The sequence below is a fragment of the Rhinolophus sinicus genome, chromosome 2 (genome assembly GCF_057876585.1).
Source record: "Rhinolophus sinicus isolate RSI-liver-muscle chromosome 2, RSI-T2T, whole genome shotgun sequence".
NCBI classification, from domain to species: domain Eukaryota; kingdom Metazoa; phylum Chordata; class Mammalia; order Chiroptera; family Rhinolophidae; genus Rhinolophus; species Rhinolophus sinicus.
Window position 1 is genome coordinate 7,425,174 of NC_142502.1, and position 144,179 is coordinate 7,569,352.

At 42.6% G+C, this 144,179-nt stretch overlaps 1 protein-coding gene across 5 annotated transcripts; it reads right to left on the reverse strand.

Annotated features, from left to right (window-relative positions):
- Positions 1-2,048: 2,048 nt before the first annotated feature.
- On the reverse strand, positions 2,049-94,097 carry FNDC1 (fibronectin type III domain containing 1). 5 transcript variants are annotated; one of them, XM_074333768.2, is made up of 24 exons: positions 93,765-94,096; positions 66,728-66,922; positions 64,346-64,432; positions 63,855-63,923; positions 51,321-51,527; positions 46,521-46,619; positions 44,872-44,989; positions 42,500-42,687; positions 41,671-41,778; positions 38,705-38,893; positions 35,384-37,292; positions 34,722-35,071; positions 32,525-32,625; positions 30,605-30,716; positions 29,261-29,677; positions 22,847-22,924; positions 21,310-21,453; positions 19,100-19,330; positions 16,332-16,440; positions 11,991-12,070; positions 8,183-8,212; positions 7,264-7,425; positions 5,728-5,850; positions 2,049-2,828 (listed from the first exon to the last, which is right to left on the reverse strand). In XM_074333768.2, exons 1-24 carry the CDS (start codon positions 94,036-94,038, stop codon positions 2,713-2,715), a joined length of 5,496 nt encoding a protein of 1,831 aa, XP_074189869.2. In that variant the 5' UTR covers positions 94,039-94,096; the 3' UTR covers positions 2,049-2,712. The 5 variants fall into 5 exon arrangements, with proteins under 5 accessions (XP_074189869.2, XP_019605115.3, XP_088651426.1 ...); XM_019749556.3 differs by having other exon boundaries at positions 34,722-37,292; positions 93,765-94,097; XM_088795300.1 differs by lacking the exon at positions 63,855-63,923 and having other exon boundaries at positions 34,722-37,292; positions 93,765-94,097.
- Positions 94,098-144,179: the final 50,082 nt, after the last annotated feature.

A 144,179-nucleotide genomic window follows, 5' to 3' on the forward strand; every position in this document is an offset into this window, starting at 1 on the left:
TCTGAGCTTTACAGGCCATGTTAAAACAGGCTGGGGTCTCCAAGCTCAAGTTTAGACATTTCCAGTTATATTTAAGGTTTTTCAGGATGGGCACCTCAGTATTTTCCATGGAGGCTCATGTGACAGTTGGACTCTTCTAAAACTCTTTGTCATATTGAGTCAGATTTTCTTTTCCTTTAATTCCCACTTGGAACTACTTCTGACCTCTAGAGTTGGCAAACTCTCTTCTTCCTCAGAGCCTTTGAAATAGCTGAAGTCTTCCTTAGGAAAACAGACCCGTTAATGTCCCCCTAACTTGATATGAAATAATGTGCAGACCCATGGCATTCCTCAAACATGGCTTCCAGAATTTACACAGTGCTGGAAACTTGATGTGCCCGCGTGGACTCATTTGAACTATTACGTAACCTCAGTTGGACAGGGCATTGGTAATAATACCACCTATGCTCAGATTCAATGTTTTTGTTTTTGTTTTGGCTGCTCTGTCATCTGGGGTTTGTAGTAATTTCCACCAAAAATTGCAAACATTTATTTCTAATAAAAATTCAGATTTCTATAATCAAATACATTCTAAGGTACCAGACAGGGCTCGAAAATCATTGCATGAGTGACTGCCAGTGAATCCTTTGTACTTCTGTGAAATGAGCAGAAATCCCTTCTGAGGGAATGTATTGTTTAGAGGCACCTGCACCTCTGTGATGATCCGGACTCCATCTTTTCCTCCAAAGTAAGCCCCATAACGAAGACAGGCTTGTGGGGCAGACCAAATAGCTCTTCTCTTATACACTAATGGATTATTAATACCTGAAAAAGCACTTTGGGGAATCGTGCAAGCCGCTGATGCTCTCTCCCATGGGGCCTCATTTTGGCCTCTTTCTCTGCTTTCCAATTGCAGGCTGGTGGATGCTGAAACAGACAGAAATTTGGAGGGGCGGGTGGGAGAAAGGAAGCAAGTTATGTACTTATTAGGAAAATTCCCTTAAAGGTCTTATTTTTGGCATGGCATTGTGAAGTACGTTTGACTGTTAATCAGTGTGAAAAATAAGGTGTTTTTTGACATCCTTTTTTTAAACCCCCATTTCGTGTATAAGAGCTCCAAAGGCTACTGAAAGATTCCTATCCTATTTTGCAAATGAAAATGTAACATATGAACTGGGTATCTAATCTGTCCCTCTAAGGAATTCTGGTATTCTCCCAGGCTTTCAGAATGCTTGCATTTTCTGTACTGTTGTTTACTATAGAAAGGGGATGGTGGAAGTTGAGGAAAATGTCAGCTATTACAGTCCCATCACAAAGACCCTGTAAAGTTACTTGTTTGTAAGTTTTACCTTCCACCCTGCCAGATACATCAGTTTTCACCTCCACACAGCACTGGCACTGAAAATAATTGACTCCAGGAGCCTGGACTGCGTTCTGCAGTGAAATCATTTATGCGAGTGGTAAAGCCAGTCGGCCCCAGAAAAGCATTTGCCTCTGGTTCATTCCCACCCCTGCTTCTCTTACATGGAAACCTTTGTGAGAGAAGACAAACCCTTCATCCCACAGAGCCGCCTGAGGACACAGAGGAGCCAAGCACATGGAAAAGAGACCATGTTTTAAAAAGAATTAGAATAATGTGTCTTTAAATAAACCCTCTTGTGCTGCAGTCAAGAGGGGTAAGATGTTTATATTTTGAGGAGTAGATACTGAGATAGACAGGAAAGGGAAAAGAAGTTTTTTAAGACTGGATTTTCAAATCATTTGGGACCTAACATCTTAATGAATCTGGAAATGTACTGGATATGCCCTCACGGAGGCAGCTAGCACATGTTTCGCATGGGTACGGAAAGGCTGTCTCCTTAGGTAGAAGGCACTCAGTTTGCAGCTAGTTCACTGCTGATACCACACCATCCCCAGCATTCCCACAGGTCAGCGCTGGTCACGGGAGGCATACACACCTTTCCGTTGTTGTCATATTATGTAGAGCACATATGCTTTGGACACTTCTAGAAGATGGTAATGAAGAGGACCTTTGCTCCAAAAAGTCCCGCACGCATTTATCTAGTGAATAGGTACAAATTTAGCGATTTTAATCAATGTTCTTGCAGACAAGTGTGGATATGTATATGCATATATACATATATATACCAAAATGAGAATTTACAAAGAAGATTTGATACATTTGGTCTAGCAGTGGGTTAGTCCATGGGATAAATCTTAAGTAGGATACATTTCCTTTGGTGGTGATTTTAGTAATTCAGTTCTACTGCATAAAAAGAGATCCGAAGCTTAAATTCAGCTAGTTTGGAAGGAGTCCAATGAGCAAAAAGAAAGCGTGTAGCATTCCATGAAGGCAGCACAGCGTGTTTTTGCTGTTCCCTGGAAATACCGAGGGGTCTGAACTTTGTGCCTAAAAAGTGTGAAAATTGCCCTGAATCAGTGGGCATCCTCTTAGTGGCGTGTTTCACTTGTCTCTGGGATGTGCTATTATAAGCAAAATGTGTGGAGAAGCAAAGTTAACAGCAACATTGAATCCTGTGTGTGGTCCAGGCCAGGAAGCAGGGCTGAGTTCCAGACTGAAGATGCCCCAAATATCCAGTGTCCATCCCATGGCCTTGTTGACACCCCGGGCTGTGTGGCTTGGGACACCATCTTCTTTTCCTGCTCACGGCCCCAAGTGCAAGTTAGTCAAGGGGGCCAGGCAGGGCCAGCTGTCGGCAAGATCGTCCTGGGTTACCACTTCCCTGGGATGGAGACCCCACACTCGTACCAGCCCACATAGTAGTAGGGGGTTCCAAAGCCAATGTTGCCAAAGCTGACGGGCTCCTGGCGATACTGTCGATAGTAGCCTAGGGTAAAAGGAAAGTGATGGAGAGAAAATGCATTTGTGACGTTGTAATTTATAGTGAGAAATATGTATTTCTTCATCTCCATTCCTGGCACAGAGCTCCTAAAACCCTTGGGATTTCCTCAGTGATAAGAGCAATAAATGTGTCTTGATATTCGTAACAAACCCCTTTCAACCACACTTGAGTTTATGTTAATGAGATGACTTTTGGAAGCACCTAAGGATGAGGGCTGGTCCCCAGAGGAAGCAAACATGTGATTAGAAAGTTGGAATGTTCAGTCCCACCCACCCAACCTCTGGGGAGGGGAGAGGGGCTGGAGATAACTCCATTCACCAATGATCAGTGACTTCATCAAATGTGCTTATGTAATGAAGCCTCCATAACAACCCCAGAGGATGGGTTTTGGGGAACTTCCAGGTTGGTGAACACATGGAGATGTGGGGAAAGTGGCACACCTGGAGAGAATATAGAAGCTCCATGCCTTTTCCCCATGTCTTATCCTGTACATCTCTTCCATCTTGCTGTTCCTGAGTTATATCCTTTTATAATAAACCAGTAATCTAGTAAGTAATATGTTTCTCTGACTTCTGTGAGTTGCTCTAGCAGGTTAATCAAACCCAGAGAGGGGGTTGTGGGAAACTTGGATCTACAACTGGTCTGTCAGAAGTACAGGTGACAATGAGGACTTGTGATTGGTGTCTGGAGTGGGTGAGGAGAGGAACTCTTATGGACTGAGCCCTTAAACTATGGGATCTGATGCTACTCCAGGTAAATAGTGTCAGAATTGAGTTTAACTGTAGGACATCCAGCTGGTGTTAGAGAATGGCTTGGTGTGGGGAAAACCCATACTTGGAATTGGTGCTAGTATCACAGCATCAGAAGGACCCAAACCAACTGGAAAAATTCTGATCTTTACAACCTCGTTCAGACAGAAGACCTCTGATAAGTTGTCTTATAACAAATGTTACTTCCAAATAAACACAACCATTTTTGTGTGAGGTCACAGTAGCCTCTGAGGTTTCTTCCAGGCATGCTTTGTGGGGATAATCCAGTCCCCACACATGCATGACACAGGTAGGAAAATGTTCCTTAGTGCCCTCTCTCTCCACAAAAGAAGATAATTTAACCAATCTCTATGGAACCCTCACCACAAGGCAAGATTCCACCTGGTCCTCACAGAATTTAGGGCCTCCCAACTTGCCCCAGATCTCAAGCCTCCAATGTCTATCTACTTTTTGGAGTCTATGGTAGACTCTTAGCTCTTTCAAGTGAATCTCTTGAAGGAATGAATGCTGTAGCATTTATGACCATTTTTCCTTTGAAGTAGAAGTGATACCCCAACCTCCTCAATTTTTTCTTTTTCTTTCTTTCTTGTTTTTTTTTTTTTTTTTTTTTCAGCAACTCAACAACTGCTCTTGCCCCTGGGCCCTATTTACCCTTGCCAGATGAGAGGTTACCTGTTATTCTACCAATGAGTGTATTGATTAACCAGCACCTCTCTTCAGAGCCAAAACCCTGACCATGACCACAGTCTCAGAAACACAGTGAAATACAAATAATGTATAGTAACCCTGGGGTTACTGCAAGATCCCCCAAAAATGAAGGAATGTGATATATTTTATACACTTATTTTAATTTTATGTATCAACTTGGCTAGGCCATGGTACCCAGATATTTGGTCAAATGTTATTCTAGGTGTTTCTATGGAGTTGTTTTTCAGATGAGATTAACATTTAAATCAGCAGACTCTGAGTAAAGCAGATTACCCTCCATAATATGGGTGGGCCTCATCCAATCAGTTGAAGGCCCTAATAGAAAAAGACTGACCTCCTATGAAGAGGAGGTTATTCTGCCAGCAGACTCAAACTGAAACATTGACTGTTCCCTGGGTCTCCAGCCTATTGGCCTACCCTGCAGATTCTGGACTTGCCAGCCTCTACAATCATATCAGCCAATTCCTTAAAATCTCTCTCTCTCCCCCTTTCACCCCATTGATTCTGTTTCTCTGGAGAACACTGAATGATACACTTACTTTATCATTTTGTGCATTTTACTCTGTCTTAATTCTTTGAAAATTGGTAATTTTTGTACCTTTTTTTTTTTCCAAACTAAAAATGTTGATACATCAGAATGTCTCATGTCTTGAAAATGCCAGATCACTAAGAGTTGAGTGCATAATGGAAAAGTGCTGGACTTCATTCAGCTGTTCTGTTTACTTATTTGTTTGTTTGGGGGGTTGGTGGAGTTGGTACCATAGAGCAAGTTGTTAACTTTTGAGATGAATATACTTGTTCTCACCTTATAATGCCCTAATCAAATAGTTGATACATTGTCTCCTGAAGCATATCATGGTTGGTTTGCATCTGTTTATTTTTCCTTCCTCTATACTTTTGTTCTTGCCATTCTCCCACCTGGAAGGACCTCCTATCTGTGCACGTCTTGGTATCTTTATGATTCAGCCTAGACTCTGCCTCTTCTGAAGAGTTTCCCTGACAGCCTCAGGTGGCCTGCCTCCCTTGATCTCAGATTGTGACTGTAATCTGCATGATTTCCTGATAATAGGACAATCATGTGACATAACTCCTGTCATTCTATATGCTTTAAGTAGTACACTCTTAGTTACCTTTCACATATTTATCTTCCCTTCCTGGTTATGAACCATGTTCCTGAGAGTAAGGACAAGGTCTTATATTCCTTTGCAGCCCTACTCCACTAGGCTCACCTCAATTCCAGCCCATGGTAGGAGTATTTTGTTGATTCCTCATTGGTATGATCCAAAATGCTGCCAACATCTGTCTTCAAATGGGAAGCCAACGGCCGGGCCACAGCGAATTTTCTCCTTATAGTACCTCTCCTCTCCCACCTCCCAGTTAACACATCAGACCTTTGTTCTCATTACCTTGAATTCTAGGGAGGGCTTCTATATAGGACTGAGGCCCCGTTCTTCCATCAAGGTGTGAATCCACAAATTGACAATGGTCTTCACCTCTTCCCCAGCTGTCCCCAATGCTATAGAATGTGTCTGCATGAAGAAATGAAGGAGGTCAGTGACTGATAAAAAATATGCCACAGTTGGTTTAGGAATTTGCTTAAGCTTTGGAGACCATTTGAATTGGGCACATTACTTACACTCTGTGTGTCATACTTTCCATGTTTAAAAAATGGTGATAATGGCACCAACCTCATAACTGTTGTAAAGATTCAGACAGATCATGTATGCCAAATCCTTAACAAGTGGTCATTAAACAGAAAATATTAATATTACAGGCAGTTTCAGCCTATAAATGGTAGACTTTTTTACTCCATGGTTTAAAAAAAGGAACAGAGGAAACTAGTTTAGTCAGAGAATTCATTGCAAAATAATTATGAAAGACATGATGATCTATAAAAACAGAAGAACCTATTTTCGTACCTAACTAGTAGAATGCGTGTCTGTGGCATAAGGCACTGTCCGTGGTGCTGAACCACCGCGGCACAGTAGGGCCAAGTTGCTTTTCTCAACCCTGGAATGCTGGAGATGGCTGTGCAACCTCTCCCAGGGATTCTGAGTCGGGGGAGAAAAGTGGCAGTAGTGGAAGAGAAAAGAAAGAGCAGAGAGACAGTGGGTGTTGGAATAGGCGTATACACCAAGTAAGGGAGGGTTTGTTTTGACATTGTTGTGAAATGCTTAGCACTAGCAAGAAAAAACAAAACAAAACAACAACAACAACAAAAAACCCCATGGCCCATAACAAAATATAGACCAGCTGAGGGAAAGTTGAAAAATGTATGTACTAAAAAATTAAAAGCTGTGCAAATTTTGAAATAAAAACAAATTTGTGTAGGTGGGTAAGTCAAAGCCAGAAGGGTTGAAATGGCATTTTGAAATGTTAGTAATTCAAAGTACGTATGTTATTCTTTGTTTTAATCCCCATCCATAATGAAAGCAATGTAATTTTGACTTGGACACAGAACAAATAATTCTACTGATGTATGTTCCACCACCTACATTTTTTCTCTATAAAGTTGTGCCAATGGCAAGGAATGAAAGAGGGCGCTTTCCTCAATACTTCCAGCTTATACTCATATCTATTATTATTGAATTAATGGCAAAAAATTGGCCTTCAAGTTTATAACAGAATTTTAGACTTCATTCCTAAAACATAGAATATATATATATTCTATGTATAGAATATATATGTATAGATAAGTTATATATATATATAACTTATCTATACATATATATACTTATTTATTTATTTTTTTCTGGGTGCCAATGTAAAAACCAGTCACTCTAAAATAGAGAGACTGCAAAACTGATTTGTATTTGAGCAAGAGTGAGACATAATGGGTCCACACCTAAATATATTCTGATACACATGCTATGTCAAGTTAGTATCTAATAAAATCAAAAATTTCCATACCCTCCGATAGCCAAGCATCCTCAAAGACCTACCTTTCAGGTTGTCACTGAGATAGATCTTATACCGCAGTGAATTACAAAGAACAACTCCCACAAACTTTCTATACCACGTCCTCTTCACATACTGCCGGCCATGGCAGTCCGTGTAGTCAGGGTTGTGTTTGAAAGCAAATGGGATCCAGATGGGCTCACCACCTTGGCAACAAAAACACACCCTCTAAGGCATGACATTCCACGTGTTTATAGTTGCACAAAGTACCAGCAGATTTGACTTATTCACTGGGCCTTCCTCTCCTCGCAGGGCGTTTCTGAGCAAAGTTTTCCCACCTCCCCTAGTGGGCCCCCTCTTTCTCTTTCCCCTTCTTTCTTAGCACTGAAATACAATTGGAGAGTTCCTTTTAGCTGAACCTAGTTAAGGGATTCTCAGAATAAGAAAATGCCTTTAAGCCTTATGGAAAACAAGCTATAGTGGCACATTTGATCCTGTGTGCCATGTCATCCTTCCTCTCGCTCCTGGTCTCTCAGCATTTATTCCTACTGTGCTTGTCACACATAAAGCTTGTCCAGAACCTAAGCAATAGGGCTTCCTCAGCTTATTTGAAAAACAAAGTAAAATTTTGTTGTACGCTTAATACATTTTGCTACCTTTTCAGCAATTAAAAATATTCAAAGGGGTTTGCATGAAAATAAATTTATCTATTTTCATAAATATTGGCTGCCCATAATGGTTTTTTATTGACATTGGCTGTGATGGCCATATTAAAAAATTCCTGGGTCACTCCTCTTTTCCCTGGATTAGGATGAAGGGTGCAAAGAAACCACAGAAGTTGTCATAAAATGATAAAATGCAAAAATGGTCCAGCATTTCTACTTGTGAGTAATCATAACAATGTCGTATTCAATATTCAACCTGATTACTAGAATGTCAAATTTATTAAGAAGAGAAACTTACCTGGGGGCCTCACAACAAGCAGAGGATTGTCTGTAGAATAAAAAAGAAATAATTGACTTCATTATCGTACTTCACAACTATGCAACTGCTGAAATGTTTGTTGTAACTGAAAGAGCTAAGCAAACTGAAATAGGTGAAGAAATATGCGAGTTTTATTTGACAGATGCCAACATTTATCCTTAGTTTTTCTTTTCGAAGCATTTCCTTTTGAGAAATACTTTGTTATTCATATAGATGCTGTGGCTCTCTGAAGATAACATCTTGACATTGGGTACTATAAAATAATTAAATACTCGTTATGTTTTAAGATGTTATGTTTCTTAAAAAGGTAAACATATACCTACTATACAATCCATCCATTCTAGTCTTGCGTATTTATCCATGAATGTTCATAGTAACTTTATTTTTAGTAGCCAAAAAGCAGAAACAACCCAGTATCTATCAGCAGTTGAGCAAATAAACAAGTCATACAATGGAATCCTGCTAAGTAATCAAAGAGGATGAACTACTGTTACATACAACAATATGGATGGATCGCAAAATGATTGCACTGCGTAAAGGAAGCCAGGAAAAAAGAATTCAGACTGTATGATTCATTTACATAAATTTCTAGAAAACGCAAATGAATCTGTAGTGACAGAAAGCATTTAGTGGTTGCCTGGAAACCGGTAAAGATGGGCACATGGGGCAAGAGCGCTGGACGGCACAGCAGCAGGAGGAAACTTGTGGTGATGGAGATGTTCACCATCATGATTGTGGGGATGGCTCCAAGGGGTAAACATACCTCAAAACATACTCAGCTGTACTCCAAGTATGTGCCGCTTACGGTTTGCCATTTGTACCTCAATAGAGCTGCTTTTTAAAAATGTCTATATGTTAGTCCGGATACTGCCATTTAAGAGAATATGAAACTAGCTTTTTAAGGACTTCTGCTTTAGAAGAAGTTTCTTTTTATAAAATGCCTGGGCCTACGTCAACAGGAGCCATCATTTTTTGTGAAAAATTATCACAGAGTAAAACTGCTCTTTTAGGGTAAATATTCTATGAATTTTAACATATGTAAACAGATTCGTGGAACCCCACCACAATCAAGATACAGAATAATCCCATCACCCCAAATCTCCCTTGTGTTGCCCCTTTGTAGACCACTCATTTTGACGTCATCCACGATCCACAAAATACAGTGCCACGCCATTAGCCGTAAGTGTAAAGGCTTCTTTTACTCTCCTGCTCTTAACTTTCAACAGTCTGCTGAAAAAAGTCTCAGATGTGCCAGCGTGGGTGGAGGGAAGGAATACAAAACAACAACACAAACAACAATAAAACCGAACCCATGGTGCAGCCTGTGTCACACCCATACATTTACTTCATAAAAAATGTTTTGATTCTCATGTTTGGCAAATGTCATAATTCAATTACTTGATGATTTTCCTGTTGTTAACCTGTTTTCCACAGGGAGTACAAAATGAAAGAGGGACTTTTTGAGGAATTTCCGTACTGTTTTTCACAGTGGCTGCACCAATTTACCACCAACAGTGCACGAGGTATGGAGGTTCCTCAAACAATTAAAAATAGAACTACCATACGACCCAGCAATTCCGCTTCTGGGTATTTATCCGAAGAAATCTAAAACACTAATTTGAAAAGATAAATGCACCCATATGTTCATTGAAGCATTATTCATAATAGCCAAAATATGGAATCAACCTAGGTGTCCATCGATAGATAAATGGATAAAGAGGTGTGGTACGTGTATATAATGGAATATTACTCAGCCAAGAAAAATGAAATCTTGCCATTTGTGACAACGTGGATGGACCCAGGGGTGCTAAGTGAAATAAGTCAAAGAAAATTACTGTATGATTTCACTTACATGTGGAATCTAAAAACAAAACAGGACAAATAACCAAAACAAAACAGAAACAGACTCGTAGTCACAGAGAACAAAGTGATGGTTGTCAGAAGGGAGGGGAGTAGGGGGATGGGTGAAAAAGGTAAAATAGAATTAGAGGCACAAACTTCCAGTTGTAAAATAAATAAGTCACGGAGCTAGAATGTATAGTACAGGGAATATAATCAATAATATTGCAATAACATTGTACAGTGACAAATATTTACTAGACTTATCATGGTAGCCCATCATAAGGTATGTAAATGTCTAATCACTATGTCGTACACCTGAAACTAATATAATATTGTAAGTCAACTATACTTTAATAAAACAATTTTTACATGAAGGAGAGACTTGAATAAACTGATGGAATAAAGTGATGATGACCAGAGCAAATAATGGTCAAATTTCTGTGTGTGTGAGAATCTTCTGGGGGTTTACAGAAAGAGAGCATCTGTAAGATGAGAGCCTCACCCAAGACAGTCTTATTCAGAAGTCTGGGTGCCCTGGATTTTCATCACCCACACCTTGGAAGCCACAAAAAAGTGGGGTGGGAGTATGGTGGAACTTATACTGGGAAGCGGGTAGCAGAGAGCTGTCTTTTCAAAATTTTACATTGCTGTCTCAGAAATTACATTCTACTCTCAGATTTTGGACCTCAGTTTCTTGACAGCTGTTTATATTTGACTCACTTGGGGTTTTTTTCCTATATTAATTCTGATAGTGGCCAATGGTCCATTTTATTTTTAGGAAATGCAGCCATAAACATAGACACATTCCTTACATTAGCAAATTAACCACTGAAAATGGTTTTCTCTTACTCTTTCGTAATTACTAATGAGAAACACACTTCTTAGATGAAATAGGTGAAAACACTTTTGAGGTCCTTTGCCTACATTTCCAGTGTACAGCATATTCTCACAAAATATTTTTTGTTCCATATATTTAGATTCAGATTTCAAATCATGACATTTAAAAATATCTTCCAATGACAAATGTTCTGGGAAGAAGATACATGTAGGGACTAATCTAACCAAATAGAAGTTAGAGCTGGGTTGAAACTTGGATAATAAAATTAAAAGTAGTCTTTATTGGAACTGCCTGGAAAGTGAAAAGGTCAAATTCCAGTGAAAGGGAAAAAAAAATCTGGTTTTGTTTTGTTTTGTTTTTTTCAGAGCGTCTAGTATTTCAGTGTGGAGCTGGCTCAGCTGGTCTTCTGAAGGTGGCCTGGCTTAGACCACAGGTCCCCACTCTCCAGCTTGGATTCCTACATGGGAAGGTTGCTAACCCAGGAGCTTGTCACCATGGCCAGCTCAGTGGGCTGCTTCAGACCATGACCAAAGGAGCATTTTATTGAAGGGCCTGAGAACTCTGCACACCAGCATCCCAAATACAGGACATCCTCTGAGTGGCATTGCCTGTAAGATTAAATAGTACTTCAATTAAAGTCTCCAAATTAAGTAAAGATATCGTCATCTCCTAGTAGGGGAGTGTCTTAGAGACTTGATTAATTGTTAGAAGCACTGCCTCTCAGGCTTCACGACATTTTTCCTTTTTGATGTTTTTCAGCTGCTTGCAATTAAAAAAAAAAATTATCTCTGCAGCTAGATTCAAATGTATCTTTCCCACATGGTTGAAAACTGGATTTTCTTTTTTTTTTTTCCTTTCACTGGAATTTGACCTTTCCACTTTCCAGGCAGTTCCAATAAAGACTACTTTTAATTTTATTATCCAAGTTTTAACCTAGCAGAAAGAAAATAATGTTTATTTTATAAAGCAATATCCAACATGAATTCATTAAATGGAAAAGTTAGGGTTTTACTTCTTCCGTTTTTATTCTATTGCAGTCATTATTCCAAATTATTTGTTTTTAAGAATAAGGAAAGGAAAATAATGAGAATGTGAAGTTAGCCATACCTGATTCTGTAACAAATGACACTGAAGGGCTGATTGGTCCATAACCATGAGGATTTTTGGCTTGAACTTTAAAATAATACCTGAAATTGGAAGAAAACAGTTTTTTGAAAGAGCAGTTTGTTTAATTTATATGTAATAAGACAGATTCCCAAACTATTGAGCACCTACTCTGCGGCAAGGTTTGAGTCCTATTTTTTACTAATGCAGTCATCACTGCTATTTCTTCATATTTTTTCTGAACTTTCTCATTTTCTAATAACTTTTCAAGATGATACAAGTAGCAGCATAGACATGTGGCTAATGGGAACAGAAGGGGCGTGTTGGGCAAATAAGTCACTCAGAGTGTGTGATCCTTAGGGCATCAAGCGTTGAACTGCCCCATGAGACACGTCCTGGATGAAAGGCTCCTCTCTCATCCTTCTCTCGTCCCAGCTTGAGTCTCACAGCTCAAGAGGGCTAAGTGGGAGCAGGAAGTCACTGACAGAGCAGAATTCACATTGTAACCTAACTCTTATCACTGGACTCCGTGTGAAAAAGTCGGATGCTGGACCCAGTTATGATGCAACTGGTGTTGGCGGAGACAGGGGGAACCAGTCCGGAGGTTGGCCTCCTCGGTGGAATTAACACGACAAGGATGTTCGGGGCATGACAAGTGCTATGGTTGGCTCTGGACCGTTAAAAGTCACTGAGTTTCAAGCTTTTGAGCTACAGGGAAAGAGACGCAAGTCCAGGAAGGGGAAGTGGAAAAGTGCTGGAGAAATTTAGCCAGAGTAGTCATCTTTGCCTTGGAACAGGGAATATGCTAGAAAGCACATCGTCTGGATCCACTGGTTCATCTAGAAGGAGACTGGTAAGCCAAGCCGGTTGTGAGTCCCCAAACATCTTGCTTTGTTCCCTTACGAGCTACAGTGGTTAGAAAACACTGGCGACCAACACTGCTGTTGTGACCCACCATATTTCCTGTTAATCGTTGTGTGGTCTTCCCTGCTGGGATTCTAGATGTTATCTGTGCTCTCAGTCCTCAGCTACTTACAGGTGAGAAAGGTGCTAAACAATCCTGTGAGTGTGGCTCTCTGCCATTTTGGAGAGTTCATGATGAGCTTTTCCCTAAGGCTTCTGGCCAGCAGGAGTTATACTTCAAGGTTACAGAATTCTTGGATTAAGTCAGGCACTAATTAAAATGCACTAAGTTTTTAAAAGTTGAATTATTTACATTCAGACAGCAAAGGCGTATGTCTGTTGTACCACTGTTCTAACAACACCTTCTGAGCTTCTGAAATCACCAAGGGAGTCTCTGGCCTTACAGCTACACAGACATACTAGTGTGACTTTGTGTTTGATTAAACAGAGGGCTGGTTTAAATGGCTGAAATATTTAAGCCATTCATTGAAATTAGTCATCTTTTAAGCGTTTTAAGAAAGTCATTCACTTTTCGTTAAGGAGACAATCCTTTTTAACATTTCATTAAAAAAAAAAAAAGATACGCACAATTAAGAACATATGAGTTTCCAAATCTCAGTTCACTCAGCAGTTCATGTTTTCACAATTACGCAGACTTTTATTCAGTGGTTGTGGAGTTACTTAAGGCAAAACTCTGCAGGCAGTTCAAGCCGTGGGTTTGGCATATGCCAATGATACCGGTTAAACTTTACAGATATTTTCTTTTTCCCTGAAAATCTAAAAATGACACTTATATTCCAAGACTCCATGGACCATTTCTGCTGAGTGGTCTTCAAGCCGCCACTGGAGCCAGCCTGACACCACCTGCCCAGGCTCCACAGTGGGAAGCACTGCTGTACAGCGGAGGAGACAGCAAAAGGGACGACCAGGCAACCATGAGAAGCTATTCCGATTTCTTTGTTGTGTCAATTTGTCTTGCCACTGAAACCTAAGTATTCTCCGAATCCACCTTCCCGCCCGCACAATTATTCTATCCTCCGCAAAGCCCACGCGGCCCAATTCCAAAGACATAGTTCCACTTGAACTTTATCTAACGTGTCAAAGTGAATTTAAGTATGCTGAGCTGAAAAGTAACATGGACTTATGAAAAAAGTAAAGGCTCTATTTTCAAAAACCACATGAAGCTTTTTCTATGAATTCAAATATGTATTTCATACTCTGCCTCACCCAAGTAACAAGAACAATCCATGCCTTGCCTTCTTACATAATCTTTTGGCCCCTTCTTTCCAACAGACTCCCCAGCGACAAATCTCTGTGCTTTAAGTGTGGATTAAAATATGCAGGCTCCAGAAAGCGATTTGGGGCTGCGCTGGGCGAACAAAATGGATAATGCCCACATGAAGTCAAAACCAAGATTCAATTCTAAAGAACCACAGCTGGTTTTTATATTCTGGCTCCGCTTCAGTCGGCTGGGGTCTAGAGAGCGTCCCCTACGTGGAGGGACCCTGAAGCAGTTCCTGAGAAGCCCTGGGGACTATGACGAGAATGAGGAAAGGCAGGCTCCGTGGAGGCAGCCTGTGGACTCCTAAAGTGAGTCCACCAGACAAGTTCTGCATGAGGGTCATGCAGGGGGAAATGAGCGTCCTTCCATCACAGTCACACTTTCCTAGCTGTAAACATTTAGCAGCTGCTCAGAGGGGTTTTGAGGAAATGTACGTGGGAGGAGGCACATGTGCTCCATGCGCCAGCACTCAGCATCAGGAGAACAAATAACTGAATAAATAACCAGGCCAGCATCCTGGGGATTAGGCTATAAAGCGGCTGCTGTCCCCAGGCTGTCTGTCAGGGAGCTGAATGGGGATGGAGGGAAGGACAGAAGCCACAGGGACTCCACAGGCCCTCTGGGCCCGGCCTGTCCAGTCTCCTCCCTCCTTGCCCCCTCCTGCCATGTCGGCCTCCTTCCCTTCTACATAACCATCTCCTGATGTTATTCAAACTCAACATCAGTCTGGTAGCAAGAGTTGTCAAAAGAACACTGGATTTGGGGGCGGGGGGTAGGGCACTCAGGAGACTGGCATTCAATTTTGCTGTAAATCATCTCTAAGGCCTCTCAGCTTTTTGACACTGCGGCTGTGCTGTCAAAGCATTGTCACTCTGCACACAATGAAAAAATTTGGTGTTGACTCCGTTTTCTCTAACTTTGTTGCTTTTGTTTCCTTTAATTACTTTTCATCACTTTAAGGGAAAAAGAAAGAAAAGTATTTTCTCGATTTCTTGCTTTGCTACTTGTTTTTCATTTGCCAAACCCTGAAATTCGTAACAGTTTATGAAAGCTCAGTTCAAGTGAGCCCAAGTGGCACATTGAAATGCCCTGGGGAAAGTTCTCAGCTAGTTCAGTACCCACGGCTCTTATCCAATTTCTATCTCCTTCAGCACATTTCTGTTTAAGGATAGTATTTTGTTCCAACCTTCTTTGTATTCCTCTGCCTGTAGAGAAAACGGGAGACCTCTAACCCACAGTGACAACACTTACCACTCTGCTACGTGAATACAGTGGCTTGATGGGACAATACGTGCTGGAGCGTTTGTACAGGCTTGAGTGAGCTCAAGCCTGTTAAATATTTGTTAAATATTCAGAAATTCCGCGAGCCCACTGATAGCGTGGAATTGGCCATGGTGGGAGTGTTTATACTACAGAAGTTGGAAAACACCAAAAACCAGGGACCTTTTCCCCAGAGAGCCAGTTTACAAGCACACAACTGCTCAGCCATCACGTGCTGGGTGCTTTGCCCATGTTCGCCATCAAGGAAGATTTCCTGATGGTCATTATCATCGAAACCAGACAGCACAAAGGCGGAAACGTATAGTCATCCGCTTTGTACCCTTGGGAGCAAGTTTGGCATATTTCACACCAAGGGCTATAAACTCTGGCTCCCAGATGGCCCTTTGGCCACCCACTCACTGCCAATTTTAAAAGACACAATTGTAACCTTCATTCATGTGTAAAATGCATCTTTCTTGAATGGTCTGAACTTCTACGTCACAGAGTTTGAGTACCAGTTCATTAAAATGTTTAGCAATTGCTGCTCCATGAATGACACATACGAACGCTACCACAAGAGTGAGTACCAATGGGTCAATTCCCTTTCAACATACAGGACAACCTCTTTTTCCCCCAATGGTAGGTAGTGTTTAGTCTCTAGAAAATAGGGAAAAAAATATCAGCACAACAGACTAACAATTATAGCACATATAGTAATTTCTTCAAAGAAAAAATACATGACAACGGTAAGCGTTCACTGATATTCTGAGAACTAAACAGAGAATGTATAAGAAAGCATGAAAACATTTTGACTGATCCTTTCATTTTTGTCCTAAGGACGTCTGTGACCATGAACACAGGTCTCGTTTTTTTGTTTCGCAACGACTGACACATCATACCTCGTGTTTGGCTTCAGGTTTTCAATGGGCAAATGAGTGACTGTTGACGCTTGAGTGGACCACTTGTTCCTGATGAAGTCTTCATAGGATGCGCTGTAAACCAAGTAACCTACGAGGGGAAAGAAGGAAGAGGCCTGTGAGCCTCAAGGAGGAGGGGGAGTCTCGGAGTGGCAGGGTGAGGACAGCATGAGGTGAAACTCAAGATGCACACAATGGAAAACATAGGCAGGGCCCTGAGGTCATGTAGGCTTTTGTTTTCATCCTAAACGGGAGGACATGAAAAATACACTCCATAATTAGAACGTGTGCTTCCTCTCAGGTGGTGCTCAGGTTTCTCTGTTCATCCTTGTGTCTGGATTGTGAGGGCTGCGGGGTTTGGACTATGTATTTGCTGAACATGGGCGACATCTGATTTCTCTGTTGTTCTTGGCTAAACCAGTCCTGCAAGACTGATGAGCTCGTCCGGAAAAACTAAGAGGCCATCACGTCGACCATGTCCCACGGCATTACTCCTAGTGGAGGAACCACTGCCTTACTAGGAGACATTAGGGAAAGCAACTGGTCGCACGCTGATTACTCGGCAGGAGATTCCTATGGTGTAGACACCATCTTATTATGCATTCACTTGACTGCTTACGAAAGAAAGAACGGTTGGTGCAAAGCAGCAGAGCACTCGCCATGTCACAGGTCCCAAAGCATGACGTCCTCTTTAGGTTTAGGGGGTATATATGTATCTGTTGCTTCATTGTTTTGTGGTTAAAAGAGTCAGTACTTGATTAATGTACTGAGGAAGAGCTCCCATTATTTTCCCCTTTGCCTTTTGGGGTCTGTTGCTTTTCCTGCATATTGCAGGGCCGTCACAGGCTGGAATGTTCCGTGGTAATCAGCTTGGCAAGAGTGGGCACAACTTTACACTGGGAATGCCCAAATCTTTATAAGTACCTCATCCATATTATTTATGCTAGGGGCTGAGTACTCATAATTAGGGTACTAAGGATTGGTTTGGGGTTAGGTGTAGGGCATGTGACGATGTGGTAACACCGAAGTCTCAGAGGAGCTTTGGACAGCTCAGGATGCAAAGTGTACAAGAGCACATGTTTCAGACACACACCATCTACAGGGTAACACAAAAATCATGTCTGAGTTGAGTCTGGAGACATTTACTGGGAGTTCTCAGGCTCCTTACCCAGCAGGCCTGGAGGCCCATGTAGTGTGGCCAACACTCTCATCCTGCAGCCATGTTTCTCAGACATCCCATGGCTCAGGGGCGCAGTGGTATACTTAAGTTAAGTGACATCTGGTATGCAAGAGGTCAAAAGCTAAATAGCTTAAGGTAAGGTTTTCAGGTATTTTTTTCTGTATGCCTACTTACTTGCTTTAAAAATTGCCATCCATAAAACCGTATTCAATTAAGAAAAGGATTTTCTTGATGTTTTGACTCCAAGCTCTCCTCCTTCCATTGATTTATTTGGTTTTATTAGGAACCTGCTGGACTTCACAGAAGCTGGCCAGCCGCAGCACACATGCTAGAGTAACCAGCACTTTTAGTTACACCAAAGACACAGACTCCTTGATCCTGCCCCCTCACTGCTCCCCTGGGCCCTTCAACCTCACCTGGCAGAATACCTGGGGCATTGTTTCCTGCTGTTGGGCCACTGTGCAAACTCCGTAAGAAAAGTTACTCTTGGGATGTTCTTGAATATATTTTTCTCATTTTAAGAGACAATATTAAGGACATAAAGCCAAAGCACCAGAAATTTTGACTTTGATGAGCTACATACACTAGCAAAATAGTGACAGACAACATGTTAAACTTTGACCTATACCACCACAACCCACCCAGCCCTGAGACACACACAGACATACACATATTCCTTCCTCTTATACAACTTGCAGGCCCAGAAGAAATCATTTGCAAAGGAAGACTCTATTCAAAGAAAATATCAATTGTCTTCTGTAAAAGCTTATTTCAAACAGAGTGTTCCTCAAATATATCCTTAGCAGAGTCAGATGAACTCATGACCCAGGAGGCTCAACACCCAGGAGGCTCAAGATGTCTGGCCATTTTCTACCACATGCAATTCCCACATAAGGAACTCGAAAGAACCAAGACTGATCTAGAAGCACCCAGCAGTCATGGAAAGAAGGGAAGAGGAAGAGTCACAACACCTGGGTTGACTCTGACGCAGAGTGACACCTGGCAGCAGCGCTTTCATCACCCACGTGGCAGGAACTACTCTTACAAGTGGCTACCTGGACTCCTTGGCCATTTCTAGGATGATAGAATGTAATAGAGGTAACAATATTTTGCATAGGAGGAAACCAAGGTCCAGGGAGATATAGTACGTAGCTGAAGGTCATACAAACCAATCGGAGATTAGGATACAGAATTTCTGACTTCCATCCAGTGCTTTTCATACTGCCCCACAAGGCTTCCCTTGTTGCCTATATTTCATCCTCTTGAAAAGTAGACATCTGCATTCATCTACCCAATCCATCTATGCTTCCATGCATCCATCCAATCTATCCATCCATCCATGCATCCATCCATCATTCATCCACCGAATCCATCTATCTATCCATTTATTCCACCATGGTGGATGGTAGAATCCATTCATTCTCCATCCATCACTCATCCATCCATCCATCCATCCATCCATCCATCCATCCATCCACCCTTCATTCATCCATACATCCACCCATCCCTTATTGTCTATATTTCCCATCTATAAGTTGATGGGAGCTCTGAACATCTGCCTTGGACACACCTGTTACTACATCTCCTGGGGTGGCTTTGTCCCAGTCCACAATGACAAATGAATGGCAGCCTTCCATAGCAACCACGGTGATGTTGCGGGGGGCGTGCTGAGGAGGCAGGTCACTCTTCCTCATGTCATTTGGAATGATTTCATCCAGGCTTTCCACTTGGAAGTGATCCAGAGCATCGGTCAGAGAGCATGGGGCTGATGGGTCTTTACTTAAGTACGTCACATAAGGAGCTAGAAAAGAACAGAGATACCCAATCAAATTGCTGAAGGCTTTCTCTGGAGGCAGGAACAATGTCTGCCCCATGGATAGACCCCACCATGCAGTCTCCCTAATAGACAAAGGCTACAACCTTCGCTCTCCTAATTGGATCCACACATTTACATCTTTCAATCTGGTGATTTCAAAAGATCCTATTGCCCCATCAACATCGATGGCTATGCTCTCAAAGTGATTTTGAAAGATCCTCAAACTACAATTCCATGTAACATAAATCCGCAGCATTCTGCTATTTCTATGCCCAAACATTTGGAAAAGTGTGAATCAGGCCCAGCTGGGGTTCTCTCAACACAGTTCATTCGCTAGACAGTCTTGGGACCAGAAAGAAATGTACACTGATCAAGATATATAGCGTGTAGCCTCAGTCCCAGGTGGTCTCCCTGCAGCTTCAGGGACCCCATAACCATCTGGAATATTTGCACAAGGCCAGGCCTAGATAGCTTTCTACAATATTACTGCTCAGTACAATAATAGCCATTCACATATATGGACAGGTTCAAGCTTTTCCTACACACATTATCTCAGTGGATACAAGAGTACCAGGAATAAGGCAGGACTTGAACTAATATTCCAAGCCCCAGCTGAGCCTACTGACACTGAGCCATGAAACAAGGCTCAAGCAGGAGACTCTCCCTCCAGTCCACAGCTCTTTCTGTTATACATGCGCTATAGAAATGCCAAGGAACCAGAGTTGGGCTTTATACACTCAAGACTCCCAAGTGCCCTCATGCAACAAATTTCTAGTACTTTCTAAATGTCCCATTGCATCTTTTGGTATAGGTTCTCATTTTCAGTCGCCATGTGGACTAAAAGCAATTTTCAGCTCTTCTATTTTCCAATAATTTGTATAAAATTAGGCCTCTAGAGCTTGTCCATGAATCTCATCAGGAATTTTGGGGGAGTAATCTACTATGCTTCACAGAGTTATAAACAAATAAAAATAGCCAGACAGTGGTAAGCCTTTCAGTCTTTAGACAAGTTCTTTGGAAAAGCTAATAACAGTGCTGAAGGGATTTCAATTTCTGTCATGGAACTCCAGCCATAAAGTCGGGGGATTTGGTGAATTCAGCCCGGCTGCAGAATGCCATGGGCCAGCGTTGGCCTCAGGAATGCTACCTCAAACTGAGATTCTTGTTCTTCAAGTACGTGTCATTCAGACACTCAAAACTGCATCTTGGCTGGCAAGAGCTGTTCTCTGCTTATGGCACAACACTTCTCTTGGAAACAGAAAGGTGTGATATCAGTTTAAGCTGTTGCCTATCTCCACCTCGTTAAATATTATTTTTTCCCACTTAGTAATATATTAATCTGTCTCATTAGTGAAGTTCATTAAGGGCATGCGGGAAGACGACTCCCACAGGGAATGAAACACAGTTTAGTGAAATAGAATTTACTCTTGAAATTGTTTTAATAACTAAAAAAAAAGAGTAAAATAAATCTCCAGATGCTAATGAAAATGACAGGAAATAACTGAAAAAAAGAGCTTGGGTTCTGTGATACGATACGAAGAACTAGTAGCTCAACTCGGTCAACTGCACATCTTTTAGGAAGAACTGAAATAATGTGCAGACCAGGCCCAGGGAAGTCTCGCCTTAGAGAAGTTGGCTACAATACAAATACTCCTGCTCCCTGGTCCTGATGATTTGCAAGCGTTCCTTCCTCTTGGGCTACACAAGGCAGCCTCTCTCAACTCAACTCTGTCTGGTTCTGAATGTTCCCGTTTGCTCCCCAATTCTGACTTCTGCTGGAAGCAGGTTCATGTGCATCTAAGCAGGACTGAGTCACCGAACAACCCCAAATGGAAACTTATTTTGGGAAAACTTCTGCTCCAAATGTACCAGCATGGCCAGGCCAGGAGATTAGTTATACTCTTCTTCAAAGAGCAAAAGTTTAAAACCCATGTTTCTCTGATTAAGGAAGAGAACTTCCTTACCAACAAACCGCTTCTTTCCAGCCAGATCGAATTCTTCTTCAGGAAAGGAACTAATGGTGCCTTCTGGTGGGAAAACCACGGGCATGGTAGTGGTGGTGAAGGCCTTGATGGTGGCCGGTGGCCTTGAGGTCTCAAATTCATAATCTGAAATGATGTGAAGGCTTTGTAATTGGGCACTTCCAGAAAGGGGAACGTTTGCAGTCAAAGATACCTTCTTAAGATTCAACTCTACACTGAAGCATACACGTTCATACACACACCGTAAAATAAATGCTATGTCTAAACGTAATTTGTTTCTCATAAAACAGCATTTGCCCCCATTTCAGACCCCTCAGAAAAGCAGCTGCAGATAAAAGAGAGTAAGGGAAAACAGAAACACTTATGACCAGAAAAATGAGATTTAGAATCAAAGCTGGAGAGAGCCTTAGAATTCATCCAGTTTAGCACACTCCCGTTACTGAGCTAAGCCATTCTTTACCTAAATAATTTTCCCTTTTAGAGCCATAAAAGATTAACATCAGAAAATAAAGTTGATTTTTTAAAAAATTTATCATCTGTGTATGGGCTTTTTTTCTGGGGAGGAGGTGGGGTTATTTCTATTTAGAAAACTAATTCTTTAATATCAAAAAAATAAAACTGCTCCCTTTCAACTGCTCAAAGACAACAAGAAAGATGCTTCGTATTTTCAAAGGTGCTAAGAAACCTTCCTTTGCTTTCTGACATCTGCTGTTTTTCTTTAAAGTTTGTTTTTGTTCAAAAGCTACGGGATTAAACCACTACATCAAGCTTTATTATGATTGCATCAAAGGTGACATTATTCCCACACTTGTGATTTAAGACTACTGGAGCTCCAGATAATAGAGCTACAGATAATAGAGGGGACATCCTGCGTGTCAAAGGCTGGCACTGGGGTGGGGACAAGATGCCTAAGTGAGTTCTTCAGCAGCAACTTACAAAACACAGAAGAGTCACAGGGTTGTAAATATACAGTATCATTAATTACCATTTCGTAACCGTTACAGATCCTACTCAAGGCATTTTGTATTCTTAATCTTATAAGCTTACCCTCGCTTGAAAAGATTCTATGACCAAACAAAAAAAAATCTGTAGCATTGCATTTTTAATGTAATTATTATAGAAAAGGAGAGAAAGGGAAGAATGACATGAGAAGTGCCAAGAGAGGAAGCTGAGACCCTGGTTAAACCAAGTAGTTTTACAAAGAGCAGTGGAAGGGGGAAGCCAGACCTGGCAGCTCCACAACTTCTGCAGGACGGAGGGCCTGGCAGGGAGAGATGGGGAGCGCAGGGCACTTGTTAGAAAGCTGCATTTGTCATCAAGCACACTGTTTTTCTTTGGATCAAGTATTATTGGGGGGTAATTTGGCAGCGTGGGGTACAGCCACCCTTTCCTAAGCATAGCCCCCCAGCCCAGAGTTCTAAAGGAAATGACAACTGAGATCATCCACTTTGTAATGGAAATAAGATTCTCCAATCAAAAAAGAAATTGTCCACATAATGTGCTTAAAATTCGTCAGTACCTTCATCATAGACAACATAGGCTTGTTCCGTGGGGATCGTGGGGATCGAAGTGTCGGTCTCCAATCCTGAGAAATCATCTAGTGAAGGGGGAGGGGAGAAATGGTCAGCAAATGCCGGGCTTTCCTTGCAGTTGTCTCAGAATCGTCCCCAGGGCACAACTCATTCCCCACAGTCGTTTCACGGGAAGAAGTCGCCAGGGCCAGGGCCTCCTGAACTTTCTCAGAGGAAGAGCATCAGAGCACTGAGGTGGGGCCCTGACTTTCTCTCCTCTGTGCTCTGGAGCGGACGCTGGAGAGGCCGTCCAGCAATGCAAGGGAAGACCCCTCCCCAGCACTGCTGACCTTCCCACACAGAGCGCTCTCACTGAGCTCCCTCCCATCACCTCAGTGCCCCTCACCACACTTGCCCAGTCAGCTCTCAGCACGCCGAGGGCAGGGGCCCTGGCCTGGCCTGTCACAGGCCTGATAACAGGCCCTCGGGAAGAAGCGAGGAGAGCAGGACGAGAGTGGCAGCTGGTTCTCAAGATGGGACAAAACCCCTCCACCTGTGACTCCTTCGATCATCACACCCTCAATCTCTCCACCCCCTGGATCCTGCATGTCCTGGGAACGGGGTGAATTCCTGCCTCTCCTATATTCTAACTTGGCAAACCACACCAACGTGAGTTCCCTGTGCTGCACAAGTCCCTCCAACCTCCCACCCTCTCTCCCCGACTCAGGAGATAAATCTGTACTAATTACACTCCTTAACTTGCACATGAATTTGGAAATAATATTCCAATGATTACAAATTCCAATGATTACAAACAAGTTGGGCTTTACTTACAAAACCACTGGATCTATTATGATTGCAGAATTATCCTTTAAATGCAATTTCTAGAATTCTATATGTGATTTTTTATCTTCCAGGAAGCCCTAATTATAAGAGCCATTATTAAAATGACTATATTAATGGCTGAACTGATATTATGAGCATGAATAACAACATGGTCTAGCAAGGTGAGTGTTTTAAGCAAAAAACACAATTTTTGCCTCCATTATCTGGGTACTTTGAGTACAAGTCTTTTTGAGAACACGCAAGGAAACCAATTTATTATTTCTCTACTTGGCGGGTGTAGATGCAGCTGTAAAAAGAATATCTCTCTGTAGTTGATAAAATCTGAGGCAAAAGATTTTCTAACTCAAAAAAATTCAGAGGCATTCCTTCCCTCCTTTTGACCTAAAGCCCACAGCAATTATACAGAACTGTAAACTCAATGCAGGGGACAGACAGGGATAACTACAACTTATCAGATGCCGGCTGGGCATCAGGCACTTTCATGTCTATGTTGTTTGAGCTCATCCTCATATAAAACCCTTAAGATACATGGGTTTATTATGCCCACTTAACACCCAGGATTTATATCGTTCCTGGAGTCACACAGCTGGTGAAGGCTAGAGCTGAAACTGAATTTGAACTTCCAGCCTTCTGGCTTCAAAGACCACATCCTTCATACTTCATAAAACTGCCTCCACTTTCTAAGAGTTGAACTGACCAATCAAATTGCTTGTAAACCTTGTTCTATTAGAATCATCATGCCACAGCATAATAAAGGGGAAATTGAAATAGAGTGTATATAAACCCCTTCACTAAAAAATCATATGCACCTATTTGAATTTTTTTATTGTCAGAAAATCATTGATCATTCCCCAGAAATAGTCCAATATTCTACTGGCCTGTTTTGAGCCTCATTTGCATAGCATCGTGAATGCATTGGTGCCCAAACAAACCCCTCCAGTGGAGGACGCTGGCGACCTTGCACTGCCTGTCCAGCCCTTCTGAGCATGATGGAGCAAAGCCCCGTGGCCACCAGAAGCTGTGGTGCCCAGTGCCCGCCTCACCATTGTAGGGGTGATACTGGGCGTGTTCTGATGGGGCCATTGAATGTTAACAAGAGACAAGTGGGTAAGTTATCTACCCTTCAGGGGTCACGACGGTCACCTCATGCAAAACTATTAGACATCATTTTTCCTTTGGTCATTCCAATGTCAATATGCCTGGCTCCACGAAGAATTACTTCTGGGCTAGTTCAAATCAGACAGTTTTCAAGTTCACAGCACCTAAAGTTTGGGGTTATCTTGCCATTGTTTCCTGGAATACAATTTTCGTTCCCTTGTCAGTTTAACTGTTAAGACCGTGGTCTTGTTTTTCCTCATTATCAGTTCAGATTCATTTCTTTTCATTGTTATTTTTGGCCAGGCCAAAAATGAATAAATTGTACAATTGTTGCATCCCAGAGTGGATGAGGAAAGGTTTCCGTTATGGGTTCCTGGAATTAAGCGTGCTTCCTTGAGGTGCTGAAATACTCTGGTGTGGCAGCCGGTCACAGAAATTATGCCTTTTACCTGCAAACTGGGATTACTTCTTGAGATGAGTGAGAGTTAAGCCTGCTGGCAAAAGTAAACATTGTACTGAGTAATTTAGTGCTCTTTCTTTTGTAAGACCAAATAAAGTCAGTCATATTTTTCTAAAATAGCACCCTCTTGATTCCAAGTAAAAGTAACTTCCAGATGTAAATGAAGTATATATACAATATTTTTAAAAAGCTGACCATCGGAATTTGCCCCACCCAAATGCCATTCCAAAGCATTTGGAACTACATATCACTGGTTGTTTTATAAATCACCCCAGCGTCCATATCAAAAGTTTCCACGTCTTCATATACAAATAGCTGCCAACCACCAGCCATGTGGGATGGTTTATTCTCTTGAGTGGTTCATCCAAATGGTCATTAAAAAAAATGAGTGCAAAATGTCACCAAAGAATTAGGGCCTTAGCTCCAGAGATATAAAAAAAACTGTAAAAAATATTCTCAGTAGAACTTTAGAGAGAAGATAAATGATAGCCATTTAAAACACAAGGGTATTTGCAAATTGTGCAGTTGGCCCAGCTCAGGTGAGTTTTTAATTATTCTCTTTGTATTTTCTGTCTTGAGAGCGAGATGTGGCAAGATGGAACCATTTTCCATAATAACTGATGTTTTTCTGAGATGTGCCCCACGGTCATGTTACAAATTGTTGAAGATGTTCAATTAGAGCATCACATTTCCAAACACACATGACACTACCAGATCCACTGTAGAAATGGAACCTGAAAAACAAGGATCACTGGCTTTTACTTCTCAGAAAACAGTGAACGCCTATAGTTTAAGGTATTGTTTAGATAAACAAAGATGAAGAATTAGGTACCATGAAGCAGAAGACACACTCTCTACTGAAAGGAGTTTATTATCTAATGGGGAAGTCAGAGCAAACAAAAAGTGTGTGTGTGTGTGTGTGTGTGTGTGTGTGTGTGTGTGTGGGCGCGCGTGCCAAGGAAGAAGAGTAAAAGCAACAATACACCAGAAACGAACATATAATATACATCTATGACCGCAGGAAGATATACAAAAGTGTGGCATCCATAATGAGGAAGTACATAGATACTGCTTGAATTATTGGAATGGTTGAATGACACAGGTTATTCCTATAACATAAAGGAGAAAGGGGGCATGCTTTAACCAGAGGAGCCAAGATTTTGAGATCTGAAAAGATTACTTTAAAATTGGCGCACTAGAAACAAAATGTTGGGTTTTGCCAATGGAATGTAATGACAAATGGTCGACTAGATGGCGGTTGGAGAGAGGAGGACTTGAAATGGTGGGTGATTCATTCAGGAATCACTAATGCTGGTTCTAAATCGTAATTACTACAACAATAAATATTTCAGGCTGCTAGGCTGCAAAATGCCATAGCCAATGTCACTTGGTAAATACTGGTTGTGCATACATGGAGCCCCAGGACTTGTGAGTGTACATTATGGACTGTACTATACTTAATACAACAAAAGAGAAGCTGCATGAGAGAAAACACAAACTTAAGAGCAGAGCTAGAGGCAGGGAGATGTAGTACAGGTGGTTCTGTGGATTACGTGTGAGGGGGAAACCTGGAACTGTCCCTCTACTGACAGCAGAGCCTCTTACTGAAAGCATCTCTCTGCTTTGAGTGTCATTACAGCATTTACAGAATGTACTTTGCGCATCAAGGCCACTACAACGTTTTCAACCAAGAAATGGCCAACTCTGTTTTATTTTATAGGATTTTCAAGAGTAATTTTGACTCTGATTTTCTAATTACAGTTGACTCTTGAATAACATGTGGTTAGGGGCACCAACCTCCTGTGCAGTCAAAAATCCAAGTATAACTTTTGACTCCCCAAAACTTAACTACTAATAGCCTACTGTTGACTAGAAGCCTTACCAATAACATAAATAGTCAATAAACAATATTTTGTTTGTTATATATGTATTACATACTGTAGTCTTACAATAAAGTAAGCAAGAGAAAAGAAAATGTTATTAAGAAATCATAAGGAAAATGCATTTACAGGTTTTATTGAAAAAATGCACATATAAGTGGACACCTGCAGTTCAAATCCGTATTCAAAGGTTCAACTGTATTTTTAAAAAAATGAAATATAGTACCTTACAATATTGTTTAAGGATGATATCTTATTCTCCCCAAATCTAATTTTTTCCTGAGACTATTGATCTGTACTTATTTTGAAAATGCTGCCTAGAGACAAATTATTATTAATACTTGGATATTAGGGAGTAAGAAGAATGGACATGAATGAAGTTAAAAATATACATACCGGGGTTGCCAAAAAAATGTATATACATGACTTTTATTCATCTTTTGTTATTGGTATATATCGAGTATTACAACTTTAATACAGTTTTTTTCCTTTCTTAAAATGTGTATAACGTTTTTTGGCATCCTCTGTATAATGATTTGCAAAGAAAAGAAGAAACCAAAATGCCAAGAAAAATATTGACTTTCATGCCAAATGAAAGTCTAAAAATACAAAGAAAATTAAAAGAACATGCTATGAAGCCTATATAAAAGCAGGCAAAAGAAAATGCAAAATATTAATAATAATTATTATTATATAATTATAATAATATAATAATTATTATAACTATATAATAATAATTATATAATAATAATAACTATTATTATTATTACTAAAGCCAAATCCAAAATAGTCACTCTTCCATTTATAACCAATTATTAAGTAATATCTATTCTAATTATAGTTCAATTTTTAAAAATATACATGTTAATATATGCAGAAAAGGTCAAGGGAAGTACATAACATGTCATACTAGAAATTCAAAGGTAATTCCAATTTGTACTCACTTGGTGAATTGATAGTGTGAGAACTTTCTTCCCAATGGTTCTCTTCCTCAGTAGGTTTCCTTGTTTTTTTCAGTGTGAATTTTTCAGATGTATCAAATATTCATATTTATTCAGATTCAGAACTTTTCCGTGAAAAGACTGACTTCCAACAGAGTTCCCATCTTGGATACAGCATTCAAGTTCACACGGATTGGGCTTATCGTGGTCAACAGAGCTGTGTAAGAATTCCAGCATGCAAATAATTGCTGAAATAAATGGTCTTCACTCTGTATTAGCTTAAAAAGACAGAAGCTTTACAGCAGACATGGTGATTCACTTCAACCTGAGGGAAAGCAGATGAGTTTGCCTCTTCCAAACCTGATGCAAATGCAAGGTGACCTCTTCCAAAGCAGCTCCAACAGGGGCTCAGCAGCAAAGATGGTGACGTTCCAGCTCCACCACAACCTGATCGAAAGTGTCCTAACTCCATTCTTTAGGGGGGATGGGCAGTTCTCAGTAGGAAGACATGGCAAGGGCAGCCTTTTGAGTATTCCAAAGGAGGGAAACGGCACAGTCCCCCTCAGTGAGAAGGCCCTGCTGTCACCAGAGCCCAGCCATGCAAGGACTGGCATTTTCCAAAGGGAGAGCTGATCAAAAAAAGTGTTCAGCTGTCAAATGTGCTTAGGAAACCCAGCTTTTCTTGGAAATTCACAGTGAGACTATTCAATTATCTAAATGATCCAACAGTAAGAAATTCATTTAACTTTTGTTTAAATCACATCACTAATCACAGAAATACACACACACACACACACACACACACACACACACACACACACACAAATCTACTAATACCCAATGGGATACACTTTGGGAAACACTAGTCCAAACTAATAATATCCCATGACTCAGCTAAATTTTTGACTTGGGTTATGACAAGTGTTGCCAGATAAAACACAGGAAGCCCAGTCAGATTCGAATTTTAGATAAACAGAGAATAATTTTTCATGTAAGTGTGTCCTGTGCAACATTTTAATTTGCTGAATGACATCCCTCTTGTGACACACACTATGGAACAAACCAAGTGGGATTAGAAATGCCTGCAGTTGCCCTCCCACCCTGCACCCTACTTCCCATTCCCTGCAGCCTTTGGGACCCTCCTGTGAAATGCAGCACGCTTGCTACAGCAGCTACCATTAGACCGAAGACAGTTACCTTCTTCAGGGGAGCACTCCGGGACCCCACTTGAGGCCATTATCAGGTTGCCATCTTCGTCATGCCGCTCCAGGGTCCCAGGGGGACAGGTGGGGGTGGGGGTGGTGGGCGCAGGAGTGGTGGTGGTGGTGGTGGTGGTGGTGGTGGTGGTGGTCTTCATAGTGGTTCGGATGGTGGCCGTTGGGCGCATGGTCGTGGTCGTGCGGCGGGTGGTGGTCGTGGGCCGAGGGGTAGTGGTGGGTCTCTCAGTTGTGGTGGGGGCACGGGTGGTTGTTTTGATGACCTCCAAGCCCACCAGGGGCTTCCCTCCAAGACTCAAAATGGGCTTATCCTGGGCACTAGCCAGGGGTTTGCCATGCCGCCCCTGCCCGAAGAGGGGAAGCCCTTCAGGGCTCACCACGGGGGTCCCTCCCAGATCTGAAACAATAGCAAACAAAAGCTGTGCAACAAGTTGACACAATCCAGTGGCAGTAAAAAACAAGTGGAAAGTGTCTTCTCACACTGATGTATTCATATATTTTAATCTGCAAAAGGCAAAGAAATAACTAAAAGGCTATCAACTGAGGTAGCAATATCTGCTGTTATCCAGAAATTTCTGAGCTTACTATATTGTCCATTACTCTGAATTACCTCATATAAGTTAATAAATATTTCATTGATATGCCCCATTACTCTGAAATAACTCAGTCTCCATTAAGGAACGTAATCTTTCCTCTTTCTCATTCCTACACCAAAGAAGGAAAAGTGTTACTTTGGACCAGGAATGGCAAAATTTTTCTGTAAAAATCTAGAGAGTAAATATTTTAAGCTTTACGGGCCCAACAGTCTCTGTTGCAAACACTCAACACTGCCACTGTAGGGCAGAAAAGCAAGAGACGGTACACACACGAATGTTTCTATGTTCCAATAAAACTTTGTGTATGGACACTGAAATGTGAATTTCATGTAATTTTCACATGTCACAAAATATTATTTTTTTATATTTTTTTTTGGGCAATCCTTTACAAATGTAAAAATTCTTCTGCGCTCACAGGCCATACAAAAACAGGCAGCAGACAGGGTTTGGCCTGCAGGTTGTAGTTGGCTAACTCCTGCTCTAGGCTGCCCAAATTCAAAAATAAAGTCAAGTGCCACTTTTTCTAGAGGGTAAAGTCTGTAGGAAGAGTATAACTACAGTTGTATGAGGGAAAAATTAACTTCTGTCTCTTTTGAGGTACTCCTTTTCACATGGCTAAAAATAACTGACCGAGGGTACCCATTAAAAATCAGGGGGAGAGGAAGAAAAGTTGTTATTCTACAGCTAAGTCAGTACACTTTTGTTCCTTAAAAACCATCCTCACTTACCCACAATGGTTCGACCATCTCCTCCTAGTTTAACCCGAAGAGGATTTCCATGCGAATCTTGGAGGTACCTTCCTTCTGCATTCAATACTAACCCACGAGCGAGATCCACAACCTAAATCCATGACACAGATTAAAGCCAATATTGGAATTTCAAAAGGTTCACATTAACCCAACTACATGAATATATGCATGAAGCTTCCACAGAAGGAAACCATAGAGTAGGCAATATTATTTTTGTCAGCATCATTCATAAGGTTTAACAAGAATCAAGTGCAAAATAGTCCTATTTCAAATTATAGTTGCTTACCCATCTACTGTGTAGATTGTTTTAAGTTCCTCAAATATACAAAAGATGTTCAAAATACTTTTACCAGTTAGTACATTATGTGTAATGCTGAAAAGTAGGACACAACCTAAGTGTCCATCAATGGAGGGAAGAGATGAAATACATTATGGCCCATCCACAAAGTGGAATACTATGTAGCCAGTGAAAAGGATTAGGAAATTCTACCTACATGGCCATACACTGATATAAACTCAGATTACAGGGCTGATTGTTTTGCAAGAATAAAAGTATATTCATTTGTGTCTATAAACTTAAAACTGCAAAGAAAAAAAATCTAGACAGATATATCCCAAATTGTTAACAGTGGTTATCTCTGAAAAGTCATTTGGGATACTTATTATCTTCTTCATATATTTCTGAATTGTATTAACCCATTGCAACAAGCATGTATGGCTAGTATATTAAAAACCTGAAATGCTTCCATGTTGCTATTAATGTTAACAATCAAAGTTGCTATAATAAAAAACAACTTGATTTGTAATTAAATTGACCAATATAGTATACATGCAAAAAGTTTAGATTCTAAGGAATTATAAAACTTGAAAAAAGGGTATTATTATGTCTATTAAGGGGCAAGCTCATGCTCTACACTGGTGGTTGTCCAAGTGTATTCTCGGCCCAGCAGTCTCAGCGTCACCTGGGAACTTGTCAGATATGTGAATTGCCAGGCCCCAGTCCAGACCATATTTGACAAGCCCCCCCCCCCCCCCCCCCCCCGTGATTCTGATTCTTGCTAGTGTTTGAGAACCACGACTGTATGAGCAGGCCAGTGGAGGAACCCCTCAGGCAGGCCACTTGGTTGGGTGTTGCCTCAGTAATTAAAATAAAGCTTCCTTATATAAACCCCACTTTTGAAATCTACCCATACAGTTCAATTCAAAATTGTTTACATGATCTTTTGCTTTAATACACATTCTTCCTCCTACAAAGTTCTGTTCCTTTGAGAAATAATAAACTGTATCTTTCGGTCACCTATGACTGAACATTTCGTGAAGTCCTTCAATATGTTTTCCTCAGCCTTATTGTTACGAATGGGAAGTTTGGACTGGGAATTCCACTATGAATAATGTTTTGATTCTTTGAAAACATATTTTAGGTCCCTGAGCCTTGTAAACTGTTCTGCCCATTACCCTCAACTAACTTTACAAAGGATTTGAGACAATTTACAGGAAAATATGCATACCATTTAATTACATGATAAACAAACAAAAAAATAAAATAAATCTATGAGGATTAGGAAAATAGAAGTTCATTTGAGAGGCTGTGCATTAGGTTCTATGTCACTGTGGTGGGTGGGCCCTACCTTTGTTTGAGCTTCCTAACCAGTCAAGGCAAACGAGAAACAAAGGTCCATGCTTTATCTTATTAGGTAGCTATGAGAAGAAAAATTAGTTACTCAGAGGAATCAAAGAATTTTCTGATTGCTGGAAAAAATGTATAGCATATTGACATATGAGGGGTTAAAACTAGAGAGGAAGGAAAAAAGACCGCTTCATTATTGTTACACAATGTCCACCATTTTTCTCTTCCCAACAGCACGAAAACACTGGGATGTGTAAAGAAGTTTACCCTACCCACTTTGTTCCTTGAGGGCCATTGATAATTCTTTGTCCGTTCGGTTTTCCATTACTACCAGGATGTACTTTCCCTTCTACATTTGGTCTGCCATTATAACCTACACAGTACAAGAAAATAAGAGAATCTAGTAAATTCAACATTTCTGGAAAGTTGGCTTCATACCAATCTATACGTAGTAACACATCATTTTAAACAGAAACACTAAACAGAATTTTAATCCTAGCTTGTATATATTAGATAATGATAGTCTAAGCTGTGACTTCTCCATGACAGATATGGATGTCAACCCAGAGTACGGTAAAGTCACAGTTTTCTGATAATATTGGGGGAGTGAGAGTGTTCAGCATAAGTAAATTTTTCAGGTAAAGTTTAAGACCTTAGTAGCTGTAGCTTTATTTTAACCAGTTGGAAGTTGGAGGGAGGAAGGCTTAGAAGGGCAGCTAAGTGGACCTGGTACTTCCTCTCTGAGCAAAGACTTCTCAAGCAGCCCCACAGAGCTCAGCAAGCTCTGAGCCAGCACTGTGTGTTTATACTCAGCGACTGACGATGGGGACCTGAGTCCACTGGTAATGGTCGTGTTTAGTATAATCTGCTGAGAAGAGAGCAGCTAGGACATTTTAGAGAAAATTTCTCCAGCCTTCTAAGCCTCCCTCCCTCCAACTTCCAACTGGTTAAAATAAAGCTTGTCTGTTCCCTTCTCTTGTCCTTGCTCTTCATCTCAGGCCATTTCTCACCTACAGTTCATGAGGCCTCTGCTGGGCACACTCTAGCCCAGCCGCCACGGGATGAAGGGCTTGGGCTTTCTGGCAACTATTTGCCTGTCAGACTTACTTCTCTTGCTGAAATAGTTAATGAAAATTACATTTGTACTGAGTTTCCACTATGCAGAGGGCTTGTGAGTTTTACATTTATTATCAGGGTCTTAGGTTTGCTTAAAATAGTCTATTTTAATGGAAAACTGACCTCAATGTGGGGCATGTGTTCTGTCTTTACTTTGGGCTAAACCAAACAACACATTGTACAGAATGACTAAACACTAATACATTCATTCAGGAAGTTCTGTGAAGCCCTGATTCCATGCAAGGAGAACACAAGGACCACTTAACTGAATGCAGACTTGTGGGAAATGCCTAGGGTCCTGCCCTGGGGTCCAGGTAGACTCCAGTCCATAGCCGTCTAACTTCAGCCCTCAGTGTAAGTCCTACATCTGCCGTTTACAACTCTGTGTGACAGTCATCTTTAACATGCATTTTCTGGAGGTTTTAAACAGCATTCACAGGGCGGCCAGATGGCTTAGTTGGTTAGAGCGTGAGCTCTGAACAACAGGGTTGCCGGTTTGATTCCCACATGGGCCAGTGAGCTGCACCCTCCACAACTAGACTGAAGACAATGAGCTGCTTCTGAGCTGCCAGAGGGGTGGCTGAATGGTTCAGTTGGTTAGAGTGCAATTCTCAACAAGGTTGCCAGTTCAATTCTGGTGACTGGACTTGGAGCTGAGCTGCGCCCTCCACAACTAGATTGAAGGACAATGACTTGGAGCTGATGAGCCCTGGAGAAACACACTGTTCCCCAATATTCCCCAGTAAAATTTATTAAAAAATAATAATAATCAATAAAAAATAAACAGCATTCACTGAGTGCAACATCTAAGCAATTCATTCATACCCAAGGCATTTGCGTTTGCCCCACGGTATGTGCAGTGGGAGTTTTATACGCAGAACCAACAAGCACAAGATCGAGCTTACACCGGTGGTACTTAATTTCTTGTTGTATTCCTTAAAGGTACCCTGGCATGTGAACAACTAACAACCTAACATACAGGAGTCTGAGTTTGAAATCATGGCCGTGACACATTTTCACAGATGAAGAGGTTGTGTTGGGGAATTCAAAGAGGCAGATTGGGATAGTGGAGTGACAGAGGGCTGTGGAACCCGAGTGTTGGGGATTGGAACGGCAGCTCAGCCACTTCACAGCTGTCTGACCTCCGCAGATCGCTCAGGTGCCTCAGCCCAGGCTTCCTCACCTGAAAGCAATGCAAACTCGAGATGGTTAGAGAATGCAATCACGTCCCATCTGCAAAGCGCTTACCACCGAGCTTGGGCGAAGAGATGCTCCATAACCTAGAAGGCTCTCAGGAATTGCTACGAACCCTACTGAAAACCGTAAAGAAAATGTTAAATTGAAAACAAGTACCTTGTCTGAAAGGGGATCTCACAGGCTGGCGCGAGAGAGGGTTCCGGAACCTGGAGTTCATCATGCGCTGGCGCAGGGAGAGCATGGGGGTGGTGGACGAATAGACCGGAGGGGCACGGGTGGTGTACCGCGGCCGGGCATAGGTGCCCAGAGGGGCACTGGGAGTGACAGAGCCGCGAGGGGAATGTCTGGGCGGGAGGTGCGAGGCTCTCGGGGAGCTGCCTGCAGGTGGAGGAGGTCGCTGCTCTGGTGTTGCGTTCTCATCCTGGGGGGAGCTTCCTCTCGGGGGCGCAGGCACAAAGGCGGACTCTGTCTCCTTAGCGCCGTTCCCATCCGCGTATTTGCTGCCCCTGGGGTCGGATGAGGAGCGCCACTTTGAAAGAGAGGAAGACAGAGGGTCCTCACCCTTTCCTCCTTTAAGAAACCCCACGTCTTCGTCCACCTCCTCAGCTGAGACCGACTGCTGAGATTTAGAGGTTAGAGGGTCTCTCTTGAATGGTGTGGCCTGCGCCGCCCCGTCCTTCTTCCCCACCGCCTGGGGCCCTGCTCTGGCCGGGACCCTGGTGCGGGCATGGGCGTGGGGCCTGCTAGGCCTCAGGGAGGATCCTGGTGGTCTGCGGAGGTGACTGTCCCCCGCGCTTCCTGCTGGAGCCCCCACTTGCCTGTGCTTGGGAAGGGACGGGGTGGTGTCCTTGGCCGGCGCCCAGTGTGCGGGCGGCCGCACACCTCGGGCCTCTGCTTCTGTGCTGTCGTCGTCATGGTTTCCGCCGTATCTGCTCTCAGAATCCTCGTTCTGATTCTGGGGAGATGTGGGGGCCACCCCTCGGGAGCTCGCCAGGAGTGGGGACTGACTGCCTCTGGAAGTGGAAGGGTCCGAGGAGGTGCTTTCCTGGTACGAGGAGTGGGGACGCCCAGGCTGGGGCAGCACAGGCTTCCTTTGGGGCGCGCTGGACCCGCGGTGGTGCTGTGACTGCGCTGCGGGCAGCCGCGCAGGGGACAGATGGGTTTTGGGAGAAGTCTCCCCCTCGGCCTCGTCTGTGCTCTGTTGTACATCCTGAGCCTTAGAAGACAGCGATCTGTCCTGAGGGTGCGCACCTGCCCAGGTCCCGGCGGATTTGGGGTTCTCTGCCAAGGGCTCCTTCCGCGGAAGGCTCGTTCCTCTCTGGGGGACTCTTTGTAGGTGATTTACGCCCCGGGAGGCTGGCTGTCTGAAGGAGGAAGGCACATGGTCATTGACGATGGTGGCAGGAAGTGGCTTTTCGTCTTCTGCCTCTATGTTCTCACCATGGATACCCAAGCCACGCCTAAGGTCAGAAGCTCGATGAGAGTTCCCTCTTGAGTGAACTCGAGGGGACATGGTGGACAGCGGGGAGCTGGAGGACTGTAACCTGGGTCCTCGGCCACTGCCAAACCTGTTCGGGTATCTACCATGGGCAGCAAAGGGCTTGTTTCTGTGCAAATTGAAATGTCCAGAGACAGGGGCACCTGCAGGCAGCCGGGCCCGAGGCGTCGGGGCAGTGGCCTCGTCCTGCCTCCCTTCATCTTCTGCGTCATTGTCACTGTTGCCATCAGAGGTATCTGCTCTCTCAGGGACCTGTGTCCTTGAGGAGAGACGCGAAGACACAGAGGAAGCCTTGGTAGGGCGTGATGGCACATCGGACTTGGCAGCTAGGGCATCATGATGGTCCTTCCAGCCCCTGGAGAGCGGAGACCCAGGGTGTGGTTCCGTGGGCAGCAGCCGAGATGACCCCCCATGAGGTGGAGCAAGTCTCAAGCGTGGGGTCGAAGCACTTGAATTTTCCTCTCCAACCTCAGAATGGGGTGCTCTCCGAGCCGGCAAGGCTGGTTTTGCACCATGGTGCGCGGGGTTTCTGTCCCGCACAGTACTGGAGGCCGGGTGGCGGCTGGGCCCCAAGGCTGGCCGAGCGGAGGCTGTGCTCTTGGGCCGAAGATGCTTGGAAGAGGCATCCTTGGGGTGAAGGGAGCCTGCGGCTGGCTCTTCAGCCTCTTGGTCCAGTGAGTCATTATCAGCAGAGCTGGAAGGCAGGTTGGCAGAGCCCTGGGGGCTGCCCTCAGTGGGTGTGTGCCGAACAGAAGCAGCCGAGGCCCAGGGGGAGGGCAGCGAGGAACCAGACTTATCTAAGCCTTCCTTTCGCACTGGCGTGCGGGCCCTCACTGGAGTCCTTCCAGAAGCAAGGACCGGTTGGACAGATCTGCTTGGTGGCCTCTGCTGTCGCTTCTGGTCCTGGGTCTCTGAGGGTGACGTTGGCAGGTCCCCTTGGGAATCCAGCGCCTCCTCATCCGTGAGCTCTGTCGACTGAAGCTCCAACCCTTCAGGCTTAGGATGAAGCTGAGATTTTCTGGGCACCCCACCATTGGTCAATATTTTGTTCTTCAAGTCAAGAAGAGGGTTCTTGACATTTCTACCTCGAGGAGAAACCGGCACATGAGTATGTTTTGAGGACGCTGGCGTTTGGGGGGAAGATGAGGGAGGCTCGGGTTTTCCGGGTCTCCACTTCTCCTCTGTGTCTGTTTTCTGCTGAACTTCAACGTCGGACCCACTGGTACTGGCTGGAATAGATTTTGAAGAATTTGCCGTCAAAGAAGAGTTTTGAAAGTTGTGCAACAGAAAGGGAGTAGTTAAGATGAGGGCATGGAGGCGTTTAAAAATGGTGATTGTGATTGATGACTTCTGATTCTTTAGGACATTGGACACTTATTTTCCCAATGATCGCAATCCCTTTTAAAGTCCTATTTTGCTTTAAGTAATAGATGTAGTTCTAGAAAATATGTGTAAATTGACTTCCTATAAATTGAATCAGGTTATGTCCCAGCCTATTATTTAAAGGAATTCTCAAATGTGTACTTTGAACTAATCCATTGATTTTACAAAAGCATAGGATTTTCTTAAAACTAATTATCAATATGTTACAAATGCATTACGGCTGTTCTTAACAATGTAGGCAAGAAATACATAGACGCCTGGTACCAAATGTTAAATGATCTATACTCGTAATGATATGGGCAGGCAGGGGAGGGGTTGTGTTTGACTGGCAAGTGACTGAGGTGAGCAACAAGTTTGTAATTTTTGAAGCATTACAAAAAGTTTCCTATTCTCCTTAACGTGTCTTTACTTGCTTCCTCCTTCTCTATTCAAATCGCTTTAATAATGGATGCATTTGTAATTCCAAAGCTATGCCCAAAATAAAAAAGAATCCTGAGGTAGGCAAAACATTCTATTAATGTACCCTACAATATACATTTTCTTGAGAGCAGGATTAAATGAGGAAAGAGATGCTGTCAGGGAGGGGACTTTATATAGCAGTGGGGCACCCAGAAGGAGCAAACTTCATCTATTTCAGTTTTTTCCAGGACAGAACTGTTTAAGATTGCAGTACCGGGGGTCCTCACCGTATGCAACGAAGGAGAGAACTACTAATATCTGGTGTAAATGTGAGGAAGCAGAAAGGAAATCACAGTCCAAAGAAATGCCCCACTCTATTTTTGGATTTTATTTACCTGCTTGGTTTTGATACTGATCAGATAAACAAGATAATTGAATTTTTTTTCTGAGTAAAGCTGCACTCCATAATAATGGAATACAAGCTAAGCATTTTAAATGCTATTTAGAAATTGAAGAGAGCTAACAACTGAAAGTGTCACATTATCTTTATAAAACTGTCCTTTCCCTGTCATCATAAACCCCAAATTACACAGTGACATAAGCTTACTCACATAATTCATACATGTATGTTATTGTTATATGGTAGTAGTAATTAATGTTATTGGCAATCAGTAACATTTCAGTCTTTGGGGAGATAATTTCTAAAGGGACTATAACGGTATTTTAGAAATCAATATGTAAACTTAGCCAAAAAAATCATCAATGGAGCAGTTCTAAACCCAAGAGCCATGATTCGTAGTAACATACCACAATTAGCAAAAAGAGAGATAGGAGAGAGACGCAAACACAAAATGCTTACTTGTTGGCATAGCGACAATGAAGGCTTTGGAGTGAGGCCCCATTCCTCTCCGGTTTGCGGCCCGGATTTTGAAAAGATAGCGTTCCCCAGGCTGCAGACCATCCACTAGGGCAGAAGTTGTCTCTCCAGGGTAGGTGAGGGACTTTGCTCCAAATGGCTTGAGAGCCGGGGCGTATGAAAGAATGTATTCTGAAATGATTTGGCAGACGGTTGGAAGGAGGAAACTGAAAACAGTCCTGTGTCCAGCAGACAGACTGTATGGGCAGGATGAATTAGAACGTGCATTACTAAGATGAATACTCTAGCAATGCACGCCAAGTCAGCAGCTGGAGCATAAAGATCTAGGAGACCATGAACACGCATTCACTCACGCTACCGGACAGGGCTCCGTAGTTAATGAGCTGGCAATTGTCCATTCTCAGCGAGTCCAACATAGGGAACCCAAGAGGCCAGTCTTCATACAATTTACCAAAGATAATGACACCGTGTTTGGGTTTTTTGCTTCATTGTATTTATATACTAATTTGCTATGACAGAATTAATATATCCTGCCTAGAAGAAACCATGGAAAGAGAAATGACAACTGCTAGGAATTGATTCTGAATAGCTGCTGCTATCTTCAAGAGTTCCAGTTTATTAATCAGGGCTATTTTGATTTGCACATTCAGCCAATTAAATTCCACATTTGGAATATAATTTCACTTTCGTAGGAATTATAAAAGTTCTTAATATATGCAGATAAGAATATTTCACAGCATTCAAAATTGAGGAAAAGTTGCTAAGTAATAGATTAATGCAATATCTAATGTTGCCATCTTTAATTGGCAATATCTACAAACATATAACACCCCTGATTGAAAATCATAGCAAATTCAATGCAAGCACCTAATGTATCTCTACAGTATGTTTATATGGAAACACTGTCACATAAGGAAGCCATGTTTTAAAGCACAATTTTCACCATCAACTAAAAACTGTATCCCTATTTTCCTCCCAATGAACACAAGATTTACAAAATTTGGCAAATGAGTATGACTAAAAGCTAACCAAGAAAAATAATTAGAATCACAGAAAAACCAAGCAATTATCATCCTTCCCAGGGGAGTAGCATGCGAGAGCTTTTCTTTTACCTCAGAGCTCGTCTTTTAAAAGTACATTCATTTTAAAACTTTCAACCAAAAATGCTTTTGCAGCATTTGTTGGGGGAAAAAACAGCATTCTTTTCTCATTGAAAATGAAGAAACTAGTCATTTGTGGTGGTCAAAAGTAAGAATTAAAAGAACATACTGTCTAAAAATTTTGTAATTCAGATTCCTTTATGGATTCAATTCATCTGGAAAAAATTTAACCATGTCAAAGTATATGCTTCTATTGTGTTTTATATTTCTCATGCATAAAAAATGCCCCAGTGTAATTATGAACCTTCAATTCCACCACTACACCTTTATGACAACTACCAAGGCAGGGTTAAGATCTCTGAGTTCTTTTGGACATAAAAACCCAGTAGCCATTATTATTTCTGGCAATATGGAATTGACTACCAGGCAGCTTCTTTTACCAAAGAGAGATAAATATAAACTAAGACGTGGGCGAGGGAAAGAAAATAAGTAGCACGATAATAAAGTCACTTAACGGAGCAATAATCGACTTTTTGTAACAAAAAGAAGTAGTCAGCCAAAAAAATGTCTTTATTCAATGTTCAGAAGCCTTTGCAGCATCAGTAGCACTTAATACAGAAGGAGCCAAAGTTCAATTGCCATAGAAAGAATGATTAAAGGGGCCAACTAAATATTTCTTCTCTATGTTTATTTCTAATTTATTCCTCTGAAAAAACAAGCAAGAATAGTATAATATATTCTTTAAAAAAAAAACTGGAAAGTAAGAAAGCATTAAGTTCAGAAAAGACTATCCATGTCTGTCTACCTTCCTTCTATTGTTCCATGAAAAGATGTCTTTACAGGTCAGCAAAGATAACTGACAGTTGAATATGAGAGAGAACCATTCATTCTTTTTTTTTTTTTTTTTTTCAATTAAGAAAGTCTCAAAGACGATTAGGGACAATTTTCTGGATTTCTTTAAGCTTACACAAACTTTTCATAATTTCTGGACACGAAATTTCATAGCTTCTGAAGACTTAAAATTGTCTTCCAAAATCGAGAAATCATGAAAAGTACTCTTAGGCTAGGTACATCAGTGTAGGAGATGGGGGGGGGGGGGGGGGTAGGGGGGGTAGGGGGGGGGAACACCTCAATGCTTCCCTTTAAAATGTCTCCAACAGACTTCTGAAAGCTCCTTGAATGTTTTTACATTAAAAAGAAAAGATCTGTGCTCTCATTTAGCATTCTTAACAGACTGCTTTTTTAATTTAATGATTTGTAAATATTTTATTCTATTTTTTAAATCTACAGTATTCTTTCTTTCTATTGTAAGGTCGTATTTCCCTGAACTGCCCCAAAATTAATTTAAAAGGCTGACAAATAGGAAAAAATCCCTTTTCCATTTGATTTTATTACTTGAGTTTTCAAATCCATTAAAAATATTTATGGTCCCATTTGAGACATATATGGTCCCAAGGGGTTCCTGCTCATTCCTACTTCCTGTGATCTTACTGGCACAACGAAAAGACCCACACCGTGAAAAACAAGGTGACCTTTGTGTGGGTAAAGGTTAGGATGTCACACTTATACAATTAAAAACAACTCTCCTGCTAGCAGCACCAAATTCCTGCACGTAGGGAAGGTGAAGTCACCTTTGTGACTACGTGGATCTTTCTGACAGTGAAAACCCTTCAAGAAATAGCCTGGTCCACTGGGTTAACACGTCCTACACGTATGTCGCTTTCCTATTTCGTGTGCAGTCACCAGGCCTGCGATTAGAACCAGCGTTTATCCGAGTCAATGTACATGTCTCTACCTGGGGCGCTTCACACCCGTGAACACCTTACACTTTAAGTAACGAGGTCCTACCTTTCACTTTCCCCTCGGTCTCAGGCAGTGCATCCCACGCTACCGTGACAGCTGTACTTTTGCCATTGACGGGCCAGACATTTAAGTTTTCAGGAGCCGTAGTAGGAGCTACAAAAGGACAAGGATCCAAGGGTCAAAAATACCCTCATGGATATTCTGAAAGTTGATGACATGCAGTCCTCACGTTCACAAGTTTTCCTGAAGAGCTACAGTGTTCATTTTTATTATATATGAGAGAAAATTCTACACTTGCCCTTATGAGACACTGATTTATATCTGTGTCACCAACTCATATGCTGAGCTTAGACATAGCTAGAGAAACGCTTTTAGGAATTCAGAATTTGTATCACTGCTGAATATTGAAATATACAAAGAAGACTAAAATCCAGTTTTTAAATAAAGTGCATAGAGACATAATTCAAAAGAAAATAACTAACCTTAGATACAGAGCAAAATTTTCCCCTGGAATCAAATGCAACCTCAGCCTAAGGAAAGAAGAGTCTCCCCTACATGCCTGGAGTGCCGCAGGGGCCTTCAGGCATACAGTGGTGATTCATGGATGCCCCACACTAGGATTCAATGTGCTCCATGTGTCAGAGTAACGGGCTAATGAAAATGGCCAGTGACAGACAGAACGTGCACCCATGGAAATAGTTCCTTAGCACCTTTGTGTTCACACATAGACACACTACCAACTTTTAGGGTTGAGGTTATGTTATGAAAAATGCCTGTGCTGGCCTTTATCACTATTAGCTTCTTAAACTGTCTTCGAATCTTATTTTAGGAGTATTCCCAAACTGAAAATCCAAAGGCCATTTTCAATACAGACCAGATTCTGGTGTTCTTTGGAAGACAGATGTACTCCATTTGCCATCTCTTTCACCCTGTGAAATACGGACTGCAAATTCGTACATGGTGTCCGGAATCAAGTTCTCAATCAACACGCGTCTGTTGGAGACCTGCTTGTAATCCCACCTTGCCAGTTCCCCCTTTTCTCGATAGCGCACGGTGTAATGTCTGTAAGAAAACAAAAGGCGACAATGCACCCGGGTGCTACTTCTCTGTAAGTGAACGCTAGATTGCTTGATCTTTCTCCTTCCCCAGAAGTGATGGCTTTGGGAGGTAAGTCAGGAAATCAAAGAGGAGAAAAATCTACACTTTTGACTATGTTATTGGCTCAAAGAATCTACTGAAGTTCTAGGCAAAGGCGTTTAAAGCAGACCCGGGAAGATGGAGCTTAGTGTCTTTTCAAGACCAAAAGTCTTACTGCTCAAAAGCTGAGGCAGAGAGTCAGAAGGAGAAGGGGAGAAGGGGAACAGCTTTGATGAGGCAAGTGCCTTATCAGGGATGTGTGTGCATTTGTGAGTGTGTTTGTGGATGTGTGTGCTGTAAAATGGGCGATGTTAAGAATCAGAAGTGGCCCAAAGTATCTGGGCTTTCCAGAAAAGACAAAAACACTAAATCAGGCATGTTTCCGATAGGTTTGGGGCAGGGAGAAGGAGGCAGTATGTGGTTTTGAGTGGAGTTATTACCATGACAAGGAGCAAAAATGTGTAACAAACGCAGCAGGATGGAGGAACGGGTGACTATCAAGGAGGGAAACATGGCGTGACCAAACATGGCAGTATCCCACAACCCCAGACACAGGACCTCAACACTCGGAGCACTGCAGACGCCATTCACTGGAGTCCTTTCCCAAGAAATGGTCTTTGTGGGCACTTTGCGGTGCAAAGCGTTTGATGCATTTAAAATGTGCTGTTCATCACAGCAGGAAGTCAGGATAAGACTTCCACTGCAGACGTGGCACACCTATTAACACAAGAGTTCTCCTAAGAAAACTCAAGCCCTCTTGCTTTCATCAAGATGTCAGAAAGCAAAGTCCACTGGTTCAGGAACACTTTGTGTTGGGGAGACCATATGGCTCGGGAGAGAAACATTATGAACCTTCACACGTCTTTCAAAAAAAGCAGATGTCTTTTGTTACTAGCAGGCAACGACAGAAACTACATTTAATCATATGTATATATATGATTAATCATATATATATATATATGTGTGTGTGTATATATATATATGTATATATGTGTGTGTGTGTGTGTGTATATATAGATTATATATATATATATATATATATATATATATATATATATATATATATATATAATACATTCTCAGCATTATGGTCCATTCATTTTTTTAAAGTACATTCACTTTTCCTGGTGAATATAGAAAAGGTTCAAAATTAATACCTAATGATTAGGCCACCAAATCTTTGGTTGTCTCTTGCCTATATAAACTATTCAGTCATTTAACACGTAAGATTTTGATGACTATATTAACCTACCACTAACTAGAAATGCTGTTCACCAGTGGCCTTTTTAACACAAAAATTATTTTAACCTTATAACTGGTTTTTCCTCTGTTGCTATTGCAAACCAATATAAAAACCAGAATAGCATAATGTCATGGCTTAAGAAAAAATACAATTCATTTTGTTATGCACAGATGAGCTGGACATGAAGCAATCTGGTGCTTGAAGAACATCTCAAGAGGAACTACTTGGGGGCAGCCGGTGAGCTCAGTTGGTTAGAGCGCGGTGCTCTTAACAACTAGGTTGCTGGTTTGATCCCCTCATGGGCCACTTCGAGCTGCACCCTCCACAGCTAGATTGAAACAACTACTTGACTTGGAGCTGATGGGTCCTGGAAAAACACACTTAAATAAAATAAAAGTTAAAAAAAAGTCTAAAAAAAGAGAGGAACTACTATGTGTAGGCATTTGAGCAATGCCCACCGCTCTACACAAGAGCCTTCATGCTGCCACTAGTCCTGGATAACAAAAGGAAGGGTAGGACTCCCCCTCAGGTGGGCCATAGCCTCTGCATATGAATAGAGCACTAATGAGGCAAAGAAAGAAATGGAATCCAGGGCATTTCCAGACACCAGGTAAGACTGAGCAAGTGAGATGTGAGGTCCCACTGTGTGCATGACACATGAGGCCCGGGCAGCATCTGATCTGTGGGAAATGTATGACCACATTCAGGATTAGCTAGATTGCCGTAGGATAGTCTACTACAGCTACAAAACAGGCCAGCATTCACATATGTCAGAAAATCAAATCACTCTTATACACGTCTCTTCAGGGCCAGAAAAATCCCATCTTTCATACATAAAAGAAAGATGAAGAATTAAGGAAAAGTACCTTGATGCAACAACTTTCTTCTGTTTTTCCAAAACAGGATCCACCCAGGCTACAAGCACTGACTGAGATGACATAATCCGGACATTGATGTCTTCAGGTACGTCCAGTTCATCCTCTTCTGCAACAACAAGGGGACGCATGGAAAGGCTGTCTCTAACAATAAGCTCTGCCCTGAGCTCCTCGAGCCTCCAGAGTTTATAATTCACCCTCTACAATTTTTAAATTGCTTATGCTTAACGTAGATAAAATGAAATGAATAGAATGTTAAGCAATTATTTGATTGGTCAATGTAACAGAAAAACCAAAATCTTTACTCTTGCCCGTCTTAAACACTAAGAAATGGGCAGTTCACTTGAAAAGCTGCCCAACTCATTTGACATAAAGGACAGTATAAAAAGGATGCTTTGTTTTGGTCAAAGATACTCCAAGTAACTCCATATTTTCTCAGTATATACTGCAACTGTTTGGGAAGTAATACATTTTTTTTATGGGAAGCAAAGCTTCGGGAGGAAAAGCTGGAGTCAGAGCATTTCCTTGGCAATCACGGCATGAAATGAAAATTCTGGTTCAAACAGCTGCCCGAATCATGTTGGGCTCAATGTCCTCACATTCTAGAGCGTGTGATTCCAAGTCATATTCTGACACAAACTAGAACTCAGTCAGCCACTTTCCAACAGAATACATTCCAGTCACATAGCTTACAGTTTTTGTTCAAGCTCTAACATGAATTGAGACTCATAAGATATCTCAATTTTGCTTTTGAGCCTCTTGCACTTTTTGTTTTGTTTTTTCTTTTCACTTTTCAGGAACCATCTTTTACTACAACTAGGGGAAGATGGAAATAGTAAACCTGTTCGAAACGTGACATAGAAACTTCAAGAGCAGCAATTAATGAATTTTAAAAAATGAAACATCATGTATGTGGGACTTCTGTTATACAATGCAAATATATATATAGGTACAAAATTACAATATATAATAATATACTTATATTACATAATATAAAATTATAATTAAAAATAAGTTGAGAATTCATGAAAATAATTGTGCAATAGGTTGCCTCTTTAAAAAAGGGACATGATCCAGCAAAGGTATATGTCATTTGCTGATATGTGAGTAATATAAAAAACATCTGTGAAAGCATGTGGAAAAAATATCCATAGCACATGACCAGTGGTCAGGCTATCAGCAAGCCACTACTACATCTTTGTTACTCTTCTCAATGCCATTCTTATGCAATTTTGGCTGAAATGAGGTTTGAGTGCATATCTTGCACGCCACCCTGTCTATACCTACTCTTCTCTGTTCACACTGTCACCAGGGGCAGCTTCTGCATGGATAAGTCTGTGCCTTTAAATGGAACAAACGTCTGTCTGCTTTTTTTTTTTTAAAGATTTTATTGTCATGGCAAATCTACTGCACAGTGCAGACATTCAAAATGTAAAGAGAAATGTATTTCATCACAAGAGCACTCTCGCCTCTGAGCACAAAAGAAACACACCTGTATCCAAAATGTGACCAAGTCCACCCTGCTATTTCCTTTACACTCCAGAAAATCCATGGACTTCGCCACCCAGCCACCATCATTTGGGAGCAACACGGCATTCACACTAGACCCTGGTTGTCCGAATGCGTCCTTAGAAACGTACCTGAAATCTTCCGCTTTGTTAGGGCGGCCCTGTAGACTGGCTGACTCTGCCCCTGGGAGTTCATGGACCGCAAGGAGACCACATACACGGACTCGGAGGCTGTGGACCAGGGAGTAAGTGGTGAGGCTTTGTGGTTGGTTTTCCCAGAACACACGTCCCTCTGTCCGAGTCCCCCCCACATCCCAGCTCATCTTTCTGGGGCATTCCCGCTTCTTCAGGACAGCTAAAGGTGAGACCAAGCACCGCAGGAGCTAAACTTAAGAAGACCACCATTATGTTAGGAAATGTGGGAGTGATTTCACCTGAAGTCAGCCCTGAAAAATGGGTTTCTATCTTAGCAGCATCAAAGACAGGTGAACAATGTTTTAAAAAGAAAGGAATAGTATATTGACCCTCATAATTCGCCCAATTTCTTTTTATTTCAAAAATAGAGAAGGGGGGGTGACTCTGTTTTTATCTGTCATCAAAAGGAAGAGAGAGGGGGCAGGACCACCCAGTGTGCCAGGTCCGCAACCCAAGTGGGATGTGTGCCCTTCAAAACCAAAATCTAACCCAAGTCCTCAGAATGGAGGCTCTGAAGATTTGCTAAGAGCCGATGGAAGAGTTTAAACATATCTTTATTTCTGGATTGTTCTTTCAGTTAGTTCCCCCCAATCCCACCCCCCAAATTGTACATTGGACCCACTAGTAACTAACTTAACCTAAACTTGAAAACTGTATTTGGAAAAACTGTTACAATAATGAAATAACACTTGTAACTCTCAAGTGCTGTGGAATCCTAGATTCTGAGATCAGATGAACCTTGGTTATCTTCTAATTGGAACTTCTTATTTCACAAATAAGGACAGAACGCCATAAACATTGATTCGCCCCAGGTGACACCCCTAAGAAGGACTCATAATCTTCCCTGAATCCAAGGTTACTAATGCCCAACCCTCGTCTCTACTGGCCAAAGCTTCCTGCAGCAGCCTTAATTGACGCAAGAACACAAATGGGGGAGCCTGCTAGATTTCTAATGCAGACACTTACATGTCAGGTAAAACCTAAGTAAATTCACAGAGGGGACACTAAGATCCTAAAGGAAACTTCCAACATGGGAGTCACTCCTCCAGGAATTACAAACTTTCATGGGGCACTGGGAAAATAAACTCTCTGTTTTTACAAACAGCATGTCCAGTTACACATGAAAGGAGACCTGTGTTCAAAAACCTCACACAGAGAACCCTGTTTACGCAACCATCTGTAGACTAACCAGGTTTCAAGGGAAGAGAATAATACCAGACAGCCAATACCTGAGAGGTGGAACTCACGCTGTAACATGAGTACATTATTTCGGCTAAGGCACTCCCATCTTATTCCACCAGAGAATTTTGAAATGTATGTTTTATGAAAGGGAGGAATCAAGTTTGTAACACTTGGGTTCACAGAACATCAAACTAAACTTCTAAACAGGAATCCCTTCCAATCTGTTCTTTCCTGGTGCTGTTGACAATGGCAACACGCCAAAAGTCAGCAAAGGAAAAACACTGCCACCCAGGAACACGTGTAAGAAACAGTGGTCAGCATTTATCAAGAACCACCAAGAAATGAATAATTCCCCACAACTGACATTTTTACATAATTGCAATGTATTTCTTAAAGTTGTTAGATTTTTTTTTTTTATGCCCAGATTCTTGATTTGCTGATCTCTCCAAACTAAACTTGGCCCAAGATTATGATGAAGGAAAAGTTTTGTACTGCAGGAAACTGTAATAACAGCTCACATGGGTTGGGTCAAATCTCCTTGCTGTGCTAAACATTTCCCATCAATTCTTCAATTACTCGTGAAAAAACCCCCTGAGGGGGCTTTGTCTCTTTTGCTCAGATGAGGAAACAGGGTCAGAGGGGTGAGATGACCCACCCAAGGTCATACAGTAAGTGGCAGGTCTGCGTGGCTGTTCCCAACGCATGTGAGGAGGGAGCAGGCCCAGAGCTAACCAAGCACGGCCGGGGCCCAGAAAGTGCCTGACAGCTGGATATGCAGCACTCCACCTCCTTTTCATAGAAATAGAACGAAGAACCCACACTGGTAGAAAAACACACTTTTTTCCGTGCCCTTGATTAAAGGGTAGAAATGAAATCTCTGGGTGGACCCCAACATCCCCAGCCCAGTGACTCCAGTGTCCCCAGGTACCCGACCCCCCTTTCAACCTCAAGTGTGTGGCGTGGCAGAAACTCCCAGGGTCTGGATGTCTGAAGGTGTGTCGTAACTTCTGAAGGACGCCAGCCCACTTGTTCATTATTACTGTCCTGCTCCGCCTCGGCTCCTGGGGCCTGCTCTCTCCTCTCCCCTCCGCACCCCACACCCTCCGCTCTCCCCCTGGGCCTCCCTTGACTGTGAGCTCTGCTCACCCTGTTTGTCTATCTCTGTGAGGTATTGCTGGGACCCAGTACCTGGGGTGGCACCTAACACAGAAGACATCCAATAAGATGGCTTAGTGAATGGAGGGTGGGGTTTCTGCTGACAGGACCTCAGGCCCTCTTTTCTCCAAGTTTACTTAATATCTGACCATTCTCCACAGAACCACCCTTGCAATGGCATCTCTGTTATAAATAGAATTAAAATCCTGTGCAGGATAAAATAAGGGGACAGGCGTCCATTGCACAGCAAACCCACTCCACCATCCCCCAGGAATTCATTTCATCCCTGCCTGCCCGCCTTGATGGAGAAGCTTCCAGTGAGGCCTCCTCTTCCTAATGGGAACCTCTTAGGTCCTTCACAATGGCAACTCCACTGCTTTTTACCTGATGAAAATTCAAAAGCCAGGACATTGTAGCAGAAGCCCAGGAAGCCATTCAGGCTGGGACTGGCACCCACCCCTGACCTCAGCTCCAACATTTGCTCAAGTTCAGGCACCAAAAAAAACAAAAACCCCAAAATTCTTCTGCTATCCTCAGGTGAGCCAGGGGTTCACTGCTGAGAAAATGAAATGCTAGAACCAATCAAATGGAAAACTTGTTGATGCAAAATGAACGCCCAACAGACTTTTCCAAGAGTCTTCAGCAGATGGCTGAAAAGAGCTGCGAATGAAACAGTGACTTCCAAGGCTATCTCCAGCAGGGACTCCAGCCTGGCCTTCCACTCAATGCCTCCACCAGATCATATCCGTCCTGATCGGGGCCTGCCACGTAGCTAGGGACCCGGCCTGGGGCGTCCTCAGAAACTTGGACCTGCTTGTCCAAGCTCCAAAATGTTGTATGGTGAGATCACTTCTCTGTCTTTTGGCTAAGATGAAGTGCAAAATATTGTGTGGTCATGCCTTTTAGCAACGTGGATGTCGTCCTTGCACACTTGAGGAGCATGGGCCCACCAGACCTTCTTCTCATGAGCAAACCTGTCTCCACCACCGCCATCCTCATCTCAGGCTGAGCTCCGAACTGCTGTTAACTGCTGCTGTGGCCGCCTGGCAACTCTTGCTCCCAGGCGTTCTTTCTACGTTCCTCTGTCTTGTTTCATCAGTCTCAGTGCCCACTGTGTGGCCACCCCTCAGTGTGTCTAGAGATATTACCTTTTATAACTAAATAGGTGCCAAAGGGCACCACCCCTCTGCCTTCTCACTGGAGACTCTGCTCACATCACACGTCACACAGACCTTCAGCTGTCTGCCCTTCTCTGCTACTTTGCTTGGAGCCATTCCTCCCTCCATCTCCAGCCTGTCATTGAGTGTCTTCCAGAAGCTGAATGATGCCTGACTACCATGTAAGTCAAGAGACCACTGGATCCTACTGGAATCTTTCAGAAGGGCCCGATACATCACAGCCTCTTCCTGGCTTCCAATTAGGAAAGGAAGGAAGAGTAAGAAGTGGGACCCAACATATTTACTGCTGGTGCAAACTAGGTTGGAGAACGTGGGGGCAAGTGTACTTTCTACTACTGGACCCCAGAATTAGACAAGCTTTGCTGCCCAGCTGCCCTGCGCCCTTACATGACTTTGGGCACAGAGGAGCTGAGTAGAATGTGTGCTCTCTGCAGCCTGGCACCCCCCTCATCCCCCAGGAGGAGGAGGCATGAAGGGGCCAAGCCACACTTACCCAGTGCCTCCTGCCAAACTCGTCAAGTAAATCGGGTGTGAGGGGAGGGGAAGGAAAGCAGGACTGTTGTCGCCACTGGCATTGTCACCACAGCAAGGGAGTGCCAGGCATGAGGGATAAGCACGGGCCCTCTGGGGGCTGGCTTGTGCCCACGGGCCAGGCCTGTCAATGAGTGAGGCTAGCCAAAGTCAGGCCTCGACCCGGGCTAGAATGATGCCCATAATCTCTCCCGGTCACAGCAAATGTTTCCTCAGCCTCCCATGGCCAACGCTTCCTTCACCAGAGAAGGGTTTTGGAAACAGGGAGGAAGGCAGGCCTGATTTGCAGGCTTCAGCAGTTGCTACCATATTTCATTTCAGTGGGACCCATGGTCCAGTGTCCTAGGATTCCAGATGAAGCTTAAAGAACAAAAACGGCGAAAGCAGAGCCAAGACAGGAAAAGCATTAGCCCTCCCTCTCACATCCAGAGAAGTGTTCCAACTCCAGGAATCAGCTCAGGAAGCAGCTCACGGGCACGTGGAAGGCAGTCTTGTCTGCTGCTACCTGGAGGTTCAAAGGATGGAGGCAGATGGAGGAGGGAAAGGAGTATAATTCTGAATAGTTGTAACAGCTGAAAAAATGAACATCGCAACTGAAATATAATGTTCTGTCATGAAGGAGCTTCTACCTACTGAAATGATGGGAAAGGTTAGTCACCAAACACTGAATACCAGTTAACATGAAACTCACCTAGCTTTTTAATTTCGTGTGTTCGCTCATCTCTTTTCAGTGGAATGTAATTCATCTTCCGGCCACTTTCCCCGTAGCCCAGAAGAAACCCCCGTGACCTGCGGGGACTCTTGGCTCCAGACAGGCGTGGCGCTTTCCACGCAACCGACAGCTTGTCATCTGAGGATCGGACGCGGACACGCAAAGGCTTGTTTGGCACTTCCTTTTCTTAAAGAGGACATGACACAGAAGCTATTAAACAGTATAACCTTAGAGTTTACCATCAAGCATATAAAATCTGGCCAAAGTCTGAGCCGCGACAATTGGCAGCTGGGCTCAGAACACACATTTTGGTAACCAATTCTAGTAAGCACATTTTTCCCCCAAGGGCAACGACACTCAGTGCTCATGCTCCCCCCACATTTCAGACCAAGAGTTCTCAAGAACTAAAAATGGAAACACACCCTGTTTGATATTGCCAGCCAGAAATCTTGACTGCTTTACAGTGTTCTTTTTCATTGATTTCCTTTTGCCCCCTTAAGTCCAACACTATATATTCTCTGGTGAGAACTAAAGGTCAGCATGAAAATATAGCAGACACACTTATGTGCTATTTATAAGTGTCCTCCAGAAAGCTTTCGCACTGTAAGGCTGAAAAGACCGGCTTTCCTGGTCTTTTTGGTGAATCACTAAGAGCTATTAATAAATAGTAACCGATTTCTGGTTTTGATGCTAATTTTTCTTACATGTCTAAGTCTTGCCCCTCCAGACAAACCCTGGTCCTGCCCCACCATTGCCGATATCCTCAGTCTCTGTTGTTTCCCTTCTTGTTAAATCAATTTCAGGAAATCCTCTTGCTAAACGGATCAATCTCAAGAAATGCTCTCATTGTCAGCTTTCTTGAAGCCACGCATACTGGTGGCCAATACTTAGTGTTTAAAGTTTTGCTTTTCCATCACTTAAGAGCTGCTAAGTTTGGGAACAAGGGCTGCAAGGCATGTGAAGACTATATTATCCATTTCTGACAGGGGACCACATCCTGGCTCTGATTGGGTGATCCCATTAGGCTAGTGAGCATCTCCCCAGGTACGTAAGCCAGTTCCTTCCCAGGCACTCTTCCTCCACTATATATATATTAATATATATATATTAATCCCTTCATCAATTCTGACTAATTTTATTAGATGGGAAAATTCCCAGCTAGGCTAAGACAGAAAAATAAAATCTAATGTCATGAGTTAGTGTGAGTTTCAATGACACAATAAGTAGTCATTGGAGATGGTTATTCTGAAAAGCCAGACACCTGGTTCCAGTGTTGTGAATCTAACCAAAAGAAATATCCATTTACACATTAGCTAGAGTTACCTGAACAGTCACTTGGGCACCCCTCCTAAGGCTACTAAGAGACTACCTGGTAATGGTTCAGCAAACATTTTCCCACTATTCAAAGTAGTGCTTAGTAAGACTTTTTGTTTTGAACCCGATAGCATAGCCAATGGACTAACTATATATACCTGGGGTGTGAGTGTAACCACTTTAATTGAGGTTACACTGAACAGATCTCAGCTGTATTCCAAGTTACAAGGCGAGCTCTCAATTTCAAAGTCTGACCTCTATAAAAATTAAGGACCACCAAGTGATTGCAGAAATGACAAATAGACTCATTTACATAGTTCAAGAGAAAACAATTTGCCAAGTGTTCAGTATTAATAGTCCAAGTCATTAATGGCACAGCATTCATTAAACATATGTGTTCCTATGTTAATCCTATGAGTTGATAACTCCCGTGAGTGTTCCTGCATTAACCCTATGAGTTGGTTATTCTTATGAGTTTCCATTGGGGATCTCTTGCTTCATAACAAAGTGACATCCAATGTTTCTAGAAAGATCCAGGCAGACAAATCTTGTCAAGTGTTTGATTTATCCATGGGTGACTACCTCACAGAAGAAAACATGAATTTCTTTCCTTCATCAGTGTCTATCATTGGTGAATAGACCTTGCATGGGGCTAGGATAAGAATATATATATTCTTTAATACTGGGGAAAACATCTTGTATAAAGTGCTTACAAAAAGCAAAATCTGGACAAGGAGCAACAGTCTCATTTATCAACAATGAAGCTTTGGATTGTTTTTTAAAGTTAGCAGAGTTTTGTTCATCAGATCAAAATACATAAACAAACTTAATTTTTCAGGAATAGTGTTCATGTCATTTTCAAAGTTAAGAAATAGACTTTACATGATCTATGAGTATGGGAATAGCAGTTGAGAGAGAAAATTTTTTTTTTTTTTTTTTTTTTTTTTATTGTTCTCAAACATGTTTATTTGTTAAGTTTTACATGGTGTGTTACAGAAATTAATGGAAAATTTCTAAAAATTTTGCTGTTCTGTTGAATGCATTGTACATAAAGTTAAAAATAATGTGTCCATATATGTTAACAAACTGTCCTCTGAGGTAAAGTTAAAGTAGGTCTAGAAGAGAGAGAAAATTTTAAAGGGAGCGAAAAACTTTGTTTCACTCTCTTTATATCTCCTAAATCATTCTTCCTTCTGTGTGCCTCTAACACGAACTATCACCACAAACAAAAATTCAGTTTTAACAGAAGACCCTCTCATGATTGATGTCACATACTACCTGTAGCTCTGAGGGTGAACATGAGGTTTGGTTTCATGGGGTGCCCAGCTTTGGGGTGCCCAGTCTATAAAGTGAAAATGATCTCTGCCAATAACATATGATGTTTATTTTACTTTTATGAAAAGCTCATACCTCTGCCCTCCAAAGCTCTTGCTCTAAAGCCCTTGGTGGCCCCCAAGCATGTTCCCCTCCATTGCAGAAAGCAACCCACAGCAGGGGAGTTTGGGGATAATCTCTAGCAAAATGGGCAAATCTACTGAACACACACACACACACACACACACACACACACACACACACACACTTACACGGGTCTTACAGGAGTCAGCTAAAAAATAAATTATTGAACAGAAATGGCATTCTCTGCCCTGTGTTTCTACTTCAATCCTGGGAGCCTTCCAGCCATCTGTCCTGCAGTGGAATGTGATCCTGGAAAGCTCACTGTCACCGCTGGGCCTTGGGAGTGTAGCAGGTCTCTGCTCCAATGTCCCCTAACACTCAACAGTAAAATACTGAAACAAAAAAACCAGTAATAAGGAAAAAGACCATTGGAATTTCCTAAAGTGACAGGGTCCCTGAGGAGGATGGAGGGGTGAGGTTCCAAGGACAAGGCTCGGTCCCAGACGGCACAAGTTTTTGCTTGAGGTGTCCGGCCTGTACCTCTGTCCTGACTCATGCCAGGCCCACTCAGCATCAGCCATGACACCCAGTGGCAGGGACAGTAGCTGCCCCCTCAGACTGCCCCAGCTTTCGCCCCAGGCTCTGGCCTGCTGTCTAACCACTCCACACCAGGGTTCAAGAATGAGGCCAGGCCTGCTAAGCAAGCTGCAGGAACAGGGTTGAAGCTACAACCTACCTCAGTGCCTGCTTTATATAGACCCTTATACTTTGTCACAAGCTCTCACGTGGCTAATTATAATTGTCCTGAAACAGCTTCCAGGTAAGTAGATGTCATAATCCCCATGAGAAAACTGAGGTTCAAAGAGGTGAAGTAACTGACCCAAGGCTGCACAGCTGCTTGGGACCTGAATTGAACCACTCTAATGCCAAGTTCCCTTCTCGTCTAACTAGGTCCCTTCCATTTATGCTCGCCCCTCACCCCACGTGCCATCCCAACAACCCCCTAACTCTTCTGCTAACAAATGTGAAACAAGGGTTCTGAGCTGGACAGGCCCCCTTCAGAGTGTGAGCATCAGGCCTTGCACAGTAGGCATTAAGTGTGTGTGTGTGTGTGTGTGTGTGTGTGTGTGTGTGTGTGTGTGTTAATGGACCGGCCAGTATACTCAGCAGGTAGCAAATGAACAAGAGAAGGCCTCTGACCAAATACTGCCCCCAAACTGCATGGAAGTCATTGACTCTGAAAACCAGAATGAGGTGAGAATGCCATTCCTCTAAACACAGCCCTCTGTCTTTCAAATCTTTGGGTTCAAAAACACCAACCCCAATTTTTTTTAAGTATTTAAAAAATTTCCTTTTTTTTTTTTTTTTTTTTTTTTACCATTCTGGGTTAGACATACATCAAACATCTTTTATAGATCATGTGGTAACCCTTGTTTAAGCTGATGTGCACACTAAGAAAAACTGTCCACATGGTTCAAATTTACCTGCAGTGACATTTTTTAAGTATTTCTCTCAGTCATATGGAATAGCCTCACAGGAAGCCTTCTGAAAATTTTCTAATAAATCCTTGTAAGTCTTTTATCTTGAAAACAGGAAAAACAGGAAGTCACAACTGCCGAGAGCAATCATGTTCACATCCACCAGTAAACCTGGCAGGACACAGTCCCTTCATTGCATTTGGTACAGCATCATGTAGCTCCTAACTTAGAACTGGCTGATAACATTAATTACACGCCATCCACTTGGCAAGTCAGCTGGGAGGAACAATTACCATCCAGGTTAGAGTAAACTTCAGAAGACCAGGCAGGCATCTCTCCTGATTTGTATCATCAGCTACACAAGTTGGCAAATATTCTGAAATTGTACAGAGTCAAAATCTGTTCTTCTCACAAAGAAAAAATAAATCCAAAATTCAACATGATTCTTTGCCCATTTATATAATTCAATGCTAGTTAAACTTGGTGGCTTCTGAATTGGGCTTCCACAGGCTCTCAGGTCAGGTCTAAATCTATTACTCACTGGCTATGTGATTTTAAGATTCTCACTGGCCCTCCGTTTCCTCTTCTGTAAAGTAGTGTGCAGCATATTGGGTTTTGTAATACATCTCATGTAAATCATCCAGTATCATACATGACGTGTGTGGAGCACACATTAATTGCTAATTGTGTTTGTGGTCATGATAGAAATGAAATCCCTCATCAGAGTCACTGAGTGGGAGGGCGGCCCCCTTCAGAATGTGAGCCAAAGTCACATCACAGATTCTACAACAATGCCTTATACACAGGGGACACAAAAAATGTGTGTTTCAAAGAACCAGACATGAGTACAAGAGACAGACTTCTTGTCAAAGACTCTTTACCTTGAAAACCTTCTCAAATGTGAGGTTGTCTATACCCAGGTGACCTTTGGGCACCATACACTGAAAGCACTAGTCATGGTCTTCATCAGCATCTAACAGTCATCAATCACTCTGAGCGAGTCCTGGCTCTTCGTTGGCAGGAAAGGGTACACTGCCACCTTTCTCGGGCTGGGTCTCAGCTATCAGGACATGCTCATGTTCCAGCAGAACAGGACAGTCAGTCAGTCTACAGCTTTGAAGAATAAGTGGCTTGTCCCACTGACCAATCCCCTGACACCCCTTTGCACTGACCTCTAGGCTTTACGAATATGGCCCTTTTCCTCACCCCGATGGCCTGAAAGGGCAGGCTGCATGCTCCCTGGCTTCCACTTGCCCATCCTCTGGCCCCGGCAGCTTCCCCACCATCCCAAACATCAGACCTCAAGGTAACCAGGGACACTGGTCTGTAGGGCAGGAGGGGGTCCAGCGCTTGAGGCTAGAGCTGTGGTCCTCACACTGCACTATGCACCAGAATCACCGGGGGGGCTTGTGAAAACATCTCCCACCTCTACGGGACCAGCCAGGCGAGAGTCCAGAGCTGATGTGCACTTTGGGTGAATAAGCACAGTAAGGAAGAGGGAAGAGGGGGCAGGAAAAAGGCAGGGAATATGCGTTAAAGAGGGGTGAAGGTGAACTGTCACAGCCAGAACAGAGACAGGCCAGGTGCTTTGCTGTCCCCACTCTGGGTCTGAATTGCCTGCTCCTGACCCAGGTCCAGGCTGGGTGCTGACTGGCGTCTGCCAGTAGGTTAGCAAGTGCCTCCTTTGCCTCTGTCTGCCAGGGGCTCTTTCCTGGGCGAGTTCTGACACATAACCCTCCTCAAACACCTGTGAGGAATTCACAAAACTCTCCTTCCAATATTTGCAAGACTTACTCTAAAGTCTGTCTTGAATGCCCTATTTTCCTCTCTAATAAATGCCCCCGATACTTTTTACTACTCAGAGTTTTTGTGTGATGTTTGGATAGGCCCAGCTATTTAACAATAGGGAGGAAAGGAATCTCATTTCTTCATTTTGGAACAGTGTCTGTCAGAGTGTCACCAACTTCCGTAATTTATCAGGTATAAGGCATTTGACAAACATCCTCACAGTAACCCAATAACACCCCACTTACCGACAAAGAAAGTGAAGCTCAGAAAGTTTTCTAGGGTCATGAGGTGAAGTCCAAACTGTCAGGCATAGGGAATCCCACTGGACATGAAGGATGGCAGGGACGGTATGGTCAGAAGCCAACCCCACAGGCTGGCACAAGGCTGCCGGCATTTGTGCCCCAAAGTGTGGTTCTCAAAATCCAGTAGGACTGTCTCAGAAATAAAACAGATACTTCAAGCCATCCTGGGACCATTCGATTGCAACCACTTTGTTTTGTCTATTTCTTTCACAAAAGTACTGAATCACTTTATCACTTAACAGGGCCCCTCATACTCTTCACCGAAGTTTACCTCACAGTAAAGAAAATGAACTCAAACCGCGGAAGCCTGGAGCACAGCAATTTACTCACCATCTCAGTTTTATCTCAAAATTGTGTTTGAATTTTGTAGACTACTCCATGACATTTTGGTGTTTAAAATACACAATATTTTAGATGGCTGACCATTGAAAAAACACTGCCCCGTTGGATGTGGCTAGTGTACTTTATGCCTTCACGGACTCCCGGCAGTGCCGTGTTCTCCCCAGTTCTGCGAACCCCGGTTTGAGGAGCCCCGAGAACTACTGGTATGTCAGCAGCTTCAGGATGTCATCCAAAATGTCAACAGCGGCTGACTTTGACCCCTGGCAGTGCTATGACTGTCAATGAAAACTAACTTTATGCCTTCAATTGCACCCACAGGATTCCAGCCGTGAGTGACTGCAAAATGCCACATCCCCTGGAGGCAGCGGCCAACATTCCATTAGTGATGCCGGAGAACTGTGCATGAGTTAGCAACGAAGCTCTGCCACCAGCGCAAGAATGAAGAGGTTATACAACTGCTTGCATGGACATGTCCCTCAGTTTTTACAGGTCCTCAGCCTTTTGTGGGGCACCTCTCCCTACACTGAGCCGAGAGTCTTGCTTCACCCTGTGTAGGAGAGCTAAGGTCTCTGCGTCCTACTCATGGCAGTGGCTTATCTACAAGCCCAGAAGACCAATATCAGTGGCTGATGTCCTGAGCCACCGCAGCTGGGGATGGGGTGGGCCCTCCTCTAGCCCAGCCCCCACTGACACAGCGTGGAAGGATCCGGAGGCTTCTCCAGGTGCCAGCTCTGAAGGTGTTCTCCATTGGTGATGTAAAATATTGTCATTACAGGCATCTTCTCAGGACCCATCCGCTGGTGTTATAGTTTCCAGCTGCAACACCTGCGGACTTGGACTGGTGAGGGCCACAGAAAGCAAAGGGAGCAACACTCCTTTTCTGATTTTCAGATGCAGACATCCATCGTTTCTTCACCCCACAGGGGAACATAGAGACAGCCTCAGAGACGAGGGAGCTATGAGGAAGGAGTGTGAACATTCTAAGGAAAATTAGGGCTCCATCCAAAGGTGTGTTTGGTTCGGTTTTGTGTGGTAGTTTTAGTCTACAGGCTGTTCTCTGGAAATGAAAGACTTTGTTTTGCTGAATATCTATTGATTATTTCAATTCTTTCCTGCTCTCTGACAGACTATTTGCAAATGAAAGATCCAGTTACAATATATGAATAGCTTGATCACTTGAAAGAGAAAGTGCTTTCTTTCAGGGCTAATATCTGCTTTTGCAGAGATCCTAGGTAAGAGGCGCCTCGACTTCTGTGACTTCATAGCCCCAGGCCTGCCCTCTTTTCACTCAGACATCAGAAGAAAAGCCCAAGGTGGCCATGCCATCAGAAAGCAGCATCCTGTGCCAAGAGGCTGATCTCTTCAGAAGTAGCAGGTTTATTAACAAGTGCGGGTTCTTCCAGAATGTGAAGGTAACGTTGGCAAACATGTCATTCAAGGCCTCTCTGCCTCCCAGCTGCCCCTGCCCTTCCCACTGGGGACAGCCAACTACCCGTCAGCTTCTGAAATAAGCACCCACCCTGACATTGAGGAGAAGGCCTTGCTCCCAGCTGTTTGTGTCCCAGAATTCGCCGAAGGGAAAAACAATGAGCAGATATTTACATGCATCAATGCAGAAGAACACCACAAAATAAGGACGTAAGTGCTGGTGCCGGGAAGGCTGCTCACAGCTGTTGCCGCCTTCAGTCAGCTGATGGTTCCCAAGTCCCTTCCACACATTTCTGTTTGGGCGGCAAGAACATTTGGCTAAATGAAGCTCCACATATAAGCCTCTATCACCTAGAATGGGCTCTACATTGGTGAAGCCTAACTGTATGTACTATGAGTGGCAGCTTAAAACGGGCTCTGGGACAGAGATCCGCAGCCCTAGGATGAAGGTGGCTGTTACCCAGCACGGCCTCCAAGGGAGGGAAGCAACCGCACAGCCAGCAGATCTGACCAGCCCTGAGGAATTCCTGTCTACAAACGCATTCAATGCCATTCCTCACCCAGGCCCCTCCAAATAACCAGAGGCAAGAATTGGGATCTCTGATTAATGACAACACCACTCTGTGGCCAACAAACAGGCCTGCCCAGACAGGACCTCCCCCGAATCAGTAGCTGAACCAGTCAGAGATGACCCCGACCTTCTGACAGACGGCTCTGCAGCACTGAGCGCCCAGCGCTTGTCAATACACATTTCTTCTACCAGGGAACGACCCAGAAGCTGCCTCCAAATGCATTTCCGCTCAACAAACATTTATTGATCACCTGCTACGTGCTTGCCCCAGGCTCTGGAGAGATAAAGATGAGTAAATCTAAGTGGCCTGCCCGTGAGAAGCTCACCATCCAAGATCAGGAACCAGAAACTGAGCTTGGCCCTGCAAATCGCACATTTAATATAATTTGTAATTGCATGAGAAAGTTACTGAGAAAATCATGCCACAGACGTTCTTAATTCCCCCTTGGCCAAAGACTTTAATTAAACTCGTATGTGAAAAGAGGACAGTCTTTGATTCATCATTAATTTTAAAACTCTGAATTGGGGTAGATTTTAAGCACGAGTCTGGCACACACCAGCCTCGTGATCTGGCTCCAGGATTAGCTGGCGATGTCCTGAAACAGCATTATGACAACTGCATACGATCCTACTGAGAGCTAAGATTTCCCAGATGGAGGGTTTGGCGAAAGGGCCGTGTCCCTGACCCCCAATGCCTGTCTCTGTGTATAAGAGACCAGCCCAGATCCAGTGGCAGAAAAAGCTAAAACAACTTCAGAAAAAAAATCTGCAGGAAAGGTAAAATATAGGATTCCAATATGTGAATACACCTGTGACATCTCTTCCCCCGGAACAAAACAAAGGAGGCATTTTACATTTAAACACAAAGAAAACTTTCTAACTAAACAACAAGAGATGAGCTGCCCAAAAAGAGGAAGCTGAAATTTCTGCGGTGAAGTTGCATTTTCATATAGTCCTGTCATTTTCTGAGTCCTAGGAGTTTTCATACTTGGACAAGTGACCAGTCTGAGAATCATTCCAATCCTCCTTCTCCTCACATGGCTTCACCCCCGCAGTCCCCCTATGGTCTCAGCCTGGTGCTGTCATCTCATCAGGCCTCCTGGCTCCCCTACCTTGTCTGTTGTATACCACAGTGTTTTTCAAAGAATTTATGTCTGTGTTATGGGCTGAATTTTGTCCCCCCAAAATTCATATGCTGAAGTTCTAACCCCCAGTTAGCTCAGAGTGCTGCTATATTTGGAGATGGGCCTTTTAAGAGGTGATTAAGTTACATGAGGCCATTAAGGTGGGACCTAATCCAATCCAACTGGTGTCCTTAGAAGGAGAGGAAACTTGGACACACAGGGATACCAAAGATGTGTGCTCACAGAGGAAAGGCCATGTGAGGACACAGAAAGAAGGTATGCATCTGCAAGGCAAAGAGAGAGACCCCAGGAAAAATCACATCTGCGGACACCTTGATCTTGAACTTCCAAGATCCAAAACTAAATCAATTGCTATTTATTGAAATTGCTATTATTTAAGTCACCCAGTCCATGGTGTTTTGTTACAGCAGCCCTAGCAAACTAATACAGATTATATGCATTACTTTTTGCTTCCATGTTATTGCCTTTCTTTCCCATTAGAATGTAGTCTTCATTAAGGCAAGCCTCATGCATCTTATTCCCGTTGTATCTCTGGCACCTAGACCTGTGTCTGGAAAACCACAGGCGCTGAATGAATTAATTAAATAATTAAACTCCTGACTTCAAGTAAAGACAATGAGGTCAAGATAGGTCTCAGCCAGCAACAGGAGGCCTTCTGAGTTTGAACTGAAACCACTGTTTCAGAATAGATTTTCCTCTGGTTTCAAATAGGACACTGGAAGAACACAAGATGCTAACAGTCAAAGCAACTAAAGCAAACCCTTGGGGTCTTACACCAGGCACTCATGCCAACGTCGGCATTTTGAGGACAAATCCCTTCCTGTGAAAGAAGACGCATGGAATTCAGAATCCTTTTGTTTGACAGGATCATTATATATTAACCATTCCTCAAAACAATAGCAAAGGGTATTTTCCAAGCCTCGTAAAAGACAGAGAGGCTTGCTGGTCACTAATCAATCATTTCTCGTGTCATTCTTATTATCTTTATTAACAATGAAATGTAATTGTTTTTCTGGAGCACTGTAACCAACTCTACGCATTCTGGATATTCTTTTTTTTTTTTTTTTAAGTTCTACTTTACATCATATGCTACAAATGGTTTCAGCTAGCAATTTCTTCCAGTGTCTTTCTTATAACAATGTCTGACAAATGCAGTATCATGTATTATGGCAGAGTGTTCTTTGGAAACCAGAGTGTGCAAAGCCTTCTGCAGAGAAAGGTTAAATTATCTTTAAAGCCAATAATGAGTTGGAGCATGATAGTGTCTGATCCCCAATCCCCCAACTTTCTGCAACACGTGCTTACTTCAGAAAGGCCTCTCTGTCTAACACACACACACACACACACACACACGCACACGCACGCACGCACGCGTGCACACACGCACGTTTCTACTAAAGAAGGCATAGAAATTAATTACTTAAGAAATTGACTCCTTCCAAAACTACTGTCATTCAGAAAACTTTACCAGGAAGATTACAAAAATGAAATGGTCATTTAAAATACAAAAGATAAAGTTCAAATGCAAGGCACAGCACACCGGTACTAAAGGTTTACGCATCCTTGTGAATGCTTACATTGTGTCTTCAAGGGCAGATGGCCTCTGAAATAAACATCTGTCCTATTTTGCACATTGACTGAGTGTACCACCTTCTTGACTATCTTACTGCCGTGTCTCCCGAGTTTTGCTCCCTGGCCTTCTGCTCATCTCCTAATTCTTGCCCTCCCTACTTCAACTCTCATTTTACAGCATGACTCCTAAATCCATGTCTACCTCTGATTTCTGTCCACCAACTTTTATTCCCTAATCTCCAATCACCTAGAGACATCTCCATGACAACACCCCATGGTTACCTCAAGTCCAACATATGTGAACAAAAATATATCACCTTTCCTCCAAAGTCAGTTTCCTTTTCTGGTTGTTTCGTTCTTCCATGCCTTTTCATATAAAAGGGACTTTGAAAGCTGCCTACACCCATCAAATCTGATCTGAGAAGCAGATTAGAGCCATTGCTTTCAACATACTCACCTTCTTTTCAACAATAACACAAGACTGATGAATCTGAAAACATGGTTCATGAAAATAAAACACAGCCCCCGCCCTATTGCCTTGCAATAGTACCCAACCACACTCTGAAATAGCTGCAACATTTTGCATTAATGTTTTCACCATTAGTTAAATATATTCAAGAAACACACAAGAAATGTCAACACTTCTCTCAACAAGTAAAACAATATGACCAGACAACATCAACACCCAAATGATAAAACATACATATATACAAATATGGAGCAGAGATGGAAGGCAGGTAATCTAACATATCACCAAATAATCCATGGTGTTAAGTAAAAAAAGGCTTGATGCAGCATATTAGCCAATAAAAGCCACTGTTTGGTGGGTCCCACTCATTTAAGTCATCTACAGGTAAAGAGCTGCAAATATCCTGATCAGCCAGGACTGCCATCTCAACCACCATATTTGCCTGTTAACAGCACAACAGAATCCCCACATGTGGACGCAGACACTTCCCCACGTCAGAACATAAAAGAACAGTGAGAAATGAATGACACTGGCTGCAGTCTGGTCCATCAGGTGCAGGGCAGATTGACCAAAACTGTGCGGCATGTGTGTTAGTTTAGCGATGGGAACTAAACAAAGGTTTGTGAGCACATGTGTGTGACAGAAGCACAACCCTCTTGCGAGACGGTGCTTCAGTGAAGACATGAACCGAATGAGCAAATAGTACCTGTGACGGTTTCATTAAATGGTCCTGGACCCTTAATGGGAAAACCATCAATCTTGATCCATTCACCTCCTAAATTAGGAAAATGCAACCTGATAGTTAGAAACGAGGACGACAGGGTTTTCCACATTTCAGTGCATCCCTAACGTATATTTAAGGGGTCTTTTCAACAAACTTCAAAGGGACCTGCTCGGGACATGTTAGTGACGCAGCATCTGAGCTTTATGACAACACATCTTCTTAGTCTTTTGTACATGGCTTACTCTTGTGAGCACTCAAACATTTAGGACAAAACACTAACAACCTATATTGCAATACTTTAAAAAAGGGGATAAATCTCTCCTAGTCTTTCAGCTTGTTATACAAGTCTAAAATATTTTGGTTCAGGATCTCTTTTAATCATTCTAAACATGTATTGACCTGAAGAAGCAAAAAGGGATATTTCTCCCACTCGAAGTGAAAAAATACGGCCTCCGATTCTAGACAGAACTTACCAGGCAGGCTCTCAGCTCTGTAAACGGGACGGCTCACTCCACCATGGTTTTCTGCCGTAACCAGCACAAAGTACACTACCCCCGGCTCTGAAACATATGGTTTATATCAAGCCACTGTTTCGAATCTCCAAGAATGACAGTTTGCTTCACTAACTGTCTTCCTTGTACCAGTTACAACCAAATATAAAAAATCTGACTTAAATGACAAGTCTAACTATAGCATCCTCTCTTTAAAATAAAAATACTAACATTCCCCTCATGCAACTGAAATACACCTGACCCCAAAACACAAAATTTATTTAGTACAAAGTACATGGCGTGTGAAATAACCCTGGATGCATGAATAGTCAACAAAAGCGCTGTTAAGCTTTTTAATGTGAAATCAATGTAGGAACCAGGAATGTGCTGTCTACCAAATATGTGTTTCAATCTACAGTGTCAGAAACTATAAATAATATTTCCCCATGGAAGCTCCAAAGGGAAATCTCCAAAAAAATAAAAAATAAAAAAATAAGAAAAATGTAACTCATAAAAGTTAGTATGTGGGAAATCTTCAATGCAATAAAGATTCATGAAATTTTCTCCTTTTCACAATAAAATGTTCCCCTTACTATGTCTGCATGTTGTCTTTGACTATTTCAACAAAAATCTAGGAAAATATTTCCTAAAACCTTGGAAATGTTCATCTTGAATAATTGGGCTTCACATTCTGACATGCATCTAAGGGTCAAGGTCAAATAGCAATGGTCTCTTTGGCTGACTGAGCTCCTGATGTTGTTGGGATGCGAAAGGAAACCAAGATGCCAGGTTAGAACATGAGTGTACCCTGAACTTGACGCTTCAAAAAGCAAAACTCTAGTGGTGCTGGCTTTCCTCAAAATGAATTATTATCTGGAGAAAGGTAAGTGAAGGTGCCAATTCCTTGAAGAGATGAAAGTTTGCAGGCATTTGAGGGGATGAAGGGTTGGAGAGGTTAGAGCTAGTTCTGTCAAAGGCAATAACGGTAATTACATTTCTCAAAGTGAGGAGCGTTCCTTTAACAACTTCAGTTCTCCAGCCAGAGGCCCAGGACACAGCAGCAATACCAATACCATCTGGAACACCTGTTGTGCTCAAGACTGGTATGACTTCTGTGTGACTAGGGCAGGGCCTGGTGGCATTTAGGGTTTGGCATGACCTGCAGGACTAACTGGGAAACGCTCCATGTTCAGACAGAACGTAAAATCATGCTTTGCCAGGCACTTTCTCTCTTTGTTCTGAACTTATAAAGAAATATAATCCACATGTCTCTGATTCGCATTCAGTTAACTCATCAGAGTTGTTTGGGAGACACTTCTTCTCAGTGAGTTCTAAGTCTCTCTTTTTGCATGTTTTTCTTCTCTGCAGCAATCATAACAAGTCAAGGTTTGAGCAAGCACATGTGACCCATGGTTTGGTCCAATAGAACCTCTACTGAACCTCACAGTTGGACTCTGTGGGGCCGTAAGGGGTGTGGAAGAGAGTCAGAGAAATGTATGTTTAGCTGGAACCACGAGGAAGGGAATCTGGCCCCCTTTGTCTCCTTTCTGGCCCCCTTCATCTCCCCTATGCACTTTTTCCCCCAGAAAGACTAATATTACAATGCAGGAGATGTGTGGTTGACTATGGTCAGGAAACAGGGAGCATGAATTAATTTTGATCCACTAGAGTCAGGCAGCAAAAATGCTAACATGGCACGGGGACACCTAGTTTCCATAGATACTGATGTCTGTCACTTCATTATGATTCAACTTAAGGTTGCACTGTGAGGTGACTGTAGAGTAAGCGGAGTCTCAGCCTCCTGGGATCAAGAGAATAGAAGACAGAGAACCCACAGGAGGCAGCGCAAAGCCTAAGTTCAAAATCATCTACCTACACTTATAAAACAATACATTGAGGCAAAATTGAAAATAGTCCAAACTCCCAAAATCAAATTTCATGGGGAGAAATGTTACATCTTTGAACCAGATGTGGCTAAGCGTGACACATCACACACACTTTTACAGGGACATCTAACTTGAGTAATGTAATCCCTAATGCTCACATGGTTTATACATGCGATCTCAAGATTAGGCTACAAAGTTGTCCAGTAGTCAAGTTTCGATAAAAAAAAGATCAACATGTTTTCCCAAAGCAGATTCAGAAACTAAATATTGTTTCCGACATCAATTTGGAGAGAGATCTAGGGATACTGGAGCTCAAACACAGGATGGGGAAGCAACCGACTCATGACCTTTGCTTCCCGTTCCCAAAGAACCACGGGAACCTGCCACACTTTGTCTCACAAGTAGTCATCCTAAGAATGGAACTGAGAATAGAGGTGCAGTTAGTTCTGAGTGGGAACAAGACCAGAATGTCACTTACCCACATCCTCAATGAGGAAGGATTGTGTCTCCTCATTCACCTTGATGTATTTAAGATTTTTCAGTGACTTCCCATAGGCAATGTTGTAATGCTCCACGGGTCTACTGGTAGCATCTTTGGGTGGGTCCCACGTGACTTTCAGGCCCATTTTAGTGGACATCAGTTTCACATGCCTTGGCTTCAGTGGGTGGTCAGCTATGCAAACAGCGCAACTATCAACTTACGGGAATGGCAGATTGGGAAAACGAATTCTTTTTTTCCAATGTTCTCTGATATTGTTAGCAAAAAAGCAAGTGACTTTTAATTTGTCTGATCCTACAGACTTTAAGCACAGTCATGTTTGGACTTTGTTCCAGTATGACAGCAAAACAAACATGCCAAACCCACAAGCTTGTATGTAGTTTGGATAACTGTGGGTGGTAAATTTGAACCCAAAGTGAAACAAATCAAAATAAACTCTAGGCATTCTCTGGCTTGACTCTGTTGTCTTCCTGGTACAAGAATAATGAATTTGTAATTTGACATGTTCTCCAGAGGCATTCATATATTAAATAAGTTCTTAGGATTTCACATGGTCCAATCTTTAAATCACCTCTGAGACGAATAACCTAAATCTCTCATAATCAGGAAGAACATCCACTGTATCCAAAAGGAGATTAATAGAAGCATTCATCTCCACAAAGACAACAAAACAGATTCATCAACGCCTTAAAAAGTAGTTAAACTTTGGGTTTTTTTCTGCATTAAGCTAATTTAAATGTTGCCCTATTTTGTTGCAGAAGAAGAAAAACAAGTTATTAAGAAGCACAATTACATTTTTATCTTCCATTATGAGGTTCCAAAAAAGTATTCTTGATTTTCAAAAATAAAATGAAACATAACATTTTGTCAAGCAAAATCTCTCAGCTCATTATGTAACTGAAACTGCAATGGAACATAAATATATGCTAAATAGTCATGCAACAGTCATAGTTTGGGCAAATTTGGATGTGAAACTGATTACGCAAAGCATTCTCAGGGGGAGAAAGTTACCTAAAAAAAAACAAAAAAGCAAAAAACAAAAAACAAAAACCAGAAACCTTTAAACTTAGCAATATTAAGAAAAATCAATTTGGACTCTCATGGAAGAAGGAAGGGAAGTGAGTTTCATGATGACACATAGATTGGTTAGTATGTGATTTTAATACTGAATGAAAATTCTGAACAGAATAAGTACAGCTGATTCTAACACACATCACTTATTCTTCCCAAAATTGTTCCACTTCTAGAGTAAAACAATTAGGAAAGGCAAGGGCTCCTATAATTTTGCTAGAGAAATTCAAGGAATGAAAAAAAAAAAGAGTATGCAAATGATGACTTGAAAGCACTAGGGAAAGAATGACCATTTTGGAGACAGAAGCATGATGTCAGCCTATGGGCATGGATTAAAACCCACAAAGCGTTCCCTCCCCAATTTCAGAGGTGAGGTTCCTATAAACTGCGATGAGAGAGATCACAGACAAGGAAACCTGATGCCAGCTGGGAAATTTTGAGTTAAAGACTATAAAGACAGCACACTAGTGCATCTCTGGGCCTGTAAAATTAGCAATCACGACTACTCTTCAACAGCTCTCATTTACCCTTTCTTGCCTATGAGAAACTTCAGGATTTTCTTTGCTGGAGGACTGGGGTCCCCTTTCCTCAGTTCCCTTTGTTTCTCCAAGGTTTCACAACCAAACCGTCTCCTCCTTCTCTTCCAGCAGTCGACTAACTTTCCCTAGTTACAATCCCTATTTCCTGAAACAGCAGAAATCATTCCAGGAATCCAATATTTCACACCAACCCAAAGGTGTGTGGAAACAAAGCGAGGTCTTGGAAACTGCGAAGGGGGAGCTCCTGGCTGGGCGATTCTCCCAGGAAAGAAAGCGAGTGCAGGAATGCGTGACTAATGCTTTTCTCTACTGTTCAATTCCAAGTCTTCCGAATAAAACTTTGATCCTGGACAGTGGGCAGTGTGAGACGTGTGGAACCCCGACAACCTCACGTTTTCTACCGGGCACTAGTGATTCAATCAGTACAGAACTGCCTGAGCCTGACAACGATTTCCTTTCCTTACTGACATCTGAAACGGAGGTCAATTTATAAATATACTCGGTATTCTTCCCTTGCAATGCCTTGCATCTATCCTTGGAACAGCAGAGAATAGTTTCTAACTCACATGCGAATCCATACTCAAATGGTTGCACCAGCCCAGTGTAAGGAGAGACACTCAAAACCTTCCAGGAGCTTCAGTAAGATAAACAAAGGAAAGAAGAGCAAGGGGCAAATACCTCCGGGTTGCCAAAACCCAGTGACTCATCTCATTCTGCTTACCCAGTCAGATGTCCATGTGTGTCCATGCATGGGTTAGTTTGTTTTCCTCCTGCCAGCGATCAAGTACCACCACGCAATGTGTCAACTCAATACTCGCCTGTGCCAGCATTTGTATGTTAAACAAAGTAAGCCAGATGGTGTAAAACTACTCTAAGTGTATACAAATGGGCAAAAAAATGGACAGGAAGAGGGGGCCTAGTGAGTGTCTACCATCTGCCACCCACTGCTCCACGCAATTAAACTCACATCACAGGAGGAGCTTAGAACACACACCACTCGGAGGTATTGTTGGCCCCACCCATGTCACAGGTGAGGAAAGCAGGGCCTGGAGCTGCCTGGTTAGGAGAACTGCCCGGAGCCACACAGCTGCACCAGGCTGGAGCCAAAGGCCACTGCTGCTTTGTCCAACTCTAAAGCCTGTCTTCCCACAGCCACAGCCCCTCAAATCTGCCCCCGCTCATAAAGGACCATTGTCATGCAGAGTCTCAGCTCCCGCTCCCCGCACAAGAACACAGCACATGGTGAGGCCAAAAAGGAACACCCATGGAGCCATGGATAGGGGAGTCACACCACTATAGTCTCGCTGGCGACTGGGTTGGAGACACAGGAAGCAGGAGCCACAAGATCCACAACCTGCCATGTGCTTCTCTGCCAACCAACCAACCCCCCCCCCACCCCCAGCGTAGCCACGGCAGTTATATCAGAGGCTAATGGCTAACCAGTAATAGCTGATGGCCACCTAGGCACAGCAGATGGCCATCTGATTACAGCGGATGGCCATCTACTAACCGAGCCAGCACATTTCCACGTGAGGCCGAGAGCCTGGAAACTGCTTTCTGGGACTCTGTCCGCACAACCAATGACCACATACACTGAAAGTTATTAATCCAGGAAGCCACTACTATCCTAAAAGAAACTGTGAAACCTCCCTAGTTGTGTTAACCATCTCTGCTACCACTTACCTCCCGTCCCCACGTCATTTCCCTCTGGAGGCGGTGGGGGGGGAGGGGAGGCTCACTCCTGCCTCCACCCACAGTCACTTCCGCTGTGCTGGATGTCTTCAAGTGAGGACAGGGAACGGAACAAGTGAATGATGCGTATCTACATTCTTAGGACAAAACCTCAGACCAGAGGAAGGGCTTTCTAATGGTGACATTTTAGGCCTTACAGAGTTACATAGGGAAGATCGTTTTGGAACACAAAGGCCTTTAGGGGACCCTGAAACCATACCTTCAAGGCAACCTTAGGGTCAATCTCCTTGCAAGATCAGTTCTGAATTTAAGGTTCGCCAAAGGCCTTAGGCCAATATACGCCTACCCTCTCTTCCACCTTACACCCCAACACATATAAATTGGGCCAGTCAAACAAAACATTACAGTGACTTGAGTAGAAGATATTTCTATTCTCTAGATTCCCACCGAATTTGATATTTAACATTGATGACGTGTTTGATGCTTCCTAGGGAATGATCCGAGCCTTGCTCAGAAAGAATTGGATAAAAAGAGGAAGGCTGGATAAAAAGCACTTTGTCTCTTGCTCCAGTCCCGCCAGGCTCTGGAGTAAACTCATCAAACCAGCATCCATCTAAGGAACAACCGTTCCAGGCAGGCACAGATCAATGTGCATGAACTTGGATTACAAAAGCTTATTCTTGGGGCTAGACACATGACGATATGTTCTATTCCTAATCATTGTCATGTAGGTCTCATGACTTCATTCCTTAGATGCGAGGTAAAGGAATAAGGACTATAAAATTAGTTTCAAGGTCTGCAGGCTGCATTCTGTTACAGGATCTGCATTCTGCTGGCATAAAGATGAAATATGACAAAGTGGTTCCTTATTTACTTTTAAGTGTTCTTAGAAACTTAGAACAGACCATCCTCTCTGCTGGACAAAGGAAGCCCATGACCTTCTTGTAATACTGTCAGCATGCTCATCTAATGAAGGTGATATTATGTATATTCTTTACAGCTCTATATCCCATGAACTGCCTCTCTAAAGAGAGAAAGGGCAAACCTAAAGTCAATACAACAGGAATTATATGACCTAATAGTGGTACTATTGGGAGATACCTCACAGAGCTTGCATGACAGGTAAGGGCCGTGATAAGCTGTGTGTGTTTTTTTGTCTCCACAGGATGCAAAATGAGGAAATGAACTTAAGCTGTAGCCTAAGGGATTTTAGGTGAAGTAAAAAGAATTTCCTGTCTGTGTCCTTCCCCTTCGCTCCCATTCAAGGCTGCCTTTGAATGGAGACAGATGCTGAGGTGCCCCCGACCGAAGAAGGAAGCCACAGAAAATCTGCTATGACTCAAGCAATTTCATACCCCGACAAAGTCATTTCCATACTTCATACCAGTGAACTTTGTCCAGGCTCAAGAATATTTTGCCAGGTACCCAGTAGCAAAACAATATTTTGGTGATGTTTTAAATACCAGCAACTGCCAGGCTAGACAGCTCCACACCATGGCTCCCACGAGACCTCTACTGGTCCGCTGCAGAATGGGACATAAGGGCACAGTCGGCACCCAGAGTTCTTAGCTGGCCCTCGCTCCAAACTCCAGGTCTTATTCAAACAGGTCAGTTTGGCTCAAGGGTCAAAGTATGGGTCTGTGTCTACTCAAGGATGGAAACCAAGATTCCAACGGCTCTACAATGTCTGTCCTCGGAGGGTTCTCAGCTTCTGAAGAGTGGCCTCCAGGGCTGACAAACACCCTCAGAAGCCTCAGTACAGAGCTAGGTCCCCAGAGCCAGCAGGCCTGACCAACATCTTCACGGTGCATTCAGCACAGATGATGGGGTAACTAAACTTCATCTGCCCGTTCCTCATCTTCCCACTCTGGCATCTGTCTTGGCACCAGGTACAACCACCCACCCAGTGCTCACCTAAAACACTGAGGGATTCAAGAAAAAAAAATGTTTGAAGGGTTTAGACTAATGAGGTTAACCAAGGGTGTGCAACCCAAACAACTTCAAGGACCAGGAAGCTCAAGCAGATGAGTGAAGACGTGATAAGGAGTGTACACTCCATCTATAGGCAACATTTAGTTTTTCGGCATCTGTTGTTCGATATTCTAGGGGTTATTCAAAGAAGCTGGAAATCCTGATTTTTGTATGAAATATCCCAATTTTATACTAGTTAGTGATTAATTTAATTTTTAAAAACACTATGTGAGACACACACACACACACACACACACATACACACACACCAGGTGGCCAGACTCAGTCCATTGGTCTAACTTCACTTCAGGGAGAACCCTTCGGTTGCTCGTCTGGACAACTTCCCAATGTCCTATTTTAATTCTGAGACTCCTCTGGGAGTCTGGGTCTGTGAAGAAGGTCTACAGCTCAAGATGAATGCTAAAGTCTGAAGAACTGAAACTAGAGCTATCCCAGCCTCTGAAGGCTTTAGGTACAGCTCTGTTCAAAGACTCATATTCCACCTCCAGACCTCTCCCAACCCGCCAAGGGACCCAAAGGCTGCAAACTCTGCAAGGTACCTTCCAACGTTGCGAGGAAGTAGGGAACATGGCTTTGGGGAGGGAGTGTGGGATGCTACATAAGGTTCAACTACTAGCAAAACCAACAACTGCTACGTGTCCAACTCTGGTCTAACCATTCTAGACCAAGAGTCCCTATTGCTTGTTCGACATTTTTCCATGTGAGTTCCAAAGCAAACATGCACAAAATGAAACTCAGTATCGTATTGCTCTCTACCTTGGTTCAGCCATCATCACCCAGCCTTAAGTGTACAGGCATATCCACAATGGACAAAAATAAATACGTTCCTAGAAAGGGGACTCCGTCAAGGGCTATTTCTCAGAATAAAGAGACAGGGAAGTTCAGAACCAGTTAATAAAATGAATCAATGGTAAAAAGTAATCCAAAAATGACACAACTCATGGAGAAATCATGCTTAGAAGACTGTGATTCAAAATAGTAACTGAATCTTTCTGGATCCAAAGTGTCGGTTTTGCTTGTTTGTTTCTTTGTTATGTTTTACTTTTTAAAAATGGCATATAGTTACTTCATTACTGGTAAGCAAAAAGAGAAAGGATGATAGACAAATGGTAGATGTGAGAGAGAAGTAGTGAGAGCATCACCAACCCAAGGAGAAGCAAGGAAACAACTCCCTCCTCCTTGGCATGCTTTCTCTGTATCTGCTCCATCATAACTTTCAAAGTTGACTGATTTTAGCCAAATATGGTACATCACGGAAAGAGCTGGCACCCTGTCAGAATTTAAAAAAAAAAATTAGATGACTGAATAAATACTGTGTTTGATTTATGGTCCATCTACCATCTAGAAACAAAACAGCAGCTAATAAACATGCTTCAATCTTTTAATTTCTGTGGTCGCACTGAACAGAGCAGACCTACAATTCACATAATCATTGCAGACCCTGAAGCCGAAACCTGCAGCTGAGGTAAGAAAACCCACTAATAATGTCGAGAAGGTAGAAGCAGGTATTTTCTGAGACCATAACTGATGTAATAGTTGCAAGAAAAACAAATGTTACTTGTTCTTTGATTTTTCTCCTACATACTTACTGAAGAAAATGATTCAAGTAGTTAAATATCGGTTTGATTGGACTTGAAAATCAAATCTGAAAAAGAGATTTGGATCTAAAAACTCATGGTCACACTGTACTACACAACTCATAGATTTTTAGGACCCGTGCGTTATACCCTAAATAGCAAAGGGGACCTATTTGGGCAAGCAGTAAAAAGGGCCTGTATGTTTTCACTGCGGTGATACGTAACAAATCGCATGTCAGTTTTATTTCACCTGACTGAGTGTACGAAGCAGTTTTCCTGAGTTTGAAGCTTGGCGCCAGGTGGGCTCATTATGAACATCTGCACTCACAACCGATGTGAGAAAAAAGTCAGAAATCAAACTTTCAGGTGTGCTATTCATAAGGTTGCATTGGAGAAGGTCGGGCTAAGCTGCAACCACCATCCTGGGTCCTGTCCCTGCTCCACTTTCCAATTCCGAACCCTCCCCTGGACACAAAAGGGAGAGCTAAGTCTGCAGAGCACACCACCCCGGGACCACTGCCTTGCAGGCACAGGTGAGGCGAGAGCAATAGTGCCCCGCCACGTGGAGGCAAGAGTGGAGCCAAACGCAGCCTTCCTGCAGGGTGACAGACCTGAACAGAAGACGCACAGGCCTGTGGCTTCTAGTCTGCTAACACCACCAGGCAGAGGAAGGAGACCAAAGATCACCGGGCCCTTAGCACTCACCCCTCAGATCATGGAGGGGAGGGAGTAAGGGATGAGGACAGAAGCCAGAAGAGAAACGTGAGGAGAACCCGGAAGTCCCACGACTTCCCCAGCAGGCTGTTCCCTCACCCCACTGGGCGTGACCATCAACCTGAGGTCAAGCTGCAGCTGCCCTTCAGGGCCCCTGCTGCACCGGCAGGAGCCTCCCAGTACTAACCACTGCCCCACCGTGTTTCCTCCTGGAGTTATATGTTAGGATCCCCTCCCCACTCCTAGTTTCCAAAAGGCCCTGAAATGAGAAAGGCTCATTCTTTAGCCCAACTCCAAAGTCAGGTTGACCTCCAGGCTGAACAGCTACTCCTGGCCTGTCCTGTTCCAATCCCAAATTCTGCCCAGCTTATGCTGGTCAAAACAGCCCGCCAGTATTTCTGCAATGAGATGAAATGACAGCATAAAAATATCCTAGGACTACAATATCAGCCATATAAAAATGTCCCAACTTCAGTATAAGTTCCTCCCATTACAAAATTCTCAGGGAAAATGTCAAGTCTGAGAGTAAAGCCTTCTTCATCTTCCGGCTTCATTGCCATCAAAAGAAATTAAACTCCACATTCCTTTCCTCTCTTCCGTATTCTGTTTGACCCCAGCCTCAGGAGAATCACTGAAACGCCCAGAAGGGGTCAGGGTTCCCTTGGCAAGTGTGGTCTCTGCCATCTGCCACTGGCACTGGCGTAGATTCTTCAGGATTCCCTGAAGTAAAAATAATTGACCCCAAAGTCTCCCACTTGCCTAAAATTCTTTAAGTCCCAAGATGCTAACATCTCTGAGGCAGCGAACCCCAAATGTGCTGTGTAAAGGATGCATACTATGTTTGTCTACCCAGGGAAGCCTCCCACAAGTCTCCTGGTAACAGACCTCTGATCACGTGACCCCAGCTGGCCCAGGAGACGTCACTGGAATTGTTCTAACTGGACCTGGACCCTGGGCACTGTTTTGCTTTCTGACCATGAGGCTGTGAAGAAAAAAATCCTAGAATTGTTGGCGACCAGCTCTCGCTGCCTCACGGAGAAGAGACCAGAGACAGAGAGAGAGTCTGGGGAGGGGGGACAGTTAGAGCCCTGGTTCTGGGCATCTATCTCTAAGGCCAGCTCAACCCCAGCACTTCCCAATGCATGGCTCCACGCCAACAAACTCTGGGATTTAGATTAGTTCAAGTTGGGTTTCTGCCACTTGCAGTCAGACTCTGATGGATGAAGAGACTATTAATCAAGATCTTCTATGAAAGTTGAAAATAACTTTTTGAAGCTACCCCAGCAGCCAATACATTTGGTCACAAAAGGCTGCCAGTGCAGACACACCCAAAGAAATTAAGGCAAATACCAGCTGGGGACGGCTGCCATTCCTAGCAGAGCGTTCCATGCAGCCCACCCAGTCTGGCCATTGACGGGAGGAGCAGGACCAGACAACCTCGGTTAAGTAGAAAACCCCCAAAGGAACGTTAAGGGTTTTTGAAATAAACTAGTCCCTTAAACCCCCAAAATGCTGAAATTATTTCTTAAGTATACCAAAGATTGCTCTTTAATGCAACAAACCCTCATGTTTATGTAAGTCTCCCTGCTTCATCTTTGTTTGAAATTCAAGTTTTACTTTCCACTGGAAACCGCCAAATACTTCTCAGACTCTGAAATGAAGAAAACACAGATCTCAGTGTAACCACGAGTGTTTGACCAAAAATCCAATCAATAAGCCAGAAAAGGTTAGGATGTACTAAAACTGCAGTCTAGCTTGGGGGTAGGAATCAATGTGACATGTGACATTTGACTTTGAGACTATGATTCTGAGGACAGGTGGACAAATTCAGCTATTGTCCATAAGAGACCAGACAGCACAGGAATATTCCAAAATGTAGAGAGATTCTGATCTTTGGCAACATGTGGGCAAAACACTGAAATGATTAACTGAGTTTTAAATAATTTTTCAAATGGAATTATATTTGCCAAATAATTATGACCCTCCCTTATCCTCCCCATCCCGCCAAAAAAAAAACAACAACAAGGAAAGTACAGGTTGTTTTGCAACTGTGTGAAGTAAAGTTGACAGATGGTTGATTGCATTTTCCACCTGGAAGACTGAGTTGTGTAGACACAGCCTAAGTATTAAAGTAATGGCCTGGCTCCTCTTCTGACATTTCACAGTATGCATGGGGCTCAATAAAAGAGTTTTCCACAGTCGGTATGCTTCTCTAGGGATAACTGTGTAAAAAATGAAACCAAACTCTAGGTCTTTGGAGTCTTTAAACTTAAAAAACACTCCAGGGAGCTGAAAGAGCTCTGCAAACAGAACCTCTGACCCCACCAAGGGGAAGCCACACAGTGCAGTCCTCATTAGAGAGAAACACCAAGACAAGCAGATGTTCCTGTCCCTTGGGAGATCCAGGGCAGCCAGGGCTCTCCAGACTTCACCCCTGGTTCACATTCCTCAAAACCCAATCAATTTGCCGGTGTCATGGTGATTTACTGGATTCTACCCCCATGCCCAACGTGTGCTGTCCTTTTTACCTGGGAAGGTGTACGCGAGCAGAGTGAGAAGCTGGCTGCTCTGTGGGTGGCTGGAGCGTCATCAATCCCTCGCTGCCCTCAGTGCTTCCTAACGGACAGAGAGCCAGCGAGGCCACTGGGCTCAGAGCGCCCTCCTGCTCACCTCTCCCCTGGCCTCGGCTAAACCTGAGTTCCCTGCGGTTATCCCTGGCCCCGCAGGCGTTTTCCAGTATTTTGATAACAACAAAGCATCATTTTATTCAGACCAAAAGGCCAGATTAGCATGTGCACAAGCTGAAGTGCTTATAAGGACACTAGATGGTCACTGGATACAATTGTGAATTACATTTTTTTCCTCCATCAGCTCAAAGAAGCTAAATGGTGAGGCCATCCAAATCTCTAAATCTTTTTTTTTTTTTAATTAAAGTTTATTGGGGTGACAATGGTTAGTAAAGTTACATAGATATCAGGTGTACAATCCTGTATTACGTCATCTATATATCATATTGTGTATTCACCACCCAGAGTCAGTTCTCTTTCCATCACCATATATTGGATCCCAAATCTCTAAATCTTGAAGTCGGGTTTGTCTGAGTCCACTTCTATCCTGTCCAGACTGTCAGCACCACCACCCCCTCAGCCTTCCCTGGATAAGCAGTCTCCACCTCCCTGAGTTTCAGGAGGGTGTGTGTCGGGGAAAGAGGCCATCCTCACAACTGGCTTCAGTAAACTGCTCTCCCTGGTGCTGCACACAAGCTGGTCCTCCTGCTGGCACAGGGGAACTTCCCCTGGAAAGAAGCCCGATGCCGCCTGGGCAGCGCTTTCTCTCCTTTTTCCCCTTCTCCTCAGGAGTTGGCACCCACCTCCCACCTAAGGCACCCTCAACACAGTCACAATCCTGTGATTCTGGGAAACAAAGGTCTGACTTCAAATGTTCTCTCGTTACCTCAAAGGTTAATGGCTCCCTCTGGTCAAAGTTTGCCTAGAATGTTCTAGAGTCTAGGTTGTTTGCTTGTATTTGGGGAGGAATGGGTGAAGAAAGACCAAATATTTGTTAACATAGTTTACCTCACATTATTCCCCTTTGTTATCTTTCTTCTTTCCTTCCCCCAACCTCCTAACTTGGGAAAGATCGACAAAGCACAAAAACACAAAAATGGACAATAAAATGAAGTGGCAAGGAATTCTGTTTCAAAACAACAAGTGGCAAAACTAAAGTCAAATTCTCAAGCTCAAAAGATACTCTTAAAATGAATCTGCCTTCTCCTCAAGATGTTTTCTGAGATGATTAAAGTTAATTGTTTTTAGTCCCATTCAAGTCAAGTTTCCCTACTAATTTGTAACAGTTTAGCGGCTTGCATTGAGTTCAGCCACCACCATGATAGACACTATGGGTTGGGTCCGCAAGAGCCATTCCCAGCTTCCTCTTCCTCCTGTGCCTTCTTCTACAACAGAGGCTGGGATACAAATACTCATGACCCTTCAGCCTCCCTTGTAGTAAGGGGTGGTCACGTGACCAGTTCCAGCCAATGATACACATGAGGAAGTTACTGCTGCCACTTCCAGGAAAGCAGTATAAAAGGCCAGGATCCGCTGTCATGTGCTTTTGGCCTTTTATATCTCCCTTCTTTTTTCTCCCTCTGGGATGTCAGCATGATACCTAGAGATGCAGCAGCCATCTTGGAACATGAAGTGACAAGCCTGAGACTGACGACCTGGCCTGGGATGGAAGAATGGAAAAGGGAAGGATCCTGGGTCCCTGAGCACCTCTCAGCTCCCAAGTTCATTGGTGAGTGATCTAAGCAATGCCTTTACCTGTTTAACTACAATTCATCAGATATGATGTTCTCAGCAGCCCAGTCCATTGTTACCTGGTGTCATCATTTCCGGATCCATAAAATCAAGTCACTTTTTCTCTCGATTTCTAAAGGAGAGATGCTTTGTTTTAACTTTAATTTCTTTCTGTGTGTTGCTTCTAAGGGATCCACTCTGGGGCTTTAATTTTGACAATGTCAGTGCTTTATTTGTCAGTATGCCATGGACTTGAATAAGTACATCTGTCCAGAAAAGGATGCAGCCAGAAGTTAGAGCGAACTTCACCGGCAGAGCTGGCAGAATTTGATCATTAAGATTTAAGGTTTTAAAGCTGTTGGCCATTTTATTCAGGAACCAATATAAGCAAAAGCTACTGATCCAGAGAGAAAAAAAAGTCTATTTCCCCATCTAAACCACTCGCTTCCCAGAATGGTTTAGGGAAATGGAATTGGAGGGACTCCATAGATGTATTTATTTATAACAATAAGAAAACAAGGAACTCTAAAGAGAAAATGCATACAGATTGGAAGGGAATCCAGGACTCACGCCTGCAGTTGACCAGCATCAGAGGCCCTTACAAGAAGCCAGTATTTTCCATGTTTTTGTGGGATCTTTTGCACATTCTTTAAATTCAATTCGCAACTGAGAAATACTTTCTTAAAGAATTACATTGTTTGCTGGTCCAGCTTAAACTCAGCCTACTTACAAACTGTTTGACATACCCGCCAAAAAAAAACTCCCTAAAAATTCATTCCTTTTCCCAAAATGTGAAAGTCATTGTCTAACTATGTTAAACACTTGGGTATTACTGTCGCTAAAATTACCACTCATCTTACTCAGCAAGCTCCCTGAAAACTACCGTCAGAAGACAGGCCAAGCAAGTGCTGTGGCGAGGTAGTTATGAAACAGGGTAAACGAGATAGACATGACCGGAAGCCAACCACCACACGGACCCACTGACAATCCAGATTCCTAACGATAATCACTTTTTAAAGTATTTTTTAACGTTGGCAAATTTTTTTAAATATTTCAGATAATCACTTAATGGTTATGAATGGCACAGGCAAATCTATTAATGAAGATATTTTTAAAAACACAACATACCTAATGAGCAAACAGTTTAAGTTTTACAGTGGGGCTGTTTGTGATAAAGAAAAATATAGAGAGAAGCATAGGAGAAGAATGGAAATGAACATCTGTTGTATCTAAGTGCCAGCCATTTTCTTTACTTCCAAACCAGATATTTACGGTGTGTGAGATTCTGAGCTAGGCACTGGGGATCCAGTGGTGATTAAAGAGTTCTACATTATCGTAACTCTCAGCTCTTAAGTCTTCAACCCTCTGTACTGTGCTTCGGTATCGCTGCTTTTATAAATGAGGAAACTGAGTCTTAGAGAGTTCTGTGACTCGCCAAGGACATACAGCTAAGTGCCAGTGATCCAATCCAGACCTACCTGACACCACAGACCATGCTCTTTCTTCTATACTTTGTTGCCTCTCAGCTATAATTATCATGAAAAGGGATAAACGCAGGCCTGGAGAGAAATCAGAACCAATGGTATGAAACGGGAAGTCATCAGTGGAAGCTGAGTTCACGGAGATACGTAAGCTCATTGCACTGAAGGAGCTTGTGCAAATGTCAAGAAGACTCCATGTTGCCAAGTCCTCATCTCTTGGTCCTTGACTTACTCTGCTTCCAACAAGAGCTGGGTGCTTCTCCCCCTGGAAGCATCTCTTCTCCTGCTTTCCCCGGCCCCACAGGCTTCCAGGACACCATAGTCCCTGCTTTTTGTCCCACATCATTGTTCTCCTTTGCTAGAACTCAAAACCTTAGAGTACTTCAGAGCCCAGCCTCTGGCGCTGCCTCTTCTCTGCATTTACTCCCTCTGTCTTCTCTCCCTAAGTTAGCACATCTGGTCCTATGATTGCAAACATCATCCATCTGCTGATGGCTCCCAGATTCGTAACTCCAGCCCTGGCTTTCCTCTGAGCTCCGGTGTGTCTGTCTACTTGACATCTCCAGCAGGACCCAAAGAACACAGGTGTCTGAGGCATGGCTGGGGAGAAGACATGTTAAATCTGCAATATTAGTGATAAAAAGGACAACCAGCAAACAAGTTGCATCGTGGAAGATAAGAGTGGAGAGATTTTCAGGAAGAAGGGAATGTCCCTCAGTGTCAAGTCAAGTAAAGGCCGAGAAGAACTCACTTTTCTCTGCTTATACTAAGGACAGTATCCACCACTATTCAGAGCAAACAAAGCAAACATGCCAACAAAGTTTCTCTCTAAAAATACCAAATTTAATTAGTTCCTTTTCTACAGCTACCCTCAAAGGATTGATATAAGAATAAAATGTGAGAGAAAATCATAAAATACTCAACAAATGTAAGATACAGCAGGAGGAGGAAGGGCCACAGAGGGCGGATGTCACCAATTGAAACGCAATTGAAAGTGACCGGTCTGCTTCCCAGTATCAAGTCTTCCTCCTCACACAGCCAGAGTGGGCTCTGGGCCCTCGTTTTCCTCAATCTTGGGAAATATACTTTGAATTTGAATTTTAAAATCTTGAGAGTTGAAAGGAAATAGGCAATCTGATCCAACTGCTACTCTTCAAACTACCCATCAATTGTGTCTCTAAAATGGTCTTCCATGTTTTCTATAACTAGACAGTTGTACCCAAATTCCAAGTTTCCCCCACCTTCAAAGGTAAACATCTATGAATGTGTTTCTCAGGTGGGGACACAGGTTACTAAACAAGGCCCTGCCCTGAAAATATAACTGAATTAATCACAGATATATACAAAAAGCAATGGTCTTCATTCTCCTGGGGAAGCAGTATACTGGCACATGGAAAGAAGAGTAAGAGTGTCAGACATTTAATATCAGCTGAGTGTCACTAAGAATAAATATTGTCAGGGATCAGAAGGGCGTGGAAGGCAAGTCCTCCTCCAGCCAGGGTGATCAGAGAATAAAGTACAGCGTTGGTGGGTTCAAGGAGGCCTTTGCTAGAGATTTCCCCATGTGGGGGAGCTGGCACACTGCTTCCCATGGCTTGAATTCTAAGGTGACCTTTACTCAAGCCCTCACTGTGACTCTAACCCAGCCAACCCTTTACCCCTCAGAATGCTCTGAATTGCTTCCTCTAATGAAAACTCATTACAATTTCGGTGTATCAATGCACCCTGTGGAACTCATCCCAGAGACCCCAAGTCAAAAACCTCATGTTCTACAAGAGAGACACATACTCGGCTCAGATAATAGCCTGTATCCCATCTCCCAAACCTCTTCCTCCCTAGGTGTTAGAGTCAAAATGCAGCCATGACGCAGCTGTGAAATAAGACCAGCCCAGGTCTCAGAGAAGTCAATGAGCTTAGTGTTCTCTGCCCCTCCTTTCTCCTCTTTGGCTGTGGCTTGCTTGGATATCTGTAGGTACATATGTGGGTCTGAGTGTTAATAACCATGAGAAGATGCTTCAATTCTTCCAGTCTATCAGAAAATAATAAAAGGAAAGTTTTGGGCAGGGGTCGGGGGGCGGAATTGTTGTATAAAAACAAAGCAGGGCCAGGGCATGTGTTACATAGCAAAAGAGACCTTGGCCACTTTCCACAACATAAAGAATGTCAAAGAGAGTTAGACATTCTCTGGGAGAACGAGGCTGCCTCATCTTATCACCGACAAGTCCCCACTAGTGAATAAAATCTATGTAAAAGAAAGACAGTGGCACATCCCAAATTTTACTGAATAGGAAAAAAAATGTAGATTAAGTCAACATCACAGTGGACCCTCCAGGCTAAGTCCTCAGACAAATTCTGTGGTTTCTCTTGCTGATCTTCTAATTCTATGTGCATCAGTGTAAAAATATTCAGAACTGAATACTATATCTGGCAAGTAGAAGTTAATCAGAAAGTACGAGATGATCCTATATTGCTATACTTACCACATTCGATGCCATTGTTTATTGTCCAGACCCTCACCTAGTCACTTGCCAACAGAAGCTCTGAGTTAATTACTTAATGACTTTATGAATGAAGGATCCAGCCAGGCTTGAGCTACGAATCAGGCCCACTGAATGTGCGTAGGACTTTGGAACTCTGGGTTGACAGTTCCACACACATAATACCACATAGTGACTCGTCATCCCACATCTCAACTGCGGCCCCAACGTTGGAAGCTGTGCAAATTCTTCCACCTACTCAAAAGCAATCATGTTGGTATGCGTACCATGTGTGGTGGGTTGAATTGTGTCCCCCTCCCCAAAAGACATGTTGCCCAGGACCTGTGAATGTGATTTGAAAATAGGGTGTTGAAGGTGTAATCCAGTTAAGATGATGTCATGCTTGTTTACGGTTGGCCTGAATCCAGTATGACCGATATCCTTATAAGAAGATACACAGGGAGAAATCCAAATGACAATGGAGACAGATTGGCGTGACGTGTCTACAAGCCAAGGAAGACCAATTGCCAGAAACTACCAGAAGCTAAGAAGAGACAAGGAAGGATTCTTCTCTGGAATCTTCAGAGACAGCATGGCCCTGTCACCGAGGTTTCAGATTTCCGGCCTCTGGAACTGAGAATATTTCTGTTGTTTAAAGCCACCCAGTCTGTGGTCCTTTGTTATGACAGCCCTAGGACACTAGTACATCACGTAAATATAATTCTTCAGTCCAGCTGCAGATTGGACTTCTAACACGAGCCAACGCTCTTCAAAACCCATGTGCTGATTCCAGAGGGCTAGAATGAGAGGGATGCAGGGGACTATCCCACACACACCACCCCCACATATCCTGTTATGTAAGGTCAACATACATGTTTAATGTATATCACATGTAATTGATGCCAAAGAAAGCACATCCAATCATCCATCAAATCTTTACTAAGTATCTACTATTTACAGGCAGCTTTCTAGGCCATGAGGCGACTTCAGTGAACAAATCCCACAAAACGTCCCATCTTCGTGGCGCTTACATTCCAGCAGAGGGAGACAGGCAATTATCAAATATAAAAGTGAAATATATGAACTATCAGGTGGTGATAAAGGTTGTGAAGAAAAATAAAACCGGGATAAGAAGTGCTGAGGGTTAGGGACATGTTAAATGGTGGGGAAGGGTTAGGTACGGCCTCATGAGAAGACGATGTTGCATAAAGAGCCTGAAGACTGTGAGAGATCAACCCATAGATGCTTAAGGAACTTTGTTCAGGCAAAGGGAACAGTGAGTGCAAAGGCACTGGGGCTGGAAAGTGCCTAGCACATTAGAGAACCAGACAGGCGGCCAAGGGGCTGGAGCTGAGAGTGAGGGAGGGCTGGAACATTCTGTATCTTGACACTGATGGTCACACAGTCTATATACAGGACAGAATTACACACATGCAATGGATTGCACCAACATTGGCTGCCTGCCTGGGATACTGCATTATCGCCATGCAAAAGGTCACCTTTGGGAGAAATCGGATGGAAGGCACATGGTATCTTTACATTATTTTTTACAATTGCATGTGAATCTTCAACTACCTCAAAATAAAAACTTTTAGGGGCGGCCGGATGACTCAGCTGGTTAGAGCGAGCTCTGAACAACAGGATTGACGGTTCGATTCCCACATGGACCAGTGAGCTGCTCCCTCCACAACTAGATTGAAGACAACGAGTTGCCACTGAGCTGTAGCTGAGCTTCCAGACAGGTGGCCGGATGGCTCAGTTGGTTAGAGCGCGAGCTCTCAACAACAAGGTTGCCGGTTCAATTTCCGCATGGGATGGTGAGCTGCACCCCTGCAACTAAAGATTGAAAACGGCAACTGAACTTGGAGCTGAGCTGCGCCCTCCACAACTAGACTGAAGGACAATGACTTGGAGCTGATGGGCCCTGGAAAAACATACTGTTCTCCAATATTCCCCAATTTAAAAAAAAAAAAACTTTGAAAACCATTTTTAAAATAGTCTTTTGTGCCTATGGTGAAGTTCAAGGTCCTGACACTTACGACGGGGGAAAATGAATACACTTGCGGGGAAGCCTGATAAATAATCACTTCGAGCATCTTTGAATCTGAACCACAGTAAACACACCCAACCAACTGGCTTCTGTGGGAAAGGCACACCTCAGCTTTCCACTTCCTGCGTGGAAGCACCAGTGTGATGACTACACTACATGGCCGTGCCATCACTGGTCTGGGGAGGTTGGATTTCATTGTATAAAACATATGAGGATGAGGCAGCACCACCCATGAGACCATGCCACCAGGGAGCTTTCCCTCCATCGCCCAAAGGACCCGCCTGCCGTCCACAGCAGCCCCTGGCCTGGTCCATCTGTGAGAGTGCAGCTCACAGTGACCCGCCTGCCCAGCTGCCTGCACCTGGCCCGGCAGAGGTCACTTCTCCCAAGGTCCTAGGAGGCCACAGCTGACCACTCAGGGTCTCTGGCCTCTTTCACCCTGCCCAGCCCTGGGGGTTCTGACAGCAGGTGAGTGTCAGTGGGATTTCATCTCCAGATGAACGTGGTGTCATCTCAGATTAGGAGCGATGGATACACACCTTGATCAGGGTCTTTACTACAATACTAACTAGCTGCAGCCATAGCTCTGGTGCTTCGGGGACCCACTGCCCACCTTCTCCCAAGAACAGCCCCGGCTCATCCACAATCTGGGTCTGCTGGCTCTAACCAGCTTTCTGGCCACGACGAAACAGCTTCTGACCCTGAAAGGAGTCAGGTGAACTTCAGAGTGGAGCGTCACTATGTAGTCTGTAGAAGCCTACATGAATCATGTCCCTTGCTTTCCTCTTTAATGCAGGTGACTTACCACCACTGCCCCCTCCCCACTGCGAACTCCTAAAATTACTCACACAGGGTCTTTTCCTTAGAAACCACACCCTTGACCCCAAAACCTTCTCCACTACTCAGTACTCCTACCTCAGCTATGAAGTCTGCCAATCTGCCCACATGTGAGTGAGACTCACGGTACTCTGGAACCCACTCCAAAACAGGATTGTTCTAGAACACATAAGCCATTTCAGATAGGACCGAAGGGAAAGACAGTAGGTAGGACCTGCCAGCTTGGTCTATATTGTAATGAAGAAACCCCCATGGCCCGAAATAAATAAGCAGATATAGGAGAACCCTCAAGTGTAATGAGCAGAAGCATCAACTGCCCCCTCTGGTCTGACCCCAGCGCTGTCCTCCACTCAGCTGCCCACGATGCAACCTCCACTGACCCAGCGATGTGATGCACTGCAGACACTCCACCAATGGCCAGGCTCACTTTGGATTACGGTCAAACTCCAGGACTCCCTGAGCTGGCTGCTGCTGACTCCTCTAACCCCGAATGCCACCGTTCCCCCAGGGGGCCACTCTGCAGGAGCCACCCAGACACTCATGCTTCCTCAAATGTGTCATGCAACATCTTGCCTCTGTGCCTTCACACGTGCAGCATGGTCTGTTCTCCCCCTGAAATGCCCTTCCTTGTCTCCCTTCTTTAAGTAAGGCCTGCTGTCCAACCCCAGGTGAAATATGGTTGTCCTGGACCTTCCGGTCTGATTCTCCCCAGGACTGTCCTAACACGCACCACACGCTGGTATCCTCTCCCCCACCCTCCGCCCCTGCCTGTGTACACGCTCACAGAGAGACTGGTCTTTGCTCCCCTGCATCTGTCAAGTATTAACACTTGCTAACTAACCGAACAAAAGAATGCACCGCTTTCAAACAGAGACTCACACAAAGTTAGAGCTGGAGGGGCCCTTAGCTGCACCTATAGCCCAATCTCCCCCTTTTGCAGATGAGAACTCTGTAGCCTGAAGGGTCACACAGTGCAAACTAGCAGCTGGGTCAGGACGAGAAAAGAGAATGAAGAGATGGGACACTATAAAATAATCCCAAAAAACAAATCCCAGCATTTAAATGACACGTTTCTTCTGAGAAATTCAAAGCACTTTAGCACTATTAATATTATAGTCTCGGGACGGCCGGGTGGCTCAGGTGGTTGGAGCGCCATGCTTCTAACCCCAAGGTCGCTGGTTTGATTCCCTCATGCGCCAGTGAGCTGCGCCCTCTACAGCTAAGATTGTGAACAATGGTTCTCCCTGGAGCTGGGCTGCCATGAGCAGCCAGAGGTTGACATGGGCTACCGTGTGCTGCCAAGAGTGGCCGCTGGCCAGCGTGAGTACCCATCAGCCATCATGAGCAGCCAGCAGCCAGTGAGAGCTGCCATGAGCTGCTGTGAGTGGCCAACCGACAACCAACCGGCGACGGGCTGCCTCAGCCAGGGGGAGCACAAGGCTCATAATACCAGCATGGGCCAGGGAGCTGTGTCCTACACGACTAGACTGAGAAACAACGCCTTGAACTGGAGTTGGGGGGGGTGAGGCGGAAGAGGGGGAAAAATATTACAGTCTTTCCACTTCTATGAGAGGTAGGGGTCTGTCAACCCCATAGATTAGCAAATAATGTTTCTTAAATTCTGGCAGCATTCTGGTTAAAATACAAGGCTGACAGGTTCAGAATTGTGAATTCCATCATGAGGATCAAAGAAGCATCAAAGATGCACAGAGAACCAGTGTATTAAATGCTGTATTAAATGTTGAAGGGTTTCTGTAACAAACTAAGCCCACGGCACTGGCCTCAAAGGCAAGATTTCCCATGACCCACGAAGTAAAGGGCACTTCCCCCAATGATTTTGCTTATTATAACCAAACGCCAATATATTCTGTATCAGGGCGTAGGGTCGACTGCAACTTCATCTTAAATTAAGCCCTGCTCGAATTCAACACGCTTCGGGGTGTGATAGAATCATTCTCAACAGCCAACAGCAATGTAACAAGAGTGCAGACTTAGAACGGGGTCCTGAGCAAATCAGAGTTAGCAGTGCCAGCTCCCACCCCAGCCTACAGCAGAAAACAAGGGAACTCAAAGAAACGCCCAAACCAACAGGAGCCAAGCAAGTCTGCTGAAAGAGCGTGGGATTTGGATACAGAAGACTGGGGTCCAAATCCTGGGACTACCGCATACTAGATTACTGACTGTGGGAAAACCAGGTAAGCCCTCTGAACCCAGTTCCCTTGTGGTAAAGTGAGAACATTACCAACTTCACACGGTTGCTGTGAAAATTAAATGAAATAATATACGGGGAAATGGTCAACTCCGTGGCACTTTTAACTGCCAGTTATTATTAAAAAGAAATTAAAATGCACACCTAAGAACTTCTCCTAAAGATAACAAAGGTTAGGTAAATTGTATAATACTTTACAGATTATGATGATGTTACAATGTAATAATTTCCTCCACATATAGTAGCAGACCACACCTAGTAGGAAAATGTAAATAATCAACATTAACATCTCTCCAGGTGTTTTGCTACACTTAGAGACCTGCCTTACAATTTGCAATACTCCCCCTGCATACTGAAAGAATCCATTGAGGGTGGAGAGGAGATACTGAGAAAGACCCGTTGATCGAAACTGGCATTTGATGCTCAGGAGACAGTTACCACCTGTCAGGTGTCGCTTGTCCTCCGCTCTGCTCTTCCGGCTGCTGCAGTTTTGGAGGAACCCGCTAAATACAGGGCGGCTCACCACAGCTTTAGGTTTAGGCTTCAAATTCTTTCTCTCATCTATGGTCAGCTGGAATTACTAACGTGCAGTCATTTCTACACTAAATGAGTGATTTGTGCTGCCCAACTTAATAGCTGAAGGAAGCTCTAGTGAGTCGCAACATTGAAAAAAGGCAAACACTAACGGAATACCAAAGCAGATAACTGAACGTTTGTCCTGATTCTCTTAATCTCTATAAAGCCTCAGCTCGTGGGGCGGAAACCTAAAGGGCCCTCGGGCAGTGGAAACGCCTCCGGAAGGCCAGGAGCGCCCTCTATAGGACGCGGGGCGCAAGCGCTGCCGCCCTCCGGGCCAGGAACTGGAAGAAAAATGTGTCTTCCACATGACATCATCTAATATTCAGTTGTACAAAAATTCCATAGTCAAAATTTCTCAATTTTAACCATCTGGTCCATACTGGAGAACATTCCTTAATTAAATAGCAATAACACAATTCCCAAAATTGAATTAAATCCATATTCTTTGTAACAAAGACAAGGAGAACTTCTAAAAGGAAAAGAGGATGTATAACCAACACCTACCTGATTCCAAATGCCCTAATACGTGTCTACTAAAATTGGTAAAAGAAACAATGAAACAATGTGCATCCCTGCCCCCAGCTACCCAGCTCTTCCCAAAGGCACCCAAGATTTCAGTTGCGGATATATTCTAACATAAATATTCTATGGATTAACAAGTAAACACATAGACATATATATTCCTTTCTCCTTTATTTTTATACCTTAAGTACTTACCTCTATATTTTCTAACTGAAATAAAAGATCCTGATAAGAGGTTTAACTATAACTCAAGAAATACCTAAGTTTCAGAGGAAACGATGCAAAGAAGTCCTCTCCTCAACCAGCGAAGTGCGATGGGGCCCTTCCTGAAATGTTTGCTTCTAGTCTCCCCACAACCCCACCTCACCCCTTGTAATAGCAAAATAATGGCCCCCAAAGATGTGCACGTCCTAATCTCTGTAACCTATGGATATGTGACCTCACACAGCAAGAGGGACTGTGCAGACGTGATTCAATTGAGGGTCTGGAGATGGGGAGATGATCCTGGATTATCCTGTGGGTCCAATGTAATCGCAGGGGTCCTTGTAGGTGAAAGAGCAGACAGGAGGGCAACATGTGGGCAGAAGTGGAGTGACGTGACCATTGAAAGCGGCAATGAGTAGAGGAATGTGGGCGCCTCCAGAGCCTGCAGAAGGAACACAGCCCTTGATTTTAGCCCACTGAGACCCATTTTGAACTTCTGACCTCCAGGACTATGAAATAATAAATTGGTTTTGTTTTAAGCCACTAAATTTGTAGCAATTTGTTACAACAGCAATAGGAAACTAATGCACCCCTCCACACCTCACCCCTCCCCCTGCCTGTTTTCAGGGAAAGGGCCTTTATGACTTACATAGGGATATGAATGGTCTTGGTGAGATGTATTGATAATGCTCTGAAACTGTCTGGTGATAATTTTCCAGGGACATGAACTGTCACTCAGCAATTCTATCACAACAGCTAATTCCATAGTTATTAACTGTATGTTCAGCTGATGAATAAAACAGTTCTTTCATCTGGGTGGACTCCAAAGCACAAGGTAAAAGGAAAGGGTATATTCACCCCTTCCTGTCAAAGAGAACAGAAGTAGGAGGGAAAAACCTACAAAGCTGGAGGTAGTTTGGGTCACAGGAAAGCCCTTGAGGGCTTCTAGAGATGGAAGGAATTCATCCATTCAATTGGTCTAGTTGAGACTGTCTGGCCCAAGGCCATACAGGGTGAATGACAGCACTGAGATTCCAACCCAGGCTTCTTCAAGTTGAAACTACTTCCCTTGTATAAGCCAGTGGCTATCGAACTTTCTGTTCTCCAGATGCCTTTCTACTCTTAAATTAATGAGGATCTCACAGAGGTTGTTAACGTGGGTTTTATCAATCAATAACTACTGACCAGAAATTAAAATTAGGAAGAGGTTAAACTATGTATTAATTAATTCATTTAAAAATAGCAATAATAAACCATTACATGTTGACATAAAAAACCTGTATTTTATGAAAAATAACTGTTTTCTAAGACAAAAAAAGAAATAGAAGAATGGCCTTGTTTTGCATTTTGGAAAATCTCTTTACTAGAAGACAGCAGGATCTCCCATCAGCTTATGGCTTCAGTCTACTGCAGTATGTTGTTTTGGTTGAAGTACCTGAATAAAATTCAGCCTCACACAGATAGTTGGAAAAGTATTTTAACAGCCTTATGGATAATTTTGGAAAATCTCTGCTACTACACCAAAACTCATCAAGTAGCAGTTTTTTAAAGGTTAGTTGCAATGTAGAATCTGGAACCATATAAGGAACTTTTTACATATTGTTACATTAAAAAGTCCACTGGGCTCCCTTGCACATTGGATGGATCTTTGAGCCAGACAAGATTTTGTAACACTGCACTTGGATTTCTTGGTTCACATGGTTATGCAGATCTAAGTGGTGACATGTTTTATAACACAATATTTAAAAATCACATTCATTTATATCACCATTGATCTTGTTAGAAAAGTTTTTAAGTATTGGAAAGCTTTCAAACTCACAATATTGGAGGTAACATGGCAAATTTTAAATTTTCACTTAAAAGCTCAAATTTTATCACTGGCAACACATACTAGCAGTTACGTCACTAGAAATGACAGGCCCCCTTTGTTCATTTTTGAGAAGTTGTCTGCCAAATATCCACGTTAGAATAACTGCTTTGTCTGTAGTCATTCTTTCCGGTAAATATGGTGTTCTTGGGAAAAAGCAACTAGTTCAGCTCAGAACTCAAACTGTCACACAAGTGCTTTTCCTCAGGATTACCACTGAACTTGAGGGGTAAGCAGAAATGCTTTGTGTGTCTTTCCCATTTCTTCACACAGAATATTAAAAAGACATGATTTCAATGGCAGAGATTTGGTAAAATTAGTAATTTTTACTGTCACACCAAGGACATTCTTAATTGAAACCGGCACATCTTTTCTTAACTTCAAAGGCTGAAAAATGCAATGACTACCAGTTCATTGTGGTGCCAATGACTTGATTCATGCTAAAGCACCAGAAGTTTTACCCACAAAGCTTTCGCACCTTTGCTGCAAATGTCAACACGGTGAAAAAGGTAGATGATATCTTAGTATTACTTTGAAAGTAGTTTGACCTTGCAGATTCCCTGAAAAGGTCTTTAAGCTTTACAGAAAAAAATTAAATCACCCATAGCTACCCTAAGTTAGTGGCTATAAATGTATATGAGTATGTGTGTCCCCATATCTTTTCAGAAAAATGTCTCCTATCAGACTGGCAAGTGCCATCATAATTTTAATGGTTGCATAGTAGTTTATTGTAGGGATGAATGGGGGGGGGGAATCACTCACTTATTTTGTTTTATGTTTTAACTGACCATGAAGTGGAAGGGTTTATTTGGATCTTCAGCACACCCTGTAAATCACCTCTATTTTCAGGAAAGTCCCTCTGAGCTGCAGTGGGCTTCCACTATTAATGTGGCTCCAAATGATTTCATTACAGGGATTCTGGCCCCAAAGGTTTGGGTAGACAGGGCAGGGCCTGATTCAAGCAGCTTGCTGGGTGCGTGCATTAATTCAGCCAGAGACGCAGCAGTGTCCTTGGCCTTGCTGTGAGACCCAGAACACAAGTCTGGAATGGTGATGGCAGCTACCGTATGTACCGCAAGACAGATAGGAAGCCCGTGGGGAAGCAGATGAAATAAATTATGTGCCCCATGATTTCTTTCCCAGCATGGGGAGCTATCCACAGGTGACATCTATTTCTTCCTTCTATTATTTCATCTAAATGCAGTAGACATTTGTTTCAAAATTGCTTGTCCCCTTTGTCCATTTCTAGTCTGGTCATCATTTTACTGCAGATCCCACATCAACACACTAGAAAGAAGTGCCAGCAAAAGTTTCAGCTCCAACATTCCACAGCTCAGTGATGTGCAGAGCAGAAGGCCAGAGGAGAAACAGAAGTCTTCCAGGAGATACCACAAACAACCCTGCCTGCAAACGCGCTCACAGGAGCCTGCAGGCAGGTGGCAGTGGAATCTAACAGGAATAAAGCTGCAATCATCATGAAGTCAATTTAGCATTGGTCCCATTTCAGTCCGTTTTGTTTTTTTTAAAAACAAAAACTCTTTCAACATTCAGAAGATTTTAGTTTAGAAAAAAAAAAAAGGCACGGGCTGTAAGTGGGGAAGTTGAAAGGTTTTAAAATAGTTTTATTCTTGTTGATGACTGTACAAAATATTCAGTGACTATTTTCCTAGAGATCACTAACAGAGCGGAAAAAAACGTACAACTGGCACTGCCTTTTATGAAAAAGTGGCATTTGGCATCCCAGCCCTTGGTGCGAACCTGAAGCAAGCATTACACGTGATGTACCCACCAAAAAGAATCACAAGGCAATGGGACCCCTAACTTTCCCCCTTTTTCTTGTAGTTAAGAGGGCAACAGAGACACTGAGTAGCATCAGAAAGCAAGTAGCTCTCATTGGAATTGCATCTGAATTTTTATAACCCGGCAGAGAGTGAACATCAACAAAAATGTCGACTTGGACTCCTGCAAACCGATGACATAAATAAAAGCCACACAGTTTCAAGTGTGAAAATGCCTGCACAGGAAGTGGGAACAAGGGCCACCAAAGGCTTAAGGATAAAAAAAATCCACCACAAACTTGTCTCTCTCTGCGGGAGCCTTACAAGAAATCTGACAAAAGCACGCTGGCATTTTTCTGAAAAGCGTTGCTTCCATTTCAGCCCCAAAGAAAACATCCACCCATCTCCAGCCTCAGCCTTTGGGGGAAGGGTGAGCTTCTCCCGAACCGACTTTCCCACTTCCCTCTCTCTCCTCCCAAGACAAACGTCTTCTCCCAGCTCCAAAGTTCCCACCAGGATGCGCGGTCTCCATAAGAGCGCGGCTTCTCCTTGGGCGCCAAGGTCCCAGCCTCCCCGCGGCAGCTCACAGCCTTTCCCCGCACACTTCTAAAGCAGTCCTGCCTCGCAGCCTCCGACAGGCATCTCTGCCGTAGGGCAGGTGAGCTGGAGGAAAGAAGGCTGTCCTCGGGGAAATTCTGGGCAAAGGAAAGAACCACCCCACCCCCACCTCAACGCCAAGAGGTCGTTTTGCTTTTCCTCACCCCACACCCACCCACCCACCCTCCGCCTGAATGGACCCGGCAAGTTAGACTGCTCTAGTCTCCCGACTCCCGAGCGTTCGATGTCAAAGTTGAAACTAAGGGCACTGCGTCCCCTGGAGCAGACGATGTCCCCGTTCCCTCCTCCCGCGCACGGGGCTCCAAGTGCCCAGATCCCGCGTCCCCAGCTGCCCCTCTGCGCCCTATCCACGAGCGATGAGGACGCCCAGGTTAGTGACACGACACGCAGCCAGCACAAAGCGGGGCGGCGGTCCCCGGAGCGACAGACGGGGTGGGTGGTGCATGAAGGTGGACAGAGAACAGGTGAGGAGGCACGGAGAGCCCGGCAGCCCACCCCGAGCTGCGCGTACCTGGAGCCCCGGCTGAGTAGACGACCGGCAGCAGCGCGGCCAGGAGCAGCAGCGTCGCCCAGGGCAGAGAGCGCCGCGCGCGTGGGGGCGCCCCGGCCTCGGGCGCCATCGCCAGCTGGGGTGCTCGCAGGGCTGGGCTGGGCGGCTGACGGTTGGGTACCGGGCCGGAGTCGGGGAGCGCAGAGGCGCCGCCGTCGGGTCCCCGCCGTCCGTGTAGGTTTCTGCGCTCTGCGCTGTGCCCGCCGTACCCGGGCCCCGCGCGGATAGCTCCCATACCGCGCACCCGCTGCCGCGCTCCACACTGAGGCTGCCCGCCACCCGCCGCGCCTTTTAGCCGCGCGTGGGCGCCCCCTACCGGCGGCGGGGCGGTGGGGGAGGCGGGGGCAGTGGGGACCGCAGCCGGGACTTAGGGTGGCCGAGCACCCCGGAACCCCGTTTGGCGTTTCTGAAAATTCGGTGATTCGCGTGCTGGATGAAGTGGCCAGGAAAGTTCCTTCCATTGTCGAACCTCTCTCGTTTTCTGGTTCGGAAATGGCCCATCGCGTCCGGTCTCTGCCAAGCCCATGAATGCCATATGTCCCCGTAAATGAAAACCTCTGGTTTCAACGTTGGGGACCGAGGCCAGCCCCCTTCAGCTCCATCTGCACTTTGCGGTCGTTCCTGCGATGCACTCCGGCCCAGCACCCAGGAGAGGGGGGTTGTCCTTAGACTCTGCTACTCCAGCTGTCACGTCTGTGGAGCACATGAACTAGATTCGACCGAAGCCGTCTAAACGAGGAGCCCAGACCCAAGACTTGGCTGGCCCTGCTTCCCTCAATTTCTACGTTAACACTGCCTACGGTCTCCCTATCCCGGACTCCCACCTGTTTGTGGTCAGCTCCGGGCCTTGGCAGCCTCCGGCCCCTCCAAGTGGCCTGGGAGCGCCCCTAGAGGCGACCAGGAAGCCTGCGCCAGGCGGGCCCGCGTTCTGGGCCCTACATGCTGCTATCTGCCCAGCAGTTTCTTCGCAGATCTGATCTGAGCTGAAGCCGACAATCTCACCTTGTGTCAGCTCTCCATTGTGACAACCCAAAACTTGAGCAGATTTGTGTCATTCGGCAGAGAGGAAAAGATTGTTAAATGAATTGTAGACTGATGAAACTGAAATACAGCAACTCTAGAGTTTTGATGACTAGATCAGATCAGCCATGGGCTGTTAAATGTTAGATGAAATTACTAACATTTATGAGTCTGGATTCTGATCTGATTACAAACTTGAGAGTGTAATCAAATTTAAGAAGTCTTAAAAGAAACTTCAAAGCTATCACTACTTTTAGGTTTAAAAGACCCACCAAAACCTAACCTAAAAGTCATAGTCATCTGTCCTGAATGTGATCATCTCAAAAATGTAAGCTCTACAAAGTTTTCTTCCTTCTCATCAATTTCTAGTCCACTCTATTGTTACTATTGTCCTCATAGACTTTTCTCTATTTTCATATAATTTCTTAAGCTCCTGACTGTTGCTTCTATTTTGTTCATCAAAACCAAACACAGTGGGTGTCACTCTTGGGCTACGAGATCGTCAGCTATTTAATTGTGATCCTTTACTCCAGGTTATGTCAGTGGTTTGTTTCTAGCTTTACAAATCAGCCTGTGTCCACACACGATCTCTGGTTCTAGTTGTGTTGTAAATAACCATACATTCAGAGAGTCCAACACTCTCCGTACAGGTTGCCATGGCATTTCTATGTGGTAGGGTAGATTTAAACGCTATTTTCATGTTTCATGTGGATAAATGGAAACCAAGTTCAAACGACACTCTAGTAGAAACTACAGCGCAGTTCTGAAAATGCTTGTCTCATACCGTCTTCTGACATTAAATCTTGTTCTGGCTTCAGGTGGGCCCACATGGCTCTTTAAAGCCATGTTAAGCATCACATTTGAATATATTTTTATGCTGTGATAGCAGCAGGACATTATACAACCTCATACACAGTCGTGATGTGCACACAACTTGTAAAAGACTGCATAGAAGGGGACTGAGAGAGGGAGCACCCACAGTGCTTGGAGTTACTGGGGGACCACTAACTCAGGCACAACATCTGGAGGAAAACCAGTCTCTAGGATTCCGTAAACAGAGGGGAAAGGGAAAAGAAAATAGAGGTAAGCAAGTAGACTTCACCTTGACATGGGGGGAAAATGATAGAGCAAAACTAACCAGCAAAAAGAAATAAACTGATGCTTTACAAACTTTTCTTCTGCTGTATCCATTTTGTTCTGATTCCTGAGAGACACTAATTTGACTTTACAGTGAGAAAACCAGGACTCCGAGAGGTCATGTGGCTTGTCCACTCGACAGCAGGGACTGGTGAGGGTGCCAGTCAAATGCAAAGCGTCTGACTCCAAGTGAGTGACATTTCCATGGTAACTGGCACCTCCGAAAGTCCCCTCTCTATCAGATTTTCAAGAAAAACATCAAGATGAAGGCAGAGAGAACAAATAAAAGTATGTTTGACATGCCCCGTGTCCAGTCCAGATTTCTCAGAGACACCTCCTTACCATCCAAATGGTGAGCGAGCCTTCTTAGCAAACAATTACACAAGACCTCAGCGTTACATCATTCATCTTCTCAGGGTTTGGAAGGCGCGGGAAAGAAACGGTGCTCCCTAAAAAAAAAACTGCCATAAATCTGTCATTGCCTGAAATGTGCTTCCTCTGCACAGAAGTTCTAACTTGTTCCCACTGCAAGGCAGTGCCGAGGCAAGTTCTCTTTTGTGCAAACAAGTGGGAATTAGTGAAGCCTAAAGCATCAAGATGTCAGATACCCAACCAGGCATATGAATTGTCAAGGACTCTAATTGAGTGTTTCTACTGCCGTGATGTAAAAGCCCACAGACCTACATCCTAGGTTTGTGTCTAGTGGCCCAGGTTGTAAAGCATGCCCATGCAGCGGAAGGAGCTTGATACTCTAGTTCTATCATCCGCCCCTTGTCAATGGGAATAAGGCTTGGGTTACATCAAGAGAAATCATCCATCAATCAATTCTTTTACGTGACCTTACAGAACACCTATTTTTCTGTCAAGTCATGTGTTAGGATCTGGGGATAGAAGTGTGACTGAGACCCAGGCAGTCCTTACTTCAAAGAGCTCAGAATCAAAGTAAGAGAGAAACAAACTCCCCATCCCTGCAAAAAAAAAAAAAAAAAAAAAAAAATTACACTCCAGAGTTCCACAGTGCTGATATTTAGGTCATGAAGCTATGTTGCCTATCTCTTCCCTTATCTTATTTTTTTTTTTTGTTCCCCAGGCGGGTTTTAACCCTATGTGTACTTTCCATGTGCATTCACTCTAATCCTGTGGAATTAAAGAATCCAGCTTGGGGAGAAGGCATTAGTAAAGTGGGGTGTGGAACAAAAACTCAAAATGCATGGTCTTCAAGTTGCAGTTGGCAGTTGTAGAAGTTGGCCTGGGCATTACGCTAGGAAAACACATGTCAGGCTGCCTTCCAGCCTGTTTGCCTGACCTGCCTCGATGAGAGCAGAGAGTGGCCGACGGTTGGTGGGTACTCTAGAGGCACAGGGCACAGAACAACTGCACATAGAGCGTGTCCCGCCAGCCACACACGCCTCCAACACCATGTGCATTGACAGCTTTGCCATCGCAGCTTTGCCATCAGCAGCCAAGTGGGCTGTCCCCAGGCAAGCCACAGAAAGGTCCAGCATCATCCTGGTGCCCAGCGCCCTTTGCTCCCCCAGAGAGCAGCCACCTCTGGCTGGAGGCATCATGCTGCTGAGCACCACCAGCCCGGAGGAGGTGATGAAGAAGACGGTTGTCAGGGGTGACCTCCAGCTGCTTCCCTCCAGCGCGGCGTCCTCCTCACACCATTCCCCCAGGCACAGTGCCCTTGGGCAGTCCACCTCCCCACCCATCAAACATTCTTCCAGGAAGGACCTGATCACATCCTTCCCGATGAGACGTGAGCGAATGATCATGCCTCTGGGTACTCTTCTCGGTAAGATGGGCTGCTTTTCAATTCACAAAGCATGATCTCATGTATCCTCACAAATCATGAAGGAGGAGGGCATGCGATCATGCCCATGTGCAGAGGTAGACACGGAGGTGACATACAGTTAGGAAATGGCAGAGCCAGGAGGCAAACCCTGCGTACTCCACCTGCAGACTCAGTGCCCTCTGCATTACAGCAGTGGAAGAATACTTCTCCAGTGTAGAATTAGCACCAAGACGTATCAGCAGGCAGGCCCTCCGGACTAGGGCCTCTTATTTACACTTAGATTTTTCCGACTTTAAAAAAGGCACCATTTTCTATGTCAGCATCAAAACCAACTCTCTCAGGCCACATGTGAGAAGCAAAGTTAAGTCAGTTTTCTTTCCATCCTTTACAATCTTCACAAAAACTGACCTCCAAGAAGAAATGTTCTATGATTTTGTACCAATCAAATCTGTGTGCTTCTCCACAGAACTCATTAATTAGACTTAGGCATTATTTATGTGATGCCCTTGACAAGAAAAAGTATACTTGAGCTGTTTTATAGCCCCAGCATGCTAGAGAGGGACCTTGGTTCTCAGTCCTGCCTCAGCCACACCTCCTGACGGCTCAGCAGCGTGCAGCTCCATGACCCTTCCCTGGTCTAGAAGCGCCCCGTCCTTTGCCCCTGACATTCAGCACTGCCTGGGCTTCTTTTCTGCTTCACCCCCCACTCCTCTTCCATCTCCTTTGCAGTCAGAGCCCTTTCCTCCTCTTCCTCTCTTCTGTCCAGGGATCTCACCCACGCCTCTGGCTGCAGTAACCACATGTGCTGCCACCCAGCCCTTTCAGTCCTTGAGTCGCAGCGCTGCCTCCCCTCCATGGCTCAGCACCAGCTGATCCTTTCCCCTGTTCCCTTCTGCCTGCTTTCCTATCCTTCATAGCTCAGCTCGTATCAAAGTCTCCCCCGACCTCTGTGAGCTGGTGAAACCCCCTCTATCGCCACTCGCGGCACCATCCAGCTTTCCTTTGCAGGGCTTCTCACAGCTGTATTTTTGCATTTATCTGTGTGCTTATCTGTTGTGCATCACCACAGCCTGACTGTAAGCTCCATGAGGGCAGGGACCATGCCTGTTTTGGCTCCCCCGGTAGCTCAGGACCTGGCACAGCACCTGACTCATACAGGCACACAGCAAACGTTTGGTGAGCACATGTAGGCTTGCACGAGTGGCTGAAGGCCATCCTGTACTCAGTAGTACTGGCTTGGTAGCACTGGCCTCTGCAAGAAGGAAGTGTAAGCTCGGACATCTTGCCTGCTGCCACTCCACTCCTGCCCAAATCCTGCTCTGTTGAACACCCTCCGTGCATGACCAGTGATTCAGTGAACCAGTGAGCAGACATCCTCAGGCCGAGGAGCACTGCAGCAAACACAATTTGGAAATTCTAGATTTCCCATTTGGGACCACGGGTGCAACAAGTCCAGTAATTTGCAAGAGGATACTCATTTATTTTCATTCATTCAACTGATCAGTATTGAGAGCCTTGGGATTTGCAGACACGGTAATGTCTCTAATCAGATATGCAGTTGGTTTGGTAAGTGCAATAGTAGCCACTGCTGCCAGGAAGGAGTGCACGGACTTATGTAACGATGTAATGTCAGCGATCACCTTCACCAACACAGTCATATTAGAAAGACACAGAATGAGGGACACTCTCCAGATCATCTCCTTCTCTTCTAGTCCATGACTCAATGAGTACCCAAGGATATGGCAGGTTTGTTTTTGTAGTTTTTAGAAGGATTGTATTCCAGTTATTCCAAATATCAGTGGCTTAAAGCAATATCGTGGATCCTCCTTCGCTGTTTCTGGGCATCAGGAACGCAGAAGCAGCTTTAGCTGGCGGTGTCTTGTCAGCTGAAGTCAGAGCGTCAGCTCAGGCTGCTGTCATCCAAAGGTTTGACTGGGGCTGCAGGACCCACTTCCAAGGGGACTTGCTCACCTAGCTGGCAAGTTCATGCTAGCTGTTGGACGGGGCCTCAGTTCCTCTCCATCTGGATCTCCCACAGATCTGAGTGTCTTCAGAGCACAGCAATCGGCATTCCCTGAAGTAAGCAATGCAGGAGCCCAAGGCCATGCCTTTCATGACCAGCCTTGGAAGTTACCCACAGCCACCTCCATCACATTTGCTTGGTGGTACAGACCAACCTTGATTCCACATGGGAGGGGACTACACAAAAGCTTGACTTCCAGGAGGTGTGGATCCCGGAAGGCAGACCTGGAGGTTGATACTGTAGCAGTGTCCCTGCTTTCATGCAAACCCCCAGGTTCACCCACCAGGGATTCGTTTCTCTTTGCACTCACTTGCCTTTGTCAGGGAGGCTGGGGAAGGTCCCCACCTGCAGGGGCCCCACAGTGCCTGCTCCATGGGGTCACGGATGTGACATCCGACCCTCCACTGCCTTTCCCTCTCATGTATGTCCTTGCCTCAGGTGCCCTTGTCATTGTGTCCCACTATCCTGTCCCTGAGCATGGTTTTAACTATGTAACTCTGTGGTTTGCTTTTATGACAAGTATCCTTCTGTGTGCTCGTAAACTAGACGTATATTGCAGCTTATGAATTCTATACAGCAGCCCATCCAGGACAGACTCCATTTGCAGCCTTATTGCATTTCACGGAGCACCCTGTACAGCACCCTGCGGATGAAAATGATCAAGGGTTTCCCTCTTCACTGCTCCACTAGGCCACCCCTGCCCTGCGCTCTTTCACACACCTCCCTTACCCTGGAAAACCCCACCCATTTCCCTTCACCTAACAGTTCATTTCAACAAATGTTTTTTGCAGCATGTATTCAAATCGTGTGCCACCTCCTCCTGGAAGTCTTCCTTGGCTAAACCCTCCAAGAATTCTTCCCTGCAAATTCCTTTAGCACTTGTGGTTGGTATCGCAGTTTATCATCGTATGTTCTTGTTCCTGGCTTGATGGCAAACTGCCATTTCTCTTGCTATCCGATAGAACCATGAAGAATGCAAACACACTAGGCCTTAGAAAATCATTTTTAAATAACTTAATTGATTTTTCAAGAAACATTCATGGAATACCTACTATGTGTCAAGCACTATGATAAATACTGAGGGCACAAACATGATATTTTAGTAGCAAAAAAGCACAAGTTCTGATCATGTGCCATCCACTTTAATGTGTGATTTATCTGCATAGTTGAATGAACTTTATCTCAAATAGAGTTTCAGATATAGCAATCAACATGGGTTGCTTTGCATATTGCATTAGCAAACTTCTAAACAAGGCTAATTAGTCAAGCTGGAGACAGTATTCTCTTTAGGCAATCATTGGCTTGGTTTATAGAGCCTAATATGAAAATGTCATTGGAACGTATTTTCTTAAAGCAAGATATCTTGTTATAACTGTTGGTAAGAAAGAAAATAGACAAAGTTTCAAATATCACAGGGAAAACCTGAAACTGCTGAGCCAACAAATCAGGTAACTATTACGGTTTGTCCAAGAAGAGAGACTGCCAGAGCCTCTCCACGAGGGAGTAGCATCTTCTTGGAAAGTATGATGCTCTGTCAGAAGGACTGAGGGCCCACTCCCCGCACTAACTGCCCCCACCTTTGTTCGGATACTCTATGAATGCAGACACTGCTACCAGCCCTGGGCTCTAGTCATTCATCCAAGATTGACTCATTCGTTCAAGATTGTATCCTGGCTTGTTCCCCCCTTTTTATGTATATAAAACACAAACCAGTAGAAAGCCTTTTTAGCATTTTAGCTCTCCAGATTTAAATCCCCTGAAATCATTCACTGGATACATCCATTTCTGGTCCCACCCTCCACGTAGAAAGCCTTCAGGGAGCCACTGGGTGTCATTATGTAGTTATGACCACCACAGTCTTTTCAGGGATGTCTCCACCATGCTCCCTTTAACATACGTAGGATCCTATACATTGTACCTTTATGTTGAAGAATTAGTAAAGATGGGGTTGGCTACAAAGATGAAACAGAACCTGGCCTAAAAAAAGCTACGGAGTAGGAGGAAAGAGGGAAAGGAACTTTGAGACAAAGCACAAAATGATTAATTCCTAAGGGAAGGATAAGTCTGTGTGTGTGAGTGTGTGTGTGTGTGTGTGTGTGTGTGTGTGTGAGTGTATGTGTGTGTGTGTGTGTCTGTGTGTGTGTCTGTGTGTGTGTCTGTGTTTGTATCTGCATGTATCTGTGTGTGTATTTCTGTGTCAGGATATGTTTGCATGTATGTTTCTATGTGTCTCTATCTTTCTGTGTCTGTGTCTGCATGTGTCTTGTGTGTATCTGTGTGTCTGATTGTGTGTGAGTGTGTGTGTGTGTGTGTGTGTGTGCGTGTGTGTACTGCTAAATGCTCTGGAGAGACAGAGCATGTTTAGCTGAGGAGGCAAATGAAAGGTGTCTGGGGAGAGTCAGCATTTGAGCCAGACCTTGAAGGAAAAATAAAGCCAGAACAGTGATGACAGGACATTCTCATCAAATGGACCAATGCGACGGGGGGAAGGAGAGGTTTGAGAAGCTCAGGTTGGCTAGACTGTAGGATGCATGAAAGGGGTCAGCGGGTGGTTTTGAAGATAGGATAGACCTGGCAGTAGACGGACATAAAGGCACGACTGCGAAGTTTAGATTTACTCTACAGGCAAGAGGAAGCCACTGAGAAGAAAATCTTATCAGCTGTTTTTCACAAAGTTACTGTGAGGTGCAACTTAGATAAGTTACTGTCAGTATTTTCAAGAAGGCGACAATGAAGTTCATGAACTTGCCCCTGTGCGCTCACACTGGCAGCCCTGTACAAACAGCTCAGTCAGGTTTCAGAACCTCGGTATATCAGTGTCTCACAGCTGTGTTCATGTCGACATGTGGTGGTGTCTTGCTGAGTGGCGTTCATTATTGTTGTTGTGTATTTTTGTGTGCCGTCACGAGAATGTCTCTGAGCTTGAATTAGAGCAATGAACAAACATTAAGTTTCCTGTTAAACTTGGCAAGAGTGGAAGTGAAATCAGAGACATGTTAGTCCAAGCTTATGGGGACAATGCCATGAAGAAAACATCAGTGTACAAATGGATTAAACGTTTTTCTAAGGGGAGAGAATACATCACTGATTAAGAGAGGTCAGGACAGCCCGTAACAAGCAGTACTGACGAAAACATTGCAAAAATTTGTCAAATTGTGCGTCAAAATCATTGGCTAACTGTGAGAAGCATAGCAGACCAAGTAAACATCGATAAACAGGAAAATCTTAACTGATAATCTTGGCATAAGAAATGTGTGTGCACAAATGGTCCCAAAGGAGCTCTTGCATCACAACAATACATCAGCTCACACGGCACTGTCTGTGAGGGAGTTTTTAGCCAGGAAACAAATAACTGTATTGGAACACCCTCCCTACTCACCTGATCTGGATCCCAATGACTTCTTTCTTTACCCAAAGATAAAGCAAATATTGAAAGGAAGACATTTTTATGACATTCAGGACGTCAAGGGTAATATGATGACAGCTCTGATGGCCATTCCAGAAAAAGAGTTCCAAAATTGCTTTGAACGATAGACTAGGTGCTGGCGTCGGTGCATAGCTTTCCAAGGGGAGTACTTGGAAGGTGACTGTAGTGATATTCAGCAATGAGGTATGCAGCACTTTTTCTAGGATGAGTTCACAAACTTAATTGTCAGACCTCATAAAAAAACCTAAGGAATTTATACTATAAAAATCAGAATTGTGCTCTAGAAAGATTAATTAGACAGCTGGCTGCAGAAATGATTCAATGGAAACAGAATTGAGGCAGAGAGGCAGTTAGGATGCTACTGAAATAATCTGGGTGAGAGTCCATAAGGACCTGAATGAGGGATTCAGTAGAGAAATAAATTCATAGACAGGACACTATGAGGTAGAATTAACAGAACATGTTATATGTGTGTTGGGAAAGTGGCTTTTAATGGGCCCCTAATGGGCTTACCACATGACAGAGACCGAATCTGAGCTCCCTCAACCCCTATGTCAGTCTGGAGTCCTGAGTGTCCTAGGTCAGAGACACTTTCTATCCCTGGCAGAACAAACGCAAAACCTCTCCAGAAGAAAGCATCCCCAATTTAGGCCCTCAGTATTTCCACATTTTAAGATCAATCAAATATGTGCTCATAAACCCCTAAAGAAATAGACACCATGAAAAATGTCTGAAGAAACAAGTTTTGGGCTCCTAAGTGCTTTCAATATTGCAATTATTGGATTCAAAATATAAAATCATTATACATGATATGTTTAAAGAAATAACAATAAATCATGGTTTGAATATTAACCAAAATAATGTATAAATGAAAATATTACCATGGGTAATAAAAGCTGAGTAGATGGCTACATAGTAGATTAGACATGGCAGAGGAGAAAATTAGAGAACTGGAAGACTAGTCAGAAGGAATTACCAAGATTGCAGCACAAGGATGGGAAAGAAAATATGAATTATTATAACTCTTTCATCTGCTCATCAGAATTACATGATCTGCTCGTAAATAATATGTTAATAAATTTGACAACATATATGAAATAAACAAATTCCTACAGACCTTTACTCAGAAAATTCTAAAAGTACTTCAGGAAGAAAAAAATGAACTCAGAATAAAAATTTGAATTACAAAGGGGAACAGTAAGAAAAATAATTCAGAAATATGTAGGTAATCTAAACAAGCACCAGTTATATAATATAATAAAAATAATGTCTAATCATGAAGTTAATAAAGAAGACAACTAAAATACTGAATCACAAAATCATTGTTAAGAGTGTTAAAATTAATTTGTACTGTTCAGAAAAGAGGTTGGGAAATTTTGAAATTGTTTACTGAGTAGGGCAAAATTTTTCAAAGCAACAACTGAAAAATGTAGAGTGTATAGCTTCTAAACCAACAGAAGGAGAGATTTCAACATTTCTTTCTCAATTATTGGTAGATAAGCCAGATAAAATAGTAAAGCTATAGAAATTTTTTTAAAGGAAAAGACTGATATATTTAATTCAAGGTTTAAAAACTTTTGTGCATCAAAAAAATCATAAATTTAAAAACCAAAGTAACATACTTAGAAAAATGATATATATGAAAGGCAGTAATTAATATCCTTAATATATTAGAGCTTTTACAAATCAATAGGAAAAAGACAAATATTTCAGCAGAATATTGGGGGGGAAAATATTAATTATTATAACTGTTTCATCTGTTCATCATAATTACATGATCTGCTCATAAAAATTATGTTAATAAATTTGACAATATATATGAAATAAACAAATTCCTAGAAAATTACAACTTACGAAACTTGACTCAAGAAGAAAGACAATGCCTGAATGGTCCTACAATTATTTTTAAAATTTAATTAGTAGTAAAAATATCTTTCCATAAAAAATATATCAGGAAGATGGTGGAGTAGGTAAACACTGTGCTTACCTTTTTTCATGACCACATCAAAATCACAACTAAACTACAACACAACCATTATTGAGAAACACCTGAAGCCTTTCTAAACCAAAGCCCTACAACTAAGGATATACAGAAGAAGCCACCATGAGACTAGTAGAAGGAGCAGAGACATGGAACGGGCTGGTCCCACATTGGTGTGTGACCATTAAAAATGGGAGGGACCCCCTGGAGGAGCTAGGGGTCCCAGTGCCACACCAGACTCCCCAGCCCAGGATTCCAGTGCCAGGGAAAGTCCCCTTGATTTCTGGTTGTGAAAATGAGCACAGATTGTGGCTGAGTGAGACAGAGGGCAGCTGGAGTCCCAGGAGCTCTTCCCAAAGGTCCCATGCATGGACTTACTTACTCACTGACAGACTCACTCACTCTGAGCTCCCGTGCTGGGCAGGAGCCATAAAGGCGAAAGGGATAAAGGGGGAGGAACTGAATTGTCTGACTTCAGAGTGAGGGCTGGAGGGGCAGGCAGCTTTCTCCCAGAAGGAGGAACTGGTGGAAGCCAGTTTCTTTGTTGAGCCCTCCCCCTACCTGCATGTAAATGCAGGCAGACACCATATCTGAGTCTACATCAACTTGGCTAAGCTCTTCATTTACCCCGCCCTGGTGATTCTGAGACCCTGCCCCACCCAATATTCGGTCACACCCTAACCATCTCAAGTGGCTTTTTCATACAACATGCATGCCTTGGCTCATGCTGCAGACTTTCCTAAAGTCTCTCAAAGGTTCACAAAACCCAAACAAGCAGCATCTGGCTTCAGCATGTCCCGTACCTTTGGCTGAGTAGCCCTAAGTCTGGCACTATTGGCAGCTGACCATGGTTCACAGATTGGCCTCTCAAGGGTCCTTCAAGCAGAGCACAGGCAGCAGCCATCTGAGGATAGCTTTGTGGCTCATGCCAAGTGGCCCTGGGCAGGCCATAAGCTGTAGTTGAACTTGGCCTGCAGTGGGTTCCCTCCCAGGTATCCATGGGGCTGGCACACCCAGTGGCCAGATTTTAACTGAGTTGGAGCATCACCCAAAGAGCAGGCTGGGCAGGTACCAGAGCCCTGCTAAAGCAAATCCTGCTCCACAGGGTCCAGCCCTCCAAAACAGCTTTTTCACTGTAGTAACAGCAGTCCTCACAACAAACGAGACCAAGAGTCAATCCCTCCCATTGACATGCAAACAACAACCAAGGTTCAACTATAACAGGCAGACACACACAACCCTCACAGGTGACACACCTGGAGCACTTGGCTCTGGTGACCAGGGAGACTGCACCACTGGCTCCACAGGACACCTACTACATAAGGCTACTCTACTAGGACCAGAAGACATAGTAACCCTACCTAATATATAGAAACAAACACAGGGAGGCAGCCAAAATGGGGAGACAAAGAAACATGTCCCAAATAAAAGAACAGAACAAAGCTCCAGAAAAAAGAACTAAACAAAATGGAGACAAGAAACCTACCAGACACAGAGTTCAAAACACTGGTTATGAAGATGATCAATGATCTCAGGGAGAACTTCAACAAAGAGATAAGAAACTTAAAAATGGAAATAGAGAACAATAAAAAAGAACCAGTCAGAAATAAAGAATACAATAACGGAAAATAATAACAGATTAGAGGGAATCAACCGTAGAGTACATGAAGCAGAAGATTGAATCAGCAATATAGAAGATAAGGTAGCAGAAAACACCCAAACAGAACTAACAGCAAAAAGAAAAAAGAATTTTAAAAATGAGAATAGTTTAAGGGACCTCTGGCACAACATCAAGTGTACCAACATTTGCATCATAGAGGCACCAGAAGGAGAAGAGAGAGCAAGGAATTATAAAACTATTTGAAGAAATAATGATAGAAAATGTCCCTAATCTGGCAATGGAAATGAATATTCAAGCCCAGGAAGCACAGAGAGTCCCAAATAAGATGAACCCAAAGAGGTCAATGCCAAGACACATCATAATTAAAATGTCAAAGGTTAAAGACAAAGAAAGAATCTTAAAAGCAGCAAGAAAAAAGCAGTTGATTACCTACAAGGAGCTTCCATAAGACCGTCAGCTGATTTCTCAGCAGAAACTTTGCAGGCCAGAAGGGATTAGCAGCAAATATTCAAAGTGATGAAAAGCAAGGACCTACAACCAAGATTATTCTACCCAACAAAGCTATCATTTAAAGTTAAATGATAAAGAGCTTCCCAGACAAGAAAAAACTAAAGGAGTCCATCACCATCAAACCAGTATTACAAGGGAACTTAGAGGGACTTATTTAAGATTATATATATATATATATATATATATATATATATATATATATATATACACACACACACACACACATATATATACACACACACACACACACACACATATATATAAATATATATAAAATATTCATGTATATTATGTTTCATATACAGGTAACCCTCATATAACATGGTTGTTAGGTTCCTAAAAATGCTGTGTTATGAGAATCCGTGTTATATGAAACAAAGAACTAGCACACAAAAAAAGGGGTTAGGTTCCAAAAATAATAAAACATACTATTATATTTTTATAATTAAGAGAAATATCTTTATTAAAGCAATTTTCACCAAAAGTATAACATATTAATATGCATTAAATAATGTTTTCTTCGTCATCAGTACTAAGCACCATTAACGGAGGGTGTTTTCTTTTTGACTAGATATTTTCATCCTCTGAGCTTAATACTCCATGAACAAAATGGATTTAAAATTGTAATAAATTTTAAAATTCTGCAGTAAAATCTGATACGACATCCACACTCAGATGAAAAATTTCAAATGAGATATCTTTTGCTCTTAAAAGCTTTTATTACGTTCTGTGTTATTTGGGGATTTCCCTAATTTCAAATGAGATATTTTTTGCTCTTAAAAGCTCTCATTACAATCCCTGTTGTTTGGGGATTTCTCTAATTCTCAAACCATGTTAGTGTGAAACCGTGTTCTAGGATGCTGGGTTGTACCAGGGTTTTCCCCAATTCTCAAAATGTATTAGAGAGAAACAGTGTTGTAGAAGTGCTGTGTTATATGGGGTTGTGTGTGTGTGTGTGTGTGTGTGTGTGTGTGTGTGACAGATTAGAGGGAATCAATAGTAGATTAGATGAAGCAGAAGACCAAATCAGCGATTTAGAAGATAAGATAGCAGAAAACACCCAAACAGAACAGCAAAAAGAAAAAAGAATTTAAAAAATGAGGATAGTTTAAGGGGTCTATGTGAATAATAAAATGGTAATAACTACATACCTATCAATAATTACTTTCAATGTAAGTAGAATAAATGCTCCAATCAAAAGACATAGTGTGGCTGAATGGATAAGAAAACAAGATCCTCGCATATGCTGCCTACAAGAGACTCACCTCAGATTAAAAGACACACAGAGACTGAAAGTAAAGGGACAGAAAAAGATATTTCATGAAAATGGAAACAAACTAACAAAAATAGCGGAAGTAGCAATACTTATACCAGACAAAGAAGACTTTAAAACAAAGTCTATAAAAAGAGGCAAAGAAGGACCTAGTAATCCCACTTCTGAGTATTTATCTGAAGAAACCTAAAACACTACTTCTAAAAGACATGTTCATCCATATGTTCACTGCAGCATTATTTACAATGGCCAAGATATGAAGGCAAACTGCATGTCCCTGAATAGATGAATGGATAAAGAAGAGGTGGTATATGTATACAGTGGAATATTATTCAGCCATTAGAAAGAATGAAAACTTGCCATCTGCAATAACATGGATGAACCTAGAGGGTATTGTGCTGAGTGGAGTAAATCAGACAGTGAAAGACAAATATCATGATTTGTTTTATAAGCGGAATCTAAAGAACAAAATAAACAAACAAACAAAACAGAAACAAATTCATAGATACAGAGAACATCTTGATGGTTGCCAGATGGGAGGGGTTTTGGGGGTGGGTGAGAAAGTGGAAGGGATTAAGAAGTACAAATTGGTTGTTATATACTCGTCATGGGGATGCAGGGTATAACATAAGGAATATAGTCAATAATATTATAAAAACTATGTATGGTGTCAGATGGGTACTAGGTCTATCGGGGTGATAGATGGGGGGCGGTTTGGGGGCAGGGTTAAAAAGGTGAAGGGTTTAGAAAATATCAGCTGGAAGTTACAAAAGTCAATGGGGTATAAAGGATAGGGAAACAGGCAATAATATGGTAATAACGATGTTTTCAGTGCCAGGTGGGTACTAGACTAGTCAGGGCAATCACTTAAATTATATAAATGTCTAACCATTATCCTATACACCTGATGTAATGTACAGCATAGGGAATATAGTAAAAAATATTGTGATAGCATGGTACAGTGTCAGATGGTTGCTGGACTTACCATGGTGATCACTTTCTTGGGTATATAAGTGTTGAATAACTATGGTGTACACCTGAAACTAACTTAATATTGTAAGTTAGCTATATTTTAATAAAAATCTTTTTTAAAAAGAATACAAATATCGGCCCAGTCAATTTTATGAGGAAATTCTACATAACTTTCAAAAACATTGTTCCAATTTTCTAGAAGATGGAAAATGCAGAATTACTCCCCTGATAGTATTCCATAAGGTAAGGATAGCCTTGATGCCAAAACTAGACAAAGATGATATGATAAAAGGAAATCATAGACAATCTAACTAATGAACGTTGATACAAAAATCCTAAACAACATTAACAAACTGAACCAAGCCAAGAATAAAAAAAGAGCACATATCTTGTACAAATTTGCTCTATTCCAGGAATTCAGGGGAGGTTTGACATTAAAATAAGTGTAATTTACCACATTAATAGATGATAGGGGAGAAACCATATGGTCTTCTCATTCAAATCAGAAAAGTAGATAAAATTCAACATCAATTCATGTTAAAAATAAATCTTAAGAAACTCAAAACACATGAGAGATTTGCATAAACTGATGAGTAGTATCTACAAAGAACCTACATCCAGCAAACACCATCTTAATTGTGAAATGTGAGAAGCCTGGCATGCTCCTTCTTATGAGCCCACTCTTGTGGAGGACTTGGCAACTGAGCCTTTATCTATTTCAGGCGCTTGGCAATTTCTCCTGCTGTCAGTTGCGCTGCTTGGCACATGAAAGACAACCTTTTCCATGTATCTTAGTAACAAAACAGCACAACTTTACTTACTTAAGTAATCTTCCTTTCTAAGATCCTATAAAACACATAGTGGTAATTGATTTAATTCTGCTTTACATATTAATTTACATTCCAGTCCTGGCTGTTAAATATTTTGAATAGCACTTCAGCTCTTACTTAAAACCTTGTGAAGCCCCTGTTCCAGCATTATAATTATTTCTCCTCCGGACATTTTCTACTCTTCTTTAAGTTTTAACAAAAACAGGTCGAGCGAGGAGAGGAGGTAAAAGTCAAATGTGTACATTATTTCCCTTATTTCTCTTATTCACACTGTAGGAAATATGTCAAGGAGTAGGTGGTGGTGGACGTGATTTCATTTCTCCATGCTTTCCCTGGTACACACAATTTTTGGTGATTGAGTGCTCACTAGCGTTCATCTTTATTTATGGTTCCTATTGTCCATAAATCACCTGAACATTTTGCTTCACACAGGATTGAACCCTACATGCTTCCTTTTAACGATGGTATTTGCCCAGTTGGAGCATCTGAATTCCTTTTCATATGCCTTCAATTGAAATCACATTGTTCCACCTCTACAGCTGGTTTTTCTAATATATATTTCAAGTAAGAATAAAGTAATTGGCAAACATGATGTTAAAGGAACTTTCTGTCGCTCGCTGGACTGTTCTTTTTGTTGGTCTTTCACAATTACATCACTATTTACAGTTGCTAAGGCGATCATGTGAGAACACTCAGTTTTGGAATATGGGAGTCCAAGTTTGTGGCTCCGATCCTTGTGAATCACTCCACTTACAAATAAAATTAATTTGACCCTGGGCCATGTCATCAACTACCTTTGGCAAGTTAATACAAACCACTTGTAATCTAACAATAATAAATGACTTATTTATTGGCCAACCCACTGTAGGAAATGGCATTTTACTTATTTAGAAGAAGACAGAATCACTTTATCAGGAAATCAAAGTGGTATTGTATTAGGAAAGTTGAATAAAGGGAGCCTCTCTTTACGTAACACCACAGAACTGTTTAAAGTAAATTGATGTAAAATGGAACCCAAAAGCTTCCAACTGTTGGTGAAAGTTTAAACTGCTACCTCAGATTTGAGGGCAACTAAAGGTATTTGCCAAAATATTAAATGCACATATTCTTTATATCACTGACAAATGATAAAGACACACTCAGGCTAGAATAAGCAAAAAAACTAACAAAACCCACAGAGTTAGAAGAGTGAGGAGTAGTTCACTGGATTGAAGAAAAGGCTGAATAACACAGTGTCATGCGGGAGACCCTGCTCGCGGTGCCATTTGTCATGCTGGGCGTCAGGCTGAGTTTCTGCTCCCGCTCCCCATACAAGAACACAGGACATGGTGAGGCCAAAAAGGAACACCCATGGAGCTATAGGTAGGGGAGTCATACCACTATATTCTCGCTGGCGGCACTATACTCTCACTGGAGGCTGGATCCACACTGTCCGCAAACCACCATCCACGCTTGCCAGCCCAGCCACCATCTTCTTGCTAGCCCCCATTCTTTCTCTCTCTCTCTTCTAGCGTAGCCACAGCAGTTTATATTAGTGGCCAATGGCTCACTGGTTACAGCTGACGGCCAACTAGCCACAGCTGACGGCCATCCGATCACAGTTGATGGCCATTTACTACCTGAGCCAGCACCTGTCTATGTGAGGCTGAGAGCCTGGAAACTACTTTCTGAGGCTCTGCCCTCACACACAGTCTCAGGAAAAATAAGACTCAGAAGAGCTCTAGGGCAGAAATATTTGGCCAGCTTCTTTAAGGCACCTTTTTCGGGACAAACCCTGTCCAACTATTTTTCAGTTTTGTGTCGCTCTGTGCAAGATTCAAGCTCCCGGGAGGGAGCATCTGATTGGCTTAGTTAGATCACATGACTCCCTTTCCCCACTAGAGGGAGGGATGCTCTGCCCGCAGGGCAAGCACTGGCCCCACTGTGTTTGTTTTGTAAAGAAAAAACAAAAAACAGCAGAAGACAAAAATTTGATATGTTTTCTTATTACATCTTCATTTCCCCAAAGGAAAATAGGAGTGCTATTATCAGAAAGAAGGCAAAGAGAGGACAAAGAAATGAAAATAACACAGGTCAGTCTTCTCTTTGCAACAGACATTTCCTTGTTAGTGAATGTATCCAGAGAATCTTTCACGTCGTCATGCAAATGGTGAACAATGTTTTTGCAATATTGTTCTCAAATAACAAATAATAAAAATAATAGGAATGCCCACCAGTAAGGAATTAGTTAAAGAAAGTATTGTACACCCAGACTGTAGAGTTCTAGGCAGCCATTAAAGTCAATGGGGCAAAATTATACTGACAGGAAATCTCTAATAAATAGTGGTAAGTGAAAAAAAGAAGCTTGAAAAGAGTATGTAATGTTTAATACGTGAAAACTTAAAAGATGTATGTGGAACAAGAAAGCCTCCTAAGATCTTCTGAAAAAAAACCTCTTTATTTTTGTCTCCCTCTGTTCCTTTAAAATATATTTAGTGGGGAAAGTCCTTGCTCTGCCTCAGGGAGACTCAGGCAGTGTCATGACTTCTGTGAACACAAGTAATAAACAAATCCTATGGTTGCTTCAAATCATAAACACTGTGTCAGTTCAGTAGCTAAAAATGTCTCAACCTGTATAATAATAAAAATTCCAAACTTGACTTAAATCCGATTTTCTCCCGTCTCTCCAGCTGGAGCCTTCTGATCCTGGAAACCTGCAGACTCCCAAGGCCGCTGCTTCTGTTTTTCGCTCCTTAGGTTTTCTCAGCCCTCAGCTTGCTAAAGTAGTCTGACCCCTCCAGGTTCCAAAGTAAGGAAGGCAGTGAGAAGGGGAGTCAGGCAGTTCTTGCCTGCCTGGGGACCTTGTAGGCTGGCATCACTCACTCTGTTATGAGTGCTTTTGTGGGTTCTTTACAGGCCTCCTTGGGAACCATTCAACAGCACGGCTACATTTTGGTTTTTTTTCTCCAAATGGTTGATCCCTTTACACCTGTTTCTTTGGGAGTCAAATCCACATGGATTCTCTCAGTTGATATCCATTGTCCATATAGGCAGTCCTCTTGGATGGGATTTTAAATGGCCAGCTCTCTCTCCCATGTGGTCCACATCTGGTCCATGAGAAATACTCATGACACACCTCCCACCCTCCCCACCTGCCATCTCTGAATTCATGACTAGCTCCAATACATCCAGGTTCACACTCTCCCCAGCTGCCTCGGGCTGTAAAATCCTCTTCTTTACACTCTTAGCTGTTTGTCAGATACTAGGCCCCTCATTCCGAATGGCCCCATTAAAGCTCTTGTTGACTTGAGATTAAGGGGGTATCGCTCTATGCTCCCACCCCTAGGAGGCAGGGTTGGTACTCAGAACAATTAGTTAAGTCATTTCAAAGTAATCCTCCTGACAAATACTCTCTAATCGGCAACAACCTAACTTATCATACCCTTCATGTAAGTGAGTCATTCGGCCAGTTCTTGACCATCTGTTTTAAAATATCCGCCTGGTGATATATCTCTAATATTTCTCTCTGGCCTGTACACCTGTAAGATTATAACTGTGTGTGGTGTCAAGTCAAAGATTGCAGTCATTTGTTGCAGCAGCAGTAGGAAACTCATACACCTAGATGTGTATACCTCTCAGATTCCTGGCAGTCAGCAAAGCGAGGCAAAGTGACAGAGTTTGGGCCAGTAGAGTGTAGATGAAAGGGACAGGCGTGACTTCAAGTCTTGGCCCCTAAAATATCCCACCGGACACTCCGAGCTCTCTGTTTACCAGCTGTAAGACAGAGAGAAGCCAGCAGAGGATTCTGAGGCCTTGGGGATGGCTGAGCCAATACATGGGTGGATCCCACATCCCAGAACAACCCTCACCCCAGCCTGCATCACACTCTGATATAAACACTCCAACATAAAGAAATACATCTTATTACAGCAAATCATTCATACGTTGTTTGCGAAAGCAGCTAGTATTTAACCTGCATTCACTAACACAGGGCGTTCTGTTTCTTAAATAGTAAGAAACATGTATTTCTGTATGGACTCCCATGGGAATTTTAACTCTTAAACTCCATCATGCAAACCTGAGGAAGCATTTTTAATCACAGTACACTCATGTCATAAAATAATTTTCTCTGATAGTTCAGAATAAATATATGCTTTTTATTTCTAAAAATCCAAAAGAAAGAATGTTTGAACACTATGACTAATAAGAGGTGCTATGTGAGATATTTATCTGATGCTTATGAAACTATAATCATTTATGTGCATGGAAAATCAAGGGAAGAGTTTCTGTCATTCACCCAAAGGCAGAGAACTAAGCTTGGAAACTCACACTCGTGTGACAATTTTTGGCTGTCTCTGCTTCTTCAGCTGGCAGGTAATACCAGCACTTGTAGTCAGGTAACACAGATAAAGACAAAAAGAGAATTTTTAAAATCCATTTTGGTTTCCAAAATAAATTAATACTTGGAACCAGAGTGTAAGAAATTTCATTACAGTCAGATTTCATTGGGCTGAAATTTATAGTCAATATAGTCAAAACTTCAGATGCAGAAGCATTTCTGAGACATCAGATAACAAGCAATATCAATTACCAAGAGTCATAGCACACCCCTGCTGCCTTACAGCTGCCAAACTGTTTGTTCCCCCGCGCTCTTCCCAGGATTTCACAAGGGAGTGCCTCAGCAAACTGAGACCCGATGGAATCATATCGGTCCCTCCCCTTCAATGGATTCCTTGAAGATGTGCGTGTGTGAAGGCAAAGTACAAGCTGGAACACAATGGGAACTTTCGGAGAGACAGCCAACAGGCTACTAACACAGAGATCTTGAGATTAACAATCTTTTACCTCTTTAGAAGTTTACCAATAAAAACTACGTGTTGGCCCGATTCGGGGCTCGGTCCTTGAGCTTGAGACCCTTGGCCCCACTCGCACTCTAATGTTGGCTACTGTCTTTTCTTAGCCCTGCACCGCCCTTCTCGCTCCCCACAGCCTTCTTCTAGCAGGACGCCACACACCCCATCTCTGTAGTTCCTTAAAAGAGAGAAAATGTGATTTAAGGGAATGTCTCAATGTAAAACGGTAGTAACGATGCAATAATGAACAGCTGGTCAGATACTCTAAAGCAGGGGTCACCAAACTTTTTTCAACGTTTTTCACCAAGGGCCATATGCGATAAAATACACAAACAGCCTGGCCACTCACTAGAGGTGAAGTATGTATTGCCTCACCTGGTTTATTTAAGTAAACTAAATATATTTTTGGAATTTGCTGCGGGCCAATAAAAAATGGATCGCGCGCCGCAGTTGGCCCATGGGCCGCAGTTTGGACACCCCTGCTCTAAAGGCTATTTTTGCCTACTTCAAAACCCACCTTTACAGCAAGTAGAGCTGCTGAGTTCAGCTGCAAAGGTTGCCCAGGGGATGTCATTCCAAATATACACAGTGGACACTTGATTTCAGTAAAATAAATATAATCTAGTCTTTTAGTCTACCATCTATGAATTGCTGAGGACAAGAAGAGCATTTCCCTCATCTTTCAATCTACAGCCTATAACAGAATTTTCCCATAATTTATAAGAGTTCAACAAAATATTTTGATATTAAAAAACGAATCTCAAAATTTGAGATGCAGCCACGTCTGGACTGAGTGATAAAGCCAAAGCCTTCTCTGATTTTGTCATTAAAAAGTAAAATCAAAAGAAATAAAATAAATGAACAGCAAGCTAACAAAGTAAGCTGTTATGTCTATAAGAATATAAGGTCTATGAATAAAACTTAATTTTCCCTTGCATACCAGCAATAATCTATTGTAGATCAAAATATAAAAGATTCCATTTATAAAAGCAATCAAATCATAAATTACCTAAGAATAACTTTAATGAGGCCTACACACAGAAAATATAAACCTTTATTTAGAACTCTAAAAGAAGGCTTGCTTGAATGTAGAGATACTTTATCACTAAACATAAATTTCTATGGCATGTTAGATGTACCATTATTATACGTAGTGCTAAGAAAGCAAAAAAACACTGCCCATTAAACTACGAAATACCATCTATTATAAATAAATGTTGATTTCAGAGATGTTATAAAGGGGAAAAGGGGTTTCTTAGCATGAATGAACCATGTTATGTTCTAAGGTATGAAAACTGAATATGATACAGATATTGATTCTTTTAAAATTAATGTAGGAGTTTAATATACATCTGGTGGGAATATAAATTGTTGTAACCTATCTAAATATTGTAAATATATTTCCACATATTATTAACATATAGCAAGAGACCTAAATGTTTACTGTTATTCAATTACTAGACATCTATTTTAGGAAATCATCAGGTTTATGCAAAGATATGTTTCTTCCCTTATTATTTGTGTTATTTGCAATAGCAGAAAATTAGAAACTAAATACCCAACAATAGGGGATCATAGTATGAAATTTGGTACATGTATACAGTTAAATATTGAAGTTTTAAAATTCAGTTCACAAATAATTTTAAAGAAATGAAAAGATACTAAAATATAAAGATATAAAATTGTATCTAAAGATATAAAATTTTATATGCAGAATGATTGTATCTATTTTAAAATATACGTTAAAAGAAATGGAAATATATGTACTAAAATAATATCACTAGTTATGTTCCACAACTACAAAATATATTTACCAAAAGTTATGCTATTAAAACAAAATGAAAGTTAATTTGAAAGATCTTGAATTGTCCTAAAAGAACTACGAAACCCCTGAGACAAAAGTGTTATTCAGGGTGTTATGACTTGGTAGTGTCACCATAGCTAGGCTGAACTACATTTCCCAGAATTCTCTTGCCCAGAAGTTTCCAGTTTGGGTGAGATTTGAAGGGAGGAAATAAAGTAGCAGCCATTGTGTAGCTCACACATTGTCCCTTAAATGCCTTCCCTAATCGCTGGCATGAGGCAGCAGCCAAGCCTGTAACTGCTCTTTCTTCCTGGGATCCTGGCCAGCTTCTCTGACTCCTGGGCCAGATGTATGTGTCTAGCTCAGTGACAAAGGGCCCCAGCTTTTGCAGGGTCCACACAGTACAGAGATCAGAGGCAACGAAAACAGACATGGGTTCCAATGCCAAGCCCTGGCCTTCCAGCTTGGTCTTGGTTTCCAAGACTTTACATCCATCTTTGCTTCCCCACTCCCTTTTAGACTTCAAGCTCCAGCATTACACAAATGCAACAGCTCACAGAGAGACCATTTAATCAGCTCCCAGAGTTTCTTAGGGGCAAAACTCTGTAACTAAGCCCTTAAGAGTTAACTATATCTCTATCTCTATATTGAAGTCTATGCTTACATCTACATCTATATATATATATGTAAGTATGTGTGTGTGATATATATCTATAGATAGATGAAACCTAGATAGGCAGGGAGATATATTTGTTTCCCCAGTGGTTTCTGCTTCTCTGATTAAACCCTGACCATACAAGGAACTTGTCAAATTATCATTGTCAATATTATTTTCAACATTATTACTGTCAATATCATTGTCAACATTATCTACCATAAAAGTATTGGTTTTCTCAGGTCATACTCTATGCAACCCAGTTTTTTAAAAAAGTAACTTATTTTCTATTGTTTTTATAATTAACAAGGCAAATATCATCCTCCCCATATTATTAGGTTGGTGCAAAAGTAATTGTGGTTTGAAAGGTTAAAAAAAAAATGCAAAAAGCGCAATTACTTTTGCACCAACCTACAAATAGACAAAGAAATTGATAACAGAAGTCCTTTAAGGGACAAAGGTCTAACATACGCATCTTTCATTTCAAGAGTTACCGTGAAGGAAAGATGAGGGGAAATAACTAGCCAAGCAAACATGTCCCCCACCTTGGTTATCCTGAAGAGGTCAGGAGGCCACCTTAGCTCTGGGCCAGATGAGGGACTCAGTAAACATGATTAATTTGTGTGCATAAAAATTAAATCCCTTGAAAGTTTTGCTTTGAAAGGGCTGACCTCCCTCTGCTTTGTTAAAACTCTTCTGCTTAGTTCTAACCAGCTTTGAATTGGGTATTACTTGGCCTTGGGCAACCTTAAAAGTAAAGCAAGTCAAAGCAAAGCATAAAATGAGGGTGTGATTTTGCACAGGGTTTTTCTTATTTATTAGTTTAACCAACTCTTTTACTTCCCTGAAGGTCTAAGATATTTGAGACTTTATACAAGAAGACACATGCATGGCAGAGCCTCTCTGAACCCATAAAAGTTGCATATGAAATAGCATGGGGTTGCCGCTGTACCACCGATTTGGTACTTGCCCCTGTGTGTGGAGTGGTAATGGATCTCAGTCCTTGTTTTCTGTACCTCAACTGGATTTCTCTTTTGACATCCTATCCTGCCAAGGTGAGAATATAATGTCAGTCCACTCAAGGTCTCCCCGTCCTTTGCCTGGAGTGGCATCTACATTTAGATAGCTGAGAGGGTACAGAGCCTTTAGGGAGGTGCCATCTTGTCCCCATTACATCTGTTCACACCGAGTATCTGCTGAGACATCTCACGTTCCTGACCACACCATCCTTCACACTGGTGGGTGTTCCTGGGACTTGTGTGTCACATTTAGGACAGACGGACCATTTGGCTCCTCCAGCGCCCACAGGTAAGAGGAAGAGGAATGCAAAGAATGACCTAGAGATGACAACATGGGCTAATATGCAGCAAATAATATCCTGCCCCCATGTATTCTTAAAGTTTGTTCTGCATGCGTTACATCTCCCGAACAAGATTCTGGTTCCCTCCAGGACATCCACTGTGCCTTCTATCTCTGGATGTCCTTACTGGCCAGCAGAGTACCCACCAGGACCTTTTATTGTTGATGATAATCTTATGTAGATTATATATATTTAGGTAGGTCTGACAACTGGCACCAGATGTAGGATCCATGCCTTCAGTCAGAAGCCCCCAGAAGTGGACACTGAGATGAAGATTCAGCTGATGTGTTGATTATGAAGGCAGTGCTTCCAGGGCTGAGTGCCAAGTGAGGAAGGCAAGACAGGGTCCCAGCAAAGGCTCAGTCTCAGCCAAAGCCCCTCAGAGGCAACTGCAGCCTGATCCCACAGAGGGATCTTGGAGGATAAATTACACCTCAGAGTCATCCCCATGGGAACTGTGGAGCTATAGTTGTTGGGGCAGTCCTTTAAAAGGGGCTGGGAGCACACAGACATATGGAGACAGGGTCCAAGCGGGTCCCAGAGGAGCCTGGACACTGACAGGTAGTACAGAGTCCCCCACTGACCAGACGGGTGGGGCAAAAACTTCTGAAGGAAGGTACTGAGGGGAACAGCTGCCTCTGTACACCGCCACTCAGTGGCTGTACATGTAAGGCAGACAAAGCAAAGAGAAGAAAATGTTTTTAAAAATTTCAAACAAGGGTGTGCATCCCTCTGGTTCACTGAGATTCTTTAATGTGTAATGTCAGCAACAGTGTGACTTTTTGAGCAATGGCTTCAGGCCAAGAATTATCAAATATTGATTCATACAAAAGTGTTGCGTAGTTTAAGAAAAAAATGGTCTCATAAAAATTCAGGAATTCTTTCACAATGTATGTATGTGATATTTTTAAAGGAGCACTTAGGCTAGAAAATTTGGAAAAGTTGGAAAGGAGATCATTACTTCCAACTTTGAAACACCTTTTTGCTTCTTAAGAACAATGATGCTTAAAGTGCAGTAAGTGTGGTTCCAGACCAGCCCCACCAGCCCCACCTGGAGCTTGTTAGAAATGCAAGTTCTTGGGTCCCACCCCCGACCAACTCAGTCAGAACCTCGAGCAGTGGCCCCGTGAGCTGCATTCTCACAGCCTCCTGGTGACTCTGGTGCACACTGAAATGCGAGAACCATCGATTTGGAAAAGCAAGTCCATGAGTTTAAGCCTATGATACAGAAATGGGAAAAAAGTACACAAGAAAGAGTCCTAATTACTAATTGATAATTAATTGTTTCTCTGAAAACTTAACCTTACTGAGGGAGTATGAAAATAGAAACAAGCAAATGAAACGCTGGGGTAGCAATACTTATTCCAGACAAAATAGACTTTAAAACAAAGACTATAACAAGAGACAAAGAAGATCTAGTAATCTCACTTCTGGATATTTATCTGAACAAACCCAAAATGCTACTTTGAGGGGACATACTCACCCATATGTTCATTGTAGCATTATTTACATGAGCCAAGATATGGAGGCAACCTGGGTGTCCCTGAATGGATGAATGGATAAAGAAGAGGTGATCCATATATACAATAGAATATTACTCAGTGGTAAAAAGGAAGGAAATCTTGCCATCTGCGAAAACATGGATGGAGCTAGAGGGTACTGGGCTGAATGTAATAAGTCAGACAGCAGAAAACAAGTGTCATATGATTTCACTTATAAGTGGAATCTAAAGAACAAATAAACAAATGAAACAGAAACAAACTCTTAGATACAGAGAACATTTTGATGGTTGCCAGATGGGTGGGGGTTTGGGGGTGGGTGAAAAGGAGAAGGGATTAAGAAGTATAAATTTGTTGTTACAAAATAGTCATGGGGATGCAGGGTATAGCATAAGGAATATAGTCAATAATATTGTAATATAGGAATATAGTCAATAATATTGTAATAACTATGTTTGGTGTCAGATGGGTACTAGGTCTATCGGGGTAATAGATGGGTGAGGGGTTGCGGAAGGGTAAAAAATGTGCAGGGATTAAGAAATACAAATCAGTAGTTACAAAATAGTCATGGGAAGTAAAGTATAGGGAATACAGTCAATAATATGGTAACAACTATGTATAGTGCCAGGTGGGTACTAGTCAGGAGGATCACTTCCTAAATTATATAAATGTCTAACCTCTGTGCTATACCCTTGAAACTAATATAAAGTAATATTGAATGTCAACTCTAATTGAAAATTTTTAAAAGGGGGGAGAAGATCAATAATATTGTGACAGCGTGGTGCAGTGTCAGATGGTGGCTGGACTTATCACGGTGATCACTTCTTTAGCACAGTCAATAATGTGGTAATAACTCTGTATAGCGCTAGGTGGGTACTGTTTAATAGCTATGAAGTACACCTGAAACTACTATAATAGTGTATGTTAGCTATATTTTAATAAAAGTCTTTTTTAAAAAATGAAGAAGAAAAAAATGAGGGAACTGCCTTGCCTCAGATTTCTTTCTCCCTCTTTCACTCATGCTATGCCAAACCCTAGAATAAACGCCAGGAACTCAGGCGGGAGGGGGTTGCAAAAATAAAAAAATTATAAAAACTCTAGTTTCAAAGATTATATTAAAAACGCTAGTGTCTGAGAGAAAGTCCTGTCTGCCCCTCTGGAAAAGTAGCCCATATTTTTTTCCCATATTGACTGAACCTCAAAGTAGTCTTGTCATTACTCTATTCAGAGTTTACGGACAGGACTTCCAAGGGTGCAGGAAAGGCCACCTCCTCTTTTAGGGTAAAGGGCAAAATAGAGGAGAGGAATAAAGAGGGAAATTGAAGAGAGTGGGAGGAGAAGAGAATGAAAGGGAGTGGGAAGGAAGGGGGCACTTGTCACAGAGCCTTGTGTCCTTTAGGAGCAGAGAGCAAAATAAATCTGCTGCCTCGCGCCCCTCATCCCCGGGAGCACCAGTCACAATAGCCTTCATGGAGATACCGTGCAGTTTGTGCTTCCATAAATCAGCAAGCGTTTTTTTCCTTTGCAACCTCAAACAAAATCCCATTTCTGCTGTAGTGGCTGCAGGCCATAATAAATATATCTTCAGCAATTTCAGCTCTGGATGTTGCCAGGATTCTTGTGCCAGATTTCATCCAAAAAGCTGAAGTTGCAACCGCCTAAGCTACAAATTGTTGAATGTGTTTTTCCTTTGACCATATAATTAGGATAAGAAAGGCAACTCCCACAGAAATATCAACATGCATCTGAAATTGAAAAAGAATTGAATAAATCATCCTTAGACTAGTGATATAAATCCATCCACATATTTCTCATTCTATGGTGACACTTACACCAATAAATGCCAAAAAAAAAAAAAAAAAAAAAAAAAGTTGTACATCTTTTCAATAAGCTTGCTAGGGTTATTATTGTAAGTAAAATTTCAAGACTCACCTGAGCAAGAATGTGAGACTGACTAAAAATAATAATATTAGGGCACCACCCATTCTATAATAAAGTCAAATGAGCTGTCGTGGGCCTCATCTGCCACCTCTCCTGCAGCAACCCCCCAGGCTGCATCACTCCCCCATCGCAGACACCCCATCCTCTGTGCTGCTTTCTCAGGGTTGCAGACCTGCCCCCTCCTCTCAGGTCATTGGCTGGGGCTTACAGAGTCACCTTCTTGGTGGCCTCACCCCCCTCAGGGGCCCCCCGTGACCCATGTTGGATTTACTCAACTCTGACACTGGGATATGGGGACTGTATCATCCCCCACCAGGGCACCTAGACTTGAAATCCTGGGAAAGTGAGGACAGTGTGTTTATCTTTGTTCTATGGATGTGGGGAGATTCCAAAAAAGTCCTCAGGGCCTCAACCCATGCCCTCTGTCACGTGACTTTGTGTCTCCTCCATCCTCCGCCCCCCTCCCCTGTGGCACCTACTCTCCAACCCCCTTGAAGCTGGGCATGGCATGTGATGTGTCTTGGCCAATGGGTCATCAGCAAAGGTGACAGGTAATACAGGAAGGAGACCAGGCCAGTCTGTCGTAGGATGAGGGATGACATTAGCCTGGAATTAGAAAACACCACACGTCTGTGTTTGGGGATTTTGCCTGGAGTCACATCATCTCTGAGAGTCCAAACTGAGTCAGGAGTAACCCAGTCCTGATTCTCAGGGTCCCCGATAGGGCATCACTCACTGCCTGAAAACCCAAACTCTACCCAGAGCTGCTCCACTCTCTACCATAGCTGGAAACCGCCAAGCTGCCCGTCAGCATGCCATAGTATGTGCATGTGCACATGCAGGCACGCACACACGTGTGCATGCAAACACAGGTACACGTGTGCATATTCACACGCTGGTGCACGCCTGCACATGCACACTCCACAGGCGCACACACACACTGCCATGGCAGCAGTGCTTTTGACACGTGCAGACCCGCTGGTGACAAGGGCCTCTAGCCAACCATAGTGGGAGCTTGCTGCTTCTAGCTGGGCGAACCAGCTGTGCTGATGGCAGAGAAAGAGCTGATAGAAGAAGGCGACCTCAGCCTGCAGGGCCTGGATTCTCCCCGAGGAGGCTCACTCACCATAAGGCCTCCTGAGCAGCGAGATTAGCAGATACCGAGCTCCTCCTGGAGGCCAGTCTGCGACATTCCCACGCATGGACGTTAGGCCTGCACCCAGGACCAGAGTGAAGGCCCCAGAACCTTTGGCAGATGCACCTGAGATGGGAGGGGGGGGGGGTGCTCATTCTCGGCTTCCTGGAAAACTTAACAGAAAGGTTCCTGCTGGGATACAAAGAAGGAAAGCAGTATTAAGAGACACTTGGCAGGAGGGACAAAAGCTTACAGTGCACCCACCACTTATTTGTTGTGTTACCTTGCTGCATTATCATTAATTATTTTAAAATTCCATATGTCTTTCACCAAAATTTAATTACAAAGTGTCTTTGGGCAAGAATCACATGATATATGTGTATGCTTTATGGTGCTAAGAAAAGTGCAATAAACAATGTGAAATATATTTTGACTTGAATCAACATGAAAAGGAGTAACACACCCCAGCATCTATTATTTTTAAATGATTACAAATCAGGTCTCCACTGATAAAGTGAAGCAAACAGCAGGGTGTATCTACCAGGGATGCCAAAACAGTGTATGCACATGACTTGCATTCATCTTTTGTTATCGTTATATGTTGAGTATTACAATGTTAATAGTTTTTCCTTTCTTAAAATGTGTATACATTTTTTGGCACCCTCTGTATATCAAAAGAGACATTTTTAATCCAGATAGTCAGCTGGTACAGTGGAGAGCACACAGGACTGCGAGTCCAAAAGCTTTGTCTCTTTTGCCCGTTTCTGGCTCTGCCACCAGCCACCACGTCACTCACCTGGGCCTCAGTGGCATCCGCTCAACACTTGGACGCCCTTTTAAGGGAAAATTGCAGACCTCCACGGTTGGACTACTTCAATTTTGCTGTAATAATACTTAAATATATACAATTATTAGTGTGAAAGGATTTACCCTTATAGCTCTTAAGTATCACCAAAGCACATTTTTAAAATAAACAACAACACTATAAGTCAATAGAACTCAGTTTGCAAAACTAATGTGAGAGAGAACGTCACGTTTGTGGATGACACGGCCCCTCAGCCCGACTGAGGTCCTGACAGCGCACACCTTTCGCACGGGCCTGGCTTATACTGCAGTGTGACGCGTGCGGTTCTCAAACTGCGTGGCCTCTTTTGGTACAGGGAGCCCGAACATCACTGGGCCTCCCTTGCAACTGAATTAGTAATACTTGGCACCAGCTGACCACAAGCACAAGTGAGAAGACGAACTTTCCGGGCAGTGTGTGATTAGCAAGTGGCCGTCCACGTAACTCAGAATATGCTTATATTTTAGATTATCACGGAAATCCAAACAAAGTTTTAATCTTGTAGAGAATTCAGAAGCTTTTCAGAACGCTCCAGCTGAAGAAATACTGGAATCAAAAACCTCTAAGGACCTAGTATCAAGCTTTAATACTCTGTTAAGATCTAACCTCATTCCTCAGAAACTGCAGTGCACAGATCTGCCACCAGGGGGAAATAGAGATCCATCCTGGTAAAGATGAGACGCTGGAGACAGCCTCCTTCAGGTGAGCAAAGAACTTGATGCAATAGTGCACCGTTGTTCTTTTCCCGCTGGTCCTAAAGAAAAAATAGATCAACCTAGCTATACACACGATAGGTGTGCAAATAATACAAATTCATTCTTTTACTAAAATAAGATTTTCTCTTTTTACTAGGTTCTCTTTATTTGTATGTATTGAACAAATGTTGAGTGCCTACTATGTGCAAGAAAAAGACATGTGAAAAGAAAAAGTTGTCCACAGAATTTTAAACAGACTTCCAACCTGAGTTGACAGTTTTCAGAGATTCTCCCTCTGAAATTCATTAGATAGGCTCTTTAGGAAGCCAGTGAACTCTACAGTAGACAAAAGGACACGTTGCTTGAAAATAGCAAAGAGCGATCAGTATCATGGGTGACTGCACTGAGATAGAAGGAAACACAGTTTTTACTGCCTCCCCAGGTCACCTCCGTAGAAAAATCACTGTTTTCTAAGCCATTCATTCAGCTGACAATTCTTGAACACCAGCTATGCGCTCAGAATGTGGTAGATGTTTGGGGTATTGAAAACAAAAAGGGTGAGACCAGCTACCCATCCTCAAAGAACTAACTCCTCTAGTTCTTTGAGCTGGCTGAGTAAACAAAACTATGTGTTAAAAAAAAAGCACACATGAAAACATAAGAGAAATAAGTACTAAACTGAATGGTGGGGAAAATAAATGAAATAGGAGTTGGGAGGAAGGGAAAGACCATTGTTAATTATGAGTGATGGGACACAGGGAAGGCGTGGGAAGAAAAGAGAAATGGGGGGAAATATCTGAAATACAGTCCCCTCATAAAGGTATAACGTGATTTTATTAAAGACATCTCTACAACTACTTGACTTTCCTGAAAAACAAAATAAATCACATCCTTTGGAAAGGAAGTGTCCCCAAGGCCTTGCTGGGCTGAGGTGAAGAGGGAAGCTCCTGGACCCATCCCTCTTTCCTGCCTCACAGCCTCTCCCTGATGTGCCTGGAACCCCAGGGGTGCCCCATGTGGACTATGAGCACCCCCCAGGTTGTCCTGCCCATGATGCTCATGATGGCGTCATCACCATGGGCACCTTCACCCCCCACCACCACCACCCTCCCACATCACATGCCCTGTGCTCCCTTCTGCTCAGCTGGGCAAGGGGTAGGAAGCAAAGGGAACGGTTTCCCCTAATTCTTTGGGAGATTGTGTCTTCTGTGCCCCCAAAGCCGCATCCCCTGAGCCCCAGTTCTCACAAAGCAGCTCCTCTGACCCACCAGCTTCAGCCTGCAGCATCTCTCTCTGGCACAGTCCCCAGAGCCATCCTGCTGCTGCCTGCATCCCCCCTCCATGCAGGCTCCTCTACCCTCCCTCAGCCACAAAACAAAATCTAATCTCCATTTAGCACACGAGGAGTCACTAAGTATCTTGTGTTTCTGCGCCACCCTGGCAGAAACGGTTAATCTTGGATACTGTAAATGAATCTGACCTTGACAAGAGAGCTTGTGCCCTGTGACAGGAGCCACGTGAAAAGTGAAGAGACTAGCGTGAAGAACTGAAATCAGTGTGGCATTCATTATATTCAAAGCTCATGGAGTAAACCTGCTCCAAGGGTGACTTCCAACAAGGCACATGGTGTGACAGGGAATTCCAGACTCATCATCCACACCGAATGAATGGTACCCTTCTTATATCATCCTGCACATTTTGAATGAATGTAGATACTGTTATAATTAAGAAAATACAAAACATAAGGGTTATTTTAACTCATACTAGTTTTAGTGTGTGTGTGTGTGTGTGTGTGTGTGTGTGTGTGTTAACACTTAAACAGCTGAACTATTTGAATGATCATTTCTGATTTATAACTTTGGGTATATAATGAAAATCATCTTTTGTGCTAAAAGCATATTGTGTTTTTATCTACCAATCACAAAAGAATTACTATGGCTTTATTAGGGCACCTTAAAAATAATTTAGTTTGAAAGGGTGTGTAAATCTCCATGACTGGCCTCAGCACTATTCTTCAAAAGCAAAAATCCCATCTCAGAAGCAAAGAATATTCTCAAATGCTGGGGAGAGACAGCATCACTTGACTTCCTTTTGCTGCAGTAACTTGGGTGAGAACATGGAAAGGGTGAAGAAGGTAAATCAAATGAACTGATGTAGCGGGTTTATCTTTTTACCTGGCTATCAGCATTACTGAGCTTGACTTCTGATTCTAGGGGGAAACCCTGTCTGAGGACACGATTTTCCAAAGGAACTTCCTGCATCCAATGATAGGCAATGCAATTTCAGAAAAAACAATTCGTAATGAATTTGTAATGAAAGCGTCTTTTCATGTATCTGTGGACCATTTTTATGTCTTCTTTGAAAAAGTGTCTTTTCAGGTCTTTTGCCCATTTTTTAATGAAATATTTTTTCCTATTGAGTTGTATGAGTTCCTTATATATTTTTGAACATTAACCCCTTATCAGATAGATGGTTTGCAAATATTTTCTCCCATTCTGTAGGTTGCCTTTTCTTTTTATTGATTTTTTTTGTCATGCAGAAGCTTTTTAGTTTGATATAGTCCTATTTACTTATTGTTACTTTTCTTGCTTGTGATTTTGGTGTCCTACCCGAAAAGTCTTTGCTAAGATCAATGTCAAGAAGCTTTCCCCCTAGGTTTTCTTCTGGGAATCTCACGGTTTCAGGTATGATGTTTAACTCTTTAATCCATTTTGAGTTAATTTTTGTTGGTGGTATATGGTAGGGGTCCAATTTCATTCTTCTGCACATGATTATCCAGTTTTCTCAACATCATTTATTGAAGAGGCCATCTCTTACCCATTGAGTACTTTTGGTTTCCTTGTCAAGGATTAGTTGACCCAATGTACAAGGGTTTATTTCTGGGCTCTTGATTCTGTTCCATTGGTCTGTGCCTGTCTCATACTGTCTTGGTTACTATAGCTTTGTGATTCGATTTGAAATCAGGACGTGTGAGGCCTTCAGCTTTGTGCTTCTTTCTCAGGATTGCTTTGCTTATTTGGGGTCTTTTGCAGTTCCACATAAATTTTAGGATTATTGGTTTTACTTCTGTGAAAAATGTCAGTGGAATATTGATAGAAATTGATGACTTTGGGTTGTATGGACATTTTACCAATATTAATTTTTCCAATCCATGGACATGGGATATTCTTACATTTATTTGTGTCTTCTTCCATTTACTTGATCAATGTTTTATAGTTTTTAGTGCACAGATCTTTCACCTGATTCGTCAAATTTATTCCTACCATGTTTCCCTGAAAATAAGACCCAGCCGGACCATCAGCTCTAATGCGCCTTTTGGAGCAAAACTTAATATAAGATGCAGTATTGTATTATATTATATTATATCCGGTACTTATTATATTATATGGTATTATATGATATTATATGAGACCAGGTCTTATATTATATTAAAATAAGACCGGGTCTTATATTAATTTTTGCTCCAAAAGATGCAGTAGAGCTGATGGTCTGGCTAAGTCTTATTTTGGGTGAAACACGGCAAGTTTTTTTATGCTGTTGAAAATGGGATTGTTTTCTTTCTTTTTCAGATATTTCGTTGTTAGTGTATAGAAATGCAATTGGTTTCTGCATGTTTATTTTCTATCCTGCAACTTTGCTGAATTTATTTATTAGTTCTAACAGTTTTGGTGGAGTCTTTAGGATTTTCTATATATAAGTCTGTATCATCTGCAAGACAACTTTACTTCTTCCTTTCCAATTTGGATTTTATTTCTGTTTCTTGCCAAAATGGTCTGGCTAGGAGTAGAAGTGGTTAGAGCAGGCACTCTTTTCTTGTTCTTGATCTTAGAGGAAAAGTATTCAACCTTTTTTTTTTTTTTTTTTTAAAGATTTTATTGGGGGAGGGGAACAGGACTTTATTGGGGAACAGTGTGTACTTCCAGGACTTTTTTCCAAGTCAAGTTGTTGTCCTTTCAGTCTTAGTTGTGGAGGGCGCAGCTCAGCTCCAGGTCCAGTTGCGATTGCTAGTTGCAGGGGACGCCGCCCACCATCCCTTGCGGGAGTCCAACCAGCAGCCTTGTCATTGAGAGCCCACGTCCAACCAACTGAACTATCCGGGAGGCAGCTCAGCTCAAGGTGCCCTGTTCAATCTTAGTTGCAGGGGGTGGAGCCCACAATCCCTTGCGGGACTCGAAGATTTGAACCGGCAACCTGTGGTTGAGAGCCCACTGGCCCATGTGGGAATCGAACTGGCAGCCTTCGGAGTTAGGGGCATGGAGCTCCAACCACCTGAGCCACCGGGCCGGCCCAGTATTCAGTCTTTTACTGGTGAGCATGATGTTAGTGGTAGCCTTGTATATATGTCCTTTGCTATGTTGAGGGATGTTCATTCTGTATCCAATTTGTTCAGAATTTTTATCATGAAAAGATTTGCATTTTGTCAAATCCTTTTTCTTTTTCTATTGAGATGACCATTTGATTTTTATATTTCATTGTATTAATGTGGTATATCACATGTATTAATTTGTATATGTTGAACCATCATTATATCTCAGGGATAAATTTTACTTGACCATGATGTAAAATCCTTTCAATGCGTTGGTGAGTCTAGTTTGCTAATATTTTGTTGAGGATTTTTACATCTATGTTCATCAGGGATCAAAATCCCTGTGACAAATCCTGTTCTTTTCTTTTCTCATAATGTCTTTGCCTGGTTTGGGTGTCAGGGTATCTCTTTTAAAATGAGCTCGAGAGTATTCCCTCCTCTTTAATTTTTTTGAAGAGTTTGAGAAGGATTGGTATTAATTCTTCTTTAAATATTTAGTACAATTTACCAGTGAAACTATCTGGTCTTGACCTTTTGTTTGTTGGAAGATTGTTAATTACTAATTCAATCTCCTCATTCATTATTGGTCTGTTCAGATTTTCAATTTCCTCATGATTCAGTCTTAGTAGGTTGTAGGTTTCTAAGAATTTATACATTTCTTCTAGATTGTCCAATTTGTTAGCATATAATTTTTCATAGCAATCTCTTATTATCCTTTGTGTTTCTGTGGTATCAGTTGTAATGTCTCCTCTTTCATTTATAATTTAGTTTTTTTTAGTCTTCTCTCTTTTTTTTTTCTTAGTCTAACTAAAGCTTTTTCAATTTTGTTTATCTTTTCAAAAGCAACACCTTCATTGATCTTTCCTATTGTTTTCCTGGTCTCTGTTTCATTTATTGTTGCTCTGTTGTTGTTGTTTATTTCCTTCCTTCTGCTAACTTTGGACTTCATTTGTCCTACTTTTTGTATTTCCTTGAGGTGTAAAGTTAGGTTGTTTATTTGAGGTCTTTCTTTTTTCTTAATGTTTTTCTTAATTTGTCACTATAAACTTCCCTCTTTAGCACTGTTTTTCTGGCATCTCATAAGTTTTGGTATGTTGTGTTTTCATTTTTGTTTGTTTCAAGATATTTTTATTTCCCTTTGATTTCTTTTTGGTTGTTCAGGAGTGTGTTGTCTAATTTCCACATATTTGTGAATTTTCCAGTTTTTTTCTAGTTTCTAGTTTTATACCACTGTGATCAGAAAAGATACTTGGTGATTTCAATCTTCTGAAATTTGCTAAGACTTATTTTGTGATGTAACATATGATTTATCCTAGAGTATGTTGTGTGCACATGAGTTGAATGAGTATACTGCTACTGTCAGATGGAATGTTCTGTATTTGTCTTTAGGTCCATGTGGTCTAAAGTATAATTCAAGCCTAATGTTTTCTTATTGATTTTTCTACCTGGATGAACTATCTGTTGTTGAAAGTAAGGTACTGAAGTCCTCTACAATTATTGTATTGTTGTCTATTTCTTCCTTCAGATCTGTTAGCATTTACTTAATATATTTAGGGGCTCTGATGGTGGATGCATACATATTTGTGATTGTTATGTTCTTTTGATGAATTGACCCCTTTATCAATATATGATGACCTTCTTTGTCTCTTGTTACAGCTTTTGAGTTAAAAGTTTATTTTGTCAGATATAAGTATAGCTACCCCCAGTCTCTTGGTTTCTACTTGCATGAAATATTTTTTTCCATTCCTTTTCTTTGAACCTATGTGTGTCCTTACAGGTGAATGTGTCTCTTGGAAGCAGCATATAATTGGGTGTTGTTGTTTTTTATCAATCTATTCACTCTATTACTTTTGATTGGAGAATTTAATCCATTTACATTTAGATTAACTATTAGTAGGTAAGGACTTACTAATGCCATCTTATTGTTTTTGGCTGTTCTGTAATTTCCTGTTCCTTTCTTCCCCTCTTACTGTCTTCCTTTGTGAACTGATGGTTTTCTGTAGTAGTACGCCTTGACTCCCTTCTCTTTATCTTTTGTACATCCACTGCAGGGTTTTGCTTTGTGGTTACCATGAGGATTACATAAAACATCTTATAACTATAACAATTTTATGCTGATAACAACTTTAATCACATACAAAAAAACTTTACCCTATTACTCTTTCCCTTTCATGTTTTGATATCACAATTTACCTCTTTTTATATTGTGCTCTGTTTTGTCTTCTAGACCTCCGTTAGCAGAAAATTAATTATACAAACTATATGAATCAGAAAAATTTTTTGGTCAAATTTTATAGAATTCAGCCCTGTTTCCCTTATGGTGAATCAAGTTGTAGGAGTTGGAGGTGTCAATATACCATCAGAATTCTGGAGAGACTCACAAAACTCAAAATTAAAACACACGTGGACCCAAAAGACCCTGTGGCTGCTGTGAGGGTCCCTCCACCTCTCACTCTGCTCTGCCTATCAGCTTCACACTGCTCTTCTTTTGCAGACTGACTCTCTCCTCTTTCCCAGAATGCATAGGGGGGTAAATGATCTCCTGAGGTATCCCTAACTTTTCCTATCACCCCAATGCCCAAAAGATGGTTTCATCTCCTCAACATTACAAAATTCCCAAGAAACTTTGTCCTAGTCTGGATCTGGTGGATTGGTTGTAGCCAGGAGTCATGTGGAAAACTATTGGCCCTGCCAGATCCAACCAGCCATGGGCAATAGTGGCAGCTGGGCAGCCCACCTGCTCCCCGCAGTCATGAACACAGGCCCCAAAGAAGGGCTACCGATGATATTGCAGAATGGACTCCTGCACAGACTAACTGGCCAGAGGCTACATTTGTTCCAGAGTGCCTTGCCTTTTAATTGATAAACTTCCAAACACTTCAGTGTAGAAAAAGTCTGGAATAGGAGCTATTTACCTCTCAAAACAGAATCTGTCCCTAGTCCATTTCGGCTTCCTTTTCATGCACTGAAATCTTTCTTCACCTTCCATATTATTTAAAGAAAATTAGAGATTTGGAAGGCATGATTTTCTCAGCATGCAACCTTGAGACAGGGACTTCATTTTTGAATTTTTAACAGATTATCTGCATTTGGAAACCACTATTATGAATTTGTACAAAGATCAGTAGAGAAAGTCATTTTATTTCTGCTACATGTCTGTTGCTTATGTGCAGCATGCAAACAAACTACAGGCATCTGGAACATGCCCCTTGGGATGGAATGCTATCTTTATACCAAGTCAAATTATGAATCCAGAAGCAGAGATTATATTGTAATATTCTAGCAAATGATGGAAGCTGCTTGGAGACCTTAAAGAAATTATTGATTTTTGAATCTTAGTTTCTTTACTTATAAAATGGAGAGTTTGGGCCAGACTGTCTTTCAAGCCACAGCTAAATCTAAAATTCTGGAGGGTCTTCTGAATGACTAGAACAGTTACTGATAGAAGATTTTTGAGAAATAGACATTTTCTGTTTATTGTCAATTTGAACAGCTGATATTCACTAAGAAAAACTTTGACAATCTCAATGCATTGACACTCCCAGAAGAAGGCAAGTCATTCATTAGAGCTTCTCTTCTCTCATAAAAGGTCCCACTTAGCCCGGGTGAGGAGTGGAGCCATCTGCCTTCGCGAGACAGGCTCTAGCACATCCACCCACCTGTGACACTATAAAAAGCAGTCACTCTTGGAGCCACTGTCTAGTCGACATTAAGGGGAGCAGTGCACAGCTTTGCAATCACTGTCCCACACTGTATGTATCCTTGGGTAAGTGTGTCCAATAGTTGAACAAAGCTTCTGCAAAGAGGGGTGCTTGACTACCTGTGCTGTGCAACGATAACCCTGTAAGTCATGTTTGCTGAAAATAGACCTTTGTGGCATAAAGTTCTTAAGAGCCTGGCTGTTCAATTCAAGTTTAGGACCAGAGACACAGAGATATAGAAGGAAGGAATGAGAACTCGCTACTTTCTAGCCAGTTGGCAGGGAGAGAGGAAGAGAGAGAGAGAGAGAGAGAGAGAGAGAGAGAGAGAGAGAGAGAGAGAGAGAGAAGTGCTTGGGAATTCTGCTTGAAATAGCTACAGTCAGGGCCCCCATTTTCCTGCTCCGTTTCTTGCAATAATATCAAGACCAGTAGGTGGTAATTCCCATTCCCTCTCCCCAGCCCCTGACAACCACTAACCTACTGTCTACTTTTGCTTATTCTAGACATTTCATATGAATGGAATCATACAATATGTGGTCTTTTGTGCCTGGCTTCTTTCACTCAGCATAATGTTTTCAAGATTCTTCCTTGTTGTTCATGTATCAGTACTTCATTTCTTTTTATGGCCCAATAATATTTCCTTGTATGGATGGAGCACATTTTGTTTACCCAGTCAGCTGTTGAAGGACATTTGGGTTGCTGCCACTTTTTGGCGATTGTGATTAATGCTGCTGTGAACACTCATGTACAAGTTTTGTGTGGACATATCTTTTCATTTCTCTTGGGTACATGCCTAGGAGTGGAGTTGCTGCATCATATGTTAAATGTAGGATTTAAAATGGGACATTTAGAAGACCCATTAAGTCGTAGGACATAGGAGACAGCCTGCAGCCATCCCATTACTTACAGCTGTGTGATCTCAGGCAAACAAATGACCTCTGTGAATTTCAGGTTGGTTTTTTAAATGTTATTGTTATTTTGTATGTTAAATAATCACTAGCTAATTTGACCCCCAATATGTTTAGTTACAGATCTTTGTGTTCATTAACTAAACTAACACAGTAAGACCCTTAGGAAGAAAAAAAAATGTGGTCCTGCCAAGTAGATTTTTAAGAAAAAACATAATTTCAGATTGAGCTAGACCAGATAAAATATAAATCCAGGACCTGTCTATCAGAGCACTGAAGATGCAGCAATGACGCCCACAGATGTGGCTCTGCTCTCTGGAGTTCCCGGTCTGGGCGGCTCATGACCTCCTCCTGAGTTTACACACCCACGTGCCGCACGCACACTGCCCGTAATCAGAGTCCGGGCTCCCTGATGCTCTGGCACTGCACCTGCACCACCTCCTCTCCCTTCGAGAGCCATCCTATTTGGGACGTTCTGTCTGTGTCCTTGCAAAATGTCCTGCCGAGGCACTTACCTCACAGCCCTGATTCCCTCAGTCGTCTATCACTGTAGCTACAACACATAAACTGATGCAGTGGTTAAACCCACAGCACACAGGAGCCAGACAGCCCAGGACTGAATTCCAGCTCTACCCCTCACTAGTTGTGGGGACGCTCTGGGCTCAGTGTTCTCCTGGTGACGCGGGGTGATAACAGGACTACCACAAAGGACTGTGGGCAGGATGAGCTCGTCTATATCACACACAGAAAACAGTGCCCCCCAGAGTACGTGATCACTAAATATTAGCTGACGTGATTATTATTGTCATTATTACTGTGTTCACAGCTCCTGTCTACAGTTGAACTGAGGCCTTCTTCCTATTGAAGACTGTGTGTTGCTCGGTGCTCAAGATTGAAATCTAGCTACAGAGTCAAGTTGGTGGGGAGATTTGGAGACAGGAGTGCTGCTCACCACTGCGGGGTACGTGGACGTTGTACTTATAGCACCCTCTGAGGGTCCTTGCAGAGGTCACCTCCTGTTTAGGTATATTCTGCCTCCCCCTAAAGCTGGTCCTGCTCACTATTTTGTTTGCACTGACAAACATTTATTGCTTTCATCACTCTCCTGATCACAAACATTCAAAGTTTATGATATAATTTGAAATCCTTAACCCCTCAGTGATCTGGCCCATCCCTGCTTTCCAGTCTTACCTAGTTTCTCTCACTTAAGCTCTAAGCAGCCTCATTCATCCACTGGCCTCCCAAACACCCTCTGTTTTCCTGCCCCACTGCCTTTGCTAGTATTGCTCTCCCGACAAACACAGGCTTTCCTGTCGCCCTCACCATCTACTCCATTGTCAGCTCAGCTGAAAGGGCACCCTTCCAGAACATTCTATCAGATCTGCAATGCTGCTTCCACTGGTCCTCACTCCATGCCAGAAATCATGTTTCCTCCCTCTGTTCCCATAGCATTCAAAGCATTCTTCTAGAACATTCTCTCTGTATTATGATCACTTAAATACATGTCTTATCACTGATACCACACTGTGAGTTATTATAACTTTGTTATAACATTGTCTTTCATTTTGTGATATCTTGTCAGAGACTTGCATATAGTAGGTGTTAAAGTTTGTTGAGTTGAACAGTTTCACCCTTCAAAACAACTGAGTTTTAATATTAATTCCTGAAATAATTAGTATCACTGTGGTACAAATTTATATCAATAGGAACTCCTATAAGTCCTGTAGTCTACTGTTAAGCGTTGGCTGTGTCAGCAAGCGCACCTAGGTGGATTCCTGGCTATGTAAACCAGGGCACGTTCAGAACTTCTTGGTGCCTCAGGTTCCTCTTGAATAAAATAGGGGTGATAATAGTACCAACCTCAGGGCGCTCCTGTGAGGAGGAAATGAGTTCGTCCATACAAGCCCTTAAGAAGGTGCCTGGCATGCAGACATGCACAGTAAATCTTAGCAGTTACCTCAAGGCCAATTTCCACCAGGCTCTACCCTGGAGAAACCTGGGAAAATGGCCGTTTAGATGCTATAATTACCAACTCACACTGGTAGGGGTGCCCAACCTCCAAGGCTGTGATTATAACTTGTAGATGGAAATTAGGAATAGAGAATTCAGTTTGGGGATAGAGGGCAGAGCTGTGTTTCTAAAGATCAAGAAAACTCCAGGTTTTAAAGGTCACCACAAGGCTCTGCAAAAGGTTATCTGGGAGGACATTTGGCAAGTTCCACTGTGCCTCCTCTCCCACCACCTGTTTAGAAAGGGCAGTGGTGCAGAGGTATGGATGGGAGAGTGGAAGGGTGGGCACAGGGTTTGTAGCTGGTGATGCATGTATTGATTTTTGACCCTGTGATTCATTCCAGGATTAGCTAAAATGTGTCCGCCCAGCCTAGCTTAAGCGGTCACTTCCTGAATATGAAATATTTTTATCAGTTTGTTCCTCCATTTCCTACTCCAGCCAGGTTGTTAATCTATTCCCTGGAACTGAGCATGCCTGGCCCATTCCCAAGTCACACTGTGGCCTGCCCGCCCAAATCCTGCTGTTATTTCTAGGTCCAGCTCATAACCCACCTCCTCTAGGAAGCCTTCCTTGACTTCTCTCATCCAACTCCTCCTCTTCTGAGCATCTCCCACTGGCCTTTCCACGGTCCAGCACTTTCTCCAATGCTGCCTGTCAGGTGCCGTTATGTAGTTCCCTAGGGACAGAAGCATGCCTTGTTTGTCCCCCATGGGAGTTAGTGCCAGGTCCTGCACAGAGCTGGGTAGACGCTGACTACAGAACACTAGGGAGCGGTCAGGTGTTTTGTGGGTGCTCAAGAATGAATGGATGGCTCCTTAATCTCCACTGTAGACAGCGAAAAACTCCCATTTGAAATAAATTACCTTGCCCATAGCTTTGACTTGATGAGCCATTTTCTCTAATGCTAATCAAACTACGACATGTGAAAGCTGTTACAGCTATGTTTCATGTAGATATGTAACTTATCTGGGTCTCAGGTCCCCTCCACTCTCTCTAGCAGCATGTATTTAAATTTTTTCACTTGTACTTGGCTTTATTTATTTAGTGTTTGCTGAGTTAAGTCATTAGAAGTTAAATTGCTGGCCACCCACTCTGCAGTGGGCCACCTGCACGGAACTGGGCAAGACGTGGTGGGGAAAGCCGATGTGCCCCGCCCTCGGGGGACTTGCAGTCCTGTCGTTCACCTCATCTGCTCATTCAACAACAACTTCTTGCACTTACAAACTCCTGGCCCTGTGCTGGCTGGGCTTCAGGGATTGAAAACGGATTAAGGGGACAAGGTCCCTGCTTTGAGGAGACAGCTAAGCCACATGCAAGTGGGTCAGGTCAACAGCTTATCAGAGGACATGATGATGGTGTTAGATATGGAGACTTACTCTAATTCTGTTTCTGAGACAATAATACTTTTTAAAGAGCAAAGCAGGAGTATTTTGAGAGCAAAGAAAAGAACAGTTCAATGACATCATAAAAATGGTGGTACCAGGTGAGCCTCTTGAAATCTCCCCTGGAATTTACAACAAATTGAACAACTATAACTCCATAAGGACTCCCTGTGAGCAGTCAGGCAAGACTAAGAGGCCCACTACAGAATTCACCTAAAGGTGGGCAAATTGCACGAGCAGGGGAGGAGGGAAGGGAGAAGTGCAGAGACGGGGCCGTGTGGTTGCAGGACGCAGACCTAGCTCAGTGCTCCGAGCTCACTGCATCCTGGAACTATCACAGCTGCGGGAGAGGGAAGAACTTGGACTGCTAGGGCTCTGCTTGTGGTCCACTGGGCTGTGGGGACTGCGTATAACACGGCTGAACCCAATGCTCACAACAGAGACCTCAAAGCAAAGACTGAGGGAAGAAGACTGAAAACAGTGGTTTAAGCCCTCACTGCTGCAGAGAATGGAAGCCTTAGGCTCTGAGATAGCTGACCCCTCCTTACCCTCCCACAGCTCACCCCGCCCCAACCTGCCCAGTACTAGAAGCAGAACAGTAGCAGTGTCAGATCAAAAGAACAGAATATTTGCAGTTCTGAGAACTGTGGCCCACAGACTCAGACTCATAGCCCAACTAGTTCCAGCAAAGGGGAGGGAGCTGTGGAAGCAGGACTGGCTGTGGTCATGGTCGCTGCCACTGTTCTGGGCCACCTCTCACAACCCACCCCAGCCCTGTCCCTACCTCTCTGGGTGGATTCCTGCAGGAGTAAACAGAGCTGCTGAAACACACAGGCTCTTAATCTGGTGCAGAAAGAGCTTTGGAACTTCAGAAGCTCTCCGCATCCCCAAAAGGACGCGGCACCCGATGACCCACTGTTCACAGAGGAGAAGCCTGCCTTCCAGGGAATCATCCCATTGTGTGAGAAGCCAGAATAGTGCAGGGAAAACCTAACACTACAGTGTGAGAGAGAATAAAAGGCTGCAGTCAGAGAGAAAATAAAAAATTCTACCAACACCTACTGGAAAACAAAAGAAAGACCTCTTTCTTTTTTCTTTTTTTCTTTTTTTAATTTATTGGGGTGACAATTGTTAGTAAAATTACATAGATTTCAGGTGTACAATTCTGTATTACATCATCTATAAATCCCATTGTGTGTTCACCACCCAGAGTCAGTTCTCCTTCCATCACCATATATTTGATCCCCCTTACCTTCATCTCCCACCCCCCTTACCCTCTGGTAACCACTAAACTATTGTCTGTGGAAAGACCTCTTTCTATCAACCTGTTGCAGAACCCACTCCTGTAGATGTCTAGGAAGAGAAATAATAAATCATTAATAGCCATGAATAACCAAGTAACAAGACAGCCCAGAAAGAAAGTGAAAAGTCTCCAGAAAATGAACTTAAAGATATGGAAATATGTGACTTAAATTACAGAGAATTCAAGATTGCAGTTCTTAAAAACTCAATGAGATGTAAGAAAACAGAGACAGGCAGTTAATGAACTCAGAAACACAATCAGAGAACAAAATGAACATTTTACCAAAGAGATTGAAATTTTTAAAAAGAACCAAATAGAATTTCTGGATATTAAGAACTCAATAAAAGAAACAAAGAATGAAATAGCCATCTTAGGTATTAGAGTTGACCAAATGGAGGAAAGAATCAGTGACATCGAAGATAGAAATCTGGAAATGACACTGATGGAAGGAGAAAGAGACTTGAGACTTAAAAGAAATGAAAGAACTCTACAAGAACTTTCTGACTCTATCAGAAGAGCAATATAAGAATAATGGGCATACCAGAAGGAGAAGAAAGAGAGAAGGGAACAGAGTATATTCAAACAAATAGTCGACAAGAACTTCCCAAACTTGTGGAAAGAACTGGATCCTCAAATCCAACAAGCAAGTAGAACACCTAATTACCTCAACTCCAACAGGCCTTCTCCAAGGCACATTGTATTGAAGCTGTCAAAAATTAACAACAAAGAAAGGCAGGCAGGGAAAAGAAGACAGTAACATACAAAGGAAAGCCCATTAGATTATCATCAGATTTTTAAGCAAAAACTCTACCAGCCAGGAGAGAGTGGAATCACATATTCAAACTATTGAAAGAGAGAAATTATGAGCCAAGAATAACATATCCAGCAAAGATATCCTTTAGATATGAAGGAGGAATAAAGATCTTTCCAGACATACAGAAGCTGAAGGAATTTTCTAACACACGACCTGCACTACAAGAAATACTGAAGGAGGTTATTCGACCAGCATAAATAGGGATAATTTGTGACAACCAAAACGTAAAAGAGGGGAGAGTAAAGGCCTGAACCAGAATATGGGAATGGAGAAAGTAGGCATGCTAAAGAAAATAGAATACTCTAAATATGAAACTTTCTTTTACATAAACTTAATGGTAACCACTCAAAAAAAATCCAGAACTGAAATATATACTGTAATAAAAGAAGAAACAGAGGGGAAAATCATAGAAGACCACCACACAGGAATAATAGTCAACAACAACAAAAAGGCAAAGAAACAATGGAGACACAGTCTTACCAGAAAACCAAAGATAGAATGATAGGAAATCCTCACATACCAATAATCACCCTAAATGTAAATGGACTGAACTCACCAATAAAAAGGCACAGAGTAGCAGATTGGATCAAAAAATTAAACCCAACCATATGCTGCCTCAAAGAGACACATCTCAGCTACAAGGACAAACATAGACTAAAAGTGAAAGGGTGGAAATTGACACTACAAGCAAATGGTATCCAGAGAAAATCAAGTGTAGCCATACTGATATCAGATGAAACAGACTTCAGGATAAAAAAGGTAACAAGAGACAAAGATGGACATTTCATAATGATAAAGGGGACTATACAACAAGAAGACATAACAGTCATCAATATTTATGCCCCCAATCAAGGAGCACCGAATTATACCAAGTAACTACTAACAGAACTAAAGGGAGAAATTGACCAAATACAATTATAGTAGGGGACCTAAATACATCATTGACAGCTAGGGATAGATCATCCAAACAGAAAGTAAATAAAGAAATAGCAGCCCTAAATGACACATTAGATGAAATGGACATAATTGACATATATAGAGCACTTCATCCTAGAACATCAGACTATACATTTTTTCCTAATGTACATGGAACATTCTCAAGGATAGACCATATATTGGGACATAAAACTAGCCTCAGCAAATTTAAGAAGATTGAAATCATACCAAGCATATTCTCTGACAACAAGGCTTTGAAATTGGATATCAACTTCAAAAAGAAAACAGGAAAAACCATAAATATGTGGAGATTAAACAACATACTTTTAAAGTATGACCGGGTCAAAGAAGAAATAAGAGGAAATATCAAAAGATACATAGAAACAAATGAGAATGAAAATACATCCTACCCAAATTTTTGGGATGCAGTGAAAGCAGTTTTAAGAGGGAAATTTATATCATTACAGGCCTATCTCAAGAACAAGAAAAATCCCAAATAAGTAACCTCACGTTACATCTTAAAGAACTAGAAAAAAGGGAACAAATGAAACCCAAGGTCAGCAGAAGAAAGGAAATAATGAAAATCAGAGCAGAACTAAATAAAATGGAAAACAAAAAGACAATAGAAAAAATTAATGTGACAAACAGCTGGTTCTTTGAAAAGATTAATGAAGTTGACAAACCTTGCTAGACTCACTAAGATAAACAGAGAAAAGACACTAATAAAAAAAATCAGAAATGAAAGAGGGGAAGTTATCACGGACACCACAGAAATACAACGGCTCATCCACGAATACTATGAAGGACTATATGCCACCAAATTCAATAACCCAGAAGAAATGGACAAGTTCCTAGAAACATATAGTCTTCCTAGGCTGAATCACGAAGAGTTGGAAAATCTAAATAGACCAATCACCAGTAACAAAATTGAATCAGTCATCCGAAACCTTCCCAAAAGCAAAAGTCCGGGACCAAATGGCTTCACTGATGAGCTCTACCAAACCTTCAAAGAGGATCTAATGCCTGTCCTACTCAAACTCTTCCAAAAAGTTGAAGAAGAGACAGTACTCCCTAACTCATTTTATGAGGCCAATATTACCCTGATACCAAAACCTGGTAAGCCTAACACAAAAACAGAAAACTACAGACCAATATCTCTGATGAATACAGATGCAAAAATCCTAAACAAAATTCTAGCAAATCAAAGGCAACAATGCATTAAAAAGATTATTCATCACAACCAAGTGGGTTTCATCCCAGGGGCATAAGGATGGTTCAACATTTGCAAATCCATCAATGTGTTACATCACATAAACAAAATAAAGGACAGAAATCATATGATTATATCAACTGATGCAGAAAAAGCGTTTGACAAGATATAATATCCATTTATGATTAAAACACTTAATAAAATAAGTATAAAAGGAAAATACCTCAACGTAATAAAGGCCATATATGACAAACCCTCAGCTAATATCATAATTAATGGTGAAAAACAGAAGCCCTTTGCTCTATGTTCAGGAACACAACAGGGCTGTCCCCTATCACCTCTGCTTTTCAACATAGTGTTGGAAGTCCTCGCCAGAGCAATCAGGCAAGAGAAAGAAGTAAAAGGCATATAAATTGGGAATGAAGAAGTTAAATTGTCACCCTTTGCAGAAGACATGATGCTATGCATAGACAACCCTAAGGACCTCACCTGTTAGAAACAATCAATGAACACAGTAAAGTTGCCGGCTACAAAATCAATGTACAAAAATCCATTGCATTCCTATACACTAACAATGAAATCTCAGAAAAAGAAATTTAAAAAACAATTCCTTCTGCAATTGTAACAAAAAGAATAAAATACCTAAGAATAAAGTTAACCAAGGATGTGAAAGACCTATATGCTGAAAACTATAAGACATTTTAGAAATTGAAGAAGACACAAAGAAATGGAAAGACATTCTGTGCTCATGGATTGGAACAATCAACATAGTTCAAATGGCCGTATTACCCAAAGCAATATACAGATTTAATGCAACCTCCATCAAAATCCCAATGGCATTTTTTAAAGAAATAGAACAAAAAAATCATCAGATTTGTATGGAACCACAAAAGACCCCAAATAACCAAAGCAATCCTAAGAAAAAAGAACAATGCTGGAGGTATCACACTCCCTGATTTTAGCTTGTACCACAAGGCTACAATAATCAAAACAGTATGGTATTGGAAGAAAAACAGACACACAGACCAATGGAATAGAATTGAGAACCCAGAAATAAAACCACATAAATATGGACAGATAATTTTTGACAAAGAAGCAAAAAACATACAATGGAGAAAAGATAACCTCTTCAATAAATGGTACTGGGAGAATTGGAAAGCCACATGCAAAAGAATGAAACTGGACTGCTATCTGTCACTGTGTACCAAAATTAATTCAAAATGGATCAAAGACCTAAGCATAATATCTGAAACAATAAACTGCATAGAAGAAAACATAGGTACTAAACTTATGGACCTTGGGTTCAAAGAGCACTTTATGAATTTGACTCCAAAGGCAAGGGAAGTAAAAGCTAAAATAAATGAATGGGACTATATCAAACTTAAAAGCTTCTGCACAGCAAAAGAAACCATCAACAAAATAAAGAGGCAACCAACTGAAATGGGGGAAGATTTTTGCAAACAGCACCTCCAATAAGGGGCTAATATCCAAAATATACAAGGAACTCATGAAACTCAACAACAACAACAAAAAAACCCAATTGAAAAATGGGCAGAGGACCTGAAGAGACATTTCTCCAAAGAGGACATACAAATGGCAAATAGACATATGAAAAAATGCTCAACATCAGTAATCAACACAGAAATGCAAATAAAACCAGAATGAGATATCACCTCACCCCAGTCAGAATGGTTATCATCAACAAGACAAATAGTAACAAGTGTTGGAGAGGCTGTGGAGAAAAAGGAACCCTCATACACTGTTGGTGGGAATGCAGACTGGTGCAGCCACTATGGAAGGCATTGTGGATGTTCCTCAAAGAATTATGAATAGAGTTACCATATGACCCAGCAATCCCTCTGCTGGGTATCTACCCAAAAAATCTGAAAACATTTATCCATAAAGACATGTGTGCTCCAGTGTTCATTGCACCTTTATTTACGGTGGCCAAGACATGGAAACAACGCAAATGTCCTTCGATAGATGAATGGATAAAGAAGTTGTGGTATATATACACAACGGAATACTATTCGGCGGTAAGAAAAGATGAAATAGTACTTTGTGACAACATGGATGGATCTCAAGATTATAATGCTAAGCGAAATAAGTCAGACAGAAAAAGCAGAGAACCATATGATTTCACTGATATGTGGTATATAAAATCAAAAACAACAAAAGAACAAGACAAACGAAGAAACAAAACTCATAGACATAGACAATAGATTAGGGGTAACGAGAGGGTAAGGGGGGGAGGGAGGCTCTAGAAGAGGGTAAACGGGATCTAACATATGGCGATGGAAGGAGAACTGACTCGGGGTGGTGAACACACAATGTGAGATAACCTGAAATCTATGTAACTTTACTAACAAGTGTCACCCCAATAAACTTTAATTTCAAAAAAAAAAAAAAAAGTAAAAGAACAGTAACCATTCTCCACCCCCACACCCAAAT

Excerpts from the sequence above, each read along its gene's own strand:
- FNDC1 (XM_019749556.3), bottom strand. The coding sequence starts at position 94,038 with ATGGGAGCTATCCGCGCGGGGCCCGGGTACGGCGGGCACAGCGCAGAG. Across the intron at positions 19,331-21,309 it reads TGGAAAGAAGCGGTTTGTTG|CTCCTTATGTGACGTACTTA; the intron begins GTAAGGAAGTTC and ends GTTCTTTTCTAG. Across the intron at positions 7,426-8,182 it reads GCTTGTTGTGAGGCCCCCAG|GTGGTGAGCCCATCTGGATC; the intron begins GTAAGTTTCTCT and ends TTTGTTGCCAAG.